At 43.8% G+C, this 144,179-nt stretch overlaps 1 protein-coding gene across 1 annotated transcript; it reads left to right on the top strand.

Annotated features, from left to right (window-relative positions):
- Window positions 1-34,258: 34,258 nt before the first annotated feature.
- Window positions 34,259-143,266, top strand: LOC138090711 (plasma membrane calcium-transporting ATPase 4-like). The gene is given in 26 exon segments (XM_068986408.1): window positions 34,259-34,322; window positions 36,137-36,207; window positions 36,684-36,708; window positions 37,834-37,904; window positions 40,056-40,118; window positions 63,874-63,957; window positions 109,177-109,246; window positions 113,397-113,471; window positions 113,474-113,653; window positions 114,131-114,256; window positions 114,710-114,918; window positions 114,998-115,070; window positions 117,673-117,887; window positions 118,227-118,469; window positions 118,964-119,205; window positions 120,123-120,354; window positions 121,456-121,635; window positions 122,323-122,410; window positions 123,018-123,124; window positions 128,878-129,069; window positions 129,656-129,869; window positions 130,445-130,656; window positions 131,610-131,717; window positions 133,875-134,051; window positions 137,812-137,892; window positions 142,952-143,266. Coding segments are annotated over 26 exon segments (3,717 nt in total).
- The last annotated feature ends 913 nt before the right edge of the window (window positions 143,267-144,179 follow it).

Below are 144,179 nucleotides of genomic sequence, written 5' to 3'. Positions count from 1 at the left end.
TCCAGGCAATAGTACCTGAGTGGATTGCCATTTCCTTCTCCAGGGGATCTTCCCAACCCAGGGCTCAAACCCAGGTCTCTCACATCGTAAACAGATGCTTTACCATCTGAGCCACCAGGGAAATAAATCCAGAAGGAATGAAGAGATGGAGCCAAAGCAAAAACAACATACAACTGTGGATGTGACAGGTGATAGAAGCAAGGTCAAATGCTATAAAGAGCAATACTGAGTAGAAACCTGGAATGTCAGGTCCATGAATCAAGGCAAATTGGAACTTGTCAAACAGGAGATGGCAAGGGTGAAATCGATGTTTTAGGAATCAGCGAATTAAAATGGATTGGAATGAATGAATTTAACTCAGATGACCACTGTATCTACTACTGTGGCTAAGAATCCCTTCAGCGAAATGGAGTAGCCATCACAGTCAACAAGAGAGTCTGAAGTGCAGTATGTGGATGCAATCTCAAAAATGAAAGAATGATCTCTGTTCGTTTCCAAGGCAAACCATTCAATATCACAGTAATCCAAGTCTATGCCCGGACCAGCAAAGCTGAAGAAGCTGAAGTTGAACAATTCTATGAAGACGTACAAGATCTTTTAGAACTGATACCCCAAAACGATGCCTTTTTCATTACAGGGGACTGGAATGCAAAGGTAATAAGTTAAGAAACATCTGGAGCAATAGGCAAATTTAGCCTTAGAGTACATAATGCAGCAGAGCAAAGGCTAATAGAGTTGTGCCAAGAGAACAAATTAGTCATAGCAAAGATAATCTTCAAACACCACAAGAGAAGACTCTACACATGGACATCACCAGATGGCCAACACTGAAATCAGACTGATTATATTCTTTGCAGCCAAAGATGGAGAAGCTCTATACAGTCAGCAAAAACAAGACCAGCAGCTGACTGTGGCTCAGATCATGAACTCCTTATTGCCAAATTCAGACTGAAATTGAAGAAAGTAGGGAAAACCACTAAACCATTCAGGTATGACATAAATCAAATCCCTTACCATTATACACTGGAATTGAGAAACATTTAAGGGACCAGGTCTAACTGAGTGCCTGATGAACCATGGACAGAGGTTCATGACATCGTACATGAGACAGGGATCAAGAACATCCCCAGGAGTTCTCCTGAGGGCAGACTTTGTTACAAAGAACAGAAGGTGCTGGCGGGTTTCAGGATGGTTCCTCTTCTCCTTCTGCTGGAAGCACAATAAGCTTTTTTTTCCTCAGAACTCCACTGTGAGAATCTGTTCAGTTTTCCCCAGCTCTGACCCAGTTTCCTGAGGTTTCTATGTGTGGGTTTCTGCTCAAGGTTTCACCTTTGTGGTTTCGCATACTCGGATTCAATAACGGAGGATCCTCGGTTGGTTGAAATATGCCAGCAAACTGGGATGGAGCTTGGAACTGATTCTTGAACCTCTCTGGGTGTCCCTCAATGTGGAGAAACTTTTCATCTTTAACCTAGATGTTTTATCATTGGTGCTATATAGATGGAGACATCTAGAGGCTACTGTAAAAATAAAACTGAAAACCAGAAGCAGGAGGCTTAAGTCCAAAGCCTGAAAACATCAGAGAACTCCTGAATTCAGGGAACATTAAGCAACAGGAGCTCATCAAATGCCTCCATACCTACACTGAAACCAAGCTCCACCCAAGGACCAACAAGTTCCAGAACAAGACATACCACACAAATTCTCCAGCAACACAGGAACACACCCCTGAGCTTCAAAATACAGGCACCTCCAAGTTACTCCAAAACCTTTGACGTCTCATAACCCATTACTGATCACTCCACTGCACTTCAGAGAGAAGAAACCCAGCTCCATCCACCAGAACTCCAACACAAGCCTCCCTAACCAGGAAACCTTGACAAGCCACTGATACAACCCCACCCACAGTGAGGAAGCTCCATAATAAAGAGAACTCCACAAATTACCAGAATATAAAAAGGCCACCCCAAATGCAGCAATATAATCAAGGTGAAGAGACAGAGGAATACTCAGCAGGTAAAGGAACAGGAGGGTTGCCCACTAAACCAAACAAAAGAGGAAGAGGTAGGGAATCTACCTGAGAAAGAATTCCGAATATTGATAGTGAAAATGATCCAAAATCTTGAAATCAAAATGGAATCACAGATAAATAGCCTAGAGACAAGGATTGAGAAGATGCAAGAAAGGTTTAACAAGGACCTAGAAGAAATAAAAAAGAGTCAATATATAATGAATAATGCAATAAATGAGATCAGAAACACTCTGGAAGCAACAAATAGCAAAATAACGGAGGCAGAAGATAGGATTAGTGAAATAGAAGATAGAATGGTAGAAATAAATGAATCAGAGAGGAAACAAGAAAAATGAATTAAAAGAAATGAGGACAATCTCAGAGACCTCCAGGATGATAAGAAATGCTCCAACATTCGAATTATAGGAGTCCCAGAAGAAGAAGACAAAAAGAAAGGCCATGAGAAAATCCTTGAGGAGATAATAGTTGAAAACTTCCCTAAAATGGGGAAGGAAATAATCACCCAAGTCCAAGAAACACGGAGAGTTCCAAATAGGATAAACCCAAGGCGAAACACCCCAAGACACATATTAATCAAATTAACAAAGATCAAACACAAAGAACAAATATTAAAAGCAGCAAGGGAAAAACAACAAATAACACACAAGGGGATTCCCATAAGGATAATAGCTGATCTTTCAATAGAAACTCTTCAGGCCAGGAGGGAGTGGCAAGACATACTTAAAGTGATGAAAGAAAATAACCTACAGCCCAGATTACTGTACCCAGCAAGGATCTCATTCCAATACGAAGGAGAAATCAGAAGCTTTACAGACAAGCAAAAGCTGAGAGAATTCAGAACCACCAAACCAGCTCTCCAACAAATCCTAAAGGATATTCTCTAGACAGGAAACACAAAAAAGGTGTATAAACCCGAACCCAAAACAATAAAGTAAATGGTAACAGGATCATACTTATCAATAATTACCTTAAATGTAAATGGGTTGAATGCCCCAACCAAAAGGCAAAGACTGGCTGAATGGATACAAAAACAAGACCCCTCTATATGCTGCTTACAAGAGACCCACCTCAAAACAAGGGACACATACAGACTGAAAGTGAAGGGCTGGAAAAAGATATACCACACAAATAGAGACCAAAAGAAAGCAGGAGTGGCAATACTCATATCTGATAAAATAGACTTTAAAACAAAGGCTGTGAAAAGAGACAAAGAAGGCCACTACATAATGATCAAAGGATCAATCCAAGAAGAAGATATAACAATTATAAATATATATGCACCCAATATAGGAGCACCGCAATATGTAAGACAAATGCTAACAAGTATGAAAGGGGAAATCAACAATAACACAATAATAGTGGGAGACTTTAATACCCCACTCACACCTATGGACAGATCAACTAAACAGAAAATCAACAAAGAAACGCAAACTTTAAATGATATATTAGACCAGTTAGACCTAATTGATATCTATAGGACATTTCACCCCAAAACAATGAATTTCACCTTTTTCTCAAGTACTCATGGAACATTCTCCAGGATAGATCACATCCTGGGCCATAAATCTAAACTTGATAAATTCAAAAAAATCGAAATCATTCCAAGCATCTTTTCTGACCATAATGCATTAAGATTAGATCTCAATTACAGGAAAAAAAAACTATTAAAAATTCCAACATATGGAGGTTGAACAACACACTTCTGAATAACCAACAAATCACAGAAGAAATCAAAAAAGAAATCAAAATATGCATAGAAACTAATGAAAGTGAAAACACAACAACCCAAAACCTCTGGGACACTATAAAAGCAGTGCTAAGAGGAAAGTTCATAGCAATACAAGCATACCTCAAGAAACAAGAAAAAAGTCAAATAAATAACCTAACTCTACACCTAAAGCAACTAGAAAAGGAAGAATTGGAGAACCCCAGAGTTAGTAGAAGGAAAGAAATCTTAAAAATTAGGGCAGAAATAAATGGAAAAGAAACAAAAGAGACCATAGCAAAAATCAACAAAGCCAAAAGCTGGTTCTTTGAAAGGATAAATAAAATTGACAAACCATTAGCCAGACTCATCAAGAAGCAAAGAGAGAAAAGTCAAATCAATAAAATTAGAAATGAAAATGGAGACATCACAACAGAAAACACAGAAATACAAAGGATCATAAGAGACTACTATCAGCAGTGATATGCCAATAAAATGGACAACGTGGAAGAAATGGACAAATTCTTAGAAAAGTACAACTTTCCAAAACTGAACCAGGAAGAAATAGAAAATCTTAACAGACCCATCACAAGCATGGAAATTGAAACTGTAATCAGAAATCTTCCTGCAAACAAAAGCCCAGGTCCAGACGGCTTCACAGCTGAATTCTACCAAAAAATTTCGAGAAGAGCTAACACCTATCCTCCTCAAACTCTTCCAGAAAATTGCAGGGGAAGGTAAACTTCCAAACTCATTCTATGAGGCCACCATCACCCTAATACCAAAACCTGACAAAGATACTACAAAAAAAGAAAACTACAGGCCAATATCACTGATGAACATAGATGCAAAAATCCTCAACAAAATTCTAGCAATCAGAATCCAACAACACATTAAAAAGATCATACACCATGACTAAGTGGGCTTTATCCCAGGGATGCAAGGATTCTTCAATATCCGCAAATCAATCAATGTAATTCACCACATTAACAAATTGAAAAATAAAAACCATATGATTATCTCAATAGATGCAGAGAAGGCCTTTGACAAAATTCAACATCCATTTATGATAAAAACTCTCCAGAAAGCAGGAATAGAAGGAACATATCTCAACATAATAAAAGCTATATATGACAAACCCACAGCAAACATTATCCTCAATGGTGAAAAATTGAAAGCATTCCCCCTAAAGTCAGGAACAAGACAAGGTCGCCCACTTTCACCGCTACTATTCAACATAGTTTTGGAAGTTTTGGCCACAGCAATAAGAGCAGAAAAAGAAATAAAAGGAATCCAAATTGGAAAAGAAGAAGTAAAACTTTCACTGTTTGCAGATGACATGATCCTCTACATAGAAAACCCTAAAGACTCCACCAGAAAATTACTAGAGCTCATCAATGAATATAGTAAAGTTGCAGGATATAAAATCAACACACAGAAATCCCTTGCATTCCTATACACTAATAATGAGAAAGTAGAAAAAGAAATTAAGGAAACAATTCCATTCACCATTGCAATGAAAAGAATAAAATACTTAGGAATATATCTACCTAAAGAAACTAAAGACCTATACATAGAAAGAAATCAAAGAGGACACTAATAGATGGAGAAATATACCATGTTCATGGATCGGAAGAATCAATATAGTGAAAATGAGTATACTACCCAAAGCAATTTACAAATTCAATGCAATCCCTATTAAGCTACCAGCCATATTTTTCACAGAACTAGAACAAATAATTTCAAGATTTATATGGAAATACAAAAAACCTCAAATGGCCAAAGCAATTTTGAGAAAGAAGAATGAACTGGAGGAATCAACTTGCCTGCCTTCAGGCTCTACTACAAAGCCACAGTCATCAAGACAGTATGGTACTGGCACAAAGACAGACATATAGATCAATGGAACAAAATAGAAAGCCCAGAGATAAATCCACACACATATGGACACCTTATCTTTGACAAAGGAGGCAAGAATATACAATGGAGTAAAGACAATCTCTTCAACAAGTGGTGCTGGGAAAACTGGTCAACCACTTGAAAAAGAATGAAACTAGATCACTTTCTAACACCATACACAAAAATAATCTCAAAATGGATTAAAGATCTAAATGTAAGACCAGAAACTATAAAACTCCTAGAGGAGAATATAGGCAAAACACTCTGACATGAATCACAGCAGGATCCTCTATGATCCACCTCCCAGAATACTGGAAATAAAAGCAAAAATAAACAAATGGGATCTAATTAAAATTAAAAGCTTCTGCACAACAAAGGAAAATATAAGCAAAGTGAAAAGACAGCCTTCTGAATGGGAGAAAATAATAGCAAATGAAGCAACTGACAAACAACTAATCTCAAAAATATACAAGCTTCTGCATATAAGTTAAATAAGCAGGGTGACAATATACAGCCTTGACGTACTCCTTTTCCTATTTGGAACCAATCTGTTGTTCCCTGTCCAGTGCTAACTATTGCTTCTTGACCTGCATACAGATTTCTCAGGAAATACCTGAATATACACGTCTTCATTTAAACAATAAAATACTAGGCAAGCTAGGAGTGTATCTTATCTTTCTGTTTGTTTTTTAAAGTTTTGTAAATCTAAGACGTTTAGATTTTCAAATAGTTTGCTTTTTGAGACCTCCTTCCCCATATCCTTTGTATAAAACAAGAGAAATTATCTAAATAAATTCATTCTGACTTACATTTTCTATTAGAAAAGTACTGTGTTTACATTTAAAACTGTTATCAATTACATCTGCAACTGCTGATTTATAGTGCTATCCAGTGCCACCTTGATGTGCCCATTTTGAGTTTGTTTTGGATTTTGGTCCAATAAAGTTTAAAATACATGGTTGAAAAAAATATATATACAAGCAACTTATGCAGCTCAATTCCAGAAATATAAACAACCCAATCAAAAAATGGGCCAAAGAACTAAATAGACATTTCTCCAAAGAAGACATACGGATGGCTAACATACACATGAAAAGATGCTCAACATCACTCATTATTAGAGAAATGCAAATCAAAACCACAATGAGGTACCACTTCACACCAGTCAGAATGGCTGCGATCCAAAAATCTGCAAGCAATAAATGCTGGAGAGGGTGTGGAGAAAAGGGAACCCTCCTACACTGTTGGTGGGAATGCAAACTAGTACAGCCACTATGGAGAACAGTGTGGAGATTCCTTAAAAAATTGCAAATAGAACTACCTTATGACCCAGCAATCCCACTGCTGGGCATACACACCGAGGAAACCAGAATTGAAAGAGACACATGTACCCCAATGTTCATCGCAGCACTGTTTATAATAGCCAGGACATGGAAGCAACCTAGATGTCCATCAGCAGATGAATGGATAAGAAAGCTTTGGTACATGTACACAATGGAGTATTACTCAGCCATTAAAAAGAATTCATTTGAATCAGTTCTGATGAGATGGATGAAACTGGAGCCGATTATACAGAGTGAAGTAAGCCAGAAAGAAAAACACCAATACAGTATACTAACACATATATATGGAATTTAGAAAGTTGGCAATGACGACCCTGTATGCAAGACAGCAAAAGAGACACAGCGGTGTATAACGGACTTTTGGACTCAGAGGGAGAGGGAGAGGGTGGGATGATGTGGGAGAATGGCATTGTAACATGTATACTATCGTAAAAAAAAAAAAAAGAGAGAGACCATGGAGGTATAGAACAAATTTATGATGGTATCTTTGTTTATTAAATGATTCATAGTATATTGGTTCAAAAAAAAAAAAAGAACATCCCCATGAAGAAGTGCAAAAAAGCAAAATTACTGTCTGAGGAGGCCTTATAGATAGCTGTGAAAAGAAGAGAAGCAAAAGGCAAAGGAGAAAAGGAAAGATACACCCATTTGAATGCAGATTTCCAACGAAGAGTAAGGAGATATAAGAAAGCCTTCCTCAGTGATTAGTCCAAAGAAATAGAGGAAAAGAATAGAATAGGAAAGACTAGAGATCTCTTCAAGAAAATTGGAGACCCCAAGGGAACATTTCATGCAAAGATGGGAGAATAAAGGACAGAAAAAGTATGGAATTAACAAAAGCAGAAGATATTAAAAAGAGGTGGCAAGAATACATAGAGCTGTACAAAAGAGATCTTTATGACCCAGACAATCATAATAGTGTGATCACTCATCTAGAGCCAGAGATCCTGGAATGTGAAGTCAAGTGGGCCTTAGAAAGCATCATTACGAACAAAGGTAATGGAGGTGATGGAATTCCAGTTGAGCTATTTCAAATCCTAAAAGACAATGGTGTGAAAGTTCTGCACTTAATATGACAGCAAATTTGGAAAACTCAGCAGTGGCCATTGGACTGGAAAATGTCAGTTTTCATTCAAATCCCAAAGAAAAGCAATGCCAAAGAATGGTCAAACTAGAGCACAATTGTACTCATCTCACACGCTAGCAAAGAAATGCTTAAAATTCTCCAAGCCAGGCTTCAGCAATACGTGAACCATGAACTTCCAGATGTTTAAGCTTGTTTTAGAAAAGGCCAGAGATCAAATTGCCAACATCCACTGGATCATGGACAAAGCAAGAGATATCCAGGAAAACATCTATTTCTGCCTTATTGACTATGCCAAAACCTTTGACTATGTGGATCACAATAATCTGAGGAAAATTCTTAAAGAGATGGGCATACCAGACCACCTGATCTGCCTCTTGAAAAACTTATATGCACGTCAGGAAGCAACAGTTAGAATGGGACCTGGAACAACAGATTGGTTCCAAATAGGAATAGGTATACGTCAAGGCTGTAGATTGTCACCCCGCTTATTTAACTTATATGCAGAGTACATCATGAGAAACACTGGACTGGATGAAGCTCAAGCTGGAATCAAGGTTGCTGGGTGAAATATCACTAAACTCAGATATTCAGATGGCACCACCCTTATGGGAGAAAGTGAAGAAGAACGAAAGAGCCTCTTGATGAAAGTGAAAGAGGAGAGGGAAACAGTTGGCTTAAAGCTCAACATTCTGAAAACTAAGATCATGGCCTCTGGTCCCATCACTTCATGGCAAATAGATAGGATAACAGTGGAAACAGTGACAGACTTTATTTTGGGGGGCCGAAAAATCACTGCAGATGGTGACTTCAGCCATGAAATTAAAAGATGCTTACTCCTTGGAAGGAAGGTTATGAACAACCTAAATAACATAGTAAAAAGCAGAGGCATTACTTAGCCAACAAGGGTTCATCTAGTAAAGGCTATGGTTTTTCCTGTAGTCATGTATGGATGTGAGAGTTGGATTATAAAGATAGCTGAGCACTGAAGAATTGATGCTTTTGAACTGTGGAGTTGGACAAGACTCTTGAGAGTACCTTGGGCTACAATGAGATCAAACCAGTCCATCTTAAAGGAGTCCTTGATGTTCATTGTGAGGGCTGATGTTGAAGCTGAAACTCCAATTCTTTGGCCATCTGATGGGAAGAGCTAACTCATTTGAAAAGACCTTGATGTTGGTAAAGATTGAAGGCAGGAGGAGAAGGGGACGACAGAGGATGAGATGGTTGGATGGCATCACCAACTCAATGGACATGAGTTTGAGTAAACTCCAGAAGTTGGTGATGGACAGGGAGGCCTGATGTGCCTTGGTCCATGGGGTTGCAAAGAGTCAGACATGACTCAGTGACTGAACTGAACTTAACTGAACTGCCCATTTTACCATGGACCAGATGAAAGGGCTTAAAATTAATGATCACCAGTTGTTTTTCCCTCAAGCATATAGAACAATTTAATTACTGCCCTGGATCTGAGTGGTGATAATTTATTAGACTAAATTAGACTAAAGACACATTCCAGGAATTCGTGACAATGAAATGGGATCTTTATTGAATACAAGATAGAGTTCTCAGAGTTCTACACTGACTGCATAGTAATTTCTACCTCAATATTCCCCCTAGAGATAGAGACTCTAACTACCATTATGGGAAAAGGGGTGATGACTGATCTGGCTTCTTGGAGCTGTTTAGGTGCATTAATAGGTAATGGCATTTAGGTCTCCACCAGTGGGATGATCTAGTGGACCTCGGTATGTCATCTTAGGCTCCATTTCCACAACCATTTGAAGTTTAATAGCTTCAATGGGAGACATTACAAAGTTAGAGAGTTAGAACAAAAGTGCCAAAAAGCAGTAAGAGCAAAACTAGACTTCCAATCAGGACCAGGGGTTCCCACCAGGTGTAAGTTGATATCCAGTTTCATAGGGCAATTCCAAAAGATGTGGAATCAGTCATCATCTGGACTCAACTTTTCATATCCTGACCACTTCTTGAATAGTTCTTTAAGTCCTTCTAAGGACTGCAAGGAGATCCAACCAGTCCATTCTGAAGGAGATCAGCCCTGAGATTTCTTTGGAAGGAATGATGCTAAAGCTGAAACTCCAGTACTTTGGCCACCTCATGCGAAGAGTTGACTCATGAGAAAAGACTTTGATGCTGGGAGGGATTGGGGGCAGGAGAAAAAGGGGATGACAGAGGATGAGATGGCTGGATGGCATCACGGACTCGATGGACGCGAGTCTGGGTGAACTACAAGAGTTGGTGATGGACAGGGAGGCCTGGCGTGCTGCGATTCATGGGGTCGCAAAGAGTCAGACACGACTGAGTGACTGAACTGAACTGAACTGAACTGAAGGTGGTGTATTGATAGTCTGAACACCAAGAATTTTCCTCTGAATTTTCCTCTGGGAGTGTTGGTTCCTCCTCATGATTTTCTCCAGGAGAATGTCAAGCTTTTATCTTGAATGTGTGATGAATTCAGGCATCAATACATGCAAAATTAACAGCAGTGGTGAAGAGAGAATAACAGGATATGATCACTCTCATGTGGGAGTTAAGGTGGGACTACTGTCAGGAATAGCCTTTACTAATACCAGGTCCCCAGGATTATTTAAGGACTTTTTATTTTCTTTTGGTTGTGAGATTCCATTTCCTAGGGATTGTAACTGTTTTTGAAAAGAAGCTAAGTTAGTGACATATTTTGATAGTTCACTGTTTTTTGGTCTAGAAGTAAATCATTTATGAGAAGTGGCCTCCCATATAACATTTCAAAAGGGCTAAGTCCCAGTGACTGTGGAGTATTATTCTCACTAGAGCTAAAGGAAGTAATGAAGTCCAGGAAAGGTGAGTATCTTGGAAGAGTTTTTGTAAATGTCTCTTAATTATATCATTAGCTTTTCCTACCTTCCCAGAGGACTGAGGTCTTCAGGCAAAATGTAAATGAAACTTAATTCCTAGGGCCTGGGAGATGCCCTGCGTTACTTTAACATTAAAGCCAGGGCCATTGTCACTTTGAATTCCATGCATCAGGCCAAAGCAAAGAATGATCTCATTATTAAAGTTTTAATAACTTCCTTTGCTTGTTCTGTTCTACAAAGAAAAGCCTCTATCCACCCACTAGAGGTTTCAACCAGACCAGTAGGTATTGATGTCCCTTGGCTTTTGACATATGAGTGAAGCCTATCTACCATCCTCTCTAGCATATCTTCCTGTATGGTGTAAACCTGGAAGAACTGACTGGTTTTTATGGTGATTATTCTTTTGACAGACTTCACATCTTTTAACAATCCTGCTTATAGTTTTCATTAATCATTTTCCCTTGAAAATACTCTTAGCAAGTGGTATTTTCAATTTCCAAATGTAGAGTTTTAAGAATTTTCCATTTGGTACTAGAAGGCAATACAAATTTTTCATCTGCTGTTTGAAGCCATCCAGAGGGGAGTAGAGTACCTCCACGAGAGAATGTTGAAGTTCCTCTGGAGAATACTGGGGTTTTATGCCAGTGGGGATCTTATCCCAGAGAAAGTGAGCCTGAGTATTAAAAGACTGGATGACTGCCTTTTTCACTTATCAGTAGGATCTCCTATTTCTTTCTGTGATGTCAGAATCACCCTTTTGATGGCCCCGGCAGTGTATTATTGCCACTTCTTTGGGTAGTTTAACTGCATCTAAGAGACAGATAATTTCTTGGTAGTATTTAATGAGACTGCTATTTGAGGTTTTAAATTTCTTTCCTTCCAGATAGTAGGGTGAGCATGAAGGACTAAGTAAGCATATTTAGAGTCAGTATAGATGTTCACTCTCTTGTCAGTCCCCAGCTCTAAGGCTCTGGTTAAAGCCATCAATTCAGCTAATTGAGTGCTAGTTCCAGGAGATAGGGGATTACTTTCTAAAGTTTCAGATAACATGACTATCATCATCTCCATTACAAAAAGATTAAATTGGTCTCCTGTAGGCAGGCTGAGAGCAGAAGCCTGAAGAAGAGCCTGTGGTAAACTCTTACACACATTTAGTTCTCCAGGTTCCCATTGTAATACCTTTTGTCCTGATTCTTGAGTCTCTTTCAGTTCAGTTCAGTCACTCAGTCGTGTCTGACTCTTTGTGACCCCATGAATTGCAGCATGCCAGGCCTCCCTGTCCATCACCAACTCCCGGAGTAGAACATCTTTTAAAATATAAAAAAAAACTTTTTGAACTTAGTGAGACTTTCAGTCTTGAGGTGAAAGACCCATTCTTTCTCTATCAAGTATTGACTTTCATTGGTCCTATGTCTATTTTTTCAATCTTCAGAAGATTTTTCAGTTCAGTTCAGTCACTCAGTCATGTCCAACTCTTTGCGACCCCATGAGCTGCAGCACGCCAGGCCTCCCTGTCCATCACCAATTCCCGGAGTTTACCCAAACTCACGTCCATCGAGTCAGTGATGCCATCCAGCCATCTCATCCTCTGTAGTCCCCTTTTCCTCCTGCCCCCAATCCCTCCCAGCATCAAAGTCTTTTCCAATGAGTCAACTCTTCGCATGAGGTGACCAAAGTACTGGAGGTTCAGCTTTAGCATCATTCCTTCCAAAGAACACCCAGGACTGATCTCTTTAGAATGGACTGGTTGGATCTCCTTGCAGTCCATGGGACTCTCAATAGTCTTCTCCAACACTACAGTGCTGGGAGCCAGCACAGGAGATCCCACCCATGACAAGGTCATGTGGAGAGACCTGAGGGGCAAGGCGAGTCAGGTCTCAAGGGGTCCTCTGCCTGAGCGTCTACCCCTAAACCAAAATCTGTCTGTTTACTGTCTGCTATACTATACTCTTCTGATATTACAGGGGGATATCCCCGACCACCTTTCTCTGGAAAAAGTTAACTTAGAGCTCCAACTGGTCTCCTGCATATGAAAGGAATGTTTCAGCTCAAATCCCTCTAATGGCTCTCTAACTTGCCTGACAATTGGAGACTTTTACAACTTGTGATTGTTTACAGCCCCCAACCATGAGAGGCAAGAAGCTTAAAACGTCTTAAAGATATAGAGCCTTCTAGAGCTAAGAATTAGTTTGATGAAGGATTTCATTGTTGAGTTAATGTTTGCCACCAGGCCTCCATATCCTTTATCTTCTAGGCACCTGGGATGATATTAATCAATGTAAACGGGACGCAGAAATAGGAATATAGTAGTTTTTGATGTTAACAACACTAGACTTTTTGAGTTAATGAATTTTCTCTTTGTTATAAATCACTGTACTCCTCTTTCTTTGTTATAAATTGTTGTGTCCTTGCTATGTAAGAATGTAACTTTATTTAGCGCTTTCTGAGACTGGCACCAGACTTTGGGAAGAACAACACTATTAAGGCAAATAAGTTCTCTGGTTGACAGACCCTTATTAGAAAAGGGCCATAAAATGCTAATTGGCCTTCTGGCCAGAAGATGATGTAAATCACCTAAGACTTGTGTATACAGCTAGGTATGCAGAAAGAAAGCCTGGTCTAGATAACAGTCAGCACTGCTGACGCTGCATAATTTTGTATTATCCATTGATCTCTATGAACAACCAAAAGTATAAAAAGCTTTTCCAGACAATAAAGGATGGGCCAGTCACTGGAAAGACTGGTTTCCCCCATGTCAAATCTCTCTTTCTCTCCCTCTCTCTTTCTCCCTCTCCCTCCCTCTCCTTTTCAGGCTGAATTCCCATCTGGGGCATGGAAGCTCTCCGAGTCTACTTACCTGCCCTGGCTTTTAAGACCTACGTGAAAGGGAGCCCAAGGCGGGGCACCTTCCACTATTCAAGTGGGCTCCGGTGGCCTAACGTAGACAGTGCAAGTTTCTTGTCTTGGAACTTTATTGGTTTTCCACGTAAACCAAGCTATTCAGCCTCTTTCTCCACTAAATTTCCCTACTACACTATTCTTTCCTAGTGGGCTTCCCTGGTGGCTCAGATGGTAAAGCGTCTGCCTGCAATGCGGGAGACCCGGGTTCAATTCCCAGGTTGGGAAGATCCCCTGGAGACGGAAATGGCAATCCACTCCAGCACTCTTGCCTGGAAAATCCCATGGTCTCTCTTTATATTTCTAAATAAGTAAGTTTTTCCTCGCCTACTCCATCCACCCTTCAAATTCCCTGGATCCACCAGGGCTGGACCCCAGCACTACAGTAAAAAAGCATCAATTCTTTGGCACTCAGCTTTCTTCACAATCCTACTCTCACATCCATACATGACTACCGGAAAACCCATAGCCTTGACTAGATGGACCTTTGTTGGCAAAGTAAAGTCTCTGCTTTTTAATATGCTGTCTAGGTTGGTCATAACTTTTCTTCCAAAGACCAAGCATCTTTCAATTTCATGGCTGCAGTCACCATCTGCAGTGATTTTGGAGCCCCCCAAAATAAAGGCTGCCATTGCTTCCACTGTTTCCCCATCTATTTGCCATGAAGTGATGGGAGCAGATTCTATGACCTTAGCTTTCTGAATGTTGAGTTTTAGGCAAACTTTTTCACTCTTCTCTTTCACTTTCATCAGGAGGCTCTTTAGTTCTTCTGCACTCTCTGAATAGGTGTATTAGAAGGGCCGTTACATTCAATTAAGAAAGTTATTAGGATTTTTAAAGTTATCTGTACTGGTTGAGCTGAGATGGCTCCTCCTATCTTTCCTCTGGTTGCCCAGACTTCAGGGTTAACTTCTACTTCTGTTAGAGGTAAGCACAAGTTTTTTGCATATGAATTGAAGCCTTCATTTTAGATAGAACATCTCTTCCTAGGATGGGGGTTTCATGGCAGATGGATGGACGAGATGGGTGGACGTGGCCCCTCTGCTACACGAAGTGGGGCTGTGGCACGCTGGCCTGGCAGCGGAGTTGGGTCGTGGGAGACTTGGGATGGTGGGGGCTGCCTGGCATCCCAGGCATCATGGGACCATCCTCGTGGGTGTGGTGGTGGGAACTTGCATTCATTTTCCTGGTGGCCGGCCATGACTCGGTCTTTCTAATCACCAGAAAGCACATGTGCTCCTGTTTGCCCCGCCATTCCTGTGTGTGTTTGTTGCCCTTCCCTGTCACTTCTGGCTTCCTCCACCCTTTCCACACACTGCCCCCTCCGCCCCCGCAATGCCACCCGCCCCACACAGGTGACCGCCCAGCACCCCCTTCCTCTGTTTAGGACCTAACCGGCCTCACCTCGTGGGTGTCGTTCCCTGGCCTCCATGGCCGGTGGCGTCCCCAGGCAGAGAAGTGCCCTCAGTCCCCAAGGGGGGTAAGCTGAACACAGCAAGTTGCACATGAGGGCTGTGGAGGTGCCAGTACGCTGCGGGAAAGTGTTCTCCCTGGTCAGTTGTTGTGGCTCTGGGTGTTGGTGGTGGTGGGTGCGAGACCCAAGAGGGTGGCCCCATGGGGGTCAGGAAGGGCAGTAGACGTCCTGGGTGCCAGGGGACCACCCCTGTGCTGGAGGCTTCTGGAGGTGAGATTCCGTGGCATGACTGGGAAGCTGACTCGCTTCCAGGTCGTTTTGAATGCCTTCCGGGGCCCTCACTATCGCTTGCAGCCACCCCACCTCCACCGCTGGTTCTGTGCATCTGCCGCGTCTTTGCAACGGGGACCAATGTGGGGGCACTCCGTCAGTGCCTTGTCCGTCCGGTCTGCTGATCCCTGGGGCTGTGCCCTGGTGCGTCTCGCTTCCCTGGCCGGTCTTGGACCCGCTCCATTGCCTTTTGCTGCCTTCTGTCTGCCGAAGTTGTCGCGTGCTGGACCAGGAGGAGCGCCCATGCTCCGCCGCCCCCCCCCCCCCGCGGACCCCCACTGCTGCGCGCTCACCGGAGTGCCAGCGGGTCACTGGGGGCTGCCGTGCCTGTACTGCCCACCCCCCGGGGGATGGGGAGGGTGGAAGTGACTGTGCCATGGCCGTCCCAGATGTGCCTGGCTGATATCCCTGGCCCCACTTCTGGCCCACCAGGCCCTCGAGGAGGGTCTCCCCATCAGAACCTCGGGGCAGAGCGTGAGGGATTGTTAGGCCTCACTATGGGCAGAGTGGGTCCGACGGCCTGGGGTGATCGCCCTCCCCCTTTCTCACCTCGTGGGGTTTCGCTGCCACCGACCTTTACCCCACACCGCTCATGCCAGGTGCTCTGTGCTTTCTTGGGATTCCCAGGTGGCGCAGTAGTAAAGAATCAGCCTGCTAATGCAGGCCATTGCAAAAGATGCAAGTTCGATCCCTGAGTGGGGGCGATCCCCTGGAGGAGGAAATGGCAACACCCTCCAGTACTCTTGCCTGGAAAATCCGTTGAACAGAGTAGTCTGATGGGCTGCAGTCCATGGGGTCATAGAGTCAGAGAGGCAGACATGACTGAGCACATCCACATATACACATAAGTAAAAAGAATAGACTCTCAGTTACAACTCAAATGTTGTGTAAAGAATTTTGTAATTGGCTTTCCAGAAGTGCCACGTTTAGTAGCTGACTTAGCAGGAGGACCCGGATTACACAGGAGGGTTGAGAAAGTGGCTCCTGTACCCAGTAGGAATTTAACAGGATGGCCTCCTCCAGTTAGAGTCACCTGAGGCTCCTGTATGGTAATGAGGACAGGAGCCAAAATGGGAAGCCCTGGGCCCCATCAACCTTAATCTTCAATCTGAGTTTCTGACCCCTGAAACCTATGTCCCTGGGGATACTACTCTTCCAGTGATCTCCCTTGTAAGTGGGGCAAGGCCTTGGTGGTGGCCTCTGCTTGCCTTGGGGGCATTGTCCCTTGAAGCGTCCATCCTGGCCACAACAGAAACAGACTCCAGGTGTTTGCTTGTGTCCTCCCACCTTTGTAGCCCTAAAGTTTACTCCCTGTAGGGCCATAATGAGAGCTTCTGGCTTTCTCTTATCTCTATTCTCTTTTTCATTAGGTTCATCCTGATTTCTGTTTAAGAATACTGATGTGGCAGCTCTTACCAGTGTAAGTTAAGGGAGTTAGAGGAGGTGAAGTTCGGAAAAAGAAGGAGACCGCCACTTTACGGAACAGATTCACCTTTAATGAGGCAAGAAGGGGCAGCAGTCAGATCAGTGAGCTGCTGCACTAACCCAAGAAAATAGTAAGTATATATAGGCATATATGTGGACATCTACTTTTAAGAGGGCCTGTTCTTCTCCAAGGTTGTTTGGAGTGAGTGAAGTCACTCACTCATGTCCAACTCTGTGACCCCATGGACTGTAGCCCTACCAGGCTCCTCTGTCCATGGGATTTTCCAGGCAAGGATACTGGAGTGGGTTTCCATTTCCTTCTCCAGGAGATCTTCCCGACCCAGGGATTGAACCCGGGTCTCCTGCACTGTAGGCAGATGCTTTACCATCTGAGCCACAGGGAAGCCAGGGAAGTGTTCAGAGTAGTTATCTCTTAAGCGGCTGGGGCAAAGAATTCTGGAGACCAACTGGAACCAGCTGGGAGCTGGGCATGGTCAACCTTAATGTCCACCTTTTTTTTTTCCCTTTGGGTCAGAGTTCTTTGTTTTGCATAGAATGGTGGGGAGGACCTGGAGGGGAGTTTTAACTCCAGGCTATTTTGGACAATACTTTCTTTCAAGGAGGCCCTCTAAATCTACATGGGGGCCAAAGGCCAGTTTTTCGAATTTCCTCTGAAATTCCAGGACCAGGAGGAGCACCAACTGAGTAATAAAATTGTCTTTAAGAATAAGTTTGGGGCATCTGGGTCCAAATTAATGTGCTTTCTCAGTGCCTCCCTGAGCCTTTCCAGAAAAGCTGTGTGAATTTCCTCCTTTTCCTGAATCACTCCAGATAGTTTAGAGTAGTCTAAGGGCTTAGCTCGTGATGTTTTTAAGCCTTCCTTAATGCAAGTGATAAAGTGAATTCTCTTCCAGCCATCACTGCCTTTGTCATGTGCCCAATTAGGATCGGCTATGGGCACAGCCTGGAGCCCTGTAGGTAAATAGGCTGATTCACTGTCAGGTCTCCCCTGCATGCTAGTAGCATACCATTCATCTCCACGTCCCTGACCATTTTTAATTACTACTTCTTTCATGTCAGTATGGGTGCTGGTCAGGATTAGCATAGTATCTTTCCATGCCATTTCAAAGATTGGTTTAGACCCTGGAAAGCACTTATATAATTGTCAATCTTCAGTAAAGCTTCCTAGGTCTAATTTAACTTGCCTTAAATCTCGGAGGGGGAAAGGAACATAGATTCCTGTGGCTCCCAAGACCCCAATAGGACCTTCTTGTAATGGAAGGAGGGAAGGATATAGCCTAGAGATCACCAGTGTTGGGTTAGGAGCCACTGGGGTAGGAGCTGCTGCTGGTGCCCAAGGCATTCCCAGAGATTGTGGAGGCTTCCATGGGCTAGGTTTGGGCAGCTCTGGTTAAGGGCAACAGTTTGGACCTGAGGACTTGGAGGAAGTTATAGGCAGCATGGAAGTAGCAAGCCCACAACTCCTGGATAACAGGGTTTTCTCTCTCAAGAAAAAACCTGTATATATGGCACTTCTGAGCATTTTCCTTCTTGTCTACAAAAGAGGTCTAGTTGGAGGATGGTATTGTAATCAAATGAGCCTTCAGGGGGCCATTTTTCACCACCAGATAGATACTATTGAGGCTATGCCTTGGTGCAGAAAAACATCATACTCTTCTTTAACAAGGCCTAAGGGTTAAACTTCTAGTTCTTCAGTATACTTGCCAAAGGCATCCGCTTTGAGCTGGGTGTAGGGCACAAAGAGGTGGCTCCCATCTGAAAGACAGAAGCCCAGCGTCCAGTGCTCTTCCTCTTTTCTCTGGTTCTTCTCATGGAGGGTGTCCCCACCTTGCACAGTGGGAGCAAAGAAACACCAATAAAGTATGATTCCTTCAACTTTGGAGTGCACCTGGTCCTGAGCATCATTATCCAGTTACCCTGGACTGTTGTCCTTTTCCTGTCTCTACCTTCCTTTCCACCTAGAGATAGATATAGAGTGAGAGCCTAAGTTGGTGGACTTGCTGTGCTCTTGAACATTGGGTGTGCCTGAACTGGAGTTCCCTGAAAACAAGTTATGTAGTGCACAAGGTTAGTAGTATTTACACACACTCTGAAATGATCCTACCTTAAGTGAAATATCTCATAAACTCTAAATGTTAGGAAAGAGAAATGATAGATGTCCTATGGTTCTCACTGAGGCAGCAGCCTAGCAGAGATTTTGCTCAGCACCCCAGGTCAATCTGCTGGCTAATACCGAGACCCAAGACCACTGTCTACTAACTCTGTCTGCCTTTGGAACTCGTGCAGGCTTGTAAAATAGAGTGGCTCAAGAGACCATGCAGCTAGAGTAGGTAACGAGAAGTGAATGACAGATTTGAGAGTGAGTGCCTGTGCTTACCTTGAGTAGGCAATTCAGGATTTCCAAATGAGCCCCCAAAAGATGAGACAGGAATCCTAGTTCTTGTCCATGCAGCCAAAGAATGGACTCCATGAACATGAAAACACTTACGGTAGTAACTGAATAAGATTTATTAAAGAGGAGGAAAGTGCAAAGCTCTCAACATAGACACTCAGCCTAGAGAGGGGGTAAAGAGTCACCCCAAGGTGGTTTTTATACCCTTCCTATAAATCACATCATTTCTAAACATTCTATTTAAAAGTCAAGATACTTAACATCATCCTTATGACTTCTTTTGATCCTTGGATTAAGTCACTGCCCTTTTTCATGCCCTCTGTCCATTTTACCATGGGCCAGATGTATGAGCTTAAGATTAATGATCACCATTGTTTCTCCCTGAAGCATATGGAACAGAATTTAATTGCTGCTCTTCTTTGGATCTGAGTGTTGATAATTTATCAGACTAAAGACACATTCCAGGAATTCAGGACAATGGAGCAGGATGTTTACTGAAAACTAGACTGAGGTTTCAGACTTATACACTGACTGCCTAGTAATTTCTACTGCAACACCACTGTCATGGCAGAAAACAAAAAGGAAATAAAGGTGAAAGAGGAGAGTAAAAAAAAAAAAAAAAGCTAGCTTAAAACTCATCGTTGAAAAAATTAAGATAATGGCATCCAATATCATTAAGATCATGACCAACCTAGACAGAATATTAAAAAGCAGAGACATTACTTTGCCAACAAAAGTCCGTCTAGTCAAAGGTATGGTTTTTCTAGTAGTCATGTATGGGTATGAGAGTTGGACTATAAGGAAAGCTGAGCACTGAAGAATGGATGCTTTTGAACTGTGGTGTTGGAGAAGACTCTTGAGAGTCCCTTGGACTGCAAGGAGATCCAACCAGTCCATCCTAAAGGAAATCAGTCCTGAATATTCATTGGAAGGACTGATGTTGAAACTGAAACTCTAGTACTTTGACCACCTGATGTGAACAGCTGACTCATTTGAAAAGACCCTGATGCTGGGAAAGACTGAGGGTGGGAGGAGAAGGGGTCGACTGAGGATGAGATAGTTGGATGTCATCACTGACTCAATGGGCATGACTTTGAGTAAACTCTGGGAGTTGGTGATGGACAGGGAGGCCTGGTATGCTGCAGTCCGTGGGGTAGCAAAGAGTCGGACACTACTGAGTGACTAAACTGAACTGAACTGAATGGCGTCTGGCCCCATCACTCCATAACAAATAGATGGAAAAACAATGAAAACAATGATACTTTATTTTGGAGGGCTCCAAAATGACAGCAGACAGTGACTGTGGCCATGAAATTAAGATACTTGCTCCTTGAAAGAAAAGCTATGACAAACCTAGACAGTGTATTGAAAAGCAGAGACATCACTTTACCAGCCAAGCTCCATATAGTAAAGGCTATGGTTTCCCAGTAGTCATGTGTGGATGTGAGAGTTCAACCATAAAGAAGGCTGAACACCAAACAGTTGATGCTTTTGAACTGTGGTGTTAGAGAAGATGCTTGAGAGTCCCTTGAGCAGTGAAGAGATCAAACCATTCAATCAACTATTAATATTCATTGGAAGGACTGACGCTGAAGCTGAAGTTTCAATAATTTGGCCACCTGATTCGAAGAACTGACTCATTTGAAAAGACCTTGATTCTGGCAACAATTGAAGGCAGGAGGAGAAGGGGATAACAGAGGATAAGATGGTTGGATGGCATCATCGACTCAATGAACATGAATTTGAGCAAACTCTGGGAGATAGTGAAGAACAAGGAACTCTGGAGTGCTACAGACCATGGGGTCACAAGAAGTTGGACATGACTAAGTAAATGAACAATAACAACAGAGTAGTTCTATTTTCCGTTTTTAAAGTGAATACTCTTTTTTCCATAATGGCTTCACCAATTTATAGTCTCATTAACAGTATGGGGTGGGGGGTGTTCCATTTTCTTCATGCCCTCTGCAGCATTTGTTATTTGACATTTTAATGATGACCATTCTAACTATTGTGAGGTGGTACATCGTTGTAGTTTTGACTTGCATTTCTCATTATTAGTGATGTTGAACATCATTTTATATGCTTATGAGCCATCTCTATGTTTTCTTTGGAAAGAGGTTTATTTAGGTCTTCTGCTCAGTTTTTTATTGGGTTCTTTGTTTTTTTGTTATTGAGTTGTATGAGCTGTTTGTATATTTTGGAGATGAATCCTTTGTTATTCAAACCATTTGCAAATGTTTTCTCCCATTCTGTAGATTGTTTTTCACTTTGTTTATGGTTTCCTTTACTGTGGAAAAGTTTATCAGTTTGATTATGTTCCTTTTTTATTTTTGCTTTTATATCTATTGAGTTGGGAGACTGATCTATGAACATATTGCTATGATTTATGTCAGAGAATGTTTTACTATATTCCCTTCTTGTTCTATCATGTCATGTCTTATATTTAAGATTTTAAGCCATTTTCAATTTACTTCTGTGTATGGTGTGAGGGTGTACACTAACTTCATCAATTTACATGGGACTTTCCAGCTTTCCCAACATCATTTGTGGATGAGATTATCTTTTCTACATTGCGCATTCTTGCTTTGTTTGTTGAAGATTAATAGACCATAGATATGTGGGGTTATTTCTGTTCCATTGATCTACATGTCTGTTTTTGTGCCAATACCATTCTGTTTTAATTACCATAGTTTAGTAGCATTGTCTGAAGTCTGTGAAGGTTATGGCTCCTGCTTTGATCATTAACTTAGGATTGCTTTGCAGTTTGTTTGTTTGTTTGTTTGTTTATGTTTCCAAATAAATTTTGGGATATTTGTTCTAGTCCTGTGAAAAATGTCATAGATGACTTGACAGAGATTGCATTAAATCTGTGGATTGCTTTCTGTAGTGTGGGCATTTTAACAATATTAATTCTTCCAATCCAATATCATGGGTATCATTCCATTTCTTTGAATCATCTTCAATTTCCTTTATCCATGTTTAATATTTGTCAACATATAGTTCTTTTGCCTCCTTCAGTTCAGTTCAGTTCAGTCTCTCAGTCGTGTCTGACTCTTTGCGACCCCATGAATCACAGCACGCCAGGCCTTCCTGTCCATCACCAACTCCCAGAGTTCACTCAGACTCATGTCCATCGAGTCAGTGATGCCATCCAGCCATCTCATCCTCTGTCGTCCCCTTCTCCTCCTGCCCCCAATCCCTCCCAGCATCAAAGTCTTTTCCAGTGAGTCAACTCTTTGCATGAGGTGGCCAAAGTACTGGAGTTTCAGCTTTAGCATCATTCCTTCCAAAGAAATCCCAGGGCTGATCTCCTTCAGAATGGACTGGTTGGATCTCCTTGCAGTCCAAGGGACTCTCAAGAGTCTTCTCCAACACCACAATTCAAAAGCATCAATTCTTCAGTGCTTAGCATTCTTCACAGTCCAACTCTCACATCCATACATGACCACAGGAAAAACCATAGCCTTGACTAGACAGACCTTAGTCGGCAAAGTAATGTCTGCTTTTGAATATGCTATCTAGGTTGGTCATAATTTTTATTCCAAGGAGTAAGCGTCTTTTAATTTCATGGCTGCAGTCACCATCTGCAGTGATTTTGGAGCCCCCCAAATTTTGCCTCCTTAGTCAGGTTTATTCCTAAGTATATTTTTTCAGACAATTTTAAAAGGGATTTTTGAAAAAATATTCATTTTTATTTGGAGGATAATTGCTTTACAATGTTGTGTTGGTTTCTGCCATACATCAACATGAATCAGCCATAAGTATACATATGTCCCCTCTTTCCTTAACCCCCTTCCCACCTCCCATCCCATGCCACCCATCGAGGTTGTCACAGAGCACTAATTTGTGCTCCTTGTGTTATACATAAACTTCACATTAGCAATCTGTTTTACATAAGGCAATGTATATATTTCAATGCTATTCTCTTACTTCACCCTATCTTCTCCTGTGCCCGCCGTGTCCAGAAGTCTCTTCTCTATGCTTGAATCTCTCTTCCTGTCTTGCAAATACATACATTAGTACCATTTTCTATATTCCTTATATATGCAACACTTGTTTTTCTCTTTCTGACTTACTTCACTCTGCAATGCTCAAAATTCTCCAAGTGAGGCTTCAGCAATACATGAACTGTTAACTTTCAGATGTTCAAGCTGGTTTTAGACAAGGCAGAGGAATCGGAGATCAAACTGCCAACATCAGCTGGATCATCCAAAAAGCACGAGAGTTCTAAAAAAGCATTTATGTCTGCTTTATTGACTATGCCAAAGCCTTTGACTGTGTGGATCACAATAAACTGGGAAATTCTGAAAGAGATGGGAATACCAGATCACCTGATCTGCCTCTTGAGAAACCTGTATGCACGTCAGGAAGCAGTAGTGAGAACTGGACATGGAAGAACAGACTGGTTCCAAATAGGAAAAGGAGTACATCAAGGTTGTATATTATCACCCTGCTTATTTAACTTATATGCAGGGTACATCATGAAAAATGCAGGACTGGAGGAAGCACAAGCTGGAATCAAGATTGTCAGGAGAAATATCAATAACTGCAGATATGCAGATGACACCACCCTTATGCCAGAAAGTGAAGAAGAACTAAAGAACCTCTTGATGAAAGTGAAAGAGGAGAGTGAAAAAGTTAGCTTAAAGCTCAATATTCAGAAAACTAAGATCATGGCATCTGGTCCCATCACTTTGAGAGAGTCATTTCCTAGGCAGGTTGATAAGAAGTCCAGGGGTCCCCAAGGAGAGAGGGCTCTGAAATTCTCAAGGAGGAAGAAAGGACAAACTTTTGTGTCCTTCTACATTCCTTAGGATTATATAACAATAATGTATCCTGCTTGAGGACAGTCTCTGGAAAAAAAAAAAAAACTTCTTGCTAATCCTGTTATTTTAAGGTGTAAATAATGGGAATAGGTCTAGTGAGGTCTTTACAACCTCCAGACATTCTTTTGATCCACTGTAATAGATAATTAGAGAGTATATAACTTCACGGCTAACACTAGCAAGGAGGTACTCTTTCTGCTCCCTTCTAATGCCTATGTCAGAAGCTTTCTCTATCTACTTTATACTTTAATAAAACTTTATTACACAACAGCTCTGAGTGATCAAGCCTCGTCTCTGGCCCCGGATTGAGTTCTTCTCCTCTGGGGGCCAAGAATCCTGGCGTCTTTGCATCACTCAGCAACAGCCTTTCAACTTCATGGCAAATAGATGGGGAAACAGTGGAAACAGTGGCTGACTTTATTTTGAGGGGCTCCAAAATCACTGCAGATGGTGATTGCAGTCATGAAATTAAAAGATGCTTACTCCTTGGAAGGAAACTTATGACCCACCTAGACCGCATATTAAAAAGCAGAGACATCACTTTGCTGATAAAGTCCTAGGTCATATGGTTGTTCCAGTAGTTGTACAAATGTAAGAGTTGGACTATAAAGAAGGCTAAGAGCCAAAGAGCTGATGCTTTTAAACTGTGGTGTTGGAGAAGACTCTTGAGAGTCCGTTTGACTGCAAGGGGATCAAGCCAGTCACTCTTAAAGGAAACCAACATCAAATACTCATTGGAATGACCGAAGCTGAAGTTCCAATATTTTAGCCCCTGTTTTGAATATCAGAGTCATTGGAAAAGTCCCTGATGCTGGTAAATATTGAAGACAAAAGGAGAAGAGAGCAGCAAAGGATGAGATAGTTAGTTAGCATCACTGACTGAATGGACATGGATTTGAGCAAACTTATGCTCAAATAGTGAAGGACAGGGAAATCAGGCATACTGCAGTCCTTGGGATTGCAAAGAACTGGACACGACTTAACACTGAACAACAACAGCAGTGTCACACAGTGACTGTTTTAGATTTAAAAGTAAGACCAAGACTTATTTCATTACACTCTTGCATCTAGCAGATTGTATTATATAGGAAATATTTTCAATGAGAAATAAGTGATGCCAGATGCTCACTAATGGATTTAATTATGATACAAATACCATAATCAGTGAAGGACTAGGAAACCTTGAGTGCTACAGTCCATGGAGTCACAAAGAGTCAGACATGACTTAGTGACTGAAAAACAACAAAAAACTGTATTTTAATAAGTTTTCTTCAATTTGCTGGCTAATATGCTTGCAAATAGAAGTAAGAACATATCTGTATGTGTTCAGGGGTCTGGGTGTCTCAGGGGATCCCAAGCTGATAGAAGTCTGGCATGACTCAATGTTATAACTGGCCCCTCACACTGTTACCATTACAAGACTAGTCATTATAATATATACTCTAATATCATTGAGCAAAACATCCAAAAGCTTTGATTTGCTGTCATTATCATATTCTTCATTAAAATGTAGAATTGTAAAGTATGTATTAATAAAAAGGTATTATCAAGAGTGCTGAGGGATTATTTTTACTGTTTCATTTATTCAGATATTCTTCATGAATAAACCACAATGTAAAATGATTAGCAGTGCATGTCTACCAGATCAACAGATTTTCTTTTGTTTATTTTTGCCTTTCTATCAAGAGTTAATAAGCAAGAACTAGGGCTTTACCAAAAGGGCCTTAACAGTCCCCACAGTTTTTATAAACTTCAGACATTTTAAAAAACTAATTTGTCCTGGAGTATAGTTGCTTTACAATGTTGTGTTAGTTTCTGCTGCACAGCAAAGTGAATCACATATGCACTCATTTTAGACTCTTTTAATATATATCAACTATAGAGTATTGACAGAGGAGTCTGATAGATTACAGTCAATGGGGTCACAAAGATTTTGCGCAACTGATTGACTAAGCACAGCACAGAGTACTGAATAGAGTACCATGTGGTATATACTAGAGCCTTATTAGTTGTCTAATTTGTATATAACTATGTAAATATAAATCCCAATCTCCCGATTTATTCCAGGCACTTTTTCTTGATCTCCTTATTCTTTGATCATCTACTTTAGAAGGTGTGTCAATTCCTTCTCTACCATGATGATATGTGAACGTTTTACAACCCAGGAATATCATTCTTGAGAACCTGCAAGCCCACTTTCCTAAAAGTAATAATCTAAAAAATGGGTCCCTTTATCCCAGTCTGTGTGGAAAGGCAGAAGCTTCATTTCCACAAGTGCCGATGACTAAGCACAGATGGGAACCTTGAGGCTGAGGGCCTGTGTTATCTTCTCATTAGCGCACTCAGTGTTTACAAATCCCCCTATCCCCAGTCACTTGTTTCAGGGCAGTTGAGTTCAATCTTTCTCCTTGCAACAGACTTGACCTTTATCACAATGTCTTTTTTTTTTTTTTTTATCACAATGTCTTGAATAAAGTTTTCCTTGCCTATTTAACTCTGTCCAGTGCAATGTTTTTGGAAGGATCTGTGCCTCCTTTCTATTAACTAAACAACTAAAGAAAAATCTTACTCTCAAAATCCATAATGATAGGTGCTTCAGTCAGTTAGGGGTGCAGTAACAGAATACCTTGAGTGAGGGTGCTTATACAATAATTATTTATTTCTCATAGTCTAAAGGTTGAGAGTCAAGGTCAGGAGGCAGCAAGGTCAGGTTCTGGTGAATGTGTTCTTACTTAGATTTTGCCACCTTCTCATTTATCTTCATGTGGCAGAAAGAGAGAAAGGACTAGCTCTATTCCTCTTTTTAGAAAGATGGTAATATCATGGGGACTCCACCCTCATGACCTAATTATCTCCCAAAGGCCCCAGCTCCTGGGACCATCCCACTTGAGGTTAGGGTTTCAACGTATGAATTTATGTGGGGACACAGAGATTTAGCCCAAAACCATAACAATAATAGCTCACACTACTTACAGTCAGCAGAATTTATTTAGGATGTTCGAGGTACTATGCCCTTAACAGAGTGATATTCTGTAAGTTGATCCTGTTTCTTTGTTTTACATAATGTATCCTGTTTAATTATTATAAATATTCACCAACTTTTATAAATACTTCTTGAATCAACTGGAGGAAGACTTTCAAAAAGTCCAATATGTTGCTTGGTCAAACAAATACAAATCTACCTGGCAAATTGGAGCTATATTAAAACTCAGTGAATTCTCTACCACTGAAATCATTAACAGGATGTAACAAATTTAATTACAAATTGTTTTAAAGTTCTTTCACTAACGTTAATTGAATGAGCCCCTCTTTTCTCAGAAAACAACTGGAAGTTCATTATCTGATGAATAGACACATTGTGAATGAATTGTTTAAAAATGACTTAATCATTGATGTACCACCATTATCACTTCCAAAATGTTCTAAGGCTATGAGACATAAATTATCGCATGTGTTTTACAAAATACTCAGTTCCATTTATCAGGATATTTCTACTTTATATCACTTCTGGGGGAAAATTTCTATCATTATCCTAAAAAATTAATTAGTCAATTTTGACAAACATCTTTACAAATATTTAGAATTGTTTAATAGAAAATTTGTCTTTAAACACTTGCTGTTATTTTCCTATTTATTAAAATATTTTTAAAGTAATACTTGGCCCTTAATAAGAATATTAGTCATAACATCCTTCCCGCTTTCCTTCTCACAACCAAAATAACAAAAATATTTAAATTACTGATGTCTTTGAAAATAAATGTCTTCATGATATAAGTAAAAGTAACTATAATAAGAAGACAGTGATGGAATTCCTTTGTGGCCCAGTGGTTAAGAATCTGCCTGCCAGTGCAGGGGACATGGGTCTGATCCCTTGTCTGGGAAGATCCCACATGCCGCTGAGCAACTAAGCCTGTGCACCACAACTACTGACCCAGGGCTCTAAAGCCTGCAAGTTACAGCTACTGAAGCCTGTGCAACTAGAGCCTGTGCTCCACAACAAGAGAACAGTCCCCACTCAGGACAGCGAGAGAGAATCGAGCACAGCAGTGAAGACCCAGCACAGACAAAAATAAATAAAATGTAAATTTTTTAAAAAGATAGTGATAAATTGAAAACAAATTTTCAACATATGACAAAACATTCATTTCTGTGAGAAGAATTTACAGGGCTCCAAATAAAGAATGCAACTGGATACTTTAGACATGAAAAACTTAACTTTGTTTATAAGGTTAAATCTTACACTTTGTTTCCTCTAGGGATGTCTGGGGACTCAGGAAGATTAGAAATGTATGGAGACTGTACTGGGGTAGGGTGGGCACCCAGTCAATATTGTAAGACCTTTAGCGAGACCCTTAGACTAGGGATTAGAGATCATGCTCCACTAACAGGCAACCAGTCAGCAGTCCTCGCCAGAGTGTGCTGAGTGTGGAACGGAGGCCTTCTTCATGTACTGTCCAGGCCCTCAGGCCTCAGGGCAGGCCAGTGAGATGGGGGCCCAGGACAATTTGGGGCCTGTGTCCCACAGAGTCCCAGAGCCCTCACCACGGGTGCCCACATGCCAGATCCAGGCCACAAAGCAGTGAACCTCTCCCCGGTCCCTGCCTCCATGAACTATAAGCTGCAGAGATCAATATGGGCATGGTCCCCGGAGCCCTGGGTAGCTGGAGGATATGACTCTGGCTATAAAGTTAAGAGTTCACCAGCTTCTGTCTCTCCATTCATGTTTCCACACTTGGTCCAGTGTTGACCCATTGTCTAGCCCCAGGAAGTGGCAGGATGTTGGGTTGGTGTACAAGGATCATATACATCGTTACTTCAGGCTCACATCTGTGGTTGGAACCTCAAGAACAAAGACTGACACAAGAAGTAGCCAGACCACTCCCTCAGCTTCCCTAGAAAAGGGTTTTGCTGAGAGCTTTTGGGGAGCCCAGTTTTTTTTTTTTTTTTTGTCTTTTCTCCTTGTGTGGCCCTGCAGTTAGGCTCTCTGCTCCAGGCTCCTGATTCTTGGTATTGTTTGGCCTCACTGTGTGTTAGGAACATAAACACGTGATCAGTACCAAGAGGATATTCTAATCAAGGATAGAATCTCTTTTTATTCTCAATGTGTTAGCTTTGTCCCTCCTCACCCTGACATGTTCACTATCAACTATCTTTGGGGGCAAGACATTTTCTCTCATATAAATCATTTTCTTGACTGGAGAAGAATATGTGACCCTGAGATTCAATTTTTGAAATGAAATCCTTATTCTGAAAATCCTATCTTGCCAATAGAAACACACTTTCTGGGCAGCAGCACTTGGACTCATCCTGTGCAGAGTCCAGTTGACTCTGAAAGTTCTGTGATGTATCGTCGCCACGGTAATGTGGTAATGCACATTCTGCATTCTGCACCAAGTGCCAATTAGTGAGCTGAGAGGTTCACATAAGGTACAAGTAGAAGGGCTCACCTTCAAATTTGAGAGTTTGAAAATGGGAAACCTGAACTGCTGTTCTGGAGGTAGCTTTCTGCTGATCCTCTGATCCTTTCTGCTGTTCCGGCAAATGGGCTGGTTAACTTTGATGAATATTCCTCATCTTTTTTTTTTTTTCCACTTTTCCATCACTCTAATCTACAGAGTTATAAATGTGTTTTATAGTTTTTCCTCATTCCTTAAATTACATTTTGATTCTTCAGTCAGCTGGCTGCCTTAAATATATTCCTAAATTTAGAAAAATATACAATTTTCCAGTGCCAGTTTTGTACCCATCCTACCAGAGAACAGATGGAAAGACCTGAAGTAGGAGAACCGTGAGGTCTCCCCAACAATGGATATTATGGGAAAAGGGAATTACAGCTCAACTCTTCTAAGTGTAGCTGCCCAAATCTACAAGCCCTAGAAGTGTAAATCCAGAGACTTTAAAATAGGAAAGACATGCTTGGGGCTGGTGCACAGGGATGACCCAGAGGGATGTTGTGAGGAGGGAGGTGGGAGGGGGTTCATGTTTAGGATCGCATGTACACCCGTGGTGGATTCATGTCAATGTATGGCAAAACTGATACAGTATTGTAAAGTAAAATAAAGTAAAAAAAAAAAAGGAAAGACACTGGGGTTTACTGGTGGGATTTCCATGGGTTGTTATGGACAGGATCACTGTTTAGCTGTTGCCAGGGAATTTGGTGAGATGGGGCAGTGCTGTTGGGTTAATGAAAATGAAGTCACTCAGTCGTGTCCGACTGTTTGTGAGGCCTTGGACTGTAGCCTACCAGACTCCTCCATCCATGGGATTTTCCAGTCAAGAGTACTAGAGTGGGTTGTCATTTCCTTCTCCCAAGGGTCTTCCCGACCCAGGGATCGAACCTGGGTCTCCTGCATTGTTAGCAGACACTTTACCATCTGAGCCACCCAGGAAGCCCCAAGTCAGGTTAGTAGGATAAACATTTGGTCACTGAGGGAAAGAGGGTCTTTCTGTTGACCCTCAAGGAGGTTCTTGGGTTGTAGTCTCCAGGTTGTGAGTATAGATATGACTTTCAAAAAGAATATGGGGCTCTGCTCTCTTCCACTACAAGGTCTAGAGCATGATGAGGAGTTGATGAGGTCAGAATTTTAGTGAGGACAGACTTGAACTCCTGCCCATTCTTAGCTAGCGCTTGATCCATGCTGTTCAAATCAGCGCTCAGATCAACTATGAGACTTTGAGCATCACAGACTCATTTAAGCCATGAAAGCCTAGCACAGAGGGCTAACTCACCTCACATTAACTGCTCATCCAGACTTGGTCAGTGGAAGGGAAGCTAATTCTTGGTAGAGCTATCATGTGGCCTTTGGTTTAGAACGTTCTGAGCTCTGAGCAAATTGGTGGCCAAAGAGACCACAGGCCACTTATCAAGGGGATGGTTGAATGTGTGAAGAGGCTTGGGAGGATGGAAGAGTTGGAATCCTGTGGTCTGTCTGAGGGGCTTTTCTCAGAAGAAACATGTATTTTGGATCAGGAACTGAAATATAGAGACAAATGGAGGAAGGAGGATTTGAGCTCTTTTTGGGCTCAGGCATCAGCTCTCATCCACAGAAAACTAGGGGGAGGAGAATTTGAGTGCTGGAGGGGTGAGCTCCTGGTTCAGGGGTTCAGCACAGGTGTCAGAGGTGCAGGCATCTGTGTCCTCAGAGAAGCAACTATAGTCCTGTCCCAGATTCACTCTTTATCATTGTGTGACTCTTGGAAAGTCACTTCATCTCTCTAAATTTCAACAACTGCCAAAGTAACATATGGATTACAGCCCCTACTATGTCCTCCCTTCCTCCCCAAAAATTCTGGGTGTCAGAAGAGGTGATAATATATACTCTCCATGTGAAACCTTGTTTCTGTGAAAAAGCTGAAGAATAAGCTTCCATTCTTACTTATTGGAGCGAGCCAAATGCCCTTTTTGCCTTCAAATACTACTAAAGGTCCACCTTATTCTTGCCATCATTCAAGACTGAACACTTACAGAGCTATTATGAAACACCAGTCCTTTACTTTTCTATTTATTTATAGCTGTGAAAAGAAGAGAGGGGAAAAGCAAAGGAGAAAGATATAAGCACCTGAATGCAGAGTTGCAGAGAATAGCAAGAAAAGATAAGAAAGACTTCTTTAGTGATCAATGCAAAGAAATAGAGGAAAAGAACAGAATGGGAAAGACTAGAGATCTCTTCAGGAAAATTAGAGATACCAAGGGAACATTTCGTGCAAAGACGGGCTCGGTAAAGGACAGAAATGGGCTGGACCTAACAGAAACAGAAGATATTAAGAAAAAGTGGCAAGAATACACGGAAGAACTGTACAAAAAAGATCTTCACGACCCAGATAATCATGATGGTGTGATCACTAATCTAGAGCCAGAGATCTTGGAATATGAAGTCAAGTGGGCCTTGGAAAGCATCGCTACGAACAATGCTAGTGGATGGAGGTGATGGAATTCCAGTTGAACTGTTTCAAATCCTGAAAGATGATGCTGTGAAAGTGCTGCACTCAATATGCCAGCAAATTTGGAAAACTCAGCAGTGGCCACAGGACTGGAAAAGCACAGTTTTCATTCCAATCCCAAAGAAAGGAAATGCCAAAGAATGCTCAAACTACGACACAATTGCACTCATCTCACATGCTAGTAAAGTAACGCTTAAAATTCTCCAAGCTAGGCTTCAGCAATACGTGAACCGTGAACTCCCTGATGTTCAAGCTGGTTTTAGAAAAGACAGAGGAACCAGAGATCAAATTGCCAACATCTGCTGGATCATGGAAAAAGCAAGAGAGTTCCAGGAAAACATCTATTTCTGCTTTATTGACTATGCCAAAGCCTTTGACTGTGTGAATCACAATAAACTTTGGAAAATTCTGAAAGAGATGGGCATACCAGACCACCTGACCTGCCTCTTGAGAAATCTGTATGCAGGTCAGGAAGCAACAGTTAGAACTGGACATGGAACAACAGACTGGTTCCAAATAGGAAAAGGAGTACGTCAAGGCTGTATATTGTCACCCCGCTTATTTAACTTATATGCAGAGTACTTCATGAGAAACGCTGGATTGGAAGAAACACAAGCTGGAATCAAGATTGCTGGGAGAAATATCAATAACCTCAGATATGCAGATGACACCACCCTTATGGCAGAAGTGAAGAGAAACTAAACAGCCTCTTGATGAAAGTGAAAGAGGAAAGCGAAAAAGTTGGCTTAAAACTCAGCATTCAGAAAACAAAGATCATGGCATCCAGTCCCATCACTTCATGGGAAATAGATGAAGAAACAGTGTCAGACTTTATTTTTTGGGCTCCAAAATCACTACAGATGGTGATTGCAGCCATGAAATTAGAAGACGCTTACTCCTTGGAAGAAAAGTTATGACCAACCTAGATAGTATTTTCAAAAGTAGAGACATTGCTTTGCCAACTAAGGTCCGTCTAATCAAGGCTATGGTTTTTCCTGTGGTCATGTATGGATGTGAGAGTTGGACGGTGAAGAAGTCTGAGCACCGAAGAACTGATGCTTTTGAACTGCGGTGTTGGAGAAGACTCTTGAGAGTCCCTTGGCCTGCAAGGAGATCCAACCAATCCATTCTGAAGGAGATCAGCCCTGGGATTTCTTTGGAAGGAATGATGCTAAAGCTGAAACTCCAGTACTTTGGCCACCTCATGAGAAGAGTTGACTCATTGGAAAAGACTCTGATGATGGGAGGGATTAGGGGCAGGAGGAGAAGGGGACAACAGAGAATGAGATGGCTGGATGGCATCACTGACTCAATGGACGTGAGTCTGAGTGAGCTCTGGGAGTTGGTGATGGACAGGGAGGCCTGGCATGCTGCGATTCATGGGGTTGCAAATAGTCATACACGACTGAGTGACTGAACTGAACTGAACTGAACTGAACTGAATTCATTTATTTGACTGCATTGGGTCTTGGTTGTGGCACATGCGATCTTCGTTGCATCATGCAGATCTTTCATTGCAGGGCACTGACTCTCTAGTTGAGGTGCTTGGGTTCAGTAGTTGCAACATATGGGCTTAGTTGCTCTGAGGCATGTGGGACCCTAGTGTGCCGACCAGAGATCAAACCCCCATCTCTTGCATTGTGAGGCAGATTCTTAACCACTGGACTGCCAGGGAATCCCTCCTTTATTTTTCCAAAATTTTACCTACATTTAATCATTCTTGGGCTCGTAACACTAAAAATAAGCCATATTAACATTTTTCCAACTCAGGACAGGGAACTGAGGCAAAGAAGGAACCATATGTCTTTCCCAAATACCTGCTTCTCCTAAATAGGATTTGAATCCAGCCCATCAGGCATGATCTCCATGCTCTGCTGAGCTTCTAGTTCTCAGTTAAACAGAGATGTTTGCCTGCACAACCAGTCTGTTGGGTGCAAGGTGCCAAGTAGGACCTTCTGCTCGGGTCTTCTGCTAGGCGTCTGGTGAGGAAGGGGCCCAGAGGAGTGAACTCTGGGTCAACTGTTATTAGTTTCTGGGTGGTCTTCTGCCAGCAAAATGTCAACAGCTCTCTCCATTATAATGCATTTCCCAGGATGTTTTGCCCAGAAGACCAGAAGAAACATCCCTCAGAGATCAAGAACATCCACTACCAGCTGGGTCAGGAGGTTTCATAGTTGGCCACGAAACAGGCTGCACCCTACAACTGACACAGTTGAAGGTACTGTGGAAATTTTCTCATTAATTTCACTCAAGAATAATTGTTGTAGTATGTTTAGTGTCTCATATTTAAGAAAAAATTATGAAATATTAAGCTATGTTCTTCTTTTATCTCATGTGTTTAAATTGAAACTTACTATCTCTGTTGGCACTGTTTTAACTATGGGAGGAAAGATGCATTTTAAATTCAACATTTGGTTCATGCTCAAGATTGGAGATGGTCTGTAGCTATGGTTTGGACATTAGCTAACTTTTTTAACATAAGCTGTGATATCTTCCTCCCTGAAGTCATGTTTCAAGATTTCTTTAAATTATTAAACTTTACTTAGAACAGGATTACATTGACATAAAGGTTATACAGATAATATAGTAAATTTCTCTACCCTATCACTTCAATTTCTGCTATCATATGATACTCACAGATAACATTTATTTCTTCCATTTATTATAATTAGTGAGATAATAAGTTTTTAGTAATTAAAAGTCCATAGCTCACCTTAGATTCACACTTTATATTGTTACATTCAGTGGTATTTTAAATATGCACAATATTATTTATCACCATTATGGTACCATATAGAAATCTGTGCACTAATGTTCACAGTGTATTATTAGCACTCAAATGATAGAAACAACCCAAAGACCATCATGTGATTAATGAATGTAAGAAATATGATATATATTCGAATGGAATATGAAAATGAATTAAAGATTGAAATATGCTGCAAAATGAATGGACCAAATAATACAAAATGTATAATGGTTAGTGAAATAAGGCAGGCACAGAAAAACAAATATTGTATGATTCCACTGGTTTAAGGTACATAGGATAGGCTAACTCACAGAAACTGGAAATAGAAATTATGCCAAAGCCAGGAGGCAAGAAGGAAGGTGGATTATGACTTAATGGGTACAGAGGTTGTATCGGATCTGATGAAAAATATTTAGATTTAGACGGTGTTGGTAGGTACACCACATTGTGAGTATAGAAAATGCTATATAACTTTTTCATTCTTAAAAGTTATGAAAATAATAAATACAATATATCTTTTATCACATTGCTCAATTGCTAAGTTGTGTCTGACTGTTTGTGAGCCCATGGACAGCAGCACACCAGGCTTCCCTGTCCTTCACTATCTCCCGGAGTTTGCTCAAATTCATGTCCATTAAATCGGTGATGCCATCCAACCATCTCATCCTCTGTGGCCCCTCCTTTTCCTCCTGCCCTCAATCTTTCCCAGTATCAGGGGATTTTCCAGAGAGTTTGCTCTTCACATCAGGAGGTCAAAGTATTGAAGCTTCAGCATCAGTCCTCCCAATGAATATTATTTAGGGTTGATTTCCTTTAGGATTAACTGGTGTGATTTCCTTGCTGTCCAAGAACTCTCAAGAATCTCTTCAGCACCACCATTCTAAAGCATCAGTTCTTTGGCACTCAGTCTTCTTTATGGTCCAGGTCTTACAACTGTACATGGCTACTGAAACATAGTGTGTTTTTTACTGTTTACCTTTGTCAGACTGACAATTTCAAGTCGATCAGGTTCCCCTTAGTTAGAAAGTTAAAGGCTTTCTGAATCATTTCTGAAATATCTATCTCCTTAGCCCTCCCCCACCCACCAGGAAGGTTGTCCAACAGATTTCAGACCACACTTATTAAGCACCCACATCCGTACACTCCCCCCAAATGTCTGCATTAATAAGGTCTTCCCGGTCAGAATCACAGGTGTTGTGACAATCCCTCTATGTCCTCCTAGAGCTCCCTGAGGATCAGCTGGAGGAGCTATCCAATTCAAAGTTGGAGGAAGAGGCTTTGCCCACCTCTGTGGTAAGTGCTCCTTATTTATCTGAGATAAAAGTGTTGCTTTATGACTTTACTTTTTTGCTGAATTCGGATAAAGTTTCAGAATATTCAAGACAGCTGATATGGTTTTTAATTTGATGGATTAATCTTGAGTCTTTCTTGGCAGATAACTTATTCAAAATAACATTTTGAACAAATAACAGTGTAAATTAAAAACTGTAGTTGGGAGAAATTTCCTCCGTAGAAAATGTTCTTTCTTGAAATAAAATTTTTAATTGCTGGTTAAGGTGGGCTGGAGAGATTTTCTAGGGAAGACTCCAGCCTTTCCCACAGGCATCCTCTGTTTTCTTTTGGGCTATGACTAAACAACATTTTGAGTTGAACAAAGAAACAAACTTAAACCATTTGGTTTTATGAGAGAAAAACGAGAATGAAAAACCTGAATGCATAATATTGAAGATGCTGGCATCCTGACACTGTTTTCTTTTCTCTACTCACAGGCATGCAGAGCAGCCTACGCACAAGGTAAATATTCATGGATCATTCCTCTGCTGAGGAACAATCTAGTTGATGAAGGTGGGGCTCTCTGACTGGCTCTGTTTGGAGAGTCACCCTGATGCTGAATTACTACAGGGGGTGAGGGCTGGGGTGCAGAGAAGAGACTGATCTCAAAGAAAGAACAGTGTCTATATTCAGTGATCCCTGAAAACAACTCCATCATTTAGAAGATGAGGGTTTGCGTGAATCAGGGTTGGGGGCCCATGTGTGGGCCCATGTGGTGTGATTGTGAAGCTCTCTCTGTGTGTGTATGATTCCTCAGTAGATGTTTCCTTCTTACACACAACAAGACCTTACCTGCCCTTATTATTCAGCCTTGAAATCCTAGTCATGCAGCAAGGGGGTCCCTGAATCTATGTTTATGCCTGGAGGTACTGGCAGCTCCAGAGGTCCAGACTGTGCCCATCATTTTAAGTTGGGCTCAGTGGTCATGAAGCCAGGGCAAACACAGGTGTATTAATAGCCAGCTTTGGCAAGGTCATTAGTGTGAAAGTCACCATAATGAACTGATCCAAAAATGTAAGACTTCTGTGAGTGTGGACAGCCTCTGACTCAGTGGACATGCAAACATTACTTGGAAAATGAAGACTGAAAAATAAAATCACAGGATTGATAATAGCTATTTGGAAAGGTAGGATTGAATTCAGTCATCTAACAGAGTTTGCTTTTAATCCAGAACAAAGTCTCACAAAAGACTCAGTAAGTGCATTAGCTATAATGGTGGATCCTGGGGAGGCCGTGATCTACGAAGGAATCTAGAAGACAGGGACGATGTAGCAGAAACTCTAAACAGGCAGGAGGGTCATGAGTCTCCGTCACTGAAAGCTGGCGTGCACTTTCGTGTTTCTTTTTTCCCAGCCGTTAGGGTTTCACTAGATAAAAGGCATAATCTGTTTCATTTCTTTCCTGTTCCCTGCCTTTTGCTCTCCTCCTCCTTTTGCAAAAAGGATGATTCGAAGGCAGCTCAGTTCATAGTTACTGACCTCTTTACACATACACTCTATCACATGTCCCCATCAAAAAAAAAAAAACTGCTGAGTGATTGGTGAGCAGCCTTACCATTGTTTTTATGGCTATTCTGTGTCCATCTAGGTCCCCAGAAGGTCCTGGTGGTGGGCGTGCACCAGGCTTCGGCTGAGGAACAGCCTCTGTGGACCCTGAAGGTAAGGTTATCTGTCTTTATTGGGATAAGGCTGTTGCTTCACTTTTTTAATTTTTTTAAGTGGAAAACAGTTATAGTAATCTGACAATGTATATTATCACTAATGTATGCAATTCCTTGACTGGGGAAAAATTGAAGATGAGTCTATTATCAACACAGACTTGATTCAAAAGGACATTTAAAAAATAACAGTATCAGTTACTCTGTAGATACTTTCCTCAGTATAAATTTTTCCTGCATCAAAAATAATTTTGTAATTGTTAGTCAAATTGAAAGTGAAAACTCTTACGTGAAAGAGTTCAGCCTTTTCAACAAGGGTCCTTTCTGTTTTGTTTTGGAGCCATTGACTTAAAGAGTTATAGTAATCTAAGGACAAAAATTAGATAACAGAAGACTTACCAGCAGAGAACACATGATGCTGACATCTTCATATTGTTTCCTTCTCTTTAATCACAGACTCACGGAGCAGCATATGAACACGGTAAATGTTCAGGGGGATTATCCCTTTGCTAAGGAACAATCTAGTTGTTCAAGGTGGGGCTCTCTTGCAGACTACGTTTGGAGAGTCGCCCTAAGGCGGGTTTCCTACAAGGGGTGGGAGGCTGTGGGATTCGGAGAAGAGATTGATCTCATGGAAAGAACATGTCTGTATCTATAGTTTCTGGGAAAAACTCTGTCATTTAGATGCTGTGGGTTTGTGTGAATCAGGCTTGGGAGCCCATAAATTGGCACATGTGGTAAGATTTTGAAGCTCTGCCTGTGTGTGTTTCCTCAGTAAATATTGCCCTCATACAGCACAAGTCAACTGTGAACTTTCTAAACACTTCTCATCACCACTGCACACTGGCTATACATTACCTGATTCTTTCCTCAGCTCAGCCATTCCTCAAGTTTGGTTAATATTCATTTTCCTCAGTTGGAGATTGTGCTGAGAAAAATGGCCCAAGCTCTTGACCTCCTAAGTGGACAAGACAAACAGAGAACCAAGGGGTGGTCCCAGTGTGTCTGTTCTGGACCCCTGACCTGTACTGACCACTCAGCCTTGAAATCCTAGTCACCGAGCAAGGGGCTCCTTGCATCTATGTCCATGCCTGGAGGTACTAGCAGCTAGAAATCCAGACCATGCCCATCATTATAAGGTGGGATCAGAGGTCATGGAACCCAGGGCAAGCATAGGTGAATTAATAGTGAACTTTGGCACAGTCACTAGTCTGAAAGCACCTTGGGACTTTCATCCACCTGGTGAAGTCACATATTCTGAAAGTTGTATGGCTTTGTATAGACAATGTAGGTCATTCTGTTGGTGCTACTTTCATTGCTGAAACAAGGAAAAAAGAAGATTATCATCAAGGAGAGATTTCATTGCACTGGGTGACATTACCATAAGCCTTATAGGGATTAAACCCTGTAGAACACACTCAAGGGAAAGTTTCAAATAGATCTCACAGTAGAACTTGATAGTTAGCCTACTGACAATGCCTCTTGTTGTACATCTCCTGTACACCTGGGTCAGACAGTGTCAGCGTTCACCCCATGCTTCCTCTCCATAATGAACTTTCCCACTAAATGCATGACTTCTGTGATTGTGGACAGCCACTGACTCAGTGGACATGCAAACATTCTTTGGAAAATGAAGACTGGGAAAAAATATTACATGATTGATAGAAGCTATTTGGAAAGATATGATTGAATTCAGCCCTCTTAACAGAGTTTTCTTTTAGTCAAGAACAAAGTCTCATAGAAGACTAGGTAAATATAATAGCTATAACTGAATTCTGTGGCGGGAGTGATCTAGAAAGAAATCTGCAAGAGAGGGGTGATTTACCAGTAGCTCTAAACAGGCAGGAGGGTCATGGGTCGATTTCATTGAAAGCTGGCATGCATTCTGGTGTTTCTATCTTCGACATTGTTTAGGGTATCACTAGTTAAAATGCAGAAGCTCTGTTACATTTCTTTCCTGCTCCTCTCCTTTGCTCTCCATCCAGAAAGTGGATGATTCAACAGCCTTTCAGTCCATAGTTACTAAACTCCCTCATGCACACACTGCACCCAATGTCTCCATCAAACAAACAAACAAACAAAAATACGCAGTGATTGGTGAGCAGCCTCACCTGTGTCCCAATGGCTATTCTGTGTCCCTCTAGCTCCCCAGGAGGACCTGGTGGTGAAACGGCGTGAGGCCTGGGCTGAGAAACAGCCTATGAGGACTCCGAAGGTAAGCTCACCTGGCTTTATCTGGGATAATGGTGTTGCTTCACTTCTTTGTTTTCATTCAGACAAATACAGTTACAGTAATCTGACATATACGTTATCACTGATGTATGCAGTTTCTTGGCTGGTGAAATATTCTGGATAAATATATTATCAACATAGGCTTGATTCAAAAGTACTTTTTAAAAAGATAGCATTTTTGGTACCTGTAGTACTGTAGGTACTTTGCTCAGTAGAAATTTTTCCTGCTTCAAAAATAATTTTGTAATTGTTGCTAAAATCGAAACTTCAGATATTATGTAAGATACTCCAGAGTTTTCAACAGAGGTCCCCTCTGTTTAATTGTGAGAGTGGGCATTGATTTGAAGAGTTTTAGTTATCTGAGGACCAAAATCAGATAACAGAAGACTTACTGCAGAGAACACATGATGCTGACACCCCACACTGTTTGCTTCTCTCCAATCACAGGAATCCGGAGCAGTTTATGAACATGGTAAATATTCAGGGACCATCCCTCTGCTGAGAAACAATCTAGTTGATTAAGGTGGGGCTCTCTGTTGAATTCTGGTTAGAGAGGCACCCTGATGCTGGAATCCTACTGAGGGTGAGGGCTGGGAGTGCAGAGAAGAGACTGATGTCCCAGGAAAGAACAATGTCTGTGTTCTGTGGTCTCCAAAACGACTCCATCATTTAGATGCTGTGGGTTTGTGTGAATCAGGCTTGGGGGCCAATGTATGGGCCCGTGTGCTGAGATTTTGAAGTTGTGTGTGTGTGTGTGTGTGTGTGTGTGTGTCTTTCTTCAGAAGATATTTACCTCTTACACAGAATAAGTCAAATGTGAAGTTTCTAAACACTTCTCATCACCACTGCACACTGGCTATACATTACCTGATTCTTTTCTCAACTCAACCGTTCAAGTTTGCTTAATATTCATTTTCTACAGATGGAGATGGTGCTGAGAAAAGTGATGCAAGCTCTTGATCTTCTAAGTGGAAAAGCCAAACTGAGAACCTGTGGGTGGTCCCAGTGTGACTGCTCTGGACCCCTGACCTGCACTTATCACTCAGCCTTGAAATCCCAGTCATGGAGCAAGGGGGTCCCTGCATCTATGTCCATCCCTGGAAGTACTAGCAGGTCCAGGGGTCCAGACCCTTAAGTTCATTATAAAGTGGGCTCAGTGGTCATGAAATCCAGGAAAACCAAAGGTGAATTAACAGCCACCTTTGGCTCAGTCAGTAGTAAGAATGGAGCCTCAGGACTAGCATCCTCCTGGTCAACTCTGTGGCCTTATGTAGACAGTGTGGGTCATATCTGTTGGTGCTAGTGTGATTGCTTAAACAAGGAGAAAAGCAGATTATAATCAGGGAAATGTTTCATTGTACTGGGTGACATTACCACAAGACTTGCATTGATTAAACCATGTAGCATACACTCAAGGGAAGATATCAAATATATCTCACAGTGGAACTTAGTAGTTAGTCTAACGACCATTACTCTTGTTACAATCTCCTGAACAGCAGAATCAGAGACAGTCAGTGTTCACCCTATGTGTCCTCTCCATAATGAACTGTCCCACTAAATGTATGACTTCTGTGAGTGCAAACAGCCACTGACTCAGTAGACATGCAAACATTGTTTTCTTTTAATCAAGAAAAAAAAATCTCATAGAAAACTTGTTAAGTTCAAGAGCTACAAATGTGGATCTTGGAGAGGCAGTGATATGGGAAAAAAAACCCAGAAGATAGGGGCCATTTAAAAGATGCTCTAAAAAAGCAGGAGGAGGCTCATGGGTCTGTGTCATTGAAAGCTGACATGCATTTTAGTGTTTCTTTTTTCCCCGTCATTTAGGTTATCACTAGTTTAATGCAGAAGCTCTGTTTAATTTCTTTCCTGCTCCTCTCCTTCATCCAGCAAAGAGGATGATTCAACAGCAGCTCAGTCCATAGTTGCTAACCTCCCTCATGCATACACTCTACCACCCTATGTTCCATTAAAAAAAAAAAAAAGAGAGAGAGAGAGAGAGAGAATCACTGAGTGATTGGTTAGTATCCTCACCAAGTGTCCTGACAGCTCAGCTACTCCATGTAGCTAGCTCCCCAGGAAGACCTGATGGAGGAACTGTGCTTTCTCTAATCAACTGTCCCACTATACATATCACCCCTGTTAGTGTGGACAGTATCTGATTCAGTGGACATGCACACACTGTGTATAAAACAAATACTGATATAAAAATATGATATTACTCATAGTGGTTGTTTTTAAATGATAGGAATTCAGTATTATCAAATCTTGTACATTTTATTTTATTTAAAACACTTGATTAGTGAATTAATAGAATAGCACACTTTGCCCAGGATTGAATTCAGTCCTCTACAGAGTTTACTTTTAATCAAGTACAAAGTCTCATAGGAAACATGATGAGTGGAGTAGCAGCAAGTGTGGATCCTGGAATAAGAGTGATCTGCAAAAACTCAAAACACCATGGCAACTTAGCAAGAGCTCAAAATAAGCAGAAGGAGCCATGGGTATCTTTCACTGAACAATACACACATTTTAGAGTTTTCCTTTTTTTAGAATGAATATTTCTTCTTGATTAGGTTCTTCCTAGATAGAAAGCCAAAGCTCTGCTTTCATTTCCTTTCTCCCCCTCTTTACTTTCATTCCTCCTCCAAAGAGGATGGATCAAGTTCAGCTCATGCTTATTAACCTCCTGCATCCATACACACCACCCCGTGTCCACACAAAGTGAAAACCCCCTGCATGATTCCTGAACAGCCTCACCACTGTTCTAACAGCTACTCTGTGTCCCTCTAGGTTTCACTGAGGACCTGCCAGTCAATTCAGCTTGTGACAGGACCGAAGAGACTCCATGTGTCTCCAAGGCAAGCTGTTTTGTTTTCTGGTCTGAGATAGAAATACTTTTTCATTTCTCTTTCAGTAGAATTAAGCTATGATTCTTAATAGAATAGAATCTGTTAGTTTCAGATAGAGATGATTCTCTTGATTGGGATAATGTTGAGTGACAGTCTTATTATCAACTCATGATGTCTCTGTCCCCAGGATATTAAAATTATTAGCATCCATTACACTCTGTAGAGTACAGAGTTCTCTCTCCTGCAGCAATATTTCCTCTAGGAAAAGAAGTCTTCAATTTTCAAACCAAATGGACTTGGAATTTCATCCTCCAGGGAAAGGTCTTGCCTTTGATCCTGAGTATGTGTGCTCTGATCTTGCTGGGTTCCCTGGACTCCACACTGCTCCTCATCAAGTTTTCTACTATCACCAAATGAACCAAAGACTGTGCATCTATATGAAATTACCCTCATAGTGTCTTCTCTTCTGTACTTGCAGGTGGCCCTTTCAGGATGTGAAAGTGGTATGTATTCTAGAATCATTCACTTTGGGAGAAAAAACTTTGTAGTTGAGATAGTTGGGGCTTTCTCACTGGTTTTAGTGTAGAGGCTAAACTGATTCCAAATTCCTGTTGAGAATGAGTTTAGGAGCACTGGTCATAGAAAGTAATTTACAAGTAGAGAACTGTGGCTGATTACTGTACAGGAAGAAGCTGTATTATGGTTAATAGTGTAGGTTTGTGTGCATGGAACTGGGTATGTGTCCATGTGTGAATTTTTTTTTGTGTGTGAATTTTTTGTGTTGTGTTTTCCTCGATATCTGTCACTCTCAACATCACCATTCCTGGTATTAACTCCCCCCCTCAAATTTCCCAACACAATGCACCATAAATGTGTATGTGTTAAAAATTATATATATTCACTGTATGCCTTGATTTTACACCAAGTGAGTACCCTTTTCCCAGGAAGACACATCCCATCACTATTCAGGAAAACATTTGCAGGATTCTTTTTAATTTTTATTAAATGTTTCATTGGCTCTGCTGGGTCTTCGTTGCTGTGCAAGCTTTTCTCCACTTGTGAAAAGCCAGGGCAACTCTCTAATTGTGGTGCACAGGCTTCTTACTTTTGTGGCTTCTTTTGTTGCAGAGCATGGGTTCTGGGGCTCTTGGGCTTCCATAGACTTGGCACGTGGGTTCAGTAGTTGTGGCTTCTGGGCTCTCGAGCATGGGCTCAGGGAGTTGGTGGCAATCAGGGTTAGTTCCTCCACTGCATGTGCAACCTTTCCAGGCCAGGGACTGAGCTCGTATCTCCTGCATTGGTAGATTCATAACCACTGAGCCACCAGGGAAGCCCTACAGGATTCTTAATGTGCAAAACCGTGTTTCAGAAGCCCCTTTACTGTATCAATCGCACCTTCATTTAATAGTAAATCTAATCTCTTAGTAGGTCTTATAACATTTCTTTTGGTCATGATTCATCACTCTGCCACTTCCCTCATTCAAACTCTTTCATATTAGAGCCTCAGAATGAGTCCTTCCCCCTCACCCAAGTCCCCCAGTACAGGATCCCCTGCTGGTACACACATGTCACATCCAGTTCTAGAGGAGTCTGAGAAAGGAGGAGCCTCCGGGCCTAGATGGAGGAAGTTCAGTCCAGCTTTGCCTCTTAAGCTTTGAAGTGTCCAGTCAGTCCTGTTAACTCAATGCAACTTGTTGTCCGGCACAACTCTAGAAATTTTCCATTCTGCAACTAAAATTTCATAACCATTGAACAGACATCCCCTGTGTCAACCTCTTCCCAGCTCTTGGAACCACCATTCTATTCTCTACTTCTTTGAATTTTCCTTTAGATGCCACAAGAAAAAGAAATTTTTCAGTATTTGTCCTCCTGTGACTAGCTTATTTCACTCTTACCAATATCCTCCAGCTTCATTCATTGCTGCAAATGACAAGATAACATTCATTTTTAAAAAGCTGAATCACATTGCAGTGTATGTATACACCACATTTTCTTTCTTGATTTATGTGCCCGTGGACACTGGGCAGTTTTTCTATTTTGTTTGTTGTGTACAATGTGACAATGGATATGAAATTGTAGATATCTCCTGGACATTCTAGTTTTATCTCCTTTGGACATAAAGTGAAATAAGTGATTGCTGGATCTTATGATAACTTTTGAATCTTAATAATTTTTGGAGGGACTTCCAAACTGTTCGATAATGGGCATGGCATTTTCCATTCCTAACAAGAGGGTACAAAAGTTGCACTTCTACACACCCTCGCTAGCATCTGTGATTTTATTTTTTTTAATTTAAATTTATTTATTTTTATTGGAGGCTAATTACTTTACAATGTTTTAGTGGTTTTGCCATACATCAACATGAATTCGCCACGGGTGTACGTGTTCCTCATCCTGAACCCCTCTCCCACCTCCCTCCCCATCCCATCCATCTGGGCTCTCCCAGTGCACCAGCCCAAAGCATCCTGGACTGGCAATTCGTTTCTTATATGATATTATACATGTTTCAATGCCGTTCTCCCAAATCACACCACACTCTCCCTCTCCCACAGAGTCCAAAAGACTGTTCTATGCATCAGTGTCTCTTTTGCTGCCTTGCATATAGGGTATCATTACCATCTTTCTAATTCCATATATATGTGTTCAGTTCAGTTCAGTCGCTCAGTCGTGTCCAACCCTTTGCAACCCCATGAATCGCAGCACACCAGGCCTCCCTGTCCATCACCAACTCCCGGAGTTCACTCAGACTCACGTCCATCGAGTCAGTGATGCCATCCAACCATCTCATCCTCTGTCGTCCCTTTCTCCTCCTGCCCCCAATCCCTCCCAGCTTCAAAGTCTTTTCCAGTGAGTCAACTCTTTGCATGAGGTGGCCAGAGTACTGGAGTTTCAGCTTTAGCATCATTCCTTCCAAAGAAATCCCAGGGCTGATCTCCTTCAGAATGGACTGGTTGGATCTCCTTGCAGTCCAAGGGACTCTCAAGAGTCTTCTCCAACACCACAATTCAAAAGCATCAATTCTTCAGCGCTCAACCTTCTTCACAGTTCAACTCTCACATCCATACATGACCACAGGAAAAACCACAGCCTTGACTAGACAGACCTTAGTCGGCAAAGTAATGTCTCTCTTTTTGAATATGCTATCTAGGTTGGTCATCACTTTTCTTTCAAGGAGTAAGCGTCTTATAATTTCATGGCGGCAGTCACCATCTGAGGTGATTTTGGAGCCCAAAAAAATAAAGTCTGACACTGTTTCCACTGTTTCCCCATCTATTTCCCATGAAGTGATGGACCAGATGCCATGATCTTCGTTTTCAGAATGTTGAGCTTTAGGCCAACTTTTTCACTCTCCATTTTCACTTTCATCAAGAGGCTTTTTAATTTCTCTTCACTTTCTGCCATAACGGTGGTGTCATTTGCATATCTGAGGTGATTGATGTTTCTCCCGGCAATCTTGATTCCAGCTTGTGTTTCTTTCAGCCCGGCGTTTCTCATGATGTACCCTGCGTATAAGTTAAATAAGCAGGGTGACAATATACAGCCTTGACGTACTCCTTTTCCTATTTGGAACCAGTTTGTTGTTCCATGTCCAGTTCTAACTGTTGCTTCCTGACCTGCATACAGATTTCTCAAGAGGCAGGTTAGGTGGTCTGGTATTCCCATCTCTTTCAGAATTTTACACAGTTTATTGTGATCCACACAGTCAAAGGTTCAACATAGTCAATAAAGCAGAAATAGAAGTTTTCCTGGAACTCTCTTGCTTTTTCCTTGATCCAGCAGATGGCTGGCAATTTGATCTCTGGTTCCTCTGCCTTTTCTAAAACCAGCTTGAACATCAGGGAGTTCATGGTTCATGTATTGCTGAAGCCTGGCTTGGAGAATTTTGAGCATTACTTTACTAGCATGTGAGATGAGTGCAATGGTGCGGTAGTTTGAGCACTCTTTGGCATTGCCTTTCTTTGGAATTGGAATGAAAACTGACATTGTCCAGTCCTTTAGCCACTGCTGAGTTTTCCAAATTTGCTGGCATATTGAGTGCAACACTTTCATAGCATCATCTTTCAGAATTTGAAATTGCTCCACTGGAATTCCATCACCTCCACTAGCTTTGTTCGTAGTGATGCTTTCTAAGGCCCACTTGACTTCACATTCCAAGATGTCTGGCTCTAGGTGAGTGATCACACCATCATGATTATCTTGGTTGTGAAGATCTTTTCTGTACTGTTCTTCTTTGTATTCTTGCCACCTCTTCTTAATATCTTCTGCTTCTGTTAGGTCCATACCATTTCTGTCCTTAATCAAGCCCATCTTTGCATGATATGTTCCCTTGGTATCTCTGATTTTTTTGAAGAGATCTCTAGTCTTTCCCATTCTGTTCTTTTTCCTCTATTTCTTTGCATTGATTGCTGAAGAAGGGTTTCTTATCTCTTCTTGCTATTCTTTGGAACTCTGCATTCAGATTCTTATATCTTTCCTTTTCTCCTTGGCTTTTCACTTCTCTTCTTTTCATAGCTATTTTTAAGGCCCGCCCAGAAGGCCATTTTGCTTTTTTGCATTTCTTTTCCATGGGGATGGTCTTGATCCCTGTCTCCTGTACAATGTCACGAACCTCATTCCATAGTTCATCAGGCACTCTATCTATCAGACCTAGGCCCTTAAATCTATTTCTCACTTCCACTGTATAATCATAAGGGATTTGATTTAGGCCATACCTGAATGGTCTAGCGGTTTTCCCTACTTTCTTCAATTTCAGTCTGGGTCAGTCTGAATTTGGTAATAAGGAGTTCATGATCTGAGCCACAGTCAGCTCCTGGTCTTGTTTTTGTTGACTGTGTAGAGCTTCTCCATCTTTGGCTGCAAAGAATATAGTCAATCTGATTTTGGTGTTGACCATCTGGTGATGTCCATGTGTAGAGTCTTCTCTTGTGTTGTTAGAAGAGGGTGTTTGCTGTGACCAGTGCATTTTCTTGGCAAAACTCTATTAGTCTTTGCCCTGCTTCATTCCACATTCCAAGGCCAAATTTGCTTGTTACTCCAGGTGTTTCTTGACTTCCTACTTTTGCATTCCAGTCCCCTCTAATGAAAAGGAAAAGTTAGTATACTGTATTTGATGTTTTTCTGACTTACTTCACTGTATAATAGGCTGCAGTTTCATCCACCTCATTAGAACTGATTCAAATGTATTCTTTTTTTTTAATTTTTATTTTTACTTTATTTTACTTTACAATACTGTATTGGTTTTGCCATACATTGACATGAATCAGCCACGGGTGTACATGAGCTCCCAATCCTGAACCCTCTTCCCACCTCACACCCCATATCATCTCTCTGGATCATCCCTGTGCACCAGCCCCAAGCATCCTGTATCCTGTATCGAATATAGACTGGTGATTCATTTCTTACATGATAGTACACATGTTTCAATGCCATTCTCCCAAATCATCCCACCCTCTCCCTCTCCCACAGAGTCCAAAAGTCCGTTCTAAATATCTGTGTCTCTTTTGCTGTCTCACATATAGGGTTACCATTACCATCTTTCTAAATTCCATATATATGTGTTAGTATACTGTACTGGTGTTTTTCTTTCTGGCTTACTTCACTCTGTATAATAGGCTCCAGTTTCATCCACCTCATTAGAACTGATTCAAATGTATTCTTTTTAATGGCTGAGTAATATTCCATTGTGTATATGTACCACAGCTTTCTTATCCATTCCTCTGCTGATGGACATCTAGGTTGCTCCAATGTCCTGGCTTTTATAAACAGTGCTGTGATAAACATTGTGGTACATGTGTCTCTTTCAGTTCTGGTTTCCTCGGTGTGTATGCCCAGCAGTGGGATTGCTGGGTCATATGGCAGTTCTATTTCCAGTTTTTTAAGGAATCTCCACACTGTTCTCCATAGTGGCTGTACTAGTTTGCATTTCCACCAACAGTGTAGGAGGGTTCCCTTTTCTCCACACCCTCTCCAGCATTTATTGCTTGCAGACTTTTGGATTGCAGCCATTCCGTCTAGCGTGAGATGGTACCTCATTTTGGTTTTGATATGCATTTTTCTGATAATGAGTCCTGAAAGGTGATATTTCTTTTTGACTTGGTTTTCTTTCACTGAAACTTAGTGATGCTGAGAACATTTTTTATATATATTGATCACTTCTATGTCTTCTATGAGGAAATGTCTATTAACACTTTAGGCACATTTTTTAGTCAGTTATTTGCTTATATATTCTGGATATTGATCCCTCATTCAGATACAATGCTTGCAGATACTTCCTCTCATTCTATAGATTGCCTTTCTGTAGATGTTGAGGAGACTATACTTTTTTTATTTATTTTAATTTTAGGCTAATGTCTTTACAGTATTGTAGTGGTTTCTGCCATACATTGACATGAATCAGCCATGGTTGTACATGTGTACCACATCTTGAACCTCCTTCAACATCCCTCCCCATCCCATCCCTCTGGGTCATCCCAGTGTGCCAGCCCTTAGCACCCTGTCTCATGCATAAAACCTGGACTGGTGATCTATTTCACATATGATAATATACATATTTCAATGCTATTCTGTCAAATCATCCCACCCTCGCCTTCTCCCACAGAGTCCAAAAGTCTCTACTTTACATCTGTGTCTCTTTTGCTATTTTGTATATAAGGTCATCATTACCACCTTTCTAAATTCCGTATATATGTGTGAATATACTCTATCGGTGTTTTTCTTTCTGACTTACTTCACTGTGTATAATAGGCTCCAGTTTCATCCACCTCATTAGAACTGATTCAAATGCATTCTTTTTTAATAGATGAGTAATACTCTATTGTGTATATGTACCACAGCTTTCTGAGCCATTCATCTGTCGTTGGACATCTAGGTTGCTTCCATGTCCTAGCTATTGTAAACAGAGCTGAGATGAACTTTGGAGTACACGTGTCTCTTTCAATTCTGGTTTCCTCAGTGTGTATGCACAGCAGTGGGAATGCTGTGTTGTATGGCAGTTCTATTTCCAGTTTTTTAAGGAATGTACACATTGTTCTGCATAGTGGTTGTACTATTTTGCATTCCCACCAACAGTGTAAGAGGTTTCCCCTTTCTCCACAACCTCTCCAGCGTTTATTGCTTGTTGACTGTTTGATATTAGCCATTCCATCTAGCGTGAGATGGTACCTCATTGTAGTTTTGATTTGCATTTCTCTGACAATGAGTGATGTTGAGCATCTTTTCATGTGTTTGTTAGCCATCTGTATGTCTTCTTTGGAGAAATGTCTGTTTAGTTCTTTGGCCCATCTTTTGATTGGCTCTTTTATTTTTCTGGAATTGAGCAGGAGGTGTTGCTTGTACATTTTTGAGATTAACTCTTTGTAAGTTGCTTCATTTGCTATTATTTTCTCCCATTCTGATTCCAGTCTTTTCACCTTGCTTAGAGTTTCCTTCATTGTGCAAAAGCTTTTAAGTTTAATTAGGTCCCATTTGTTTATTTTTACTTTTATTTCCAGTATTCTGGGAGGTGGGTCATAGAGGATCCTGCTGTGATTTTATGTCAGACAGTATTCTGCCTATGTTTTCCTCCAGGAGTTTTATAGTTTCTGGTCTTATGTTTAGATCTTTAATCCATTTTAAGTTTATTTTTGTGTATGGTGTTAGAAAGTGTTCTAGTTTCATTCTTTTACAAGTGGTTGTCCAGGTTTTCCAGATCCACTTGCTAAAGAGATTGTCTTTTTTCTATTGTATATTCTTGCTGCCTTTTTCAAAGATAAAGTGTTCATAGGTGTTTGGATTTATCTCTGGGCTTTCTATTTTGTTCCATTGATCTATATTTTTGTCTTTGTGCCAGTACCATACTGTCCTGATGACTGTAGCTTTGTGGTATATTCTGAAGTAGGCAGGTTGATTCCCCCAGTTCCATTCTTTTTAAGATTTCTTTGGCGATTTGAGGTTTTCTGTATTTCCATACAAATTGTGAAATTATTTGTTCTAGTTCTCTGAAAAATACCATTGGTAGCTTAATAGGGATTGCATTGAATCTATAGATTGCTCTGGATATTATACTCATTTTCACTATATTTATTCTTCCATGAACATGGTATATTTCTTCATCTATTTGTGTCATCTTTGATTTATTTCATTAGTGTTTTATAGTTTTCTATATATAAGTCTTTTGTTTTTTTAGGTAGATTTATTCTTAAGTATTTTATACTTTTCGTTGCAATGGTGAATGGAATTGTTTCCTTAATTTCTCTTTCTGTTCTCTCATTGTTAGTGTATAGGAATGCAAGGGATTTCTGTGTGTTAATTTTATATCCCGTAACTTTAGTATATTCATTGATTAGCTCTAGTGATTTCCTGGTGGAGTCTTTAGGGTTTTCTCTGTAGCGGATCACGTTATCTGTAAACAGTGAGAGTTTTACTTCTTCTTTTCTAATCTGGTTCCTTTTATTTCTTTTTCTTCTCTGATTGCTGTGGTTAAACCTTCCAAAACTATGTTGAATTGTAGTAGTGGTGAGAGTGGGCACCCTTGTCTTGTTCCTGACTTTAGGGGAAATGATTTCAATATTTCACCATTGAGGATAATGTTTGCTGTGGATTTATCATATATGGCTTTTTTTATGTTGAGGTATGCTCCTTCTATGCCTGCTTTCTGTAGGGTTTTTATCATAAATAGATGCTACATCTATTGAGATAATCACATGGTTTTTTTCTTTCAATTTGTTAATGTAGTGTATCACATTGATTGATTTGAGAATGTAGAATAATCCTTGCATTGCTGGGCTAAAGCCCACTTGGTCATGGTGTGTGATCTTTTTAATATGTTGTTGGATTCTATTTGCTAGAATTTTGCAAGGATTTTTGCATCTTTGTTGATCAGTGGTATTGGCCTGTAGATTCCTTTCTTTCTTTCTTTCTTTCTTTCTTTCTTTCTTTTTTTTTTTTTTTTGTGTGTGTGTCATCTTTGTCTGGTTTTTGTATTAGGGTGATGGTGGCCTCATAGAACAAGTTTGTAAATTTACCTTCGTCTGCAGTTTTCTAGAAGAGTTTGAGCAGGATAGATGTTAGCTCTTCTCTAAATTTTTGGTAGAATTGACCTGTGAAGCCGACTGGTCCTAAGCTTTTGTTTGTTGGAAGATTTCTGATTACAGTTTCTATTTCTGTGCTTGTGATGGATCTGATAAGATTTTCTATTTCTTCATGGTTCAGTTTGGAAAGTTATACTTTCCTTAGAATGTGTCCGTTTCTTCCAGGTTGTCCATTTTATTGGCATAAATTTGCTGATAGTAGTCTTTTATGATCCTTTGTATTTCTATGCTGTCTGTTGTGATTTCTCCATTTTCATTTCTAATTTTCTTGATTTGATTCTTCTCCCTTTTTTTCTTGATGAGTCTTGCTAATAGTTTGTCTATTTATCTTCTCAAAGAACTAGCTTTTAGCTTTGTTGATTTTTGCTACAGTCTCCTTTGTTTCTTTTTCATTTATTTCTGCCCTAATATTTATTATTTCTTTCCTTCTACTAACCCTGGGGTTCTTTGGTGCTTCTTTTTCTAGTTGCATTAGCTGTAGAGTTAGGTTATTTATTTGATTTTTCTCTTCTTTCTTGAGGTAAGCTTGTATTGCTATGAACCTTCCCCTTAGCACTGCTTTTACTGTATCCCATAGGTTTCAGGTTGTTGTGTTTTCATTTTCATTTGTTTCTATGCATATTTTTATTTCTTTTTTGATTTCTTCTGTAATTTTTTGGTTATTCAGAAGCGTGTTGTTTAGCCTCCATATGTTTGTATTTTTAATAGTTGTTGTTGTTATTGGTTTTTTTTTTTTCTGGTAGTTGACATCTAATCTTACTGCATTATGATCAGAAAAGATGCTTGGAATCATTTCAAATTTTTTGAATTTACCAAGGCTAGATTTACAGCCAAGCATGTCATCTTCCCTGGAGAATGTTCTATGTGCACTTGAGAAAAAGGCGAAGTTCATTGTTTTGGGGTGAAATATCCTACAGATATTAATTAGGTCTCACTGGTCCATTTTATCATTTAAAGTTTGTTTATCATTGCCAATTTTCTGTTTAGTTGATCTATCTACAGGAGTGAGTGGGGTTCTAAATCTCCCACTGTTATTGTGTTACTGTTAATTTCCCCTTTCACACTTGTGAGCATTTGCCTTATATATTGTGGCGCTCCTTTGTTGGGTGCATAGATATTTATAATTGTGATATTTCTTTTTGGATCAATCCTTTGATCATTATGTAGTGTCCTTCTTTGACTATTTTCACAGCCTTTATTTCAAAGTCTATTTTATCTGATATGAGTATTGCTACTCTTGCTTTCTTTTATTCTCCATTTGCATGAAATATCTTTTTCCAGCCCTTCACTTTCAGTCTGTATGTGTTCCTTGTTTTGAAGTGGGTCTTTTGCAGACAACATATATAAGGGCCTTGTTTTTGTTTTTTTTTAATCCATTCCACCAATCTTTGTCTTTTGGTTGGGGTATTCAATCGATTTACATTTAAGGTAATTATTGATAAGTATGATCCTGTTGTCATTTTCTTCACTGTTTTGGGTTCGAGTTCATAAACCTTTTCTGTTTCCTGTCTAGAGAAGATCCTTTAGCATTTGTTGAAGAGCTGGTTTGGTGGTGATGAATTCTCTCAGCTTTCACTTGTCTGTAAATCTTTTGATTCTTCCTTCATATTTGAATGATCCTTGCTGGGTACAGTAATCTAGGTTGTAGGCTTTTCTCTTTCATCACTCTAAGTATGTTCTGCCATTCCCTTTTGGCCTGAAGAGTTTCTATTGAAAGATCAGCTGCTATCCTTATGGGAATCCCCTTGTGTGTTATTTGTTGTTTTTCCCCTGCTGCTTTTAATATTTGTTCTTTGTGTTTGATCTTCATTAATTTGATTAATATGTGTCTTGGGGTGTTTCACCTGGACTTATCCTTTTTGGGACTCTGGTTTTCTTGGATTTGGGTGGCTATTTCCTTCCCCATTTTAGGGAAGTTTTCAATTATTTTCTCCTCAAGTATTTTCTCATGGCCTTTCTTTTTGTCTTCTTATATTGAGACTCCTATGATTTGAATGTTGGGGCATTTGGCATTGTGCCAGAGGTCTCTGATGTTGTCCTCATTTCTTTTAAATCTTCCCCCACCCCCCGCCCTCTGCTTTATTTATTTCCACCATTCTATCTTCCACTTCACTTATCCTAACTTCTGTCTCATTTATTCTACTGTTGATTCCTTCCAAAGTGTTTTTGACCTCAGTTATTGCATTATTCATTATTGACTGACTCTTTTTTATTTCTTCTATGTTCTTGTTAAACATTCCTTGCATCATTTCAAATCTTGTCTCCAGACTATTTATCTGTAACTCCATTTAGTTATCAAGATTTTGGATCATTTTTACTACCGTTATTTTGCATTCTTTTTCAGGTAGACTCCCTATCTTCTCCTCTTCTGTTCTATTTGGTGGGCATTTATCATGTTCCTTTACCTGCTGAACATTTCTCCACTTTTCATCTTGTTTAGATTGCTGTGTTTGTGGTGGCCTTTCTGTATGCTGGAAGTTTGTGGTTCCTCTTTATTGTGGTGATTCCTTCCCATGGGTGGGGTTTGATGCGTGGTTTTTCAAGGTTTCCTGGTTAGGGAAGCTTGCATTGGTGTTCTGGTGTGTGGAGCTGGATCTCTTCTCTCTGGAGTGTAATGAAGTGTCCAGTAGTGAGTTTTGAGGTGTCTTGGATTGGTTACTTTTGGCAGCCTGTATTTTAATGCTCAGGGTTACGTTCCTTCATTGTTGGAGAATTAGCTTGATATGTCTTGCTCTTGAACTGGTTGGTTCTTGGGTGGATTTTGGTTTTAGTGAAGTTATGGAGGCTTTGTATGAGCTGTGTCGATTAATGTTCCCTGGAGTCAGGAGTTTTCCGTTGTTCTCAAGTTTTGGATTTAAGCCTTCTGGCTTTTAGTCTTATTCTTATAGTTGTCTCAATACTTCTGATCCATACAGCACTGATGACAAAACATCTAGGTTAATGGTGAAAAGATTCTCCACAGTGAGGGACACCCAGAAAGGTTCACAGAGTTACCTCTGTGGAGGTAGGGAGATAGAGGTGACCAGGAAGAGAAGAGGGGGAATCAAAAGGGGAGAGAGCAATCTAGCCAGTAATCAATTACCTATGTGCTCTCCACAGTCTGGAACACTGTGGAGAGAGGTTCACGGAGTTACACAGAGAAGAGAAGAGGGAGGAGGGAGAAAGAGGTGGCCAGGAAGAGAAGAGGGGGAGTTAAAAGGAGAGAGACCAGTCTAGCCAGTAATCAGTTCCCTAAGTGTTCTCCACAGCCCAGAACACCCAAAAAGATTCACAGAGTTGAGTAGAGAAGAGAAGAGGGAGAGAGGAGATAGAGGTGACCTGAGGGAGAAAAAGGATAGTCAAAAGGGGGAGAAGGCAATCAAGCCAGTAAATCACACTGCTAAGTAAAAATGGGTACTGAATTTTGGTTTCTTAGAGGTACAAAATTGATAACAAAAATCAAAAAGCAAAGATTGAAAATCTAGAGTAGAGGTTAGACTCTCAAAAATACAATATTTAAAAAATCACAAAAATTATAAAATATATATATGAAATTTGCTTTAGAAATAGGGGGATTTTTTTGGCAAGGTAATAGTAGGTTATAAAAATGGAAATTAAAGGAGTAATAAAGAACTTAAATTTTAAAAAATTGAAAAATTAAAAATTGATAATAGTAAAATATATTTAGGAATTTTCTGGAACTGTTGAGGTCAGTGTGGGGTCAGTTCAGTTTCTGATAGTTCCTTGTTCACATTTATACTTCTCAAGGTCTATAGGCCCCTTCCAATGTAGTCAGTACTAACTCCAGGGCTTTAATCCATTGCACCTGTCACTTCCAGAGCTGTTCCCTCTTCTTTGTTTATTTTGGTTTCCTCTGTTTGCAAGCCTCTTCAGTGTCTAATTTCTGCCCTGACACAAGGGGGTGGAGGTGGTCACTTATTTAGGCTCACTTGTTCAATTGTGCTGTGGGAAGGGAGGAACACTGCAAACAATATCACTGGCGTGTGTGGGGATTGCTTGCAGTGTAGGGGTCACACTGGGCTTGCCCCCACTCACTACTTGTGTGTTTTTCCAGTCTACACTGCTCAGACTCCAGGTTGCCCTGTCAGAGAACTGTCCAAAGCCGACCCTGCGTTGCGTGCACTTCCCAGGTCTAAGCTGCTCAGGTTCAGGCTCTTGGGTACTCCACAAAGGCACAGACTCAGTTGGGCTTGCGTTTATTGCCCTTCTCAGGCCCAAGCAGCTCAGGCGAACAGGTGCTTGGTGATAGCACTTTCCCATCTGGGCTGTGCATCTTATCACCTCCCTGGTCCCAGCCCCTCCATTTCTTGGGTGCACCTTGTGAGCGCTGTCTCAGGTGGGCCATGTATCTCTCCTCTGGGGAGCTGATCTCTGGATGCAACCCTCCTGGTGGATGTCAGCCATCCAGGAGCCAGGAAAACTTCGTTAGTAACTGGGAGACTTCTCACAGTTTGATGGAAGATGATGTCTATGGGCCGAGATTGCACCTTGCCTTCCAGCTCTGGCTGTCACCTGGCTGCCTCTCTGCTTCCAGTGGGGGAGGGGTAGGTCCGTAGCTGGCCAGCTCTCCTCTGGTATTCACTCAATCCTTTTACTGTGAGTGGGCCAGGCTGTGCCTCAAAGCTTTTTGCAGGAAAGTTCTCTCTCTCTCTCTCTCTCTTTTTTTCTTCTCTTTGGCTATTCCACAATTTGTGTTGCTATCTCAGGTTAGCTCCCTCAGATTGTCCTCAGGGCATTCAGGTCTAGTCCCCACTCTGTGGATCCAGCCCATGCCTCCCTGTTCAACCCCTGCTCACTGCTGGTGGACACGAGGGACTGGGCTACCTCTCGTAAACTTTGGGTTCTTTTTTTTTTTTTTTTCTTTTTCCTCCCGGTTATTTTGCCCTCTGAGATTCCAAAACTCCCCACAGATCCGCTGGTGAGAGGGTTTCCTGGTGTTAGCCAACTTCTCCTCCTTCACGACTCCCTCCCTGGGAAGGATTTCCATCCCTAACTATTTTGTCTCTCTTTTTGTCTTTTATATTTTGTTCTACCTCCTTTCAAAGAGAATGGGCTGCCTTTCTGGGTGCCTGATGTCCTCCTCAAGCTTTCAGAAGTTGTTATGTGAAATTTGCTCAGCGTTCAAATGATCTTTCCATGAATTTGTGGGGGAAAAAGTGGTCTCCCTGTCCTGTTCTGTCTCCATCTTAGCAACCTCCAAGACTATCCTTTCTTCTCTTGGTAATTTTAGGACCTTGGCAAAAATATTTTGGACACACATGTGTCAGTTTATTCAAGATTCCCTCCTTATGATTCATTGGTCGCTCTGCCTGTTTTGTTGCCAGTAAAACACTGTTTTGGCTTTTGCGGCATTCTTATTTGTTTAGCATTCAGGAGCCTGAAATCTCCATTGTTGTTCTTTGCTCTCAAATTAGGTTTCTTTGGATTCCATAAGGTTTAGTTTCGGGGGACTTTTTTTTTTCATTTATATAAAAATGACATGGGATTTTGTGAGTAGTTTCAATACATATATACATCATTTTTAGGAGTATAGGAAGGACAACATCACTAAATATTCCAGTCTATGAGTATGCCATTCCACTTACTTCTCTCTTCTTTCTTTCAACAGTATTCTATGGTTTTCAGTGCACAAATCTTTCACTTCCTAATGAGCCTTTTCCATTGCCTTGCTTGGGTCCTCTAGAGTCAGGGATTGGAAAGATGGGCTCATGAAGAGAGTGAATGTTCTTCCCTCCCCTCTGTATCTACTCTCTGGTTACTTGTAGCACAGGAGCAGTAGGCCGTGCTCTTCACCTCTGCCCACAAATGAGCCCCCTACTGGGAATTTTCTTTGAATCTGAGTGTTCACTCTACTATTGAAATGTCCACAAGCACTCTCCCAATGCCTGGCCTGGGTTCAAGAGACCCATGTATACCTACATGTGAATGATCTTATCAGGCCATCAAATTATCTGGAGTAAACAAACAAACCAACCAGAACAGGCAATTAGTTGCCTTTTCCTGGTCTTTGAAGCTCTTAGAACTGAACTTTCCAGTGTAGTAGCCACTAGTTAGATCTGCCTACTTATAATGAACATAGTTCAAACAATAATTAACTTGTTACATTAAGAAAATCACAAAAACCACACAGTTGCTTGGTGACATTAGCCATATTTCAAGTGTGTTGAACACAAATTCCATATGTGTTGGAATTTCAGCTTTGTAAACTTGAATGTAAGAGCTATATTGGGCCTTAGAAGTGTAAGGTTGAATGGTAATCCTCTTCACATCTTTCTCTCATGTAAATTTTGCAACTGTGATCAATACCTTGTTGAAAGGCTCTGACTCCACAAAGCACAGGGAAAGTCTGTGAACCTGGAGGAGAGACCAGGGAGATGCTGTGTGAGCCACATGGAGGAGGAGAAATGGGTGGGTCAACTTGCATAACTATATTATTGCTCTTGGTTGTCTTTCTACAGACTGCTTCCTGGAAAGTATTAGCAGCAGTGATGAGGAAGAGAATGCAGGTAGGGAACAACTCTCAGGTGGGATTTAGAGGGAGAGGGTCCCAGGACTACTCAGATTACACCAGCTTCTTTGGAGATGAAGGAAGGTGACTATAAACTAAGAAGAAAGAAGGAAATATGTTTAGAAAGGTGATTTGTCTTTTTCATGTTTTAATGCTATAATAGAGCTCTGTGTCCCTGTGCTTTATCGTTCTGTGCTTATCTCTTCTTGCTTTACAATTAAGAAATATCTTTTCTCAAAAGACTACTCTTTTGCTGCCAAATGTGAAAGCCTGGGTTCTGGTTAGTACCTGCAGGATATTATGTGCAAGGGACTTTGGCTTCGTGTTTAAATTCTGCTATGATGGCCACATCCTAGTGGGACAAAAGTCTCACAGTTGTTAGACACTGGAGACCAAGTTCTTGCAGTGAATGTCAGGTGGTGGGTGAGACATGAACTCTCTCCCTGGGCACTTTCAGGACGTGTGGCTTCCCCTCATGTTTGTCCTCACTGTTTATTCCTTATGTAAAGGATGCTCTCAGGGTTGGATGAGTCAAAGCACACATGCTCTGGCATCCCTTCTTGGGCTGAATCCTGGAGCTCATCTCAGCACAACAGCTCCCCAAGGATGCAGTGCTGAAGTGCTTCCACGTGAGAGCAGTCCATGTCCCCCTAAAGAGCAGCATGGCTTCAGATTCTAGAGAGTGTAAAGTGACTGCTGACATTTTTACACATTTTCTCTCACAGCCCTGATGACCTTGTGTCCTGGGACTGACCAAACCTAGGTCAGAGACTCAGAGATGTAGGGCTCTGGGTCACTGCTCCTCTTAGAACTCACTATTCCCTCCACAAAGAAAGCTCCAGGTGGTTTTGATCACCATCTTTGCAAGCTCCTCAACTCATTTACTTTTTGTTTTATGTTTTGCATTTGAGTTGTGCTGTTTTCTTATATATTTTGAGTATAAGCTGCTTATCTGATACATGGTTTTAATTTTCTGGAGATTATCTTTTGATCCTAGTGAATGTTGAAGAGACTACACTTTCCCTAATTTCGCTGTCTTAGAAACTTGGTGAATTTCATTTGACCATGTATCCTTGAGTTTACTTGGGGCTCTTTATTCTGCTATTTAGGGTTATGCATATGTTTTTATGTCAGTATAATACAGCTTTGATTCTGATAACTTTGTAATGTGTTTTGAAATCAGGAGGTGAGAAACTTTGATCTTTGCTCTCAAGGTTATTTTGTCTATTTGGAGTCCTTAGTGATTCCATATATATTTTTGGATTTGCTTTTTCCATTTCTTTGAAAATGATGTTAATATTTTGATTGGTGTTGCAATGAATCTTTACTTGGCTTTGGTAGTGTAGAAATGTCTATAGTACTAAGTCTCCAGCCTATGAGCATGATCTGTCATTTCAATTACGTGTACCTTGTTTCACTCTCTCAGTGGGGTGTGTAGTGTTCAGTGTGCTGGCCGTGTCTCTCTGAAGGCCCTGTGTCCTTCCCTCCCTGATCTCAGAGTCAGTGGTAGAGGGATGGGCTCATGAGGAGATGTAGTGTCCCTCCCTCCATCCTCCTCTCTTCTCTGATGATGTATCAGCACAGGTGTCCTATGTCCATACCTGTCCCCTCAAGTGGAACACCTGCTGGGAATTCCTCTAAAATTTGGGTGTTGTCATTGTTGTTTCAGTGTCCCAAAGCCTCATGAGTACATGTGTCTATGAGCTGAGGAAATACAAACAAATGAATCATCAAATCAGGCCAGACAAATACTCAGCAGAAGCTGTTGGACTACACTGCACAGGCCTGAAAGCCCTGTATTTGCATGAACTTGAGAGCTAAGAAAGATTCCAGAGTCTATAGAAATATCAGAGGGTTTAATAGATGGGATGTCTTACATATCTGAAGTAAAAGGGTCCTTGAAAGACACCCACTGTGGATAGCAGGGGACAGGCAGAACACAGAAGCTACTGCTTTCTTCCCTTAGGGGAGATGAAGAGTATAACAGATACAGGGGGAATTAACAACAGATTGGCTGATTCATTACATTGGTTACCAAGGAAAACCAGTAGACGGCAACATCCCTTTCTTAGCCCCTCAGGCTAAATACTTTTATGAGGCAGAATTCTTTTCTTTGTTAATCTATCAGCAAACAGCCATCTTGAAATGGCCAGAAAATGAACAGGGGATAAGAATGAGATGGGGGGCAACATCCTGTACATATTCATGTGTGATTAGTCACTCAGTGTGTCTGACTATTTGTGATCCCATGGACTATATCCCACCAGGCTCCTCTGTCTGTATTCTCAAGGGAAGAATATTGAAGTGATTGCCATTACCTCCTTCAGAGCATCTTCCCAGCCCAGCAATCGAATCTATGTCTTTTATATTGGCAGGCAGATTTTTACCACTGAGCCACCTGGGAAGCCCTAGACTCCACTTGTACCAAAGTTCCCTAGTTTTCCAAAACCTGTTCTGCCAAAATCTATCAGAAGTGTTAGAACAAGTGGTGCTTGTCTTAAGATTTGTTCAGTCTTCCCTGGTGGCTCAGATGGTAAAGAATTCACCTACAATGCAAAAGACCTTGGTTCAAACCCTGAGTCAGAAAGATACCCTGAGAAAGGAAATGACTATTCACTCCAGTATTCTTGCCTGGAGAATTCCATGATAGAGGAGCCTGGTGGGCTACAATAAATGGGGTCACAAATTGTCAAACACAACTGAGTGAAGAAGCATGCACACACGTATAAACATATATAGAGGTTGCTGTGTATTATAGTGTGCTAGCCACCTCCAGATGTAACTGTTGTAATTTGCTTAAAGGCATGTTTTACATGTGTCAAAAACTCTTGGAATTTCAGGTTGGTTAGCATGAAGGTGAGATCTCTAATGGGCCTGTAGAAGTGAGAGATTGAGAATTGACTCTTTCAGCATCTCTATCTTCAGGTTTGCAACTAAGATCAGTGTCTTATTGAAGGGCTCTGACTGCACAGAGCACAGATGACTATCTGCTATCCACAGTGGGGTGTCTTTTCAGGGCCCTGGGAAAAAGATCAAAGTGATGCTGTGAGAGCCAGCAGGGCCTCAGCTGGAGCAGAAGTGGGTGGGTCGCTCATTCTAATCACCCTGTTGCTGATGGTTGTATTTCTGTGGATGGTATTGTGGAGAGCATTTGGTGCAATGGTAAGGAAGTGACAGGCAGGAAACATTCAGTTGGGACGTGATAGGAGAGGGCTCCTGGAATTTTAGGATTAAACACTCTGTTTGGAAGCTAAGGAGGGTGAATAGGAAATTAGGAAGAAGGAAATGTGTGTAGAGTTTTGACTTATTTTAATATTTTAATGATATGATAGAGAAATTTTTCCAGGGCTTGCATTGAGTTCTGTTTTATAATCACCGTTTCTTTCTTTGCTCTTCAAAAATTAATTTTCCCGTAAGAGATGCTGTTTTCTGCTTTTGTCACTGACTAATACGGAAGCTTGGTCTCTGGTCAGCACATCTAGGGTATTTTGCACTGCAGACTGTTTTCTATTGTGTGTTGAACTATGATGGTCATATCTTAGTGGGCACAAAACACTCATTGTCACTTGACACTGGAAACCATATACTTGTAGTGCATGTGAGGTTGTGTGTGAGATGTGAACTCTCTCCTCCTGAGCTTTCAGGACTTGTGACTTCCCCTTATGTATGCCTTCACTGTTAATTCCACATGTAGAGGTCACCCCCAGGGGTGGATGAGTACACAGGCTCTGGGGTCCCTGCCTGGGCTCGGTCTCCTGGAGCTCATTTCAGCCTCCACACCAGCCAAAGCTGATGTACTGAGGGTGCTTCCATGTGAGAGGTCCATGTCCAGCTGCTCCTAGAGACCCTCCATGGCTGCAGATGCTAGAGTCTGTGAAGGGGCCACTGGGCTTCTTCACACACTTGCTTTCACAGCCCTGCTGACCTGGTCTCCTGGGATTGAGCAGTCCCAGCACAGCCGGTCCTGGGATCACTGCTGCTCTTAAAACCCACTGCTCCATCCAGACAGACCTGGCCCTTCTCCCCAACCCCAGGCCTGCCCCATCCTCTCTCCTTTCCTTACCCTTTCCCAGGTCTCATCCCTGCAGTTTTCCAAGTCTTAGTGCAAACCTGGCAGCTACCAGGTGTTTACAGAGAACCCTTGTCACATTATTCTGGCTAAGTGAAATTGGAAGTATTTGCCTCTATCCTCTCTAAGATTTGGGAAACTGAAGGTGTTTTTGTGAGCATTAAGCATCTCCCAGGTTTCTAAGGTCACCCCAGTCAATGGGAGAGTCTCTGTTATGTGGAATGTTTGTCCTTCCCTCCCCCAGGGCTCAACACACTCTCAGGTCCATGCCAGGTCCTCCTTGGGAGGCATGGATTGATTAATTAAATAATGGGCTGATTGAAGATGGTGACCATACACTCACAGTCCTTCTTCCAAAGTGCTCACGTTGGAGAACTCTAGGGCTGATTGGAGGTTCAAGGAACAGGTACTAGAGGAGAGAAATGAGGAAGGAAGAGAGAGGAAACAGTGGGAGGAGGCAAGCAAGGTCGTGAGCAGAGATGCATGGAGACAGTGACCACCTAGATGAGGAACAGGTTGACATGGCCTCATTCCTGGTCACATGTAGACAAGTTGAGGGTGGCAACAGGATGTTGGATGTCAGAGACCCACTTTTTCATTGCACAGTTGAAACCCTGAGACCCTGGGAAGTCCCTGGAGAAAAGGACACCAGGGGCCTCAACTCCAGGCTGTGAGGAGCACAGGGTCCCCTGGTCACATCCTGACTCTAAGTCTCCCCTTTGCTGTCCCACAGCCTCTCCACATGACTGTTGCCCTCAGAAACCAGAAAACTTCATGCAAGATATTGAAGAATTGGAGTAACAAGAATATGGAGGTCATTTATTTGTTCTTTTATATCTTTTAAATTTTTTCTCTCTTTTTCTGATCCATAGATTCTTACTTGCAACCCTTCCACATCTCCTTTCTCCATCTTTTAATATTATCCTTCTGGATAATCAAGGACCTGGTCTCTTGTAGGCACTTGGGGATCTGGGAACTTATATAAAATCTAAGAAATCTGTCTGCAGCCCTCCTCCCCCATTTTCTTAGCATTGCTCTGGCTCCTGAACTCAGGTCTGCACCCTTGAACCTGGCTTTGTCACCATAAGTTGCCTGAGCAGGAGTTGAGGCTGTAGTCAGCAGGTCAGGACCCACATGGCTGAAGGGGTCCCATGAAATTTGCACTTCCATGGCCTACCCCATAGGGTTGCTTTCCTGCCCTGGGAGGGCTTGGACCTGCTTGACATATCTTTTCCTTGCAGATGTCAAAAAGCTCTCTGGTCATCTTCGTGAAGAGTGCTTTTGGGAATATCATCAGTAATGATGAAGAAGACCTGGAAGAGCAAGTGTGAACGTGGGACCTGGGGTGAAAAGGTGAGGCATACAAGGGCCTGTATCACCATCATGACCCAATTCACTTGTTGGTGCTTCAGAAACATGAGCAAAAACCCTAGGGTCTGCTGCTGAGTGTGACCACAAAAGTGGAGACAAGGGTGTCGTGACAATTTGTGCAGACGAGTGGAGGATGCCCTGAGCATGTCTACCCAGGACACAGGTCCTGTCCACAGACCCTCTGAGGTTGCTGAGCTGGCTCCTCCAGCAGCTCTTACATGTGCAGGGAGGCTGGGGGCACTGTGGGGCCACCGTGTGCAGCAATCCAGGAGCTGCTGTTCCAACATGTTCTCTTTGAAGATCCCCACTGGGGGCTTCCTCATCTCCCTCTGCAGGACCCAGCTCTGCCCTCCAAACCCCCTAAAGGCAGCAGGGGGCATCCCTAGTCCATCACCAGCTTCAGAGAGAGGTTGGGGCGGCCTCTCCTTCCCCAGTCCTGGGCTCCTGGGAACAGAGTGAAGGAGACACAGGCACCCAGAGCTCGGGCAGGCAGGAGTCACCTGGCAGCTCTGTATCCCCGTGGGTGCTTCCTGGTCCTAAGGGTCCCAACCAGCTTGGGGGTGCCCAAGTCAGGGGACCCCTCAGGATCTGGAACCCTGGAGTCTTGGGTCACCTCAGGCACCTTTTCTCAAGCTGAAGTTGGAGGTTCTGTAGATTCTTCTGTGTATGTGTCCAATTCCAACTAAAAAAACACCAGAATACAATTCAGTGGAATGTGCACTTGGCATGGTGGGGTTTGTGGTAAAGAACCCACCTGCTAATCAGGAGACACAAGAGACTCAGGTTCAATCTCTGGGGAGGAAGATTCCCTGAAGAAGTAAATGGCCACCCACTTCAGTATTTTTCACTGGAGAACCCCAGGGACTGAGTAGCCTGGTGGACTATAATCCACGGCATTGCACAGAGTCAGACATGACTGAAGCAAATGAGCAGCACACTTGGGATGAGTGGCAGGATTCGGGTTACTCATGTTCCTTTTTTTTTTTTTTTTCAATTCTGTCATTAATAGCGTATCTTGTTTTATTACAGTTTAAAAAAGCAGTGTCTTCTCTCAAATTTTAATGTTGCAATATGCTAAATAAATAAAATGTACTTTTTAAATAATATAAAAAAGTAATAAAAGTTTAAAATCATAAACCTCAGGAGTTCGGCTAGGGGTTAGAAATGATTATTCAAGAAAACAGAGACTCCAGGTGTCTGTCCATTTCTAATGCTCAGGTCTCAGGAACAGTTGTACTGAGTGTTGGATGGGTGGGCAGGTTCTCATACCCCCTGTGTCATCTGATCCCTGCTCCTCCCAGGGTCTAGAGGGAAGGGGGGACCTAAGCTTTTAGTCCTGGATCCCAGAGTCCCTTGTTCCTCTGCCTGGATCTCACTGTCCAGGGGACCATCAGTTGAGGGTTGCCAGCCACATGCTCAGGTGTACTTGCTCCTGTAGGACACTTCTAAACACTTCCCACTAACAGAAAATGCCCTTAGCAAAGAGCAGCAAACAGGCCCTGTGCCCTGTATATCTGAGCCCCAAAGCCAAGTCTAGATCCTGGGAAGTCCTCTGGGTCCTGCACACCCTCCCCAGGGAGCCCTCTTCTGTCTGACTCTGTACCTCCCAGGGACTCCATCACCTGTGTTGGTGTTGCAGGCTCTGCTCTGAATCCATGAAGACCCTGACCTGGATGTCATCCTGGACCCCAGAGGGGATGGAGCCCCCATAGCACCAGGAGCCTCATCTGGACCAGATCAAGGGAGGCCTCACTGCTTCTTTCCTGAGGGTCCTCATTTAGTAGAGTTTCACTTATGTTTTATAGATTTAGTATTAGTTTTATCTACAGTTCTATCTATATGTTCCATATTTACATGTAAGTTTTTTCACTAAAATTTTTTATCTGTTACTTTAAAAATATTTTTTGTAAAACATACATGTATAGAGTAGCCCACTCAACAGAGGTAGAACTTAATGAATTGTTGTAAGCCAGTTGCCTTAGTGTCCACCACCACGATCACTCCCCTTTGTATACAATCAGTCTTTGTTGTTAAGAACCACAGATTTAGTTAAAGAAAATGTCTTTAACAAGTGGTGCAGGGAAAACTGGTCAACCACTTTTAAAATAATGAAACTAGAACACTTTCTAACACCATACACAAAAATAAACTCAAAATGGAAAAGATCTAAATGTAAGATCAGAAACTATAAAACTCCTAGAGGAAAGTATAGGCAAAACACTCTGACATAAATCACAGCAGGATCTTCTATGACCCACCGCCCAGAGTAATGGAAATAAAAGCAAAAGTAAACAAATGGAACCTAATTAAACTTAAAAGCTTTTGCACAACAAAGGAAACTATAAGCAAGGTGAAAAGACAGCCTTCAGAATGGGAGAAAATAATAGCAAATGAAGCAACTGACAAATAATTAATCTCAAAAATATACAAGCAGCTCCTGAAACTCAATTCCAGAACAATAAAGGAACCAATAAAAAATTGGGCCAAAGGACTAAACATACAGTTCTCCAGAGAAGACATACAGATGGCTAACAAATACATTAAATGATTCTCAACATCACTCATTATCAGAGAAATGCAAATCAAAACCATAATGAGGTACCACCTCACACTGGGCAGAATGGCTGCTATCAAAAAGTCTACAAACCATAAGTGATGGAGAGGATGTGGAGAAAGGGAACCCTCTTACACTCTTGGTGGGAATTCAAACAAGTACAGCCACTATGGAGAACAGTGTGGAAATCCCTTTAAAGACTGGAAATAGAACTGCCATATGATCCAGCAATCCCACTGCAGGGCATACATACCAGGGAAACCAGTATTGAAAGAGACACGTGTACCCCAATGTTCATCACAGCACTGTTTACAATAGCCAGGATATGGAAGCAACCTAAATGTCCATTGGCAGATGAATGGATATGAAAGCTGTAGTAAATATACACAATGGAGTGTTTCTCAGCTATTAAAAGAATGCATTTTAATCACTTCTAATGAGGTGGGTGAAATTGTAGCCTCTTATACAGAGTGAAGTAAGTCAGAAAGGAAAACACCAATACAGTATATTAAGGCATATATATCGAATTTAGAAAGATGGTAACGATGACCCTATATACGAGATAGGAAAAGAGACACAGATGTAAAGAAGAGACTTTAGGACTCTGTGGAAGAAGGCGAGGGTGGGATGATTTGAGAGAATAGCATCAAAACATTTATATTATCATATGTGAAATAAATCGCCAGTCCAGGTTCAATGTATGAGACAATATGCTCAGAGTGGTGCACTGGGATGACCGTGAGGGATGGGATGGGAGGGAGGTGGGAGGGGAGTTCAGCATGGCGAAGACATGTACACCCATGGCTGATTCATGTCAATGTATGGCAAACCCACTACAATATTGTAAAGTAATTAGCCTCCAATTTAAAAAAAGAAAAGAAACAAGATGGAGGAACCCAGAGCACATTCAGTTCCGTTCAGTTCAGTCACGCAGTCGTGTCCGACTCTTTGGGACCCCATGAATCTCAGCACACCAGGCCTCCCTGTCCATCACCAACTCCCGGAGTTCACTCAGAGTCACATCTATCGAGTCCGTGATGCCATCCAGCCATCTCATCCTTGGCCGTCCCCTTCTCCTCCTGCCCCCAATCCCTCCTAGCATCAAAGTCTTTTGCAATGAGTCATCTCTTCACATGAGGTGGCCAAAGTACTGGAGTTTCAGCTTTAGCATCATTCTTTCCAAAGAAATCCCAGAGTTGATCTCCTTCAGAATGGACTGGTTGGATCTCCTTGAAGTCCAAGGGACTCTCAAGAGTCTTCTCCAACACCACAGTTCAAAAGCATCAATTCTTTGGCGTTCAGCCTTCTTCACAGTCCAACTCTCACATCCATACATGACCACAGGAAAAACCATAGCCTTGACTAGACGGACCTTAGTTGGCAAAGTAATGTCTCTGCTTTTGAATATGCTATCTAGGTTGCTCATAACTTTTCTTCCAAGGAGTAAGCGTCTTTTAATTTCATGACTGCAATCACCATCTGCAGTGATTTTGGAGCTCGAAAAAATTAAGTCTGACACTGTTTCCACTGTTACCCCATCTATTTCCCATGGAGTGATGGGACTGGGTGCCATGGTCTTTGTTTTCTGAATGTTGAGCTTTAAGCCAACTTTTTCACTCTCCTCTTTCACTTTCATCAAGAGGCTTTTTAGTTCCTCTTCACTTTCTGCCATAAGGGTGGTGTCATCTGCATATCTGAGGTTATTGATATTTCTCCCGGCAATCTTGATTCCAGCTTCTGTTTCTTCCAGCCCAGGGTTTCTCATGATGTACCCTGCATATAAGTTAAATAAGCAGGGTGAAAATATATAGCCTTGATGTACTCCTTTTCCTATTTGGAACCAGTCTGTTGTTCCATGTTCAGTTCTAACTGTTGCTTCCTGGCCTGCATACAGATTTCTCAAGAGGCAGGTTAGGTGGTCTGGTATGCCCATCTCTTTCAGAATTTTCCACAGTTTCTTGTGATCCACACCGTCAAAGGCTTTGGCATAGTCAATAAAGCAGAAATAGATGTTTTTCTGGAACTCTCTTGCTTTTTCCATGATCCAGCGGATGTTGGCAATTTGATCTCTGGTTCCTCTGCCTTTTCTAAAACCAGCTTGAACATCTGGGAGTTCACAGTTCACGTATTGCTGAAGCCTAGCTTGGAGAATTTTGAGCATTACTTTACTAGTGTGTGAGATGAGTGCAATTGTGCCGTAGTTTGAGCATTCTTTGGCATTTCCTTTCTTTGGGATTGGAATGAAAACTGATCTTTTCCAGTCCTGTGGCCATTGCTGAGTTTTCCAAACTTGCTGGCATATTGAGTGCAGCACTTTCACAGCAGCATCTTTCAGGATTTGAAAGAGCGCAACTGGAATTCCATCACCTCCACTAGCTTTGTTCATAGTGATGCTTTCTAAGGCCCCTTGACTTCACATTCCAAGATGTCTGGCTCTAGATGAGTGATCACACCATCGTGATTATCTGGGTCGTGAAGATCCTTTTTGTACAGTTCTGCTGTGTATTCTTGCCACCTCTTCTTAATATCTTCTGCTTCTGTTAGGTCCATACCATTTCTGTCCTTTATCGAGCCCATCTTTGCATGAAATGTTCCCTTGGTATCTCTCATTTTCTTGAAGAGATCTCTAGTCTTTCCCATTCTGTTGTTTTCCTCTATTTCTTTGCATTGATCGCTGAAGAAGGCTTTCTTATCTCTTCTTGCTAGTCTTTGGAACTCTGCATTCAGATGCTTATATCTTTCCTTTTCTCCTTGGCTTTTTGCTTCTTTTCTTTTCACAGATATTTGTAAGGCTTCTCCAGACAGCCATTTTGCTTTTTTGCATTTCTTTTCCATGGGGATGGTCTTGATCCCTGTCTCCTGTACAATGTCATGAACCTCATTCCATAGTTCATCAGGCAGTCTATCTATCAGATCTAAGCCCTTAAATCTATTTCTCACTTCCACTGTATAATCATAAGGGATTTGATTTAGTTCATACCTGAGTGGTCTAGCTGTTTTTCCTGTTTTCTTCAATTTCAGTCAGAATTTGGTAATAAGGAATTCATGATCTGAGCCACAGTCAGCTCCTGGTCTTTTTTTTTGTTGACTGTATAGAGCTTCTCCATCTTTGGCTGCATAGAATATAATCAATCTGATTTTGGTGTTGACCATCTGGTGATGTCCATGTGTAGAGTCTTCTCTTGTGTTGTTGGAAAAGGGTGTTTGCTATAACCAGTACATTTTCTTGGCAAAACTCTATTAGTCTTTGCCGTGCTGTGAAATAAGCCCCAGAGGATAAAGACTTACACATGGGATCAGAAAGAGACCCACTGAAGCTGATAGCATAATGTGGTTGTTAGCAGGAAATGATGAGATCCTTGTCACAGGTACAAAGTTTCAATTATGCAGGATCAATTAGCTCTGGGGACCTGACTTAACGGCATGCTGACCAATGTTCATACCTAATTGTTAACATGAAATTTTCTAAAAGGATCTTAAATCTTTTCCACACATGCACACATACTTACATACTTACAAAAGTAAGTATGTAGAGATGATAGATTTGGCTTGATTATGATGATCTTTTTACAATGTGTATATCTATCAAATCATCAAGCTCAATATCTTAAACATACAGAGTTTTATACTTATATAAAAAAAGACACTAACACAATAACTATCCTTTCTAACCTTCTTACACTTGTCACTTTTACAGTATTCACTTTTCTCAAAAAAAAAATGTGTGTGTGTGTGCATGCATGTATTGGGTAGGATCACTTTTTTCAACATCATCTCCTCAACCTGAATTTAATGGGCACCAGATACTCAGGCATTCATTGATTCTGGATATGTCAAGATGAATGAGAAATTATTTCCACCTTGCACAAACGCATTATCTTCTAATCCTATATTAAGGCTTTGAAAAGTTTGAAGTCAATAGAAAAATTAAATTTTCATCAACCGATTTTAAAATTACTTTAAAAAGAAGATAAATATTTACTGACCAGTAAACCAATTAACATAATGCAACCTAAAGGTATGTTTAAGGCTAATAGTAATAACATTAAAATTATAAAGTTAAAATTATCTTCCATTTTCCTTATGTTTCAGCCTCTGACTATTGTCTTATAATTTAAAATCTGGTAACCTTTTATCTGAAAGTCTATTCTATCATTGCTATTAAAATCTTTAAGCTCTAGAGATCTACTGTACAACACTGTGCCTATTGTCAACAGTAATTCATGATTGGCTTAAAAATGTGTTAAGAGTGCAGATCTCATATTGAGTTATTATCACAATAAAAAAGTTTAAAAACTCAAATTAATAGCCTTAACCTCAGGTTTAAAAATTACAACTTGCCTTTGATGTTATCTGGAAAAAAATAATTAACTGTGTAATGAGATAGAGACTGGCAGTTGTACACATTAATTTTCCTATTCTTAGTAATAGATCTCAATGTTATGGGAGGCAATAAAAAGCCCAAATAAAGCACTACATTTTCCAGGCTCTCATTTCACCCTGTGGGTGTATTCTGATCAAAGAAATAAAATACAGATAGCTTATACTCCTTAAAAGCAGATATCTTTCCTATTCCTTGTTTCTGCTGCTTGGAATGTGAAATTGGTGGCTAAAGCTCCAGCAGACATTCTGGTATCACTAGAAATATAAGACACACAATAATGAGAGTGAGAAAAAACAGGCAGTCATGAATCTCTGATGTGTATGGAACACTGTACCTAACACTGAAAGCAAAGCAAGGTTCTCTAAGTCTTTCAGACTATAATTCTTTTTCTTAATGTGTTAGGTAAATTAATCTAAAATCATATGCATGAAGTATATAATGCTAAACAAACCTGTTTATTTCTCTTTTATCAAAGGATTATTTAATTATTAAAAATTCTGTTTCAAACACTAAATCTGTAAAAAATATGAACTACAAGATAGTGAAATGCACCAGTCAGAATGGCTGCTATCCAAAAGTCTACAAGCAATAAATGCTGGAGAGGGTGTGGAGAAAAGGGAACCCTCTTACACTGTTGGTGGAAATGCAAACTAGTACAGCCACTATGGAGAATAGTGTGGAGATTCCTTAAAAACCTGGAAATAGAACTGCCATATGACCCAACAATCCCACTGCTAGGCATACACACTGAGGAAACCAGAGTTGAAAGAGACATGTGTACCCCAACATTCATCGCAGCACTGTTTGTAATAGCCAGGACATGGAAGCAACCTAGACGTCAGTCAGCAGACGAGTGGATAAGAAAGCTGTGGTACATATACACAATGGAGTATTACTCAGCCATTAAAAAGAAAACATTTGAATCAGTTCTAATGAGGTGGATGAAACTGGACCCTAATATACAAAGTGAAGTAAACCAGAAAGAAAAGCACCACTACAGTATAGTAACACATATATTTGGAATTTAGAAAGATGGTAACGATAATCCTGTATGTGAGACAGCAAAAGGGACACAGATGTATAGAACAGTCTTTTGGACTCTGTGGGAGAGGGCTAGGGTAGGATGATTTGGGAGAATGGCATTGAAACATGTATAATATCATATGTGAAATGAATCACCAGTCAAGGTTCGATGCAGGATACAGGATGCTCGAGGCTGGTGCACTGCGATGACCCAGAGGGATGGTATGGGGAGGGAGGTAGGAGGAGGGTTCAGGATGGGGAACCTGTGTACACCCGTGGTGAGTTCATGTTGATATATGGCAAAACCAATACTATATTGTAAAGTAATTAGCCTCCAAGTAAAATAAATAAATTTATATTAAAAAAGATAGTGAAATGAAGATAGTGTAAACTCACTCCATAAGTTACAAATTCCACTTTTTAATATTTGGAAAATAATACATTATTTGCAAGTGTGCTATTAGGTCAAGAAATATGCATTAATCATACAACAAACTGATTAATCCATGACATTTGTTCAATAACTAAGATATATAATAATAATAATAATATCATTTAAATATACTGCATAATTAACAATTTTATAGAGGGAAATTCTGATTTATAATCATCCAGGATTGATGCATGGCATTTTCTTTTCCAGTGTTTTATACAAGCTTAAGGGCTTCACTAGTGGCTTAGGGGTAAAGAATCCACCTGCTAGTGTAGGAGACATAATATGAGATGTGGGTTTGATCCCTGTGTCAGGAAGATCCCTTCAAGAAGGAAATGGCAATCCACTCCAGTATTCTTGCCTGGGAAATCCCATCGGCAGAGGAGATTGGAGGGCTGCGGTCCATGGAGTTGCAAAAGAGTCAGACCAGACCGGAGTTAGCAACTAAACAACAACAATGTTGTCTAAAGGTGATTATAACAACTGCCAAGTTTGTTCATCTACATAAATAAAACACCAACACCACAATCAAGATATGAACATACCATCACCCTCCAAAGTTTCCTGTGCTCCTTGGTAACCCTCTTTCTTGCCTTTCCCTACCCTCCCTGCCCCACCCAGGACATCAGTGATCTGCCTTCTGTCAATTAGTTCGTATTTTCTAGAAGTTTGTATGAACGAAATTATAGACGGTGCATGCATTTTTGTGTTTTTCTATTTATTTGTTTTCCTCTTTGTCTTACTATTTCTCCTTTCCTGCCTACTTTAGAATTAAAGTTTTTGTTTTGTTTTGTTTTTTATTTACAATTCCACTTTATCTTTTTTCACTTCTTGGTGTCAGTTTGGGTTTTGCTATTTCAGTGGTTGCTTTAATTATATATTCAACTTATTACTGTTTAGCTTCAAGTAATTTTATTCTTCAAATACAGTGAAAGGAACTTTTAAAAATGTACCTCCCTGTCCCTTTTCTTGGCCATTTTGCCATCACCTTCACACGTTTGTTGGAAGAGGGTGTTTGCTATGACCTGTGCGTTCTCTTGGCAAAACTTTATTAGCCTTTGCCCTGCTTCGTTCTGTACTCCAAGACCAAATTTTCCTGTTACTCCAGGTATCTCTAGACTTCCTACTTTTGCATTCCAGTCCCCTATAATGAAAAGGGCATATTATAAGATCACTGCCCCTTTATCCTGGGTCCTGGGTTTTGTTTGTGCCCTCCAAAGTCTGTTTCCCAGCCCTGTGTAAGTTCCAGTGGCTCTGTGGTGCAGTTACTGGTGAGCTCCTCCAAGAGGGCTTATGCCATACCCAGTTCTGCTGCACCCAGAGCCCCTGCCCCTTCAGGAATCTACTGCTAACCCATACCTCCAAGGAGACACTCAAACACAGTTCTGTATCTGTTGGGAGCCAGCGTGAGGAACTCCACCCATGGCAAAGGTCATGAGGAAGGAAGCTTGGCATATGCAAAGCCGTGATCAAGCCTCAGGAAACCCCTTGTTCCCGAGCATCTACCCCCAAAACCAGAGTACTTTACGGGGAGCTCCCCCCAATAAACATTTCTCTCAGAGAAAGAGTTAACTTGCAGCTCCAGTTAATAAAAATTCCTGGGCGTGACAAGAGTGTTTCAACTTATGAACTCTGAAGTTTCTCTGGCCTGCCTGATCAGGCTCATCTGGCCGCATGTGATTGTTTACAGCCTCCCAACAGTGAGAGGCATGGGATATTTTAAAACTTTCTAAATACAGACTCTTTTGAGAAGTTAGAAGATCATTAGTATAGTATTAGTGGGTTGATTAGGAATTATATTGGTGAAGGGTTTTTTCATTTGTCATGCCAATAATTACTGTTAATTCCCTGCCCTGGGTGTGGCAAGGATGTCTCAGGTTAAACCTCTCTGCTGACAGACTAGCTCGTGTGACAACCTCTCAACCATAAACAGCACAGAGAGTTTGGAGTATTAGCATAGGGCTTTTTTCATTGATGAGTCAATGATTGCCATCAGGCCTCCATATCCTTAGGCACCTGGGAATATATTAATCAATGTATTTGGAATATAGAAAAGGAAATATAGTAGTTTTTTGATGTTAGCAATACTAGACTTTTTGAGTTAATGAATCTTCTCTTTTGTTATAGATCACTGTATTTTGTTATAAATCACTATGCTATGTAAAAATGTAACTTTATCACTATCTTAAGACAAAATAGATCTTAAAGGGAACATTGGTGAAGGGTTTACATTTGTTGAGCCAATATTTGCTGCTAAATCTCCATATTCCTGCCCTTATAATGAATATAACTAGCATATAGGAGAAATAAGTATTAACCTTTAAGATTAATCATGTTAAACTTCAGGTTAAGTAAATTCCTTTCTTGATTGTAACTCACTACACCCTCACCCTATAGGAATGCAACTCTATTTGGAGGGTGGCACCTGATTTAAGAAAAAATTACCCCTGGAAAATAAGTTTTCTGGTTAACTGACCGGTATCAGAAAGGGCCATAAAATGTCAGCAGACCTCATGGCTAGAAGATGATGTAAAAACCCATAAGACCTTCATATAATTTTATATGCAGCACCTGATTGTGACAAGGGTCAGGTCTGCTGACCCCTGCATGACTCTGTATTCATCCCTATGTATAACAAAAAGGTATATAAACAAACCTGAAAAATAAAGAAATCTGATCAGTTTCTGGAAAGACTGACTCCCCCATGTCGTTTCTTTCTTGCTCCCCGCTTTCCTGGCTGAATTCCCATCTGAAATGTGGTTACTCACCAAGCCTGCTAATTCTGCCTGGGCTTCTGAGATCAGACCGGGGAGGCCTCAGTGCCTCCTTTCCTTCAGGAGAATGGAAAGACGCCTGTGGTCTATGTAGGTGGTGATTGATATTCCATGTAAACCAGTTATTCAGCCTCTTTTTCTCCACTAATTTTCCTACTACACTATCCGTTTCTAATCTCTCTATATATCTGTAATTAAATAAGTATTTTCCAGGACGCCCATACCGTCCCCACCTTCGAATTACCCTGGATCCACCGGGGCTCGACCCCGGCACGTATCAGTCTCTGTGGGGCCTCTGGGTCCTGATGCACACAAGGTTTGTTTGAGCCCTCTGAGCATCTATGGCGGGTATTGGGTTAGATTCTAAACATGATTTCACCCCTCCTACCATCTTGCTGGGACTCCTCCTTTGCCTTTGGATATGACATATCTCCTCAAAGTTGCTCCAGCACCCCACAGCTTCCCACTCCAATGCCTACCTTCTTGCTGCAGCTTCTCTGCTCTTGGACATAGGGTATCCCTCTTCCAACAACACAAGAGAAGACTCCACACATGGACATCATTAGATGGTCAATATTGAAATCAAATTGATTATATTATTTTCAGCCAAAGATGGAGAAGCTCTATACAGTCAGCAAAAACAAGACTGGGACCTGACGGTGGCTCAGATCATGAATGCATTATTGCAAAATTGACTTAAACTGAAGAAAGTAGGGAAAACCACGAGGTCATTCAGGTATGAACTAAATCAAATATCGTATGACTATACAGTGGAAATGACAAGTACATTCAAGGGATTCAATCTGATACAAAGAATTATGGACGGAAGTTCATGATATTGTACAAGAGGCTGTCATCAAGACCATCCCGAGAAAAAGAAATGCAAGAAAGCAAAATGGCTATCTGAGGAGGCCTTATAAATAGCTGTGAAAAGAAGAGAAGCAAAAGGCAAAGGAGAAAAGGAAGGATATACCCATTTGAATGCAGAATTCCAAAGAATAACAAGGAGAGATATGAACGCCTTCCTCAGTGATCAATGCAAAGAAACAGAGGAAAACAATAGAATGGAAAAGATTAGAGATCTCTTCAAAAAACTTAGAGATACCAAGGGAACATTTCAAGCAAAGATGGGCACAATAAAGGACAGAAGTGGTATTAACCTAGCAGAAGCAGAGGATATTAAGAAAAGGTGGCAAGAATATACAGAACTGTACAAAAAAGACCTTCATGACCCAGATAATCACGATGGTGTGGTCACTCACCTAGAGCCAGACATCCTGGAATGTGAAGTCAAGTGGGTCTTATGAAACATCACTATGAACAAAGCTAGTGGAAGTGATGGAACTCCAGTTGAGCTATTTCAAATCCTAAAAGATAATGCTATTGAATGGCTGTTGCTGAGCTGTGAAAGATGCTGGATTCTTGGCCTCCAGAGGAGAGGAATTCAATCAGGGCCAGAGACAAGGCTTGATCACTCAGAGCTTTTGTTTAATAAAGTTTTATTAAAATATAAAAGAGATAGAGAAAGCTTCTGATATAAACATCAGAAGGGAGCAGAAAGAGGGCCCCTGTACTAGACTTTAGCAGTATGTTATATGCTATCAGCAAGCTTTTAATTAGAGAAAGGAAATGTCTCAATACTCAGGGTGGCACCAAGCCCCTTACCCACAGTATGTATTTTGAGGTAACTTTGGCACAAGGTGAGTCATGCCAGGCCATAAAACAATTGAGAGGAATCTTGACGAAAGGCAGGTTTCCACGTAAATATATAGTTTCATTAATGTAGATTAGAACAATGTATGAGTAAAACATACTGGTTTGTTGAGCCTTTAATGCTTCTGAGTCTTAAGTAGAACTGACTCTAAGAAAGAGTCTCGGGTAAATATACAGTTTATTAACATAGCTTAAGAAGAACAATTCCATAAGAAAAACACATTGGTTAGCTCAAGGTTTGAGAAAAGTTAAGTTCAGGTGGAAATAGGTGTCATCATGGCAACACAGAATTTTAAGAGAAACCTGTTTTAATTTTGTTTAGAGAAGGGAAAAAAAGTCTGACGCTTGTAGTTTGTTTCCTCCTGCCACTTAAAGTGAAAGTGAAAGTGAAGTCGCTCAGTCATGTCCTACTCTTTGTGACCCCATGGACTGCAGCTTATCAGGCTCCTCCGTCCATGGGATTTTCCAGGCAAGAGTGCTGGAGTGGACTGCCATTTCCTTCTTCAGAGAGAGATAAAAAAAACATCTGACACTTGCAGCCTACTTTTCTCCATTTGGAGACCCTGCCTGTGAAAGTGTTATACTCAATATGCTAGCAAATTTGGAAAACTCAGCAGTGGCCACAGGACTGGAAAAGGTCAGTTTTCATTCCATTCACAAAGAAAGGCAATGCAAAAGAATCCTGAAACTACCACACAAATGCATTCATTTCACACGCTAGCAAATGATCAAAATTCTCCAAGCCAGGCTTCAACAGTATATGTACCATGAACTTAAAATTCCAGAGGTTCAAGCTCGATTTAGAAAAGGCAGAGAAACCAGAGATCAAATTGCCAACATCCATTGGATCATTGAAAAAGCAAGAGAATACCAGAAAAAATATCTACTTCTGCTTTATTGCCTATATGAAAGCCTTTGATTGTGTGGATCATGACAAATTGGAAAATTCTTCAAGAGATGGGAATATCAGACCACCTGACCTGCCTCCTGAGAAATCTGTATACAGGTCAAAAAGCAACAGTTAGAATAGGAAAAGGATTATGTCAAGGCTGTATATTGTCACCCTACTTATTTAACTTATATACAGAGTACATCATGCGAATGCTAGGCTGGGTGAAACACAAGCTGGAATGAAGATTGCCAGGAGAAATGTCAATAACCACAAGAATGTAGCTGACATCAACCTTCTGGCAGAAAACAAAGAAGAACTAAAGAGCCTTTTGCTGAAAATGAAAGAGGAGAATGAAAATTTTGGCTTAAAACTCAACATTTGGAAAACTAAGATCATGGCATCTGGTTCTATCACTTCATGGCAAATATGTGGGGAAACAGTGGAAACAATGGCTGACTTTATTTTTCTGGGCTCCAAAATCACCACAGATGGTGACTGCAGCCATGAAATTAAAATAGGCTTACTCCTTGGAAGAAAAGCTATGACCAGCCTAGACAGCATGGTAAAAAGGAGAGACCTTTGCTGACAAAGGTCCATCTAGTCAACGTTATGATTTTTCCTGTAGTTATGTATGGATGTGAGAGTTGAATGATAATGAAAGCTGAGTGCCAAAGAATTGATGCTTTTGAACTGTGGGGTTGGAGAAGACTCTTGAGAGTCCCTTGGACTGCAAGGAGATCCAACCAGTCCAACCTAAAGAAAATCAGTTCTGAATGTTCTTTGGAAGGACTGATGTTGAAGCTGAAACTCCAATCCTTTGGCCACCTGATGCAAAGAACTGACTCATTAGAAAATACCCTGATGCTGGGTAAGATTGAAGGCAGAAGGAGAAGGGGATTGCAGAGGGTAAGATGATTGGATGGGATCACTGATTCAATGTATATGAGTTTGAGCAAGCTCTGGGATTTGGTGATGTACAGGGAAGCCTGACGTGCTGCAGTCTATGTGGTCACAAAGAGTTGTACATGACCGAGCGACTGAACTGGGCTGAGCATACAGTGTGATATGTTTACTTTTTTCCCTTTAAATATCTGTCTTCTCAAAATAATTTTGTACCATGAGATGAAAGGGTGTTTATATTTTACTTTTCTAGATCCCAAATGAATAGTGCCTAACATATGATAGCTGCTAAATAAAGATTTGTTTTTGTTGTTCAAACATCCAGTCATGTCTAACTCTTTGCAATCCCATTGACTGTAGCATACCAGGCCTCCTTGTCCCTCACCATCTCCCAGAGTTTGCCCAAGTTCATGTTAATTCCATTGGTGATGCCCTGCAGCCATCTCATCCTCTGACACCCTCTTCTCCATCTGCCCTCAGTCTTTCTCAGTATCAGGAACTTTTCCAGTGATTTGTCTGTTTTCATCAGATGACCAAAATGCTTGAGAGTCAGCATCAGCATCAGCCCTTCCAGTGAAAATTCAGGGTTGATCTCGCTTAAGATTGACTGGTTTGATCTCCTTTCTGTCCAAAGGACTTTGAGGAATCTTCTATAGCACCACAGTTCCAAGGCATCGATTCTTTGCTGTTCTGCTTTTTTTACAGTCCAGGTCTCACAACTGCACATGGCCACTGGGAAAGAACATAAGCATTTACTAGATAAATTTAATGAAAAATTCAAATATTTATGTCTGTCATTGTGCAAATAAAGATTTAAAAAATAAAGTCAATAAATCTCTGGCAATTTCGTTGAACAATTTTATCTTCTTTTGTCTGTCATATCAAGAGCTTTTAATATGTTTTAGCTGATTGATCATTTAACATAGAGGTCAAAATTGCAATTATTCAGTTCCACAGATTGCTTTGGAAGGCAATAAAACAGCATATCAATACTGTTTTATCTTTTTCACAGTTGCTCCTTTATGGAAAATAAACTTTGAAAATGTCATTGTGGAATATAGTGAAGTGATCTGAACATTTACAATTATAAGAAAATGTTCAAGAATGGTGTGCATGCTGTTTACAATAGCTAGGACATGGAAGCAACCTAGATGTCCATTGGCAGATGAATGGACATGAAAGCTTTGGTACATGTACACAATGGAATATTACTCAGCTATTAAAAAGAATGCAGCTGAATCAGTTCTAATGAGGTGGATGAAACTGGAGCCTATTACACAGAGACAAGTAAGTCAGAAAGAAAAACACCAATACAGTATATTAAGGCATATATATGGAATTTAGAAAGATGGCAACACTGACCCTATATGTGAGACAGCAAAAGAGACACAGATGTAAAGAAGAGACTTTAGAACTCTGTGGGAGAAGGCAAGGGTGGGATGATTTGAGAGAATAGCATTGAAACATGTATATTACCATATGTGAAACAGATCACCAGTCCAGGTTTAATGCATGATACAGGGTGCTCAGGGCTGGTGCACTGAGATAATCCTGAAGGGAGGGGGTAAGAGGTGGGAGGAAGGTTCAGGATAGGGAACACATGTACACCCATGGCTGATTCATGTGAATGTATGGCAAAAAGCACCACAATATTGTAAATTAATTAGCCTCCAATTAAACAAACAAACAAAAGAATGGTGTGCATGGCAAGTGTTTCTAAATTGTGTATAACTTATTAAGAAGTTAATAAAATACCATTTGTTATCATTTAAAAAAGAAAATATCTAAAAAGTTATCAGCAATTTTTCTTAATCTGTTTTCAATATTGTTTGAAAACTAGGATTTTAAAATTTAATTTGATAAATATAATCATTTAAGGAATGGCTTTCACTTACAAACCACAAAAGTATGTTTCACTATTTTTTATATTAGTTCAATATTAAAAAAAAGAATCACTGGCCCTTTGGCTCTGATCAATTAGATAAAAAATTCTGAATGCTTTTTTTGTACTCTATCTAATTTTTGTATGGTTGTATGATAAGGCAAGTTTTAGGTCAATATTTACCTTAAAGATATTTGAGTTGTTGAAATTAACTCTTCTTTCAGAAATGTGCTTTCCATTGCCAAGATAGGAGCACAGAGTAGTACAGGGATTTTTATTTTATTATTTTTTTCATTTTTTTTCCCAGTGGTATTTCTTAGGATAGTTGGAAATTCCCCAGATTTGTAAAACATCAGAATTTAAAAAATATAAATAGTTATGCTATAAAATCTAATTATGTAGGATTTTAAAATATCCTCTCTTCATTAAAACTTTTTAGGAATGGAGAGTTTATAAGGGATTATCTCTTGAATGCTTGAATGCAGGAGAAAAATCATGCCCCACACTCCATAAACACAAATAACATTTTTGAAGACAAACAGCATTACTCAGTGTCATGATAAGGTTGACAATTCACAGGACAAGTTCTATGAAAAAATTAAGCCATTTCTTTATATATAGTAAAATCCAATTAGCTCTATCATTTGGTGGTGTCAATGAAAATTTTGATGTGATAGAAAACCTCTTAAACATGATGCCCATGTCAAGCACAACTTTGTTTTGAGGTTTAATAATATTTTTGGAGGGAGGTGTTTTTTGTCTGTTTGTTTGTTTGTTTTCCCACACCTTGCGGCTGGTGGGATCTTGGTTTCCCAACGAGGGACTGAACCCTGGGCCTGGGCAGTGAAAGTTCAGAGTCCTTACCATTGGACCACCAAGGAAGTCCTATAAGTCTTAACAATGTTAATATGAAAATGGCCAAATTTAGGACATATTTTACTGACAGTACTCCCAAAATGGTTAAAGCTGTTAGATCTTTAATTTACACTGAGATGCAACATTTTTCAAGGCCATGAAACTTAAGTCAGTTCCTTGCATAAGTGACTTAGAGTTACTGTCCATTAAAAAATTAAAGCAGAAGACACATTGTGTGTAATAATAAAGCCTCTGAACTTTGTGCCCTGCTAGGGTCAGGCCACAGGCTATTTAGTTGTGGTAGATTAATCAGAGTACCAAAAACAATCTGCTTATATATTGAAATTAAGATGCTTAGCTGTGGCATCTTCTACAGAGAATTGAAATTTTAAGAATTCAGTTTATTGAATTATTAACAATAAATGTAGGATCAAAATCTTGAACTTTGCAATTTCATTTATTATAATAAACTCAGTTTCATCAGGTCAAAGTCATGACCAAGCTGAATTACAAATTAGCACCAGTTAAAATGTATCCTTCTCCCTCCCATTAAAAAAATAAATAAATAAAAATAATTCTTTACACTGCCTTTCTCAAATTAAAAGTTTGTGAAAGACCTACAACTGTAAAGGCACTGCATCAACAATTTAAATACTGTACTGATAGCTGAGTATGGTAATGATGCAGAAAGGGAGGAATACTATTATTATGTGAATGAGTTTCCCTAAAAGTTAATTTAAACTTAAAATAATTGCCATTATTTTATCAGTATTTGGAATTATTTACATTCTAATTTGTTTCCTATTGATAAAAAATGAAGTTATTTTATACAATTAAACAATAAAAGAGTTTAGTATAGGCCAGATACTCACTGTTATTTATGTGTTCCATAATAATCTAAGCTTAATTACCATAACAACTATGTGAGGTAGATCTTATCTGCAAGGCTACTGAAAAAAGTGAAAGTCACTCAGTCCTGTCCAACTCTTTGTGACCCCAAGGACTGAAACCTCTATTCATGGAATTCTCCAAAGAAAAATACTGGAGTGGATTGCTATTCCCGTCTCCAGGGGATCTGTCAAACACAGGGATCAAACCAAGGTCTCCTGCATTACGGGTGGATTCTTTAGCATCTGAGCTCTTTACTGGATAAGCCTGTAAGGTTACTAAAGCACCTGTTAAGTACTTAGCCCATGTCACCCAAGAAGTAAAAGGTAAAATTGGAATTTGAATCTAAGAAACCTGGTTCTAGGATTAACGTTTTCAGGTACTAGACTATAGGTACACTACTAAATAAATAAATGCAAAAATAAGGTCTAAAGTAAAGTAAGAAAGAATGAAAAATTAATTTCTGTTAAAAGGAGATACTACTATGCAGTTATCATAATGGATAAACTCCAAAAAACAGAAAACAACAAATATTGGTGAAGATTTAGAGCTACAGGAACTCAATTAATTAACTGCTATTGGAATGTAAAATGGTACACTTTGTGGATTTCTTATGAAGCCAAATATAGGTTACTTAGCATATGATCTAGCAATCGCATTCCTAATTATCCAAAGGCATTGAAAACATGGAAGCCTTCACACAAATGTTTAACTTTATTCATAATCGCCAAAAATTTGGAGTAATCAAGTTGTCCTATAATAAGTGAATAATCTGTGATACATCCATACAATAGATTATTGTTTGGCAATAAAAAGAAATGAGTTACTGAGCCTTGAAAGAAATGGAGAAGATTTAAAGATATATTATTCAGTGAAAGAAGTTATTCTCAAAAGCCTGAATAAATAAGTGCTTTCACCCATATGACATTCTGGAAAAGGCAAAGCTCTACATGTGTTAAAAAGATCAGGGTTTGCCAGAAGTTTGGTGGAAGAGTTTAGTGGAAGGTGAGGAGAAACAGGGATGAATAAGTGGAGCCCAGGGCTCTTTAGGGTCCTAAAACTATCCATACAATATTACAATGGTGGACACATGGCATGATGCAATTGTCAAAACCCATAGGACTGTACAACAGAAAAAGTGAATCCTAATATAAATTATGGTGCTTGCTTAATAATCATGTGACAACATTGATCCATCAGTTGTAAAAATTATAATCAAAAATAAAGAAATGTAATTAATATAAAAATGCTTTTCATGGTGTTAGAAATAATCTCTAATATCATGTATTACTTTTGTGCAGAGAAATTCAATAAAAGAAGCAATATTTATTACAAGGATTAGTTCACACATTTGTGGTGACTGATTAAACAAGAGGAAGCTGGCAAGGCATACAGTCAGTAACTAAAAATCATAACAGGAAATGAACTCATGAAATGAACTCATGAAATGGGAAATGAAATCATAAACTGAAGCCTGGAATCTCTGGACATAGAAAGGTTCTAGCCTCTTTTAACAGGGTTCCCATGGTGGCTCAATGGTAAAGAACCTGCCTCCCAATGCACGAGATGTGGGTTTGATCCCTGGGTGGGGAAGATCCCCTAGAGAGGGAAATAGTAATCTGCTCCAGTATTCTTGCCTAGGAAATACAGAGGAGCCTGGCAAGCTACAATCCATGAGATCACAAAAGAGCGAAACACAACTTAGTGACTGAGCACACAAACACCCTCTTTTAAAGACCTTTTGATTAATTAAGTCGGGCTCACCCAGGATAATATATCTTTTAATAAAATTGACTGCTTAAGACTGATTAATTAAATCAATTTAATTGCAGCTGCAAAACTTCTACACAGCAATGCATAGATGAGTGTGTAACTGAGTCATTGGGAGGTATGTGGGTGCACTATAAACTAGTTACTTCAAAGTCTCCTTGAAATTTCACAGGTGTGTAGCTCTTGTAGCCTATCCAGTGTAGAAACACACTAGAAAAGGAACTCTGGAGAATTTGATTCAGAAGCAAAGCTGTGTGAGAAACCATGACAGTGGATATAGCAGTCATGGTAGTCTGCGGGGAAGCACTGTGGACAAGGAAAGCAAATTCATTTTCTGAGTAAGTGTATTTTCCAGTAAAAGCAAGATGTTACACAAATCAATAAAGAAAGGGATTTAATGTTGTCAGCCTGCCACCAGATAGTTGGCTGATCACCTCAGAGAACTCAGGGTCAGTCTCCATTGTTGGGATATGGACACTCAACAGTGTCTATAGCCAGGCCAGACTCGAGGGTGGAATTCAGCATTGCTAAGCTCATGCTGATCCCATCCTTGTCACCAGGGTTGCTTTGTTCATGAGTCACTGAGCAAGGAGAGAGGTGGCTGCGCAGGACGCTGACAGACATTCATAGTAGAGGCCATCTTAGTCACTTGATTGCTAAAGTCCCTCTCTCTCTTTTTTTCTTTTTTACTAATCCATATGGAACACAAATATCTTCCTATCCTGTTTCCAAAGACATCTATCTACATACTATCTTCAAGACTGTTTTTTTCATGGATCTTACAATTGTGCCGCTGATCATTCCACCAAACCTTTGGCCACATTTCATAAATTGGTATAGAGCCGGTCATTTGGTGCCTCTCCTTCTAGGCGAAAACAAACAGGCAATTACCCTGACTGAAGCTCTGCCTTTTACTGAAAAACACGTCCATGTACCCAACACACAGGGAGGCTAAAAAAGAACGAAATGTCAGGGTGTGGAGCCCAGAAAGCTGTACTGAGGGCCCTGCACGGAAAGGAGTGTCTCATGCCTTAAAACCCCCAAACTCCTTGAAAGCTCTCAGTGAAGCCCTTTCCTAGGAAGGTGAGGCAGAGGGGTGGTGAGTTGTTTAAACATCTTAGTGTCAGAGCCCTTGTTCTGGAGGTCAGGTCATGGTCAGGTTCCCCTAATATCTCATGAGTGTCAGTTTCTGTTCTGACAAGAGAGGGCAGGTCCTGAGGCACGGCTTACCCACCAGGATCCAGTCCTGGCTGAGTCAGAGCTCAGCTGGAGAGCCCTCAGTGCTGGGTCCTCAGACCCTGCTCAGCCATCATCAGTGACGGAGCCAGGCGCCAAACCCAGCTCGCCCTCAGGCTCCTCTGCTGCTGCTGCTAAGTTGCTTCAGTCATGTCCCACTCTGTGCGACCCCATAGACTGCAGTCCACCAGGCTCTGCCATCCCTAGGATTCTCCAGGCAAGAACACTGGACTGGGTTGCCATTTTCTTCTCCAATGCATGAAAGTGAAGTAGCTCAGTCGTATCCGACTCTAAGATGGGGAGCTTGGGAGCAGGTCCTGCAGATGACATCCCAGGCAGATGGTGATGCCAGGAGGTGGCAGAGGCGTGGAGAGGGTAACTGCCTCCTCAAGGCCAGGGCCCGGCCAGTGGGGGCCACAGTGAGGGCTCTGGAGGTCAGCAAGACACAGCCTCCCACATGTCCCCTGGACCCCCAGATCACCACTGGCCCAAGGCTGGATGGACTGGAGCACCCTGGGGAGAAGCCGGGAATCCAACTGTTACCTCACTGTCCTCTTTATGATCCCTGCTCCACTGACCTTGGCTTAATGTCCCCACTAACAGTCACTCACTGACAGTTGCTTCCTTGGGGGAGAAGCCCATTGCAAATGGCTGAACAGGACCTGTTGCCTGGTAACAGGGTGCAGATGAATAGCTCACAGGTACAGCTGTGCTGAGGTCTGCACTTGGCTGTGCTCTGTTACTAGTCTCCTGGGTGAGTCTCCATTCAGCCCCGTCCTTTAGAGGTACCCCCAGACAGAAACTAGGTGGCCCAGCTCTCAGCTTTGGGTGGCCTCTCTATATCCTGCAGTACTGTCTTTATTGGGCTCAAGACTGTGACACATGGCTCACATGGGCATGTGAGCCACCCCCTCACACAAGCTACTTTTCCCTCAGCCCTGCTCAGCCCTGTCTCCTCCATCCCCACGTCCATTTGTTAATGGAGCACTGTCACACGGGCCTGACTTTGTGCCTCGGTAGCTCAGAATATCTTGCCTCATGATGGACAGCCCACAGTAAGCTTTAGTCTTTATTAAGACCCAGAAACAAACCAAAAGCTATGTTCAAAAGGACACTCCTTTTCCACAGATGATGTCTGGGCTTTGCTCCAAAACCCTAAGGGTGGGAGATGTGATTCACCTATAGGGACCTGCCAGTTGCGCTGAACAACCTCTCTATCTGCCAATAATGCTTCAGACCCCATTAGATCTGCTGACCCGTGTGACTTAAGTGGCAGAGCAGTTGCAGCTGGTGCCCCTGGGCTCCCAGTCTGCTGCAATCTTCCTGTCCTGACTGCTGCCTGTAGACATTAAGCTTCAGCTCGGTGTTGAATATTCTCTGACTCTTAAGGAATATTGCTTTTATACGTGAGTAGACATAGGATGTTTAAATTATTTTGCATCTTATTATTATGTAGTTTTCTATTGCTGTCCTCAAGCAGCTGCTTCTTATTCACCCATAGTTTCCCACCATCTAATATTAATCCTGGGCTTCCCTGGAGGCTCAGTGGTAAAGAATCCACTTGCTGATTCAGGAGATGTGGTTTGATCCCTGAGTCACAAAGATCCCCTGGAGGAGGAAAATGGCAACCCACTCCAGTATTATTGTTTGGAGAATCCCAGACAGAAGAGTCAGACAGAATGTCAGACAGAGGAGCCTGGCAGGCTGCAGTCCATGGAGTCGCAAAGGAGTTGGACATGACAGCAACTAAACAACAACAATATTAATGTCTGGTGTATAACAGGCCCTTTAAATAAATGCATTGAATTCATTTTAATTTAATATTTGTTGCTGATAAAAATGATTATTCACATAGATATGTGAATTCTAAAATGCACATGTACACACACACACACATATGCACACGTGCACACATCAATATACATAGAGTTCTGAAGAAAAAATCTCCAAGTAATAACCTCATCATTCATTACCATGTAATGTAGATATATCTAACACTGTTTATTTGGGTCAAGACGTTGATGATTAAATATTTTAAAACTCATTTCATCTCACCAATTTTGGGTCTACATGTGCTTTAAAGAGTCTATACCTGTGCTTTATCTTTATATGCGCTGTAAGAAGTCCTGTTCTGTCTGATTCAGTGAATCATACATGGATTTCATTTTCTCATTGAACTAAGGTCAGTGCAAAGCCACAAGGTTAGACATTATCAGTTTCTCATGAACATATTTTAGATGATTAATATAGTTAGTCTGAGTAATTATGGGGTTGATAGCTTCTCAGATTGGTCTAATTAGCCTTTCAACAGACTGATGGCTCAACTTAAGAGTTAATAAATTGTCTGGCTGATCTCCACACACTTTTCATACTTAGTTCGATTAAAACATAAGCATTTGGCAAAGTAACTGGACAAAGGGCTAAAACTTAAACAATTAACTTTTACTAGTCTCATTGTTTTAATGGGTATATATCACTCCTGAGTACTTGATTCCTTTGTTTATATAATACACACACACACACATATATTGTGATGGTTATGACAATGACCATTGTTTTCAACTTATTTCCATATAAGGCTAAGTATTAGAAGGCTTCTGTGAGACTGTCTCAATATAAGTGAGTAATTTTAGGAAATCTAGAAATACTGTATAAAAATACATGAAATTAAACTATAAATTTATAAGGCATAATAAATATTATTTATGTTGAGCAGACTATGAACCAAAACGTTCTCATATAAGGCAAAAATGTGATCCAGAAGAACAGAACAACACTTGTGTTTCTTTACAAAACTAGCTAGACTATATTTTTCTGTAAGATTCCTGTGTCTATACTGACATTATAAAAGATCAGGACTCACAACCAGTCCAGATGAAAAAAGGAGACACCAAGAGTCCTGCCTGAGAAATCATGCAAGCCACAGTAATTCTCTGAAAAGGAGTAAGGCACTTATCAAAGAGCTGAAGCTTTTAAGGCAAGAAATCTCATTTTCATAGAAAGAAACGTAAAATTGGAGGACACTCATTCACACTTAAGAAACAAATTTTGTGGAACTAAATTAATATAGTTAATCTTCCACCGTCAAGTGGATTTTTTTTTTTACATTGCATCTTCTGATATGTGTAAAAAGTACTGACTAAAACCTTTATTCCAGAACATCTATATAATGCAGAAAATAACCATTTTATGTGATATTTTTAAACTTGTTTTCTGAAATATCATAGCCTAGCCAAAGTAAAAGTCTATTATTTATTGCTTGCTAAGGGAAATCTGCATTGCTGTCTTACCTAATTTCCCTATCAAAGTTAAAAGGTGTTATTCAGGAGCAGGGGATGGAAGGAATGGGAATCCAGGAGAGGGAGCTGGAAACGTGGCTGTGCTAGCTAGTGTGTGGCAGTCAGTGTGTGATGGCGAGCCCATGCCAGCCCACCCTGGATGGCAGAGACTGCATCAGTTACCTCATCGGGGTTGAGTTTATCCACCAAGATGCCAGACCCAGAAATAAACTGTTTTGTGAGCTCTATACTTAGAGAGAGCACGTAGAGGCAGAGGGATGGGGGTGGGAGAGTCAGAAGTCCAAGAGCCATGGGCCCCAGGCTTTGGAAGAGAAAATATGGGCATTCCTTCCTAGTAAGGAAACTGGGTTTGAAACCGAGTGCTGCTACTTACCAGCTATGTGCCATTGGATAAGTTAACAACCCTCTCTGACCTTCCCTTTCCTCTTCAATAAAATGAGGATAATGATACTAGCCCCTCAAGTTTTCATAGACTCAAATACAGTAGCCTAACTAAAACCTTTATCACGGTGGGAACTCAGAAGTGTATGATCAATGGTGGGTGTAGACCCCACCCAAGACTTCCTATGTCAAAGGATTTTGAGCATTTTAACTTTATCCTGCAACAAGCAGCCTCAGAAACAGATGAGGGAGCAGAGGGTGAGTTCCCAAAGGGGGAACTTTGACCCTACTCTTTACCTCCCTTGTTTCACATCTGTGGTTTGCAAGGTCAGAGACTTACATCCCTGGCCTGGCAAAACCAAAATTGGCCCAGACCAGGCAGGTGGCAGGGCTTCCCTGATGGCTCAGTGGGGAAAGAATCCACCTGCAGTGCAGGATACACAGGAGACATGGGTTTGATTCCTGGGTTGGGAAGATCCCCTGGAGAAGGGCATGGCAACGCGCTCCAGTATTCTTGCCTGGAGAATCCCATGGACAAAGGAGACTGGCAGGCTAGAGTTCAAAGGATCGCAAAGAGTTGGACACGACTGAGTGACTACACACACACACACACACACACACACACACACACACACACACACACACACAGAGGCAGATAGCATGGTGCTCCTTCTTAAAGAACTCCAGGTGGCAGACTTCTCGGCCTGCCTGCCTCTGGAATCTGATGGGATGCTCTTGTGACTAACTCCAAACCTTTACCACCAACCACAGTTTATACTCATTCATGTATTCAGTCAGCTGTTGATTCATTTTTGCCATAATAAATTGTCAGGCACCTGTTGTGCCAGGCACTGTATCAACTACTGGAAATATAAAATTGAGTAAGATGCTTTGCCCTCAAGGAGCCTGGAGTCTAATGCGAAGGAGACCCAGCAATAGGCCATCATTGTGGTACACAATAAGTGCCTTAATAAGGGTCACCTTTGAACACTTTTGAAGCCTTGAGGGGCACCTACCTTGTGTTTGGGAGAGGGGACTCAGGGAAGGCATCTCAGAGGAGGGGACACATGAGCTGAGTTTTAAGGGACGGCTGAGCAAGGAGATCTGAGCAACAGTTATTTTGAGAACTATTTCTCAGCCTTTATCATACAAGAAGCCTAACAAGTTGGTTATTGCCAGGCTGGTTATCTCATGGAGATGATATCAAGCTGACGGCACTGGGGTAATTAGCAAGCAGAAGTTATACCCCAATGCCTATGATTCTAGGGTGATGACAACGTGGGCACCAAGGACTCCTATGGTGAATGAAGCCCTAAGGCCCCAGAAGCAGGCGGTCCCATTGGAATGCACCCATAGGTTGCTGCATCCACCATGGTCGACGAAAAGTGCAGGAATAGAGGCCAGTCCTCACAGAGACTGGGAGTGGTGGGGAAGGGTATGGAACAACTTTCTCTTCATATAGAACCAGCTAGATTGGATGGTGACAAGAACCTTCCAGCCTGGAATGTGGAAGGGAAGAACCAGATGACCTGTGGAGGCTCCTCTGATAAGAAGAGTTTCAGAATTTGACTTTATTTCTAACTTATCCCAAGGATCTTGGCTCAAAGTGCTGCCATTGTCTTTGCTTCAAACCAATTAACCAGGTTTCACACACCAAGAGGGACATGCACACATCCCACTTCCAGGCTCCCAAGCCACAGGTGTGGGGAGCCCACCGAGGCCTCTAGAAGCGGAACACTTTGCAAAAGGTCACTCAAGGAACCAAAAACAGAACATTGTCTGTATCGGCTTGAGTTGGTCAGATAAGCCACACCCCTCCACACAATGCAAAGAAAAATACCTTTTCCTACCGACATACTTTCTCTCCCTACTCCACAACCACTGAATCCCAGAAGAAACTAAGATTAAGGGAGCCAGCCTGGGGCCACCAGCTGCAGCAGCCCGTCTTTGTCTGTCCTCGACCCTGGTGGATGCACTCTTTCTGGTACCCTTATTTCCAGCTCCAGGAGACGAGAGTGCCTTTAAGGCAGAGCTCCAGACTCCAAATACCAGTGTGGAGTCAGGTGTCAGGGAAGAGAGCTGAGCAAAAGTCTTAAAATGTGCTCTATATCACTTATCATCCTCTTTCTCTTTCTGGTGAGTGCCGACCAGGATCTGAATAAGAAGGATTCAGGTTAGCCCTTCTGAAGAATTTACTTATTTCTAATGGATAAAAAAAGGAATGTGTAATGCAAGCAGGCAGCAGAATCTCCTTCTTCAGGGCGATTTTCAGAAAGAGGGCTCTACCTGGTGAGCCTTAGCAGGATTGCCTGGAGGCAGGGGTGTGCACTGAGTGACTTCTTAGAAGCACAGGGTGCAACACATCCAGAGGTCAGGCTGAGACCCCAAGAGCTCTGGAGTAGGGGGTCACTGGGGAGAGAGAGCACCCCAACCCTCAGAACCCTCCCTTCACCTTGGGGTCTGTCCTGCATCTGCTTACTCCCCCCAGCCCCACACATACACTCAGGTTAAATACACAGAGTGGGTGTTCTTGTCCCTCTTCCTCCTCTCTTGACCGAAAGCCTGTACACCGGTCACAGAGATGTTCACCATTCTCAGTCCTTGCTTTCTGGAGGCTGTTAAACTGAGATGGACACACAGACAAGCCAAACACTTAAAATCTCTTTTTCCTCCCTGAACTGGCCACTCTGGCTTTGTTGCAGGAAGGGGGACCCCTTCCAGGGCCTGAAAGGGGGCTCTTGTCTAACACTGAGAAATGAATTGCCCAAGGAAACACAGCTGACAAAGCAAGGGACTTTATTGGGTGGGACTTTATTGGGCGGAGAGCAGGAGGGTGAGGGAACCCAGGAGGACCGCTCAGCCATGTGTCTCACAGTTTTATTGCGATGGGGTTCATTTCCGGGTTGTTTTTGGCCAATCATTCTGACTCAGGGTCCTTCCTGGTGGTGCACGCATTGCTCAGTCAAGATGGCTGCCAGCAAGGAGGATTCTGGGAGGTGGTAGGACACGTTGCATCTCCTTATGACCTTTCCTGAACTCTTCCAGTTGGTGGTGGCTTGTTAGTACTGTATTCCTTACCAGGACCTCCTACCACAAAATAATTCACACAAATGGTTACCATGGTGCCTGTCCAGAGTGGGTGGTTTCAGTTAGTGTGGACACCACCCTCACATGTCCATCGTTTCAAGTAAAACAGAAGTACGTGGGCACAAGAGGCTTGGTCAGAATGTCTAGAGGGGGAACCAGCTCTATGACTTACTGGTTACAAGCCCTCTCTGAGCCTCATTTCCCATGAAATTAGTGTAACGACACTTACTTCATAGGACCACCAGAGTGAAAGGAGATAAGGCAAGTGAGTTGGCTTGCCCATTGTAAATATTAGTTGGAGAAATGACTGGAAGGTAAGTGCTCAGCCTAAGCATTTACCCAGGTCCCTGTGGGAACCCTTCAGCTTACTCTGTGTTTGGAAGGAAATGAAGATGGGAGCTAAGGAGCTGCCTAAATAACAGGAGGGACTGAAGGGCCCTAGGTCCTGGAGTACACAGCCTAAGCCTTCCCTGCTGAGCAAATTCGACTCTGGGGTTCTGTGAGGGCCCACCTCCTGCGGTCTTCTCCAGACGAAAACATGAAGGAAGGAGGATTTCTGGAATCTAGGACCCAGTGTCAGTTTGAGAACAAACGGGAGGGGCTAGAATTCAGTTCCTGGGATGGAGGCAGAACCATTGCTGCTTCCTCTTTCCTGCAGCCCTTCCCAGCCAGGGCTGTTCTCCCCAGCTCTCCACAGTACCCCCTGAGCCTAGAGGCTCTGAAGTCTGAAGAACTGACACAAGGTATGCAGGGTGAGAAAGCCTGTCAACTCAAGATAGGGGACAAGCACCTTGGCTGAGCAGGCAGAGGACCTGCCACACAAACTATGTGATATCATGCAATCCTGTTCCAAGCGACAGTTCCCCACCTGGAAAACGGGAATAATAGCTCAAACCCTATTCTCCCTACCATATACAGCTACTGCAAGGATCCAATTATTCTATGCAGAAAAAGCATGTAAACTGCAAGTACTGGGCAAACATGGAAGAGCTACTAAAGACTCTGGAACAGAGGGCCTGTGAGATGGGGCAGATTATAAACTCTTCCTGTCTGGCGTGGAGGCCAGAAAGGGTCATTCCAATTGGCTTTTCTTTGATGTTCGTTTGAAACTTGCTGCTGCTGCTGCTGCTGCTGCTGCTAAGTCACTTCAGTCGTGTCCGACTCTGTGCGACCCCATAGACTGCAGCCCACCAGGCTCCCCCGTCCCTGGGATTCTCCAGGCAAGAACACTGGAGTGGGTTGCCATTTCCTTCTCCAATGCATGCAGGTGAAGAGAAAGTGAAGTTGCTCAGTCATGTCTGACTCTTTGCGACCCCGTGGACTGCAGCCTACCAGGCTCCTCCGCCCATGGGATTTTCCAGGCATGAGTACTGGAGTGGGGTGCCATTGCCTTCTTCTCCGTCATTTGAAACTTAATGAGCACTTAAGGCACTGCTGACACTCTAATTAGGTTTAAAAATTAAATTTAAAAGTCATCACTTGTTCCCTTCTTTCTACATTTACTTTCTCAGCTCTACTGAACACAGACATTAACCAAAAATTATTTTTAAATGACCCTGATTTGATGTAGACTGAAACAAACGCAAGACAAATATTTTGTTAGAAAAACAAATCACAAACCAAACTTGAGTTAAAAAAAAAAAAAAACTAGTTAATGAGTTCAGAGTGAAATTAAAACCAAACCACTGAAGTTTTCAAAACAACTGAACAAGAGTAAAATCGAAACAGTAAAACATGCTCCCAAGTAAACCAAACCAATTTTACACATCATCAGAAGCGCTGGATCCCGAAAGTGCTGCGGGCCCTCGCCTCTGCTGGTCCAGGCTTTCCCACGGTAGACCCTGCGCTCCATTCACAGGATGCCCCGGACACCTCAGGTGTGCTTAGTCACCAGGGAGGCAGAGATGAGGAAGAGAGAATTCCTTCACTCCAGGAGGGGCTCAACACACACGTTTTTCCTATCAAACACTCTCCCACTGCCCATCTCAACTCTTTCCCCACTATACACCCTCTTCTGCCTGCGATCACAGAAGGAGGTGGAGTTCTCGGCACCCCTACTAAGCCTCATTGTTGCCAGAATCAGAGCATTAAACCAGCAACACAACAAAACACCCAAAATCCAGCGAATAAAAGTTGAGTCCCAAAGGCCTCTGTGGTGCCAGAGACTGGTGATCCTGAGACCAGCTCCTTCCAGTTAACAGAGAAAGCATCCTTGGATTTAATCCTGCATCACACCCTTTACAGCTGACATGTTTTCTAATGATCTCAGTAAAGGTTGTCCCACCCAGTTCTCTCCATAAAAATCCCAGGAAGTGGAAAATATGAAATTGTTGCTTGTCTAGGGTAGATGACCACCCACACTCAGCAAGGGGTGAGCTGGAAGCCTGACCTCCTGTGGAGGGCCCAGCAAGTTTCCTGCAGTGGAAAAATAGCCCCAGCTTGTTGCTGCTATTGCTGCTGAGACAGCTGCTGTGATTTGCGTATCTCTCATATTACCACCCTCCCAGCTGAAATCACTATTGCCTTCCTGGATAGAGTGCTCCTTTTCTGGTTCCTGGAACGAAGCTCACCACAGAGTTGAGAGTTCCTTGTTCGAGCAGATGAGCTTGTCTTGGCTATCTGTGTTCTTATCTCCTTGCGGTCTTCTTTTATTACCTGTCATCTTGACCCAGGCTCATTCTGTAGGCTTCTGTTTTGATATCTCTGCCTTGCACACTGACTCCCAGTTGCTACCAGTCATTCTTGTCCCCCAGTTTTGGGGACCAACCTGCAACCAAATTGCTTTCCTAAGCTCTGTCTTCCAGTTTCCTTTCCATCAGCAGCCTTGCCTTGGGTTATGTATAAGGACACACGAAGGGCATGGGGGCAGATGTTGCTTGGATAAATGTCTCTGTCTATCCTGCCTTCAGCCATCACCAGAACTGCTCTGCAGGGAAATGAGAAGAGAGACCTTGGATAGAATTTTGAAGTCCAGCAGGAGTCCCACCAACTCTAAAAAGCCTTCCCCAAAGGCTCCAGCCCATCAGCAGCTTTCCTTTCACTAGAACTTCATTGGATTTGTCATCTGGATCCAAGCTTTGGACTTAATCACACACTTTGTTTTGTGATCTGTTTTATGGGTCTCTACAACTAGATCAGAGGCTTCCAGTGGACAGGACTACGTTATATATAACTACACTACATAAAATTGCCCAGCGTTGCACTGAGTGTGGGTTATCCCTGCCTGCCACCTAGGTTTCCAAGCTATCTACACGCTGCTGCCACAGCCAGCTTGCTAAACATAAACTTGAAGAGGCCACTCAGGGCTCTGGAGAGTCCATACCAAGCCTGCCTCCCAGCCTCCGCTCTCTGCTCTTCCTACCTCTGGAATTTTGCTCACTGCTCCAGCCTGCCCCGCGCCCCTCCCCACTCCCCCAGTCTAAAACAGGCTAAAGTGTACTCTTCAAGATTTTTCAGGAACCTCCAAATACCATCTATTGCCTAGAGCTTTCTAATGTTTTTGTCAAAAGTTATCACTCCCTGGAATTTCCAGAGAAGTATTTTCATACTTCAAATTTCACCATATACTATCCAGCGCATAGTCAGCCCTAAATAAACATTTAAAAGAATAATAACTGCTTATAAAGAATAACTGTAATGCCTTCTATTGTGGTTTTTATGCTGTGAACATCTTTATTCCTCCACTAAATGATAAGCTTTATTATCTCTGTATGCCTCGTCTAGGCCCAGTGGATGTTAAAACAGTAGCCATTCAATAAATGTATACTGAATTGAATAGTAGGTATTCAGTAATGAATAAAATTCACTGAAATGAGTGTATCTTCATTGGAAAAGACCCTGCTGCTGGGAGGGATTAGGGGCAGGAGGAGAAGGGGACGACAGAGGAGGAGATGGATGGATGGCATCACCGACTCGATGCACATGAGTCTGGGTAAACTCCGGAGTTGGTGATGGACAGAAAGGCCTGGCGTGCTGGGATTCATGGGGTCGCAAAGAGTTGGACACAACTGAGCGACTGAACTGAACTGAAATGGTATGTATCGACTTAAAAGGTTTCTATATTACTATATCACTTAGTACAAGTGATCAAAAAACCCAATTTAGTCTAGATTATGCATTGATAATGAGTCATGTAACTAACTCGTTTGTGGGAAAAGCAAGGGTATAGCAGGATGTGAGGTCGAGTTGATTCAAATGCTGCCAGAACTCGCTCCTCAGCTCTCTGCTCTGCCTCTCTCTGCGCGTAAGCTTTGCTTTTTGCGATGGCAGGCTTCTTTCATGTGGCAGGGAACGTAGTACCTCATACTTCCAGAGCTTCACTCCTCTCAGTGTCCTTGCTGGAGGGAGTCAAGCCTCATTTTCACTTTGGCCTTTTAGTCAAAAATCTCAGAAAGGAATATAATTGGCTCACTTTGGGTCAGGTAGGGATGGGCCTCTAATAAAAGGAGTTCCCATATTAACAGGAGAAAGACCGTCTTAAAGAAGAACTGGGTCTGGGTATCAGGGGGGAGGTTTGGTGTACTAGACAGATGAAACAGTAGATACTCACAGTAAGGAAAGGTAGAGTCTGCATTCAAGAAAGCTGGGGAGAACTGGCACAGGTGATTTGGGGAACGCAAGGCGGGGGGCTCAAGAGGCCAGAGGAATATGCTTTGTTAAACACCTAAGGGAGAGACAAGGCTGACTGCATTTTCTTCAAGTAAGAGGCAGCGTGGGGACAGGGTCGACAGTGACGGAAGCCCACTGGCCTGGCCTGCTCTGGAGAGACCGTGACATGTGGCTGAGGAGAGCCAGGCTGCAGCTCAAGGATCGGAGAACACGTGAAGGCAGGGGCACGGCCGGGAGAAGGAAAAGGGTCTAGTCAGAGGCTAGTCAACCAGCCATCCACAACAGCCCGACCAGGAACTTCCAGTGCGAGAGACGACACCCTCCCCTCTCCATGGTGGGAGAAGGGGCATGCCTCTGCTCTCCCACGCTGGGCAGTTATTTTTATGGTAGACTTATTTTTATCCTTTCTAGACCTCAAGCCCCCTGCTAGAAGAAAGAAGGCACGGAGGCTTCCGGGCGTCCAGCAAACACTGGCTTCAGGACTGGTTCAGTTACAGAGACGAAGCTGCAGCCACTCCACACTCCCTCCTGGTTTCAAGAGGCTGGAGCTGCGCTGTGCTGGGGGGGCTCTCCCCTCATCCCACAAGCCCCACGAGTGACGGGGACACGGGGAAGATCCTACCTGACATGGCCTAGGGATCCCAGCCAGCCACTGGGGCCTCCCAAAGCACCACCCCTGCACAGCCTGCCTCCTTCGAACCCAGGGAGTCTGAGGAGACTCTCTAGCCTTTCACATACTAACCAGGCATCATTTCCCAGCCCCTACATGCCAGGCCGCCAAAGGAGATCCTTCCTCAAATGGGACCACACATCTCGTCTAAATTGTTACTCCTCCAAGGCAAACTTACAGAGCAGTCAGGCAAGGCCTCCACATAGCCACTGCAGACAAGCTTAAAATACACTTTAATCCACACAAAGCACCATTTCAGAGACTGGCTTTTTCATGATTGATAAAGATGCAACTGACACTCACTGGGGACTAAAATGTCAAGTTGCTGCAATCAGGCAGGGAGCCTGACGGCCGTTATGAAGTTCAGTTTCACTGACTCCGTTCCTTTCATTTCCCTGTCTTCTTCAACAATTGATCTGGACTCCTGAAGTTGACATTTCGGTGGGACCTTAGAAACTCTAACATCTCTATCCCTGCCACCAGTTCTTCCACCGAAACACTCTGGAGATTGGAGTGGGACACACCAGAGGAGCTGGAAGAGGGGTGGGGGCTGAATGAGCGCACACCTCACCTTCGGGTTCCTCTAATGCCAAGGGGGAGACTTTAACTTCCGAGGAAGAAAGGGCATCTTGAAAAACAATCCACGATGGCTTCCAGAGAGTGCAACCCTAAACGCCCCTCCACCCCCCTGGAATCCTCCACCTACTGGACTGGGAAAGACAGGCACGAGGGTGGGCATGGGCCTTGTTTTGCATTCAGTTCCCAGGACAGATGAGGGCAGGTGATCTAGCACCGCACTAGGGAACTCTGAGTTCTGAGCCCAGCCAACCACTCGACACAGTTTCTTTACTTTTGTCTGTTTAACTTTCCCTGGCTCAAAAAAAAGACATAAATGAGTTATGGAGAACTATTAGAATAGAAAAATAGAGGAAAGAAAGGGCCCAAATGGTAGGGCACTGGCAAGGGTGCAAATAGGCAGAGGAAAACCAGACCACAAGGCTGTAACTCATAACTCTGCTTTTCCACGTGCACGTGGTTTTTCATGCTTGGGCCTGCAGGGTGGATGGCAAAGGAGGACAGGGGTGTGTGTGTGAGGAGCTGGGTTAAGATGGGAAGATCAAAGAGGCCTCTTCCCAAACCCTGAAGCTGTGGCCAGTCACCTTCTCTACATCATAGTTTACGGCTTTAACCTGTGAGTTGTGTTTTGATCAGCCTTCCATTAGTATATGAGTGTGTGTGTCTGCCTGTGTTTACATGCCTGCTAAGCGAGGTATGGGAATATGTCAGCCCATGTAGATGTGCACCCGTTGATGGTGCGTGTTTACACCTGAAAGCCAGAAGGTTTTAGGCAACATCTGGGGGTGGCACTGTTACACAGTGCTAGTGAGTATGTGGCTGCTGGGTGTGGTTAACAGCTTATAGTCTGTGTGTAAGTGTCCATGAATATCTGTGTGCAAGTTAAAACAGAAATATGCGCTGGAACATGATCCAAGTGCAGGGAAGCGCTTGGGCTTTGGACTCAGTCTGACTCAGCCTCACATCCTCGCTCTGTTATTAACCAGATGTGCAACCTTGGACGAGTCACTGATCCTCAATTTCCTCAACTTAAATGAAGATAATAAGTGCCTCTCAAGTTTGCCATGAGATTACCTCACACCGGTTAGAATGGCCATCATCGAAAAATCTAGAAACAATAAATGCTGGAGAGGGTGTGGAGAAAAGAGAACCCTCTTGCACTATTGGGGGCTTGCCTAGGAATCCCACGGACAGAGGAGCCTGGTGGGCTACAGTCCATGGGGTCACCAAGAGTCGGACACAACTGAAGTGACTTAGCTAGCTTGCATTACTGGTGAGAATGTAAACTGATATAGCCATTATGGAGAACAGTGTGGAGATTCCTTAAAAAATCTAGGAATAAAACCACCATATGACCCAACAATCCCACTACTGGGCATATACCCTGAGAAAACCGGAATTCAAAAAGGCACATGTAGCCCAATGTTCATCACAGCACTATTTCAATAGCTAGGATATGGAAACAACCTAGATGTCCATCGACACATGAATGGATCAAGAGTCTGGTGCACACACACAATGGAATTTTACTCAGCCATAAAAAGGAATGCATTTGAGTCAGTTCTAATGAGGTGGATGAACCTAGAGTCTATTCTAGAGTGAAAGAAGTCAGAAAGAGAAAAAACAAGCACCATCTACTGACATATGCATAGAATCCAGAAGGATGGGACCGACGAGCTGATTTGCAGGGCAGCGGTGGAGACACAGGCACAGGGAACAGGCCTGTGGACAGGAGGGGCGGGGGAAGGAGAGGGCTGGACAGTGGAGAGAGGGGCACGGAGACACACACACCACTGGAAAAGAGCCAGTGCAAACTTGTTGTGTGCTTCAGGGAGCTCACGTCGGTGCTCTGTGACAACCTGGGGGGTCGGGAGGGTAGGGTGCGAAGTGGGAGGAAGGTTCAAGAGGGAGGGGACCTATGTGCACTGATGGCTGATTCAGGCTGATCTATGGCAGAAACCAATACAATCTTGTAAAGCAATTATTCTTCAATCAAAAATAAATTTTTAAAAAAGATTGTCATGAACATTAGAAATTATGTGTACAAAGCTTTTGGCACCAAAGCCCACACATAGTAGAATTCAAATTAGGCAGCTAGTATCAGGCACTGGGGATGTTCCTGAGGCGGTTACTGAGGTGGTTAACCAGGCAGCGGGTCTGTGAGATCTGGGTGAGGATTGTGCACTAAGGTGTGTGTATAAGCAAAGCTGTGTCTAGCTGTATTCGACCAAAGCAATTCCTTCTCCTCCAGCAGGCTCCCTACGCAGGGGAAGGAGGGTGCAGGGGCTGGGCCAAGTTCGCAGACACCTAGACATCTGGGTTAGCTGAAGAATTCATGCTTTTGAACTGTGGAGTTGGAGAAGACTCTAGAGAGTCCCTTGGACTGCAAGGAGATCCAACCAGTCCATCCTAAAGGAGATCAGTCCTGGGGGTTCTTTGGAAGGAATGATGCTAAAGCTGAAACTCTAGTACTTTGGCCACCTCATGTGAAGAACTGACTCATTGGAAAAGACTCTGATTCTGGGAGGGATTGGGGGCAGGAGGAGAAGGGGACAACAGAGGATGAGAGGGCTGGATGGCATCACTGACTCGATGGACATGAGTCTGAGTGAACTCCGGGAGTTGGTGATGGACAGGGAGGCCTGGCGTGCTGCGATTCATGGGGTTGCCAAGAGTGGGACACGACTGAGCGACTGAACTGAACTGAGGGAAAGAAAGAAGTCTTTTCCTTAGTCTGCCTTGGTGTGCAGGAAGAAGAAGAGGTCTGGATGAGAGATTCTTTGGTGCAGATAGAAACTTGTAAGAATTCTCCTTCCCCACAGAACCTTTCCACGTGGGTCCTCAGCTGTGTTACCCTTCTTCAGAGAAAGCATGCTGTTTTCTGAGGAGGCGCTATGCCAACAGTTAGGGGGCTTGGGGGACCTGGGCCCAGACCAGAAAGGGCAGAGAAGGGGAGCCTTGACTAAACATTGAATAATTACCTGTGGGCTTCCTGTAGAAAGCTAAAGGCTATTTATATGGAATTTGCATCAGGAAGAACGTTGGTGGGAATTTCTGTTTCATCTTTCCTCTGCATCCTGCTGTTTCTTTTCTCCTCTGCAGAGCTGAGGTCTGGCCGCAGGACACAGGGATTCTAATTTCTTTTCAATGACAGTGAACAAATAGTGTCCAGCAGGTAGTGGGGACACAGTGGTGAACACAACAGGGACAGGTCTTCCTTCCATAGGGCTTGACAGGCACTAAGAGAATGCACAAAGATTAAGTCGATTTCAGCAATAGTGTCATAGTGCTATGATGGTGTTATGGGGACCTGGAGGGGAGGACAGGTGGGCTTAGGAGTTGGAGATAGGACTCCTCAATCATGTGACTGTCTAGGGAAGCTCTGGCCTGGCTGTGCTCTAAGGTAATTGCTACCACTTACTAAACGTTCCTGGCACAAGAGGCAAGCATCTCTGCCTTGCGTAATTGTTGAGCAGCTACTAGGTTTTGGGAGCTGGGGTTCTTTGGGGAGTAAATGTCAGGAAGGGGAAAGAAACTGCTTTGAGACAGCCCAGATTTTGACTTTGGGTTCATTACCTGTAGGGTTTGGGTTACTATCTCCTGCCTCCCTACGGCTTCCGGGGCTCAGCGGCATCTCTGCTGTGCTTCTGTTGCCGCGCCTTTTGAGGCCAGCAGCATGTCCCACCACGAACTGTTTCTCCAAAAGCTGGGATGTGCTGGGGTTGGGCTCTTCCTCAGTGCGGCAGATTGAAATTTCTAGTAGCATTGTCAGTCTGGGAGAAAATTGCACACGTAGCCCCAGTAAATGTTCAACTACATGCTGCTGTGTTACTGTTAGTACTTCTAACACTAATGTCATTTACATAGTAGACTCTGCAAGAAATAGGAATGGGTGAAGTAATCCAAAAAGTTCTAGTACCTTTCCCACGCTCCAACAGATGAACGCATGCCTCCTGTTTAGAGACCACTGCCTCGGAGAATGTTAATGTTGCCAGGGGGTGTATAAAGAAATTGGCAAGTGGAGATGGGATAGAATGGATGTGAGAGGAAAATGGGTAACTGGCTTCTCTGAGATTTTCCTCCCTATCACTAGTCTGTTTATTAGTCTGTTACAGAAAATTAGTCTGTTTCAGAAAATCCACTTTTCAGTTAGTTCAGTTCAGTTGCTCAGTCGTGTCCGACTCTGCAACGCCATGGATTGCAGCCCACCAGGCCTCCCTGTCCATCACCAGCTCCCAGAGCTTGCTCAGACTCATGAGCAGTCCGCTTTTAGGAGTCCATCCAGCTCAGCTTAGAAGCACGGCTAAGCTGCCTCTCTCCTTATGCCCTCTGCCCCATAGCCATCATCTTGAAGATGTCAAGTAAATTACCCTAAAAACCAGTCACATGGGCATGCCTGCCAAGATAAACAGTCTGTGGTCCTCTCTGCCCATCACACTTTGGGTGGATATATTAAGTTTAAGGTATGAGACAGACTCATAGCAGAAGACTCTCTGTTTTTCTTTTTTTTTATATTTTAATTAGAGGTTAATTACTTTATAATATTGTATTGGTTTTGCCATACATCAACATGAATCCACCACAGGTGTACACGTGTTCCCCATCCTGAACCCCCCTCCCTCCTCCCTCCCCGTACCATCCCTCTGGGTCCTCCCAGTGCACCAGCCCCAAGCATCCAGTATCATGCATCAAACCTGGACTGGCGATTCGTTTCATATGTGATGTTAGACATGTTTCAATGCCATTCTCCCAAATCATCCCATCCTCTCCCTCTCCCAGAGTCCAAAAGACTGTTCTATACATCTGTGTCTCTTTTGCTGTCTCACATACAGGGTTATCGTTACCATCTTTCTAAATTCCATATCTATGCGTTAGTATTCTGTACTGGTGTTTTTCTTTCTGGCTTACTTCTCTCTGTATAATAGGCTCCAGTTTCCTCCACCTCATTATCTTTGAGGGAGGAGAAGGGAGCAAACCAGCTCAAACAGCCCGAGAGCAGCTCCACTGCTGTGAGGATAGCTGAGGCAAGTCCAGGAGCTTCCAAAAAGAAATGCTTAGTACGTGGTAGAGGGGTGGAGGTTTTCACAAAACCTATAGGAAGCAGCACCAACAGCGGGATGGTAGATGGTTGAGAAAGACAGGAGAGAAAGGGTGCCCTTGCTGAGCCCCGCCCACCCTGCAGGGGATTCCATGTTGCTCCTGGGAGTTCCTTGTCTGCTTTGAGTTATGCCCCTAGGGCTGAATTAGGTCAAGGGTGCACGATAGCCTCAGCCTGCGCTTTCCCTGGCCAACTCCAGGCTCTCAGAATTCTTTCCTAGCCAGCTCCTCCTTGCCTGGAGCGGGGATTCAGGCTTAGCTGGCATAATGCTGCCAAGCAGGGGATAGGGAATCCTGGAGGCAGGGAGAGTCGCTGCGTCTTCTGAACCCGAGAACCCTCCCCGCTTCTCCCCTTCCACCAGGCCTAGGAACTTTGGTGCTCCATTCGTTTGGCAGCTCAGCAGAGTCTCTTGCAAGTTTTGTTTTGCTTTCACCCTTGCGGTTGCCTTGCTCTGAATGTCAGCTGGGGGTGGGACAAAAGATAGCATTCCTTCTTCAGCCAAGGCAGATGTTGTGTCTGCCCTTGGAAGTGGGGCTTTCACTCTTTCTATTCAGCTCCAAGGTGTGAGCACTGGGGGTGTGATACCAGAGGGGCGGATGAACACACAGCCCGGGAGAGGGCAACCGAGCAGAGGGTAAGGAGGGCACTCTGGGCAGCTCTCTCTTCTCTGTGCCAGAGTCGGAGAGTTCACAAAAGGTGCACAGCGGAGGACCAGACAGAAAGACACACCCCTGGACAAAGCTGTCCACCAAGGGCAGGCTTTGGGATCGAGAGTGAGGAAAGGGCCATTCTCTTCTCAATCCGTTGCGGGGGACGACCCGTAAAGGGTTAAATCCTGGGAGCTGCTCCGCAGGTATGCGGAGCCTTAGGCATTGTCCTAAGCTCCCTGTCCCGCCACCCTCAAGAATTCTTGTAGCCCTTAAGGCTCCAGGTCGTCTTGCTCCAGGATGTCTTGTTCCTGCAACATGTCCTAAAAGATAGATTATCTTATACATGTGTCATAAAAGATAGATCATCTTATTAAATTCTGTACACAATGGTAGGGGTCTGGTGATTGTATTTTGAGACTAAAGAATAAACTTGTACATGTCTTAAGTCACGTACTTTACCCTATAAATACCGTGGCCTAATAAAAAAAGGCATCAGACATAGTGGGTCTGATCCTCTCAACCCCATCTTTTCTCTCTCTCTTATTTTTCCACGCGGGGACGCTCCGTTCTCTCCCTTTGCAGGTGCGACTCTTGCTTGTGCTGGCCGCGGCAGGTGGCGCCCAACGTGGGGCCCGAGATCGACAGCTTCTCCTCGCCACTGCTCATATTAAGTCGAAAAGAGTGAGTATATAAGTATACTAGCGACTATCAAGGAAGGAGCAGTAAGGTATATCGTTGAGAGTATAAATATGGGACAGACGCATAGTCGTCAACTCTTTGTACATATGCTATCTGTAATGTTAAAACACCGGGGAATTACTATTTCTAAACCTAAATTAATCAATTTTCTTTCATTTATTGAAGAAGTTTGTCCTTGGTTCCCCAGAGAAGGCACGGTAAGCTTAGAGACGTGGAAAAAGGTAGGGGAACAAATTCGGACTCATTATACTTTACATGGCCCTAAAAAGGTTCCTGTAGAAACTTTATCCTTTTGGACACTAATTCGTGATTGCTTGGACTTTGATAATGATGAATTAAAACGTTTAGGAAATTTATTAAAACAGGAAGAAAATCCTCTTCATGTTCCTGATTCGGAGCCCAAGTATGCTGTTCCCAAGGAAATTAAAGGTGACCCTCCGTTTTGTAACTTATCGCGTCCGCCAGAAAATGATGATTCACTTTCCTCCACAGATGAGGCAGAATTAGATGAAGAGGCTGCTAAATACCATCAAGAAGATTGGGGTTTTTTGGCACAAGAAAAAGGGGGCGTCAACATCTAAAGATGATTTGGTTGAATGTTTAAAAAATCTCACTGTTGCTTTACAGAACTCAGGAATCAAGCTTCCTAGTAACAACTCAAAATCTCCTTCTGCTCCGCCTCTCCCCCCTGCCTATGCTCCTTCCGTAGTTGCTGGTCTCGATCCCCCTCCGGGGCCTCCTCCTCCGCCATCTAAAAATGTGTCTCCGCTACAAAAGGCATTGAGACAAGCACAACGACTTGGTGAGGTTGTCTCCGATTTTTCTCTTGCTTTTCCTGTCTTTGAACATAATAACCAGCGTTTCTATGAAGCGCTGCCTTTCAAGCAATTGAAAGAGTTAAAGATTGCTTGCTCACAATACGGTCCTACCGCTCCATTCACTGTTGCTATGATAAAAAGTTTGGGTACTCAGAATCTACCCCCAAATGATTGGAAACAAATAGCTAGAGCTTGTCTTTCGGGGGGAGATTATTTATTATGGAAATCTAAATATGTTGAACAGTGTGCTCGTATAGCCGATGTTAATCGGCAGCAAGGTATACAAACCTCCTATGAAATGTTGATTGGTAAAGGCGCTTTCCAGGCTACTAATACTCAACTTGATTTCTTACCTGGTGCATATGCACAAATATCAAATGCAGCCCGACAGGCATAAAAAAAAAAAAAACTCCCTAGCTCCAGTACTAAGACAAAAGATCTTTCAAAGGTCCGACAGGGACCTGATGAGCCTTATCAGGACTTCGTGGCACGACTCTTAGATACTATAGGTAAGATAATGTCAGATAAAAAGGCTGGGATGGTATTAGCAAAACAATTGGCTTTTAAAAACGCTAACTCTGCCTGTCAAGCTGCTTTACGACCTTGTAAAAAGAAGGGAGATCTGTCTGATTATATTCGCATTTGTGCTGACATTGGACCCTCCTATATGCAAGGCATTGCTATGGCAGCGGCATTACAAGGAAAAAGCATTAAAGAGGTACTTTTTCAGCAACAAGCCAATATCTCCTTTTATGGTCTTACTACGCAATATCCTATGTGCTTTTCTTATCAATTACAGCATCCTCACTGTATACAGGTGTCAGCTGATATATCCTATCCTCGAGTGACTATTTCTGGCATTGATAAAAAAAACCGGAAAAAAATCGCACCGTGACGAAACTGGACCTCTCGACATTCCGTTTTGTGACAAACATCTAAGCATCCGCATGGGAATAGACACTCCTTGGACTTTATGTCGAGCCCGGGTTGCGTCGGTGTACAACATCAACAATGCCAATACCACTTTTTTATGGGATTGGGCACCTGGGGGAAAGCCTGATTTTCCTGAATATCGAGGACAGCATCCACCCATTCTCTCTGTAAACACTGCTCAGATATTTCAAACAGAACTGTGGAAACTTTTTGCTGCTTTTGGTCATGGCAATAGTCTATATTTACAACCCAATATCAGTGGGAGTAAATATGGTAATGTAGGAGTTACGGGATTTTTATATCCCCGAGCTTGTGTCCCTTACCCATTTATGTTGATACAAGGCCATGTAAAAATAACATTGTCATTGAATATTTATCATTTAAATTGTTCTAATTGCATACTTACTAATTGCATAAGAGGTGTTGCAAAAGGAGAACAAGTTTTAATAGTAAAACAACCTGCTTTTGTAATGTTACCTGTTAAAATAACTGAAGCTTGGTATGACGAGACTGCTTTAAAATTGCTACAACGCATTAACACGGCTCTTAACTGCACTAAAAAAAGTGTGAGCCTGATTGTTCTGGGTATAGTATCTTTAATCACCCTTATAGCAACTGCTGTTACTGCTTCTGTATCTCTAGCACAATCCATTCAAGCTGCTCATACTGTAGATTCCTTGTCATATAATGTTACTAAAGTAATAAAAACACAAGAAGATATAGATAAAAAAATAAAAGATAGATTGTCAGCTTTATATGATGTGGTTAGAGTTCTAGGAAAACAAGTTCAGAGCATTAGCTTTCGCATAAAAATTCAATGTCATGCTAATTATAAATGGATTTGTGTTACAAAAAAGGCTTATAATACATCTGACTTTCCTTGGGATAAGGTGAAAAAACATCTACAAAAAATTTGGTTTAATACTAATGTCTCTCTAGATTTATTGCAATTACATAATAAAATTCTTGATATTAAAAATTCTCCTAAAGCTACTTTAAATGTTGCTGATGCTGTTAACAATTTTGTACAAAATTTATTTTCTAACTTCCCTAGCTTGCATTCACTGTGGCAAAGCATAATTGCTGTGGGCGCGATTTTGACTGTTGTGCTTATCGTGATTTGTCTGGCTCCTTGTCTTATTCGTAGTATTGTTAAAAAAGTTTTACATGTCAAAATTCTGATACATAAAAACATGTTGCAACATCGACATCTTATGGAGCTTTTAAAAAAATAAAGAGAGGGGAGATGCGGGGGACGACCCGTAAAGGGTTAAATCCTGGGAGCTGCTCCGCAGGTATGCGGAGCCTTAGGCATTGTCCTAAGCTCCCTGTCCCGCCACCCTCAAGAATTCTTGTAGCCCTTAAGGCTCCAGGTCGTCTTGCTCCAGGATGTCTTGTTCCTGCAACATGTCCTAAAAGATAGATTATCTTATACATGTGTCATAAAAGATAGATCATCTTATTAAATTCTGTACACAATGGTAGGGGTCTGGTGATTATATTTTGAGACTAAAGAATAACCTTGTACATGTCTTAAGTCATGTACTTTACCCTATAAATACCGTGGCCTAATAAAAAAAGGCATCAGACATAGTGGGTCTGATCCTCTCAACCCCATCTTTTCTCTCTCTCTTATTTTTCCACGCGGGGACGCTCCGTTCTCTCCCTTTGCAGGTGCGACTCTTGCTTGTGCTGGCCGCGGCAATCCGTCACCTCTTGCTGTGACTTTAGGGGAGCTGCCTTCCCTCTAGGGGCAGGAAGGCCACAGGCACAGAGCGCGTCTCCAAGCTGCGGCTGTGAGAAGCGGGAGATGCAGAAGCAGGAAATGCTCTGACCCCTGAGAGCAGTGGCAGCGGCTTAGCACAGGAGCTGGCTGAAGCCTTTCAGTCCTCGTGTTGACTTTCAGCTGCTCTTCCCTCCTGGTTTCCCTTGTGGCTCAGACAGTAAAGCATCTGCCTGCCGTGGAGGAGACCCGGGTTCAGTCCCTGGGTCGGGAAGATCCCCTGGAGGAGGGCATGGCGACCCACTCCACTATTCTTGTCTGGAGAATCCCATGGACAGAGGAGCCTGGTGGGCTACAGTCCATGGGGTCACAAAGAGTCAAACACGACTGGGTGACCAACACTTTCATTTCTCTTTTACCCCCTAATCCAGGGTTTTAAGGTAGGACTTGAAAGATATTCTGATGTCTGTTCTCATGAACCAAATAGGATTGGCTTCTAAGCAACCCAGAGAAACCTCTCCCTGGTACTGTCTGTGCAGCAGAAGATTCTGCTCTCCCCTTGGCAAGGTGTCATCAACCACACAGCTGGGAAGTCCCTCCTGATGTCGGACCTGGCCGCACCCTCTCTGCGCTGGCTCTGATAAGGGGTGCCTCTGCGGACAAACCTCGGCCTCCATGGGGAAGCCGGCGCGGCCCTTCCCTCCTTCCTGCTGGAGCCAGGCCACGAGGGGCTGGGCTGCCACTCCTCCTCCCCCCAAGCCTCGGCCGGTGCGGCTCAGAGCAGACATAGATTTTCCACCGCCACCCATTCTGTCTCCTCCAGCCGGGCAGGGGCCCTGTGAGTCCCCAGCCTGGGGTGCGGGCGGTGACTTCCCAGGCTGACATTCTTGTCCCCTTTCCCAGCTCATGTGCTAAATCTGGCTGAGGACCAGAGGTACTCCCGGTTTGGGTGAGACTTTTTGTCAGACACGGTTTCTGCTCATTTTCTTGATGTATTTCTAGGGGAAACCCCTTTCCAGTTTCCCGCATTCTCTTGCTGCCAAGTCCTCCTTCCCCACTTTGGGAAGCGGTGTACTTGAGAAGCAGCTGTGAAGATGAGGGAGTAAAACCCCCTTCTGGCCTGGGCAAGTATTTATGTGAAATCACAGCTGCTGAGATCAAGGCCTGAGAGCCTCTAGGGGGCTGGAAGAATTGGAATGGAAAGGCCCACACTGGGGGTTGGTGGAGCTCCCAGTCCCACATGGTTCTCCTGTGGGATCCTGCATGTCAGAGAGGATTCATTCCCAAGGCCACCCGCTAGCAGCCCCACACTGCCCCTCCCTGCCAGAGGATCCTGGGGCCATTTGGTTTCTTAGGGGGACTTTTAAGAGCTGAGGGTGACAAGGTGGAGCAGAGAGGTGAGAGAAAATGCAAAAAGGGAGTAAATGTGTGACTTTGAGAGCATCTAGGTAAGAGCAAGGCCTGACCTCTTTTGTTTTCCATAATGTGTCTTGTTTTGTTTGCTCGGGTCCAAAATAAGGCCAATAATGAAACTTTTATTGAATATAAAATTCATAGGTTGGACTGTTAGACCTGGTGTCACCATCCCTGAGGACAGCAAAAAGACAGAACTAATTGACGTCAACTGTAAATAGAGTAGGAACAAGACTGATTTGTCTAGAGGTGCAGAGAAAAGCGGCGAGTGGGCCCGCCCTGAGGTAACTGAAGAAGGCTGACCCACCATTCCTGTTTGCCTGGAGCTGAGGGGTTGTCCCAGGAGATGGGTGCTTCAGTGATGAAATCTGGAAAGTCCTAGGCCAATTAGGAAAGGTTAGTCACAGCAAAATGGAGCCTCAGCTGAGCACAGCTGCCTCCATGCCCTCTGTGTGAGAGCTGGAATCCAGCTGCTTCTTGTGGAGCAGCTACAGACTGCCACGTACTTACTTGAGAAGGTACCAAACCTGTCTAGGCCTCAGTTTGCTTGTATGTGACACGGGCTTAATAGCCGCTGCCACACAGGGCCTTGCAGCTTCGGTGAGAAGACACAAATGTGCCTGGCACAACTGCCATCACTTCAGTGTTCACAGTAATACCTATTTCTCATGCAGTTCATTCAACGAATTTGTGTACATGTCAGGCACTGCTTTAGACCTAAGGAACAAAGACAAAAACCCTGGCCTTGTCGAGGGAGATAAACAAATGTAGAACAAATGTATCAAATAACCTATTCCAGGAGAAGACCTGTAGAGGGAAACAGTTGAGCAGGCCAAGCAGATCCCAGGTGCTGGGACAGAGACATCCACGTGAAATACGTTGCTTAGGGTTAGGGCCTTTGTCCAAAGACCTGAAGGAAGTGAAAGGACAAGCCCTAACTACGGAAGGGAAATCTGAGAAAGAAAACAGCATGCGCAGGGACCCTGCAATGGAAACGTGTCTGGTGCACACAGAGAATCGCAGGAAGGCTAGCTTGGCGGGATCTCGGTGAACAAGGCGGAAATGGGAGCACTCCACAGGTGGGGAACTGGGTGCTCACGAAGGGGGCCTATGTAAAAGGGCAGATGGGTGCCATGGGGGGTTGGAAGAGACCATTCTGGACCGAGAAGAGACCGAGGGCAGAAAGCTAAGGCTGGAAGCAGCAGGCCTGTGGGACAGTCACCATGTCCAGCTGAGAGACGGCCAGGGCTTAAAGCAGCACGCGAGCAGTGGGAGATGAGAAGTGAGGGCGACCTGGATATATTTTGAAGGTAGAGATGATGGGTTTTCTGACTAAATGGGTATTGTAGATAAGAGAGGAGTCAAGGATGATTGTGAGGCATTAATATGAGAACAGAGTCGGGCAGGGTTACCTCGGTGGAAGTGAAAGTGTTAGTCGCTCAGTCGTGTCCAGCTCTTTGCGACCCCATGGACGGTAGCCCACCAGGCTCCGCTGTCCATGGGATTCACCAGGCAGGAATACTGGAGTGGGTTGCCATTCTCTTCTCCAGGGGATCTTCCCAACCCAGGGATCAGACCCAGGTCTCCTGCATTGCAGACAGATTCTTTAGCATCTGAGCCACCAGGGAAGCTCTTTTAGCTAAACTGGTGTTGAGTCTTTTGCCCTTTTGGCCTTCATTGAACTATTGGCATGTGATAACCTTCTGATTCTGATGTCTTGATCTGCCCTCATGGTCGTCTGCTCACCCTTCTTATGGAGGGAATAGCATCTCCTCCCTTTACGTCATAAATCCTGCTTTCTTAAGAAACATCCCAGCTAGATTAACAAGCTATCAGAACTCCTGTTTCTCAAGGGCAGGCCTAGCCGTCCAGCAGTTCCAAGTTGGCACACGTGTTATCTCAGGTCCCTGGGAGAAACACCCCGCACGGCCCTGTTCCCTAGCAGCTCTGCCTCTGCCCGCCTGGGGATCACGATGCCCTGCCCAGGGACACTCCTTTCCCAGGCTCTGGCGTTTCTTGCCTGCTGAGAACCGACCACTCAGAGTGGTGGGGGCAAGAGAGCCTCTGGCAAGCAGCCCATGTTGCTTCTAGTGCTTCGGCCAACCCCGCCGCCCACCCATTCCCCTGCAGAGCTCTGCTGTGCCTCTCAGCTCTCTAGCCAGGGTCCTGCTCTTGGCCCCAAGGAGGCAAGAGGCCCTGGATAAGAGCATCAGGCGCCACTTCCTGAACCAGCTTCCTGCTTCTCTCTGCTGAGCGCTAGCAGGTGGGAGGAAGAGGTCTCCAGTCCCCACTCCGCGATCGTGGGTGCCAGTTCACACCCCTGCTTTATCTCCAGGCAGGGTGCCCAGGTAGATTTCGATACCTCTCCTGATGGTTTTTGTCTTTAGGATGGAGGAATGGACCCTGCAACAGTACTCCCTTGGGTACAGATTTTCCCATTTTCAAAATCCCTGTCTGAATGTCTTCCTTAGTTCTAACCCAACTCTCTTTGCCGTTTAAAGTCAGGCCCTTGGGTTGTATTCAGTGGAGACAGAAGTCTGCCGCCCGCTGTGTCCTCCTCCCCCCAGCGGAGCAGCCCTTCAGTGTGAAGAGGTGTGAGGTCCTCGGCATCAGTAGCCCGTCCTTGCCTTGCAGCTTCCAGGCATCTCCTCGTCCCGTGCCTCTGGGTAAAGCTGTGTTAAGTGTTTCCATCCTCTGATTCTAACCCTCCTCACTGCTGACCTTTTCTCAAGACAAAGGTTGCCTCACCCTGCGTGTGGGGAACCCGTCAAGCAGTACAGGCAACACATCCCAATCCAATGGAGAAATGGTTAGTTGTTGTTTTGTAGGACGACAGAAAATGACACTTCAGAATGCCGATTTTTTTTTTGGTCAGCTCACGAGGCTCCCACTTACCGAGCTTTCTCACCTTTCCAGTTTCCTTCACGTGCAAACGACCGTAGAATGGTCAACGTAAGTTCTTCACCAACTTCTTGTTTAGGTGTAAGAGGATCGGCTTCAGTGATGGCTCTCAGTTGGTCGTTGTCAGCTTCTGGTGGCCGGTCGCTACATTCCTCATCTTCAAGGCTCTCATTTCCCTGTTGAACCACCACTGCCCTGCACGTTCATTAGCAGTTCCTGTACCAGATGTTATTGATGTTGCAAGTCGTCTTCACTGCTTTACGACCCATTTTGAGAATGGCATTCTATCATGTATACTATCATGTAAGAATTGAATCGCCAGTCTATGTCTTGACGCAGGATACAGCATGCTTGGGGCTGGTGCATGGGGATGACCCACAGAGATGTTATGGGGAGGGAGGTGGGAGGGGGGTTCATGTTTGGGAACACATGTAAGAATTAAGATTTTAAAATTAAAAAAAAAAAAGAAAGAAAGAAAATCACTCGCATTTCCTTCTTGTCTAACATCATTCCCGTAGTCTTAGTATAAAATAAACAGCAAGAAATGTCTTTAGCAAAGAAAAAAAAAAAAAAAATAAAGAAATGCACATTAAAATGATGTATAACATAATCACGTTTATTAAGAACATATTCCAGTAGCAAATGGCAAATTTCAACAATGCAAAAGCTGCAATTACTTTTCCACCAACCTAATAGCTTAAGTGTTGTGTGTGTGCCCGCCCCCGACCCCATTATCTGAGTGGGTTCTGCAAAGGAAACTGAAAAATAACTAGTAAGCTATTCTTCCAACACATCCTGATTCCAGGGTCATCCCCACCTTTCCCAGTAAATCCTATTCAGAATGTTATGAATCCTCTGCCCTCACTAAACCAACAAGACAGTGTACCCCAAAGTTCCCCCGTGCCCACGCTGGGCGTCACGGGAAATAGCAGTGGGAGCTGCCATGCTGGGGGTCGTAAGGCCTCTATATGCGTCTTGCCTGTGGTTTTCATTGACATGTTCCATGCTGTTTAGTCATATGCCTTTTTTGGGTAAACATAAGTAGTTAGATTGGTGACGAGATGATGCCCGATCCTGCCATCGTCTGCTATGCTCAGGATAGCTATTTTACCCGAGCTTTCTGTTCTTCTCTTCCCCTGGCTTTCTGTTCTGGGGAGTTACGGGAGCACAACCTCCATTTTTAATGTCAGCAAAGGCCCCTCGGTGACCCCTTCTCTCCTTTCCCTGGGCTAGAGTGTGGTCTAGCCGTCAGTAGCCCAGAGGACGAAGGGGAGGCGGAAGCTGGCTGGATTGAGGGCGCAGACATCTTATCTCGGTGATCATCGTCGTGCTCGTGACTGCCTTCAATGACTGGAGCAAGGAGAAGCAATTCCAGGGGCTGCAGAACCGCATCGAAAAGGAGCAGAAGTTCTCCGTTATCTGGAATGGGCACATTATTCAGCTCCCTGTGGCTGAGATTGTCATGGGTGACATTGCCCAAATCAAATACAGTGAGAGCTCTGGGGTTCTTTTCTCTTTTAGCTGTTTCTTACACCTCTGCCACCCTCCCTATCAGAGGGCTAGGTCCTTTGGCATAAGGGGGCTGGGAATTGCTGAGGACCCAAAAAGATAAGACCCCAAATTGTGTTAGCTTCTAGGTTAGACTTTAAGGAGGTTATGGAAAAGAAATTCGAAGAAAGCAGTAACTGACCCTGCCAAAGACGTCAGACTGTACCCTGTGTGTCTTAGGCTACAAGTAGGTAACATTCAGGCCATGGGAAGGTGTTTGGGGATCAGGAACCGTTTGAATTTATAATACCCAGAGCAGAGTTTTATTGCAGGTTGTCAGATCTGAAGGTGTCTTTCAGAGGTTCTCCAGGCTCTCCCGGGCTGTCGCCTGCAGATGGAGGCCCGGGAGCAGCCCTGAGTTGAGGCCGGACGGTCCTCACCTGCCCTCTCCCTGTCGCCCCTTCACTGCCGTGTGCTAGGTGACCTGCTGCCTGCAGACGGGATCCTGATCCAGGGCAACGACCTCAAGACTGACGAGAGCTCTCTGACGGGGGAATCGGACCATGTCAAGAAGTCCTTGGAGAGGGACCCCATGCTGCTCTCCAGTGAGGCCCTGACGACACCAGCCCCCAGCCCCCTCCCCGCAGACACAGCCATAGAGACCGGTCCAGGCCTTGCCCCGTCTTCCGATCGTGCCCCGACTCCTGCCCCAAGGCTCAGCGGGGGCTGTAGCGTGTCAGTGGGTTGAATACAAGGATATTGAGCCACCTAACAGAGGTTGTCCATGGAGCAGATGCTACAGGAGCCTTCGAAGGGCTCTGCTGGCTGGAGTGGGTGGTGGGAAAGGAGCCTTACCCCAAAGCCATTACACACATTGTTCTTACCCCCCGGGTTGCTTGCTCTTGATCTTTGCCTACTATCTGCCACGTATAACGCCATGCATAGGAGGGGAAGGTAGAGGGACTGCTTTCTTCCAAGTTTGTGTTCACACCAAAGGATGGCCAGGTATTTAAATTAAAAAAAGGAAAAACTCTTCTCCCATCTTCTTTCTCATATAGGGACCCATGTAATGGAAGGTTCTGGACGAATGGTAGTGACTGCTGTGGGTATCAACTCTCAGACTGGAATAATTTTTACCCTCTTGGGAGCCAGTGAGGGGGAAGAGGAAGAAAAGAAGAAGAAAGGTAAGGGGCTTTCAGAAGAGCCTCACCCCTCCCATCCCCACGGACAGACTAGGAGAGGGAGCGGGTCTGCAGTGGAACACCTAGTTGGCAGACTCTGCAGGATGATGACAGATCTCCAAAACCCCTTGTTTAGCTGACGGTTTCATCCCTGACTGCCCACAGTGCCCTAATGAAAACCGGATCCGGCTCTGCTCTGCGGTCAGGTTGCACTGGTTCCTGCGTTTACTGGTGGACTGTAAGAGAATGAGGTGAAAGGCCTGTGCAAACGGGCCGGCAGTGTGCTCTTGCTCCAGCCCTCGCCACTTTCTTCCTCAGACACGGGGGGTTATACGAACCATCAAGGCTAAGGGAAAACTATCCAGGAGAAGAAACTGGTTTCCTGCTGGAACTGTGAGCAGGAAGAGAGATACAGCCAGAAGGGTGGGAACAGAGAGGGAATGTCTGCCTCAAAGTTAGCCCTGTCTTTGCCATTCACTTGTTCCTGAAAACGAGAACAAAAGAGAAGTGAAAAGCAAAGAAGAGGAAAGATATGCCCATTTGAATGCAGAGTTCCAAAGAATAGCAAGGAGAGATAAGAAAGCCTTCCTCAGCAATCAATGCAAAGAAATAGAGGAAAAGAATACAATGGGAAAGACTAGAGATCTCTTCAAGAAAATTAGAGATACCAAGGAAACATGTCATGCAAAGATGGGCTCAATAAAGGACAGAAATGATATGGACCTAACAGAAGCAGAAGATGTTAAGAAGAGGTGGCTAGAATACACAGAAGAACTGTACAAAAAAGATCTTCACGACCCAGATAACCACGATGGTGTGATCACTCACCTAGAACCAGACATCCTGGGATGTGAAGTCAAGTGGGCCTTAGGAAGCATCACTATGAACAAAGCTAGTGGAGGTGATAGAATTCCAGTTGAGCTCTTTCAAATCCTGAAAGATGCTGCTGTGAACGTGCTGCACTCAATATGCCAGCAAATTTGGAAAACTCAGCAGTGGCCACAGGACTGGAAAAGGTCAGTTTTCATTCCAATCTCAAAGAAAGACAATGCCAAAGAATGCTCAAACTACCGCACAGTTGCACTCATCTCACATGCTAGTAAAGTAATGCTCAAAATTCTCCAAGCTAGGCTTCAGCAATACGTGAACTGTGAACTTCCTGATGTTCAAGCTGGTTTTAGAAAAGGTAGAGGAACCAGAAATCTTGCCAGCATCCGCTGGACCATGGAAAAAGCAAGAGCGTTCCAGAAAAACATTTATTTCTGCTTTATTGACTATGCCAAAGCCTTTGACTGTGTGGATCACAATAAACTGTGGAAAATTCTGAAAGAGATGGGAATACCAGACCATCTGACCTGCCTGTTGAGAAACCTATATGCAAGCCAGGAAGCAACAGTTAGAACTGGACATGGAACAAGAGACTGGTTCCAAATAGGAAAAGGAGTACATCAAGGCTATATACTGTCACCCTGCTTATTTAGCTTATATGCAGAGTACATCATGTGAAACACTGGGCTTGAACAAGCACAAGCTGGAATCAAGATTGCTCGGAGAAATATCAGTAACCTCAGAGTCTGGCACACAGGTTTGAAGCATTAAACACTTCCTGCCTAAGGCCTCCTGCTGTGCTCCTAATCCCCACCTTATTCTTTAGGGAGAACAGGCCACTGAGGGCTGTCACTGGTCTCTGTGTACTTCCCACATCAAGCGAGGCCAAGGACCAGAAGGAAGCAAGGGAATGCACTACCCTGAGAGTGAAGGCCTTCCTAAAGTTTGCACTCTCGCTCGATGCCTTGCTTGTCCTGACCCTGAATATGCCTTCACTGAAATAATCACCTCTAGCCTTGCTCTGATTTCCCTGACTCACTGGGCCCTCGGGAAAAGCAAAGATACGAATCAGAAAGCAGAACTCTTCCCAGATCTTGTGCCACAGGTAGACACAGGTGCCCAAGTACTGATCCCCCAGCTCTCAGAGCAGCCAGGCGATAGGTACGGCAGCTGGAGCCCCCAGGCCAGTTGTTTGCTGACCCAGAGCTTGTTCTTCCATTGTAGGATGTATAGGGTGAGCAGCTGTCGCAGTTTGCTGGAGACCTTCTCAGTTCTGGCACTGAAAGTCCCACAGCCCAGGAAACTGCTCAGTCTCAGACAGGCCAGGGTGTGGTCCCCCTCTGGTGTGCCACACCAACACCTCCCTGTGCCTTCGTCTCCTCATAAAAGAGGATGATAGTAGTAACTTATCTCGCAGGGTTGTTGTGAGGATTCATGAGTTACTCCCTGGAAGTGCTTGCCTGGCCCATGGTAAGCACTGCCCCAACAGTTGCCATTGCTGTTGTCTTCTCTCTGTGCCAGGTCAGGAGACAGGCTGGGAGGCGCTCTTCTGAGGGTTAGTTATGTAGGTGTTGTGCTAACACCACAGGGCGTCGCTGTGAACACATTGTGAATTGCCTGGCGTTCTCAGTCCACTAGAGAAAAAGTCAATAAATTGCTAGGAAAGAGGCAACGGTAGTCACTACGTCATGATTTGTCAGAAGATAGTAGCTCTGAGATAGAATCTTAAAATGCTGCTTTTGGAAAACTGTACCAACCCCCTTATTTATAAATGAGGAAATAGGCTCAGAGAGGGGTCAAGACCAGTCCAAAGCCATGAGTCAAGTTGGTACAGCACCAAAACTAATACCCATGTCTTTAGAATGCAAAATCATGTCTTTCGCCTACACCGTAATGAACAAGTACCAGAGACTAGCTAGGGCCTTGGGGTATGACCAGATAGATATCCGTCTCCAGTTAGGGCCCTAGGAATGCCCTCAAGCCTGGGTTCACGTGATTTGTTTCCTGGACAGGTCTGATCATGTCTGCAATCACAGTTCTCATCCTGATTCTCTACTTTGTGATCGACAACTTTGCGATCCAGTGCAGACCGTGGCTGGCCGAGTGTACCCCCGTCTACGTCCAGTACTTTGTCAAGTTCTTCATCATTGGCGTCACAGTGCTGGTGGTGGCTGTGCCTGAGGGGCTGCCCTTGGCCGTCACCATCTCCCTTGCCTATTCTGTAAAGGTGAGGCTGGGGTGAGGCTCTGCTCTTTGAGAACACAGACCAGAGGGAGGGGCGCCAAACAGCTCTGCTGAAAGGACGGCCACTTTGTCTTCATAAACTCTGGGTGATGCCTTCCAGGAGCACAAGCTGCTGGCACTTTGGAAGGACCACCTGGATCAGTTGCATCAACGTTTACCTAAGCCAGTAGCATCTTAAGAGGGTTTACAAAAATGGTATCTTGCATTTTTGTATGGGAGCAGGAAATGAAATGCGGAGAGTTGCTGGCTAGAAAATGGCCTTTGACCTGTGTTTTGGAGAGCACAGCTGGCCCTCTGCAGTCTCATCTGTTCTCCTTTGTAGAAAATGATGAAAGACAATAATCTGGTGCGGCACTTGGACGCTTGTGAGACCATGGGCAACGCCACAGCCATCTGCTCGGACAAGACGGGCACGCTGACCATGAACCGCATGAGTGTGGTGCAGGCTTACATTGGAGACAGTCATTACCAACAGATCCCAAGCCCTGATGACCTTGTGCCCACGGTCCTGGACCTTATTGTCAATGGCATTTCCATCAACAGTGCCTACACCTCTAAGATTCTGGTAAGCTCTTCTTTTGCCAGGACACTTAAAATGGGTAGTTGGAAGGAACCATTGATTTTTCTCCCGTTTATTCTGCCTGAATTGCCATCCCAGTTCCCATTTCCCGCTCCCCAGTGAACGTGTTTGGGATGAGACTAGGGAATAATCCGTGAAAGTAGATTGGGAGATGGGGTGGGGGAGTGAGGCAGGTAGGAATCTGTGGCTGTGCAATCACCATGGAAAGGCAGTATCTCTAAAAAGAGGCCTCATGCTGATAGCAGAATTGAGCTTATCACGGGTAAATCACTTAGTTTCTGGAAGCTAAGAGAGAGTGTTAGAGGTACCAGCACCAGCCCCACAGCATCTAAAAAGACCCCAGGCCCCGGGTGGCTCCGGGGCCAGGTCACCACAGCCCACAGCCCCCTGGGCCCGGGCACACTTGCAAAAGCCCCCTGAGGGAGCCCTCCCCTGGCTGGCCCCTTGCCCAGCCAGCCCACCAGTGCCTTTCTTTGCAGCCTCCAGAGAAGGAGGGTGGCCTGCCCCGGCAGGTGGGCAACAAGACCGAGTGCGCCCTGCTGGGCTTCGTCTCGGACCTGAAGCAGGATTACCACGCCGTGCGCAGCGAGGTGCCCGAGGAGAAGCTCTACAAGGTGTACACCTTCAACTCGGTGCGCAAGTCCATGAGCACAGTCATTGAGAGGCCGGGCGGCGGCTACCGCATGTACAGCAAGGGCGCCTCCGAGATCATCCTGCGCAAGTGAGCCCCCCAGCTTCTTCCCCCAGGGTCCCCACCTCAGGGAGGTCTGGGTGTCAGCCCCATGCTGAGCCACCCAGATAATAGCGGACCCTCCTTCCGGGTGTAACATCATGACAAAATCTGAGCTTGGCTTTTATGTACTTTGGATACTATACTTACACTTCACAGCTCGAGGCAGATGCTGTCACTATCCCTGTTTTACAGATGAGGAAACAGAGGTGTAGTGAAGTTCAGTAACTTGCTAGAGGTGATGCAACTGACAGTGGTCTAGGCAGGGTTCAGACCTGGGCAATCCATGCTTCCATTTCCTATTCTGAAGAGATGATACCCACTTATCTCACAGGGTTACTCTCATTAAATGATTCAGTGTATGAAAAACGCCTTGCACATAGTAAGCACTAGAAATGTTAGTTCTGTGTTCCTTTTCCTTTTCATTCTCAGTTCTGATCACAGGAAGTTGCATAATCAAAGTGGCTAGATGATCCATAGCGCGTTAAAGGTTGACCTATGTAGATACAGGGCCAGTAGCTAAAACCCAGTGCCCCAGCATGGGTTTAGCGCCACCATGGGTGACACTCTGTCATTGCCCACACCCTCTGGCCTGAGTCCTCTAGAGACTGGGGATTGAGAATGTCTCTCTACCACTGAGAAGCTCAAAAGAGTAGGCGACCCACGAATGGCTCTCGGTGTTGCATTCCCAGAGGAGCAGGAGCAGGTGACAGGGGAGAGCGACACGCTCTGTCCACCTACCAGCCACCCCACCCTGGGTACAGGGGCTCAGCTCTAGGTGATGAGTGGAGATTTACAGCCACATGGTAGTGTCCTTAGGAGTCATGCAGAGTGGTCGGTGTCTGTAATGTGTGGAAGCACACTGGGCGGGAGGCGGGGTGCTGTGTTCTGACTGTGTGCCTTCCCAGGTGCAATCGAATCCTGGACAAAAAGGGGGAGGCCATGCCATTCAAGAATAAGGACCGAGATGAGATGGTCCGCACCGTCATCGAGCCCATGGCCTGTGAGGGGCTGCGGACTCTGTGCATTGCTTACCGGGATTTCAATGATGGAGAGCCCCCATGGGACAATGAGAGCGAGATCCTCACTGAGCTGACCTGTATCGCAGTGGTGGGCATCGAGGACCCTGTGCGCCCGGAGGTGAGGCTCTGACTTGGGAACAGGGCTGGGAAGCATGAAGGGGAGTCTCCCAGCGGCCACGGCCCCTGCACTGGCCCGCTGTGACCTAATGAGCAACCATGCAGGAGTCACGGGAACTGCGGGACCAGCTCCGTTTCTAGCTGTAGGAAACTTAGGCAAGTCACCTAACTGCTTCTCATTTGCCGGGATACATGTTTCTGTGCTTCCTGCTTCACAGAACTACTGTAGCTTACTGAACTAATACAAAGTGGCAGTCCCACTTCCTGTGGTTCATGCCATCTATGGGGTGAGAAGCATAGGTTTTACTGGGCTAATAACAGTTTGGCACTTAAGAATAGTGAGGAGATGGAATTAACTGAGACACCAACTTGGGCTCTAGTCACGTCCCTTCAATCAACACGTCTTGTCAGGCACCCGTAGAGTAGCTCCACACTACTCTCAACTTTTGGAGGCATGACGGGGTGTCATGCAATTGGGAAACTTAAAAGAACTGATGTGGTTGGAGTATGTGCCAGGGGTGGAAGGTAGTTAAAACTTCTGCTGGAAAGGAAGGCAGTGGTAAAATCTCAAAAGGTCCAGCGTGCCCTGCTGAGAGATCTAGACTGTGAGTGAGAGAAGGAGCCTTGACGCCTGGCTCCCGAGGCAGAGCTCCCCTTCTGCTCGTGGTGCGTGCATTCATGCCAAGTCACTCAGTCGTGTCTGACTGTGCCCCTGTGGACTGTAGCCCGCCAGGCTCCTCTGTCCATGGGATTCTCCAGGCAAGAATCCTGGAGTGGGCTGCCATGCCCTCCTCCAGGGAATCTTCCCGACCCAGGGATCAAACCTATGCCTCCTGCATTGGCAGGCGGGTTCTTTACCACTGGCGCCACCTGGGAAGCCCTCAACTCATGGTGCAATAAGGCAAATTCAAATGTGAGTTTCATGGGTAGGAGAGAAGTAAGGTGGCACCAAGCAATACAAAGCTGACCAGACTTGGCTTTCGCCACGTGGTTCTACTTTCAGGGTGCCTCTCCTGTCCACAGTGAGTGACAGCTGAGCAGAAGCCGATGGCCAGGCCTCGCCGCCCCCAGCTCTCCTCTCCGCTTGTTTCACTCTCCGCAGGTGCCAGACGCCATTGCCAAGTGCAAGTGAGCGGGCATCACTGTCAGGATGGTGACAGGGGACAACATCAACACAGCCCGTGCCATCGCCACCAAGTGCGGCATCGTGACACCCGGGGACGACTCTCTGTGCTTAGAAGGCAAAGAATTCAATCGCCTCATCCGCAACGAGAAGGGCGAGGTGAGCTTTAGGTGGTGGGAATCAGAGCCTCCTCCTTCATTAGGGGAAGGCTGATGCATGTGTAAGGCATCCAGGACAGGTGGGAGAAAGTAGATGATTTTTAAATTAAAATCTATTCATAGTGAGACGTGCCTTTTGCCAAAGCTGCTCAGACGGTAAAATTGGGAACTTTTTATTCTCACTGTATTCATTCACAAGCTACCTTGGAGACTCACTTTTCACATCTCCCCATTTTCTCCAGTCGTGGGATGATTTTCCCGGATTTTCCTCTACCCCGCCCTTCCTGTGCCACTGCCCTGTGACTGGCAGGGGCTCGGGCTGGGGACAGGGTATGATCTGGGTGTGGGAAGGCCACAGCTTCTGGTCTAAGTAGAGATCGAAGCGAAGACCTCAGAGGCACTACTTCAGCCAACAGCGAAGGGTCCCACCTTCCGTCTCGGGTCTCAAAACTAGGGGGTTGGCTCCCAGGGAGGGAATCGGGAGGAAAAGGAGACAAGCAGGGCCTGAACGGTCAGCGTCCGTGAACCCGCCCTCGGAGCCGAGCTGGCTGCTTCGCCTCCGCTGGAGGCCAGGGTCACGCTCCTGGAGGGCCCTGGGACACGAGCTGCCCCGGGAGCTTGGCGCGTGTGGAGACTTTCCTGGCAGCTGCTCTGAGCTTGACTGACCCGGGTGTGTCTGCTGCTGCAGGTGGAGCAGGAGAAGCTGAACGAGATCTGGCCTAAGCTCCGAGTGCTGGCGCGGTCTTCCCCCACTGACAAGCACACGCTGGTGAAAGGTGAGGTCGGCTCCTGAGCAGGTGCCTGGGATAGAGGAAGGCAGACCAGGGCGAGCACAGATACAGAACCAAAGCCAAAGCAACTCTCCATCCTGAATAGCTCATGGGAAGAACATGCAGGTTAGCAAACATCTGAGCACCTGGTGAGTATAAGCTATATGATGAAGTCGTTTTTAAACATTATCATATCTTGTTTGTCGATAGTACTGGGAATTAGGCAATACAGGTTAAGCTCTTCCCATTCTGCAAAAAAGAAGGTTTAAGGCCAGATGACATGTAACTTATCCGGATTGCCCAGCTGGTAAATGGAAGTGTTATCGTTCAGCCTCTGGGTCTCTGCCTTCAAATCGTGCAGTGCTTTTTCGACTGCATAATAGCTGTCTTGATGTACCGGACAGGATATCCAATGAGGTCAGGCTTTCTTGGCTTAGATTGCTACCTGTGAAACAGTTTACTGCCGTTTGGTGACGCTATGAAACCTCCAGCATAGGGAAAAAGGAAAGAGCGTAAAAAGGGAGTAGTGACAGGGATTAGAGAGGGAGACCAAAAGAGCATCTTTTGTGGGAAAGCGGGCCCCGACCTCACTGTGGTGCGCCTGTCTCCCCAGGCATCATCGACAGCACTGTCGGGGACCAGCGACAGGTGGTGGCTGTCACCGGTGACGGCACCAATGACGGGCCGGCTCTGAAGAAAGCAGACGTTGGTTTTGCCATGGTAAGCAGCTCAGCGTAGCATCTCTCTCTGCCTGCAAGCTGCCTGCGCCAGAAGGAAGCCCAGACAGGCTCTGGTACCTTTCTGCTTCCTGGACCTTCGTAGCCCGCTTTGTGCTCTTTTCTCTAACTCCATCTCACCTGCCTGCCTGGCCAATAATAATAGATCTAATGAGGGACTCATGAAGTATGAAGACAGGGAAGTCATGAGGTTTCATTACCCAGGAAAACAAGACAAACTGAAACTTACCCATGAATATGATCATATTGTCTGCCTAGGCACACTATAGAAGATTCACATTCCATAGGAAAGTGTTTATTCTGTAGTTAGCACTGTTCATCACTCTGTTTATGAGGCCAGGAGCATCAGAGTCACTTAGAAAGTTCATTTAAAATCACATATGTCAAGGTTCGACAGTCAGCTATCTTGATTCAGTAGCATCTGGGCCAGGTCCCCAGAATGTATGTTGTTGTTCAGTTGCTAAATTACGTACGACTCTTTGCGACCCCTTGGAGTTTGCTCAAACTCTTGTTCATCGAATCGGTGATGCCATCCGACCGTCTCATCCTCTGTCGTCCCCTTCTCCTCCTGCCCTCAGTCTTTCCCAGAATCACGGTCTTTTCCAATGAGTCAGCTCTTCACATCAGGTGGCCAAAGTATTGAAGCTTCACCTTCAGCATCAGCCCTTCCAATGAATATTCAGGGTTGATTTCCTTTAGGATGGATTTGTTTGATCTCCTTGCTGTCCAAGGGACTCTCAAGAGTCTTCTCCAACACCGCAATTTGAAAACATTAATTCTTCGGAACTCAGCCTTCTTTATGGTCCAGTCTCACATCCATACATGTCCGCTGGAAAAACCGTAGCTTCGACTAGATGGTCCTTTATTGGCCAAGTAATGTCTCTGCATTTTAATACGCTGTCTAGGTTGGTCATAGCTTTTCTTTCAAGGAGTACGCATCTTTTAATTTCGTGGCTACAGTCACCATCCGCAGTGATTTTGGAGCCCAAACAGAAATCTGTAGGTGTTTCTAAATAGGTACACTTGTTGATTCTAATGCTCAGGGACACTTAGAAGCCCTCAGATAGCAAAGTACATTCTCACATTCAAGTAGGTAATGATTGGAAGCTTCCCATACATTTTGAACTGTTGGTGATTTTTAAGCAGTAGAAGGTGATTCAAGAAGAAATCTATCTTTAGGGTGCTCTCTTTACCCAGAAAACAAAATTTAAAAGTTTTTATCCTAGGGAAATTCAAGAACATACAAGAATACAATAGTTTATTGAATCCCCGGGTACCTATTACCCAGAATAAATCTTGCTGGGTGGGCCAGTGTTGGCCCACACATACACATTTCCCCTTCTCCAGCTGGATTACTCCGAAACATTCCCAAGATGTTATATCATTTCATCCAGTATGTGTCTCTGGAAGAGAACTATGTATCAATAAAATATATTTAAAAGAACCGTATGCCATTGTCTCACAGCAATATTGATTCCTTGCTGCTGCTGCTGCTGCTGCTGCTGCTGCTGCTGCTGCTGCTGCTGCTAAGTCGCTTCAGTCGTGTCTGACTCTGTGCGACCCCATACACGGCAGCCCACCAGGCTCCCCTGTCCCTGGGATTCTCCAGGCAATAACACTGGAATGGGTTGCCATTTCCCATTCCAATGCATGAAAGTGAAGAGTGAAAGTGAAGTCGCTCAGTCGTGTCCGACTCTTAGCAACCCCATGGACTGCAGCCTACCAGGCTCCTCGGTCCATGGGATTTTCCAGGCAAGAACACTGGAGCGGGTTGCCATTTCCTTCTCCAGATTCCTTGCTATCATTAGCTATCTAGTCCGTGTTCACATTTCTCTTCATAAGATTTTTGTTTTCCTAAATTATTTGTCCAAATCGGAATCCAAACAAGATCCATACACTGCGGTTGGTTGATATATCTCTTAAATGTATGAATCTATAATAGCAGTTCCTGAAGTGTGCTCTTCCGCCTCCGCCTGGAAACCTACAGAAATGCAGATGTTTTAAGGCCTTGCCCCAGATCTACCGAGTGAGAAACCTTGCAGTGGGGCCCAGCACTCCGTGCTTGAACAGGCCCTCTGGGTGATCCTCACGCACCCTAAAGTTTGAGAACCACTGACCCCACAGGACCTATGTGTCAGGGGTTCCCAAGACCACCCTTCACATTTGTGGATTCACTGGAAGGGCGCAGGGGATGCGGCCTCCAGCTGTACTCATGGCTAAGATTTAATCCACTGGTATACTAAGAATCTAGTAAAACAGAGTCACAGACAGGGTCTGGAATCCACATGCAGGCTTGCTATGATTGCTCCCTGCTGTGAGGGGGTCAAAAAGAGCACCTGCTTTCCCTAGCAACGAAAATGTAGCAATGCAAGTGATGTTTCTGCCCAGAGAGATGCATCAGAGACTTGGCACCCTAGAGTTCTATTAAGGTTGGCCATATAAGCACCATCAACCCTGCATATGCTAAGATTCCAGACTCCTAGAAGGAAGCAGGTTTTCAATGGAAAATAAAAAATTAGTGAATCGCTAACTGATTTTCAGTTAATGTTGACTGAGCACATTCTGAGAGCCAAGTTACCAGATGCTAACCAAGTGCCAGCCTTGCAAACAGACCTTTCACAAGATAGCAGTCTCAACCATGCTGTGTTAGTTCTTTTCTGCACAAGCCCTTGGATCTTTTTCCCTAGCTATTTAATTTTGAAGGAAACGGTTTGTTTTCCTATGTAGGATATACCACGTCATGGATTTTGTTGATTATATCCCTATGTCCTTTAAAGTGCCCTTGTATTTCCTATAAAGTAGTATTTAGTTCTATGAGCAGTCAGATTCTACACCCCATCTTTCACTAAGGGCTGCAATATGACAATGTTCTGATTTTCTTTCTTTATTAACTTGAATACTTCTATAAAAAGAAAATTACCTTCATCAACTCTTTGGTTCAGCTCCTATGTGAAAGATAGGTTAAATGCTTGATTTTTCTCCACTATTTACCAGTTCCCAAAGCAGTGAGTTGATTTTTGGGGGATCCTCCAAAGTTGTCCAATGAACCTCATGTGAAGAGTTGACTCATTCGAAAAGACTCTGATACTGGGAGGGATTGGGGGCAGGAGGAGAAGGGGATGACAGAGGATGAGATGGCTGGATGGCCTCACCAACTCAATGGATGTGAGTTTGAGTGAACTCCTGGAGTTGGTGATGGACAGCGAGGCCTGGCGTGCTGCAATTCATGGGGTCGCAGAGTCGGACACAACTGAGCTCCTGAACTGAACTGAACTGAAATTACTAAAAGTTAATTGTTTTTTAAAATATCATTATGAGCTCATATTCTTTTAAATATATGTGATATGTTTCCGCCCATTGCCCGTATTGTCATTTTGATGCTCACACTGGCCCACCATTAGCCTCTCCCGCTCTGCTGAGCACTGTGAGTGTGACCTCAGCTCTCTGTGGAATAGCGCTCTCGGCCTCTTGCATGGTGAGATGTTCTACATCCGTTGTGCATGTTTCTAGTCCTAGATCTAGAATCATCCACTTTTCAGAGGAGTTCTGTGTTGCTTTAGTGAGAAATGGCATTTAGAGAAGACAATCTGAATGTCAGGGTGTTCTTTACTTCTGAGTAAATTATTGTTTCTAGAACTTTTCAGTGGACAAAGCTAGGAAATACGTCTTTTATATCGCTTTTTGGTTTTGTTTCTTTGTTTTAAAGGTAGAATGCTTCATGAATTCGTATTGGCATTTCCAATTCACATTTAGAATTCTAGAACTAACTTCCTAATTTTACTTCCCTGATTTTACATTGATCTAAGGGTATTAACATAATTATTATTGGCTTTATCCTAATATATATGGAATAGTCTCAAGAGAGCAATAATAATACAATTACTGTACTAAAAACAGGTAAAGATTTTTCTTATAGTTCTTTTTATCCTGTAGGTATATCCTACTACAGACATAGGATCAAAGTACTGTGGTTTTCAGAAAGTCATCTAGAACTTTTCATTTTGTGTGGTTTGCCATCAGCTGGTTATACCACTTCATTATATCATGTGTTGGGCTGGTTTCTTTTTTTCCATTTTTGAGATTGCTTATTTTACACTTAATGTTATTTTACGCCTATACGAAGTAGTTACATGATTCTAAACTAAAATATATGGAACAAGGTCTGTTTATAGAAGTCTAGCTTCCATCCCTTTCACCTCCAGCCTGTTGCCTCCTTCTTAATCCCACAGATAGCATCTTTGATTTTTGGTTTATCCTCTGTTTGCTCCTTTAAAAATACAATCAAATATGTAGTATATTTATATCCCGTTCTCTTAAATAAGGGACACTTAGCTATATTTATCTGTATACACACTATATACTCTTTTTTTTTTCCCACCTTGCTGTTTTTCATTTAACAACCTAACTTGGAGATTATTCCATAGTAGTACAATATAAAGACATCCTTTCTTTCTTTCTTTTTTCTTTCTCTTCTTTCTTTTAACAGTGCATAGTACAGAATTGTGTGGATATATTAGAGAATCTTTTGAAAGGGAAATTGAATTATATAGTATATCTAACAGATATTCATTTGTTGCAATCTGGATAGGAAAATAATACTACCAGGTAAACAGAACAAATAATCTAATGGTACAGGTCAGATTCACAAACAAGCTTCTCTGTAGGTTTTAGGGGTTGTAAGACATGGCATAGAAGTACGGTCTGGGGATGTTAGGAACAGTTTTGTTTAGCAAGCAGGGCTTAATTAATTCACGAGGCGTTTAGGATAGATATCAGACACGACTGAGCAACTTTCACTTCATTAAGGATAGATAGGATTTAAATGGAAGGGGAAAGAGGATGCTCCAGGCTTGGACAAAGGGCGTAAGTGGAAGACTGAACTCTCGAAGTGAATGAGAGAATTCAGGGAGTCGTGAATAAATCAGTAGGCTTTGAGCAGAAAGCTTATATAAGAGCAGTTTAGAAAATGAACCACAGTTCACTTGGTGAAGGCTTTGACTACCAGATTAGAAAGTTTAGTGTTTCTCAAGCACTGCTTTCAACCACTGGTATGTCTATTTACAAACCTTGAGTGGCAAAGAGTCAGACACGACTGCACGTCTAAACTGAACTGAACTGAGTGGTTACCTGGAAATAGGATTTTCAATAAGGACAGGATATCTGAACCATGCTGCTGGTCTGCTCCTTCTAGGAAAGAACGTAGAGTGACTTCAAGGTGTGGGGGACATAAGGATTTAAAGTGGATATTTAATTTGAAGGTAGAACACAGAGGACTTTTCCCCTATCTTCTAATTGCTCCCTAAGATGGAGAAGTAGACGGGACAGGAGACCGGAATATCAAAGGTGACTGTGATTTCCAGCCTCAGTTCAGGAGTGCGGTGCTGGCACCGTGGAATATCAAAGGTGACTGTGATTTCCGGCCTCAGTTCAGGAGTGCGGTGCTGGCACCGTGGAATATCAAAGGCGACTGTGATTTCCAGCCTCAGTTCAGGAGTGCGGTGCTGGCACCGTGGCCCGGTGCCCTTTTGCACACGTGACAGCGGCACATTCCCCTTCCTTTCCTCTGGGGGAGAAGACTAGAACACGCTGGTTTAGTCTGTGGAGCTCGTGTGGCTGCTGTGCCCTCTGGTGTTTGTGCCGAGTTCTGAAGCTTCTTGGAGTTGAGGAAATGGGTTCCGAGTACAGATGAGCTCCTTTTCCAATTCCTCACTGTTTTCCTCCCCCCTCTTACCTAAGGGTATTGCAGGCACAGACGTGGCAAAGGAGGCCTCTGACATCATCCTAACAGACAACAACTTCACCAGCATCGTGAAGGCGGTGATGTGGGGGCGGAATGTCTACGACAGCATCTCCAAGTTCCTGCAGTTCCAGCTCACCGTCAACGTGGTGGCCGTGATCGTGGCCTTCACTGGAGCCTGCATCACCCAGGTGGGATGAGCTGAGATGGGAGGGATGGGGCTGGGGCCAAGAAACAAGGGGTGTGACGTTACAGTGTGTCGGCCGAGGAGCAAGGCCCAGCGTTTCTGCAGGGGTGTTGGGGCAGGAATTTGCTCTCCTGAGTCCATCTGCTCCTGTGGGAGGATGATCATGTATCCACCATTAATGCAGCACTTACCTGTTAGCCAGCATGATAAGCACTTATTTGAAGGTAGAACAGGAAGGACTTTTCCCCTATCTTCTAATTGCTCTCTAAGATGGAGAAGTAGACGGGACAGGAGACCGGAATATCAAAGGTGACTGTGATTTCCAGCCTCAGTTCAGGAGTGCGGTGCTGGCACCGTGGAATATCAAAGGCGACTGTGATTTCCAGCCTCAGTTCAGGAGGCTGATCTTCATAAACAGCCTTGTAGAATAGGCATTATCCCCGTTTTACAAAGAGGTTAAATAAGTTTCCAAGTGTGACTCAGCTGGATAGCAGGAGGTAGGCCCTTTCAGGGGCAAAGGTGAGGCTGACGAGTGAGGTGAGGGGTCGTCTGCAAGGAAAGCTAAAAGGAGTGGTGGTTCTTCCTGCCAGGATTCCCCACTGAAGGCCGTGCAGATGCTGTGGGTTAATCTAATCATGGACACCTTTGCCTCGCTGGCCCTGGCCACAGAGCCTCCTACAGACTCTCTGCTGAAGCGCCGGCCCTATGGGCGCAATAAGCCTCTGATCTTGCGCACCATGATGAAGAACATCCTGGGTCACGCCGTCTATCAGCTCACCATCATCTTTTTCCTTGTCTTTGCGGGTGAGCCATGGGGAGGTTGGGGAGGGTGGGGTGGGGGCCAGCGTGTGGAGTTCGAGAAGGAGATGGGCAGAGGGGGCCCGAGAGGAGGAGGGCGCAGGGCGCAGCCTGAGTCAGCGGGGCAGTAACATCTTCGCGCACTGGGTGCACCTCTGTTCCCACCGTGGTATAATGCCGTGGTGCGTTATGGCATTCTCTGACTCCTCTTAAGAATCTCTCAGGGATAACTTTATGATACCTTTCTTTAGATCATGAAACTTAAGCTTAGGTCACATATTGAGTAAATAGCGGCACTGTGTTTCAAACCTATGTCTGCCAGACTCTAGCACGTGTAGTTTTACCGCCATGCATTGCCGCAAGAAGGCAAATATTGATGGAACAAACTGAGAGAGAAGGTCAGAAATGCTGAGACCAGGGCTAACACTGAAAACGCCTCGTGACCGTGTGGCTTGGACACTGACCGGTTAGAGTGGACACCAACCCTAAGCAACAGTGAGGCCCCACTCATCTGTCTTGACTCAACCTCAGCCCTCCCTGAGAGTGTACTCAATCTTCCGGTGCACCCCTCTCCCAACTAGGTGAGAAATTCTTTGACATTGACAGCGGAAGGAGAGCGCCTCTGCATTCTCCGCCCAGCCAGCACTGCACTATTATTTTCAACACCTTCGTGCTCATGCAGCTCTTCAACGAAATCAACTCCCGCAAGATCCACGGGGAGAGGAATGTCTTCTCGGGCATCTTCCACAATCTCATCTTCTGCTCAGTGGTGCTGGGCACATTCATCGGCCAGGTGAGATTCCAGCAGGATTGGGATAGAAGGTCTGGGAAGATAAAGGCCAGATGCTGGAAGCCAGGATTGCCTGGGTGCCCCAGAAGAAGGCTAGGGACTTGGGCTGCGGGTTGCACCCTTTGGGTTTCCCGGCTGGCTCTCATTTGCTCATTTCTCTAGAATTGGATCCCTCTATGTCGAGTGCTCCAGTGCACGGCAGCATGTTGGTAGTGAATAAAATAAAATTTGTAGAATTCTTTCCTTAACTTTCTAGAACACAGAAATTTAACACAGTGACCGGGAGGAAGGTCTCTGTCTTGTAACCCCTTTCATGCCTTGTACCGGCACACTTGAAATGTGCATGCAGGTGCCAAATAGGCGTCTCTCTGTCCCTGCCGCTTTGTGCTGGAAGGGCTCATGGTACAAAATGCTACACGATTCAAGAGTAAAGGAGAAGAAATGGCGTGATGCCATGTGCAGTTGCAGATAAGCCTGATGTGGATCCCTTCTGCGGGGCTGGAGTCAAGGGCATGACTGCCCTGCTGGGGAAAGGATCGAGCGCCTTTCCTCTTGCCACCGTCAGAGATGTCCCAAGACAGGTGCCATGCAAGAGATGACGAGCACAAGAGTGTCTGCCTCTTCCTTACTTGCACACTTCCTAAGTTTCCCTGCTCTATCACTGTTGGCTTCCGTCACAGGAAGCCCTTAGCTCCCTTTGATCCCCTCGCCTTTGCATTAATAGTGTTCATAGTGACTGGAAACTCCCCATCAGAAGGCTCTGCAAAGACTGTTGGTGTCTCTGTTCCCTTCCCCCCATCTGGGTCTCTTCTTTCTCCTTCCCCAACAAGCAGACCAGGGTTTGCACCGCAGGGATCCTGGGGCAGGGAGCTGACGTGGCTTTGGTGGCCTTGACTAGAGGGCTGGCTACCTGTTACTTGCCTCCCAGTCACAGGCTGCCTCTTTGTCTGTTCTAGATCATCATCGTGGAATTTGGGGGCAAACCATTCAGTTGTACAAAACTCACCCTGTCCCAGTGGTTCTGGTGCCTCTTCATTGGTCTTGGAGAGCTGTTGTGGGGCCAGGTGAGTACGGACACAGCCTCCCCGCGGTCGCACAGCCGGAGACCTCCCCTCCCCTAGATGAGATGGAGCAAGCAGCTTTGGAGACCCCCCAGCTCCAGACCTTCGTGCTCTGCTTCCCCGTTCCCTCTGCCACCAGGCTCTCAGGTTCTTTCCATCCTGAAGGATTCCAAGCCGAATGATTAGTGCCTGACACTTCAGAGGCTTCTGATCTCTTCTCGAATCATGCCTGGAGACAGACAAATCCCTTAGCTTCTCTGAGATGGAAGTGGAAATTTTCAGTGCTGATTTTGCTAAAAAGGAAAAAGTAAGGGTCTTAGAAGCAGAAGCGTTTACAAAGCCCGTGTCTGCAGTGGAGCTGCAGTCTGGCTGTGCGTGCTCTGCCTCATGCAGCAGGACCCCCTTGCCTCTGCTGTTTGTCACCATCACCTTATCCAGGATGAATGCCTGACTATCACCTAAGATAAATTCAGACTCACGTGGTCTCTAGAGAAGCATTGTAGTGCATGGTTCAAAGCCCAGGCTTAGCAACCGCCTACCTTGGTTTGAATCCTGGTTGTTTTTTAGAAACTGCATCATAGTGAGTACATTTCTTAGCAGCTCTGCCTCAGTTTCCTCAACTCAGGATAGCAAGGCCATTGTGAATCATTCTTAATCAGCAACCCAGGTTCCATATAGAAATGACTTAGACAAATGTCTAATACCTTGTAACTACTCAATAAATGTTAGCTATTAACATTATAATAATATAAGCAGGTTTGATGAGAGCTTGGTTCCTTCCCTAGTACCACTTTACAGCTTCCCCTCATCAGTAATTCTGCCTTGGGCTCCGCTTCTGCTTTGCAGACCCTGGGTCTCCACTGATCGGTGCCCAGCCACCTGAGTAATGGAGGCTTTGCTCTAACTGGCCCCAAAGTTTCCTCCTAGGACTGCAGGCTTTCCCCCATAGACCTGCTGGTTATTTCCTCCATACCTCCTAGTTGCCTCCCTGATGAACCGCTATCCCAGTTCCTAACACACGTCCCTCCAGCCTGCTCTGTTTGCTGTTTGTTTACCAGTGGGTCCCTAAAGCTTTCTTGTTTCATGTACTGTTTGAAACACTCACCCGGATCGAGTTTCACATGTGGCCACGTGGCCTTGAAGCCTTCCTTCTGTATCACAACAGCTCCTTCCAGCATCCGAAAGCAGCATGTGGACGTTCTGTTTCAAACGTTTGACCCCACGTAGGACTGCTCACGCGGCCCCCCTTTCGCAGCTGAGCCCTGTCTGCTCCTCTTCTTGTTTGTAAAGGAGAGCTGACCGGCAGGCACTGAGCTTACTGAGTGGTTCACTTTGAATCGCAAGCCCGAGCTTCTGCTCCATGTCCTCTGAGAATATGGATATGTCCCTTCTTCTGTGGGCTGCCCCATCCGCTTTCTCACCTGAAGCCCAGGAAGACCTTCAGGGTCCTCTCACTGCAGTTTTATAAAGGAGGGATCACTTAGCATGTGGAAACTGAGAAGAGGACCCCTCCCCTCCGACAGCCTTCCATCCCCCTTGTGCACACACACACGTTGTGACCGTCTTGTCCCCAGCCATGTTTTGCCCCAGATTCTTGTCTGTGTCCCCTCCCACCGTGTACCCCGCATTCCCACCGTGTACCCTGCATTCCCACCGTGTACCACACATTCCCACCGTGTACCATACATTCCCACCCTATACCACGCATTCGCACCGTGTACCACACATTCCCACCGTGTAGAATGCATTCCCACCCTATACCACGCATTCCCACCGTGTACTGTGCATTCCCACCCTATACCACACGTTCCCACCCTTTAGCACGCATTCCTGCCGTGTAGCACGCATTCCCTTAAGAGACAGACGGCAAAATCAAAAGAGAACCGAGACAGGAGGAGGAGAATAAAGTGTGTCACAAGGCGGATGCTGGGCAGACACTAGAATGTACATTCTCCTTCGAGTGTCCGCAAGCGCAGACAGCTGGCCGGGCCCTGGAAGATGCTGGCCCAGGCGGGCTGGTGCTTCTCTCTCTGCTCTCCCTCCCAGGGAGAGGGGTGCTGGGGCCCAGCGTGACTTGCCCAGAGCCTGGCGCACGCGGCCGAGTGACAGCTCTTCTCACCCTGATCCTGGTGTCTCCCCTTCTACTGCCCCTGCTCTCAGGTCATTTCCACGATACCTACCCAATCCCTGAAGTTCCTGAAGGAGGCTGGGCACGGCACCACCAAAGAGGAGATCACCAAGGATGCTGAGGGGCTGGACGAGATCGACCATGCAGAGATGGAGCTGCGCCGAGGCCAGATCCTCTGGTTCCGGGGCCTGAACCGTATCCAGACTCAGGTATGGTGATGGTGGCCTGTGCTTGCCCTGGAGGAGGAATCCCATCCGTCTTTATTGGGAGGTGTTGGGAGGGCAGTAGTTCTTGGTGGCCAGTGTCTCTACCCTTCTTAAGGCCCTCTCACTGGTCGGTAGCCCAAGCTCCCTTGCTTCAAGTTAGACAGAGGCAGAGGCGGCCATTCGGGCTCCTCTGAGAGGAGAGTGATTGTGGAGAGCCGAGAGCACAGGACCCCAGCTGCTAGCATGGTCCTCTAGCTTTGGGTTTGTCTGAAGGCTGCTTCCCACCCTTCACAGGTAGGCATCTTCCTGCTTACAGTCTCTTGTAAGCACTAGGCCTAACCTCCGGTGGGAAATGTTCAGAGTCTTTCCTGACCCTGCAGAAGAAAGGATTCAGACAGTATCTCTGCACCATCATCCCCAGCAGACATTTACTGTACATCCTCAAGCTGCTATTAAGGGAATGTAGCTGTTATCTGGAGGATCTTCGTAAAAGAAACTCACTCTTTTATGTCTTCCCCACTCAAAATGTAAGACCGTGATGGGGAACCTTATTGCTAAGTGTATATAAATCACAGTAGTCTCTGAGTGCCTGAGTGTCTTTTACAGGTTCAGATTTTCTCCCCAGAAAAGAAGAGGCTATAATTTCTTCACACCATTTCCCTTCCTGCGATTTCTGAAATGGGCTAGAAGCTGCTCCTGCTGCTTATAAGTGCCATGCCTCTAACCCTACAGTAACTTTTTCTCCCCACCTTTCATGCAGCAGCTGTAGCTACCTTTTCCTGGGTAAAGGGCCTGGTCTAGGCCCTTCCCTATTCTTACCTCACATACCTCTGTTGTGTTAGTCCTAAAATTTCCTGTCTCAGGGAACTGGAAATCCCCAAGTTCTCAAAGGTGTTCTCCAGAGAACAGGCCTATGCCTCTCTGCAGATTGGCTAGAGATCCCAGAAGTAAATTTCACCCTCTAAATAGCACTGCAGGTGGTTTCAAAAGTTCCTTCGTCAAGACCACCACTTTCTAGGGAAGAAAGTGAAATGAATATTCTAAAGTAGAGACAGTGATCACCCCTTATCCATGACTTTGCTTTCCTTGGTTTCAGTTACCTGTGGTCACCCACAATCTGAAAATATTAAGTGAAAAATACCACAAATAAATAACTCGTAAGTTTTCCATTTTATGCCATTCTGAGTAGCTGATGAATCTCATACTGCCCCACTCTATCCTGCCCTGGACGTAAATCAGTCCATTGCCTATCATATCCTCACTATACCAGCTACCTGCCCATTAGCCTAGGAAAAAGCATCGTGTATACAGGATTTCACACTATCTGCGATTTCAAGCACCCACTGGGGGTCTTGGGATTTACCCCTGCAGATGAGGGAGGACTCCTGTAGCAGCTGGGAACTGGTCTCCAGTAGACAGGACAGCAGATGGAGATGGGGAGCCAGGGCTCGGGAGGGAGGTCCTGGGCCCCTTTCCCGTCTGGAGCTCCTCCTTGCAGAGGGAAATCCCAGGGTCTGCAAAAGCCCCCTGAGCACGTGCAGAGTTTCCACAGCAGCCCCCGCTCCAGGCTGCACGTAGTGCACCCTCTTCTTCCGTGTGGCTGACCCCTTCCCACACGCAGACCCCGAGAGCTCAGTTCCTGTGGCTCCCGTCTCTGAGGCCTCGGAGCTTCCCTGCAGGTCTGTTCTTTTCAGAATAACCTGTCTTTTCTTCCCTTCAGGATCATCTGCCTTTTCTACTATGTACATTTTTTCCTAGCCAGGATCCCCTCGTTCCAGTGTCTTGTGGCTCCTTCCCAGCCTTCTCTCCTGGGGCTGAGACTCATGGATCTTCCCTTTCCTCCACTACCAGTGTCCACCCCCTCGACTCTATACCCCTCTGGTTTTGCTGCCTACGTAGCTTTAGGTATACCACCTTTCTCTGTTGGAGCAAGAGGCACTTGGACCAGAATGACATTAAAGCCCAAACTCGGGCAACATAGGCAACCTGTTAGAGATGCTGTGATGAGCAGTCTGCGCCATCACCCCTGATTCCACAGCAGCTATGGCTGACTGTGCTAACTAACCTTCACCCTGGATCCTAAAGCCCTCTCCTGGCATCATCGCTTCACTCAGCAGAGCTGGTCCTTGTCATTCTCCTTGCAACACCTGAGATGGGAAGAGCCAGGCTCTGTCCCGTCCTGGTCCCTGTAACTTTGGGAGACCTAAAAGCACTAGAGAGCGGAAGTTTGGGAAACTCGAGGGCTTGAATCTTGGTAAACTTCCATCTTCATTGTTTGGGGCCTTGTGGCCTTAACAAGCCCGAGGAGTGACTCTCCAGCCCCTTCTTCCGTGTGGCTGACCCCTTCCCACATGCAGACCTTTTTCTCCCACAGCGTCAGGCTCCTCCATCCCTTGGAAGTGAATACTGTATCATGTGATAAGAGTGGTATTTTAGCTCAAACCTGGTCTGAATCCAGAAACTAGCCCTAAACATTTCATGGCTTCTCAGGAAGCTTTATAAATAAGAGCAACTGTCTGATTCACAAGGTCCCTGCCCTCCCACCTTCTCACCTGGGGAAGTGAGGTTAGATGAGTGGCGTCAGCACCTCTCCCACCTCCCTGGTAGACTGACCCATGGTGTTAGGCATTTGGGCATTTTTAAGGTGATTCTACCAGATCCTGAAGGGTAAGGGAATTCTTTTTGATTTGTTCCTTGTCATTCAGAAGTCAGGGATGAAGGTGGTAGGTTACCGAGGCCTCAGATCAAGGCCACTGTCAGAAGACAAATGGCCTTCATTGCCTCTGTCTCCGAGGAGTCGGACCCTGAAAATCAGAGGCAGTGTGTGCAGGGCTAGACCCGCAGCTGGTGAGCACCGCCGCCACTCTCAGCCAGCTCTTCCTCCTGGGCCCTCCAGCTCCTCCTCCTGGGCCCGCCAGCTCCTCCTCCTGGGCCTGCCACCTCCTCCTCCTGGGCCCGCCAGCTCCTCCTCCTGGGCCCGTCTGCCTTCTGAGCTCATGACTGACTTGGGCCAGTGCTTCCAGGACCCCAGCGCACGACTGCTGTTGGAGGCCTTCTCTCTAAGGGCCTGGCCCCTGTGTTCCTGAGCCCCGCCTTAAGAGGCCTTGTCCACTCCCACCCAAGGAAGGGGTATCTCAGTGAATAACCCAGAAGAGGGTGAGCCCAGCAATTTCGTGGTCCAGGAGCCTTTTCCTCAAGGCCACTTGTGTATGGGCTACTATATTGCCTCTGTTTAAACACATAAGTTGTTTTCCTGGAAAATCTGCAAGAATAGGTAATCAATTTAATTGGTTTAGAGTTCCTGAGCCTCAAAACTCAGGAATATATACTTTGCCTACTATCTTAAATTGCATGCTCTATTTTTTCAAGAGTGTGGGTCAAAGCTGTGAATAAGCTGTCACTCTCTGTCAGGAGTCAGGAGTGAGAAAAGTGCCTTTAATTGTAGATGTGTCTGGACACCGGCACACCTCAGATGTCCATCACGGGCTCAAAGGGAAGGGAAGGCAAGGCTAGATTCTGGCTGGGGATGTAGACTCCACGGCAGACTGTTCCTTAAATGAAGTGTGATGTGCAGCTAACGTTCTTCCCCCCTTCTCCTGACTGTTGTTTCGTGTGTGAGGGGTTCTCTCTGGCTTCCCGTCTCCTGTCCCCTTTCCCCAGTTCTTTCCATCCCCTCCCCTAACCCTCTCGGACCTTCCCTTCCTCTTTTCTCACTTCTCTATGACTGTGGAGCAAAGCTGTCTCACTTTCTGATTCTTTGCAGATCGACGTAATTAACACATTCCAGACGGGAGCCTCTTTTAAGGGAGTCCTAAGGCGCCAGACCGTGGGTCAACACCTTGATGTAAAACATGTTCCTAGCTCGTCCTATGTAACAGTTGCGCCAGTTAAATCTGCCCCCACCACTTCTGTGGCTGCTGCTGTCTCATCTCCTACTCTGCGCAGTGAGTGATAGTCTATTTTGATGCATGATTTGCTAAAATGACCACAAGAGAGCACGTGGCAGTCACTTTAACCAGTCGTGGTTATCTTTTCCTTTTGGTTTTTCCCTTTGGTCTTTGAGTTGGGCAAAAAGTTGGGGCAAAATCCCCACTACAAAACTAGCTGTGTGCCCTTTAATTGGATTATCTTTTTAATGTTGAAAAGCTATTAAACCGTAACCATTTTAAAGACAGTAATCTTGTTTCTGATGGTTCCCCTGCATTGCCTGTTCCTTCCTTGATTCTGTTTGTTTTACTTTACTGTGTTTGTTGCTTTGTTTGAAGATGTTGTTGTTGCTTTCCTCTCCTTCTGCTCCTTTGACTGTCAACTCTGTCTCCTAAGGTTAGGTGTAAGGTTAAGCCAAATGAAGACTCGAGAACTCTTTTCTTCTGGGGGCAAAGTTGAGATCTCCTGAAAAAAAGGCATAAAAGGAGCTATTATTCCCATTTTTTTTAAGCAGTAGATCTGTCATAGTTGAATCAGTGTTGAGTGTGGCCAGTACTAATAGTGTCTTTTTGGCCACCACTCCACTGTTAGCTGGCAGTATTGGCATAAAAGTGGTAACTGAATGTGAAGAAAAGATGTTCACTTCACATGCACAGGCCTGAGCATCCCCGTTGTTTTACTTTTCAGGGATCTTCAGCCAAACTCTGGTTTAAGAATCTATTCATTCACATCTCGTGGGAGAAATATATAAAAAGATCAAAATAATGTATTTTTCACCTGTTAAAAAATTTTTTTTTTCTTGTAGGAATTTCTGAAGAGCAACCTTTTTTCTGTTTTCCTCCTTTCCTCTAATCTGATTGTTTTACTTATAACCAACACTTCACATTTTATTTTGGCTGTAGTTTTAGGACCCCTTTCTCAGTCGTCCTGTCAACCAGAATGCCATCAGGGCTCACCCTAAGATCTGGTAGATTATAGGTAGATTATTGGATTATTGCTAATGCTTATGCCTTCCTATTGCTGATCTTTTTACCTTCCCCAAGTGGGACCCAGAGAGGAAACAGAAGTCTCTTTGCTGATAGTGCTGTTAAGGTATTTGGTGGGGAAGGCGTCTCTCTGTATTAAGTATGTTGTGGGCTTCAAATACCTGAGTGTTTAGTCTGTTTCTTTCTCCCCAATTCCTGGATACCAGCACTCCAACCCTGGGATGGGCGGTAAAGAAAGCGCAGTTGCCTTCTCTGGGGTTCACTTGATGGTGAGTGTGTAGGATGGTCAGACCTAGATTACCCGCTGTCTTCCTATCTAAGTGTTCTCATGTGAGGTGTGAGGAGCAGGGGGAGAGGAGGTCTATGTGGTGCGTGTTCTTCAGGCCCAAAGGCAGCCAAGATCTGTGTCTTACCCTCCAGCACGCAAGGCTCTCCTGCTCTAGTCCTCCCGTGTTCCTCCTGTTCCCTGCTTTCTTCTGGCTCTACCATGTCCTTCTAACTAGTCTCTGTTCTATTTTAAACCCTGCCTCTCTGTTGGGAAGGGTTAGTGTCAACTGTCCTGGTGATTTGAAGGTGGGAGGACACTAAGCAAAAAACAGTGACCACTGGGCTCATGTAGAGTTGCTGGTGGAGGATATGGTGCAACCCCTCAAAGGTAGAAAACCCGGAGAGTCAGGCCATCCCTGCTCTTCCTCCAGCTGTGCCTTCTTACTGGAGGGCCTAGAAGTTATAGTCAGGCATTTTAAAACCCATTTCCCATTCCAGATTTCCAAACAAATTCAATTATTTATCTAATGTTTGGCAGACAGATCTCTAAGATTTCCCTCTCTGCATGCTAAGTTGCTTCAGTCATGTCTGACTCTTTGTGACCCTGTGGTCTATAGCCTGCCAGGCTCCATGGGATTCTCCAGGCAAGAATGCTGGAGTGGGCTGCCATGCCCTCCTCCCCGGGATCTTCCTGACCTAGGAATCGAACCTGTGTCTCTTATGTCTTCTGAATTGGCAGGCAGGTTCTTTACCACTACCACCGCCTAGGAAGCCCAAGATTTCCCTCTCTAGGAAGGCCCTAATTCCTTCTCTTCCCTTAATTTCTGCAAAGGAAAACTGCAGAATACCAGCTGAAGAAAAGGGAATCTTCATCTTCCCATTCACTGAACTCCAGAGAGTGGCCCTTAGCACTCATGCCTAATCTAAGGGCCAGCCTGGTTCGGGCCTCCGAGCCGTGAGAAACAGTTGCTCTCCAGTCAGCCACTTTGATCTGTAGGATAAGCGCCCCAGAAGGGACGTTTCCCAGAGGTCTGAGCAACGGTGATTGGGGAAGGAAAGGTTGATTGGCCAAGCGGAGAGGGCCTGAAGGTTGCCCAGCAGCCGCTTCTATCTGTGTCTTGTCCCCCACACACTGCTCGGGCACCAGGCACTGTGCGTCAGGAAGGGAGGCTGCCGCCACCTGGGGTGGGCTGGTGATGAGGTAGCTGTGTGGTGGGCATCCGTGCGTGTCACAGAGTCTCCGAGGTCAGTGCTGGGATTGAGGGGCCTTCTGGCGCAACCCACACCCTCTGCCCACCACCCTCCTTTCCGCCTGCCAGGCCACCACATGGTGCTCCCTAGCTCTCGGACTCCTCTTCTCGAGCTTCCCTTACAGGTGGCTGCTTTCTCTTTAGAGTCCAGAGCCCTGCTATCCAGCTGGATGACTGTTCCTTGCTCCCCTAAAGAAGAAACTGTCCCTATCTTTTCCACCCCCCATCCCCACGTCACCTTCATCTCCCTTATTGTTTGCCTGTAACAGTGACTCATCCCCCCAACAGGTGAGAGGAAAAGCCACCAAACAGGGCTCCAGAACCTCATTGCAACCCCTGTTTTTAAACATCTGTTTTCTAGATTGGACTTAACATATAATTGTTTTAACAAAGTTTTCAGTGACTTTAAAAAAAATAGAAGCAGGAAGTTTGAAAATCACTCATACTGAAGATGACCAGCTCATGATATAGAGGTGCCTGTCACCTGTAGCACGCGTTAGAAATGTGGAGATCGGAAGAGTGAAAAGAGTGGGCTGTGCTAGCACTCCTGCAGGGGGAGTGTGGCTTTGAGGGCATTGGATTCGGTCTTGCTTCATCCAGGTGCTTTGCTCTAAGATTTGATGTAGACCCATTATAACTTGGGACTTCCTGAAACCCAGATGTAACCTGGATTCCATCTGATCTTACCAAAGGGATAGAAGGATAGATCCTAACTTTGTGTGCAGCAAGGTGAATGTGTACCCAGGTTCCTCGATTCTTCTTGGCTGAAGCACTGAGCGGATGTCACTGAGTGACAGCGTCCTCTGCCTTCTGAGCCCTGAGTGCCCTCTGTCCTGTGGGTCTGCCGGTGTGCTGTGGAGTGAGGCAAGATAAAGCCTTAGCCGGCAGAGATGCAGCTTCCGTGAACCTGCCCTGTGCGTTACTTTGGCAGGTTCTGCACAGTGACGGGAAGCGTTGAGACCAGCTGCACAGTTCATTTGCCTCTCTGTGTGCTCTGCTGGGTCCGTGTTCTTCAGGAAGGTGTTCTTTGCTGGAAGAGGCGCCCCGCCCCAGCCCCCATCACTTCTCTTCCCTCTCCCACCTCAACAGTCTCTCCTGCATTATTTCCATTTCTTTTCTGATGAAAGAACTTTGGGATCAGTCTAGGATCAGCCACCTCCCAGAACTGAAACTGTCCTACGACCGCTTTCTTTTCCCCTCTCCCTCCAGCCTCTCAAGATCCCACCTTGCCCCTACTCTAGTACTACCAACCCAAGTTCTAACGGGTACCTCAGAGAGGTTTCCAGTTTGGAAAAACAGCTGCCAGAGAGCTGGTGCCTATGGATAAAGTGAAGGCTGGCAGAGGGATCAGTGCCTGTCAGGTGTTTCTTCTTCTCCTCTAAACTGAACCCCTTCCTCTGCTGTGCAGTAGAGCAAAGCCTGTGACACTCACAGGAGTGTATCCCCTTTGAGAAACCGCAGGGGGCTCCCTTTCCTCCATCCTCTTGATCCATCCCATCAGGAAAGCCTCCTGGCCTGAGTAGCTTCTGTTCTGAGCCCACGCTCTCCCTCCCCTACCTAAGATCATGTTCCTCTTCGTAATTTACAAACAGCGGGAGAAAGCTCTGTGACTCGGCACAGCCGCTGTGTGTCAGAGTCATGGCCGCACACGTCCAGCCGCATCTGAACTGAGAGAGCAGCCCTCTGTCAGCCTCGGAGGGGGCAACTGTGATGCCTGTATTTATCCACCTCTTCAAGGGGAGGGGCTGAAGGAGTGGAGTTCTGCTTTGTTTGGGGGAAGAGGACACAGTGGAGATTGTGGGATATAAACATATGCATGTTTCCTGACTGAAAGCAATTATTAAATTGGAGGGTATAAGAATTTTGATTTCTTGCATGCTGCTAACACAGCTGCACGGTATTGTCTGCCTTGCCGCACAGTATTAATGGTCACTTATCACCCAACGTGTATTGTGTGCAAATTGATATGTATTTGGCTTATTGAGGGTTTTCAACAGATAACTTCAATGTGTAATCTTCCATTCCACACTCACAAAATATTTGGCCCCAACACACAAATCCACATGTCTGGATCATCTTTTAAGTTTGACTATTAAACTGCATCTATTTCCAATGTCCTTGCCTTCCATCCAAAAGAACTAATGAATCTTTTTGTTTCCTATTTAATTTCAAGAGTAGATTGTTTGGAAATGCTAACTTTGCTTTGGGTTTTCTACTTTTTCTTATGCAGTTTTGAAATATTCTGGTTGTTTGTCATTGTTCACTCTCCCCACCCCACCTCAGTGCTTGAAATTTAAGTCACATGATGTTCTGGTGTTTCATGATCTCTTCTCATGCTTTTGGTTTGGGTTGTGGGGCACTAGTGTTCTGTAGCTGGGCTTTGTTTCTGTCATCAAACCACCCAGTCCCCTGTTCTGCTGACCAGTTCTCACCGCTGCGTTTTCTCACCCTCCTTTTCCTTCCCCTGGTGTAGATCAAAGTGGTCAAAGCGTTCCACAGTTCCCTCCACGAAAGCATTCAGAAACCCAAGAACCAAAACTCCATCCACAACTTCATGACCCACCCTGAATTCACCATAGATGAGGAGGGGCCATGAACACCACTCCTGGATGAGCAAGAAGAGGAAATTTTTGAAAAGGTGTCTAAGCCTGGGACTAAGATGTCCTCGCCGGATGGTGAGGACACTCCAGAAACCAACAAAAACAACAGCTCGGTGGATTGCTCCCGAGCACAAATTGTTGCTTCCCACTCGGACAGCCCTCTGCACAGCCTGGAGACGTCAGTTTGAGCTTCGTTCTCTGCTTCCCGTTCCTGCCTTCCCTGTCCCCCTTTTATCTGTCCCGTCATTAAGGCGATGATGGGCGTTCTCACTGTCGTGTCAGCTGCTCCCAAGTGTGAAGAGCCACGAGCACAGACCTACGAGGATTTTAGCTGAAACTCAAGTTGGGGTTTGCAGCGGGACCCAGCTAAGCCCCAGGCAAGTGATGTGGGGTGGATCTATTCCTTGGACGTGTCAGTAGTCATTTTGAAAGAAATGGCGACAATCATCTTGGCGTCTACCCCACCTCCAGTTCTCCCCAACATTCATATCTATGTCACCAGTCTCCTTACTTCTGGGTTTTTACCCTATGAGTCTATGCTGTTTATGAGCTCAGTTCAAAATTCAGAGCTACAAACATTATCAAATGAAATGTGTTGAGGTAAGAATGGAAGGTACAGAATCAGATTGTTTTAAAACAATTTTTCCATTTTGAAAACTTATACCCAAGGCTCTTAACTTCTTTCTGCCCTTCCAGTCAAACTTCCCCACAATCTCTTGGTCCTTTGTGACCATTGTCTTCCTTACCTTCACTCTAAGTTGTGATGATTAAAAATATAGAAAGAATATGGGTGAGTTGAGTCAACTTTGACCTTTCTCCCTTCCGGCCCCAGTGGAACTCTCGACTTATTTCTAGAGACAGATACATTTCTTTGCTAACAGCCCTTTGGAAGCAGTTGAGAGCAGGTAATACTATATCCCTGTTGTTGCCAGCTTATCTTCTTCTAAACTGCCATCTTGCCCGGTGTGTGTGGTTTCTAAGTGCCAGGAAGATTAGCCTTGACCATGAAGCTCACACAGATGTGGTCTGTAGTTTTTACCTGAAGCCTGAGCTTCCTCCTTTTCCAAAAGTGGTGGCAAAGGAATGAATTAAGGTTGACCC

The sequence above is a fragment of the Capricornis sumatraensis genome, chromosome 14 (genome assembly GCF_032405125.1).
Source record: "Capricornis sumatraensis isolate serow.1 chromosome 14, serow.2, whole genome shotgun sequence".
Classification (NCBI taxonomy): domain Eukaryota; kingdom Metazoa; phylum Chordata; class Mammalia; order Artiodactyla; family Bovidae; genus Capricornis; species Capricornis sumatraensis.
Note: the sequence above shows the minus strand (reverse complement) of the source record. Positions and strands in the feature narration are given on the sequence as shown.